The 144,179-nt window shown below is 35.2% G+C and overlaps 7 protein-coding genes and 3 long non-coding RNA genes across 18 annotated transcripts in view; 7 read left to right on the top strand and 3 right to left on the bottom strand.

The window, feature by feature from the left end:
- The window catches only part of LOC129254020 (heterogeneous nuclear ribonucleoprotein C-like 1), a 15,091-nt gene extending 11,966 nt beyond the window's left edge, over positions 1-3,125 (bottom strand). The window contains exons 1-2 of one of the 2 annotated variants that reach the window (XM_054892465.2): positions 3,005-3,125; positions 1,822-1,870 (exon numbers count right to left, since the gene is read on the bottom strand). The gene's annotated coding sequence lies outside the window, so the exon portion shown is untranslated. The remainder of the gene's footprint in view (positions 1-1,821; positions 1,871-3,004) is intronic. The other variant, XM_054892466.2, reaches the window with a different exon arrangement.
- A 12,226-nt stretch (positions 3,126-15,351) lies between these two features.
- On the bottom strand, positions 15,352-19,449 carry LOC135153313 (uncharacterized). Of its 2 annotated transcripts, none has more exons than XR_010292770.1 (4): positions 19,259-19,449; positions 17,705-17,801; positions 17,188-17,307; positions 15,352-16,712 (listed from the first exon to the last, which is right to left on the bottom strand). It is a non-coding gene; the product is annotated as an uncharacterized LOC135153313 (long non-coding RNA). The 2 variants fall into 2 exon arrangements; XR_010292769.1 differs by having other exon boundaries at positions 19,263-19,449.
- A 320-nt stretch (positions 19,450-19,769) lies between these two features.
- On the top strand, positions 19,770-23,769 carry LOC135153312 (uncharacterized). Of its 2 annotated transcripts, none has more exons than XR_010292767.1 (4): positions 19,770-19,922; positions 21,680-21,781; positions 22,198-22,317; positions 22,742-23,769. It is a non-coding gene; the product is annotated as an uncharacterized LOC135153312 (long non-coding RNA). The 2 variants fall into 2 exon arrangements; XR_010292768.1 differs by having other exon boundaries at positions 19,770-19,926; positions 22,742-22,968.
- Positions 23,770-25,612: 1,843 nt separating this feature from the next.
- On the top strand, positions 25,613-29,972 carry LOC135153311 (uncharacterized). 3 transcript variants are annotated; one of them, XR_010292764.1, is made up of 4 exons: positions 25,613-25,660; positions 27,483-27,586; positions 27,994-28,113; positions 28,603-29,972. It is a non-coding gene; the product is annotated as an uncharacterized LOC135153311 (long non-coding RNA). The 3 variants fall into 3 exon arrangements; XR_010292765.1 differs by having other exon boundaries at positions 25,655-25,752; positions 28,603-29,628; XR_010292766.1 differs by lacking the exon at positions 25,613-25,660 and adding an exon at positions 25,915-26,158 and having other exon boundaries at positions 28,603-29,629.
- Positions 29,973-36,212: 6,240 nt separating this feature from the next.
- LOC129270825 (RNA-binding Raly-like protein) lies at positions 36,213-51,995 on the top strand. 2 transcript variants are annotated; one of them, XM_054908160.2, is made up of 6 exons: positions 36,242-36,516; positions 39,433-39,480; positions 39,817-40,205; positions 42,513-42,588; positions 44,665-44,762; positions 45,141-51,995. In XM_054908160.2, exons 3-6 carry the CDS (start codon positions 39,848-39,850, stop codon positions 45,284-45,286), a joined length of 678 nt encoding a protein of 225 aa, XP_054764135.1. In that variant the 5' UTR covers positions 36,242-36,516; positions 39,433-39,480; positions 39,817-39,847; the 3' UTR covers positions 45,287-51,995. The 2 variants fall into 2 exon arrangements, with proteins under 2 accessions (XP_054764144.1, XP_054764135.1); XM_054908169.2 differs by lacking the exon at positions 39,433-39,480 and having other exon boundaries at positions 36,213-36,516.
- Positions 51,996-53,070: 1,075 nt separating this feature from the next.
- On the top strand, positions 53,071-72,958 carry LOC129254023 (uncharacterized). The gene is made up of 5 exons (XM_064095105.1): positions 53,071-53,129; positions 61,114-61,655; positions 64,139-64,214; positions 67,401-67,489; positions 68,523-72,958. Exons 2-5 carry the CDS (start codon positions 61,139-61,141, stop codon positions 68,702-68,704), a joined length of 864 nt encoding a protein of 287 aa, XP_063951175.1. The 5' UTR covers positions 53,071-53,129; positions 61,114-61,138; the 3' UTR covers positions 68,705-72,958.
- Positions 71,981-88,832, bottom strand: LOC129270838 (methyltransferase-like protein 17, mitochondrial). Of its 2 annotated transcripts, none has more exons than XM_064095104.1 (12): positions 88,651-88,832; positions 86,421-86,586; positions 85,708-85,839; positions 84,656-84,767; positions 83,655-83,736; positions 83,144-83,217; positions 82,630-82,795; positions 81,746-81,925; positions 80,799-80,906; positions 78,927-79,098; positions 77,981-78,095; positions 71,981-77,288 (listed from the first exon to the last, which is right to left on the bottom strand). In XM_064095104.1, the coding sequence occupies exons 1-12, from the start codon at positions 88,765-88,767 to the stop codon at positions 77,198-77,200; spliced, it is 1,515 nt and encodes a 504-aa protein (XP_063951174.1). In that variant the 5' UTR covers positions 88,768-88,832; the 3' UTR covers positions 71,981-77,197. The 2 variants fall into 2 exon arrangements, with proteins under 2 accessions (XP_063951174.1, XP_063951173.1); XM_064095103.1 differs by having other exon boundaries at positions 80,799-80,909; positions 88,651-88,831.
- Positions 88,833-91,902: 3,070 nt separating this feature from the next.
- On the top strand, positions 91,903-95,095 carry LOC129269491 (E3 SUMO-protein ligase ZBED1-like). The gene is made up of 3 exons (XM_064095684.1): positions 91,903-93,244; positions 93,529-93,799; positions 94,273-95,095. The coding sequence occupies exons 1-3, from the start codon at positions 92,188-92,190 to the stop codon at positions 94,814-94,816; spliced, it is 1,872 nt and encodes a 623-aa protein (XP_063951754.1). The 5' UTR covers positions 91,903-92,187; the 3' UTR covers positions 94,817-95,095.
- Positions 95,096-95,224: 129 nt separating this feature from the next.
- On the top strand, positions 95,225-108,876 carry LOC129254026 (diphosphomevalonate decarboxylase-like). The gene is made up of 9 exons (XM_064095683.1): positions 95,225-95,231; positions 99,270-99,408; positions 100,119-100,165; positions 101,223-101,360; positions 102,090-102,289; positions 102,814-102,981; positions 103,628-103,750; positions 105,494-105,652; positions 106,637-108,876. Exons 1-9 carry the CDS (start codon positions 95,225-95,227, stop codon positions 106,784-106,786), a joined length of 1,131 nt encoding a protein of 376 aa, XP_063951753.1. The 3' UTR covers positions 106,787-108,876.
- A 3,655-nt stretch (positions 108,877-112,531) lies between these two features.
- Positions 112,532-138,233, top strand: LOC129254021 (leucine-rich repeat-containing protein 4-like). 2 transcript variants are annotated; one of them, XM_064095101.1, is made up of 9 exons: positions 112,532-113,028; positions 119,536-119,604; positions 120,578-120,649; positions 122,612-122,683; positions 123,827-123,960; positions 125,182-125,310; positions 129,844-130,077; positions 130,998-131,147; positions 131,887-135,321. In XM_064095101.1, the coding sequence occupies exons 1-9, from the start codon at positions 112,853-112,855 to the stop codon at positions 132,000-132,002; spliced, it is 1,152 nt and encodes a 383-aa protein (XP_063951171.1). In that variant the 5' UTR covers positions 112,532-112,852; the 3' UTR covers positions 132,003-135,321. The 2 variants fall into 2 exon arrangements, with proteins under 2 accessions (XP_063951171.1, XP_063951170.1); XM_064095100.1 differs by having other exon boundaries at positions 112,662-113,028; positions 133,669-138,233.
- The last annotated feature ends 5,946 nt before the right edge of the window (positions 138,234-144,179 follow it).

Genomic DNA, 144,179 nt, shown 5'->3' with positions numbered 1-144,179 from the left:
TTGAAAACTACTATAACTCGCACAAGATGTTCAGTGATACTTGGTTACTCTTATTTCCACGTTTTATGAACTAGACCAATACACTTATAGAGATATGATGGCAATTCAACAAATACCCCCAACGTGGCCAAAGTTCTTTGACCTTACATGACCTTTGACCTTGATCATGTGACCTGAAACTCGCACAGGATGTTCAGTGATACTTGATTACTATTATGTCCAAGTTTTATGAACTAGACCAACACACTTTCAAATTTATGGCTGTAATTCAACAAATACCCCAATTTGGCCAAAGTTCATTGACCCTAAATGACCTTTGACCTTGATCATGTGACCTGAAACTTGCACAGGATGTTCAGTAATACTTGATTACTATTATGTCCAAGTTTCATGAATCAGATCCATAAACTTTCAAAGTTATTATGGTAATTCAACAGATACCCCCAATTCGGCCAAAGTTCATTGACCCTAAATGACCTTTGACCTCGGTCATGTGATGTGAAACTCATGCAGGATGTTCAGTGATACTTGATTAACCTTATGTATAAGTTTCATGAACTAGGTCCATATATTTTCTAAGTTATGATGACATTTCAAAAACTTAACCTTAGGTTAAGATTTTGATGTTGATTCCCCCAACATGGTCTAAGTTCATTGACCCTAAATGACCTTTGACCTTGGTCATGTGACATGAAACTCAGGCAGGATGTTCAGTAATACTTGATTAACCTTATGGCCAAGTTTCATGAACTAGGTCCATATACTTTCTAAGTTATGCGGTCATTTCAAAAACTTAACCTCAGGTTAAGATTTGGTGTTGACGCCGCCGTCGGAAAAGCGGCGCCTATAGTCTCACTCTGCTATGCAGGTGAGACAAAAACTGTTGGTCAAACGCAACAAAACCATTCATTTTGAAATAGTAAAATAATTGAATCGATAAAGATTCTACCACGTCAGGCCATCCATAACTGGACTCGTATTCGTCGTTTTCAGACACTTATCAACATTTTTGATAAATGCTATCTCTAATTTAAGCAAAAAATTGTCAAATCGTGTGTTTCGGTATGTAAACATTTAAAATTTATGTTAAACTATATTTTGATGATGTTTGGAACCATTAATAAACGTATAATTATCATTATTTTACAAAGAAAACAACTGTGGTTTACTTTCGTAAACTATCAAAATTTACTATCCCGGGGATACCCATCTCAATGTCCACATGTAAGTTTTTAGTCATGAAATGAATTATTCATAATTTGATTTTCTCAGCAAATGAATGCTCCAGTCTTCATGGTTTAAGTATGAATGGTACATATTTTGCCTGTGCTATTATTTTGATTAAATGTATTTCCAAATTAATCACAATAATTGCAGTTTTATCATATTTTTACTTTTAAAAAATTATGCTATTTTGTGACTAAGGCTACGTCTCGTCTGCTCTTTCAACCGATAGTATCGATATCAAGGTATTCTAGTTAGGAAGCCTTTCGTGAAACGGGTTTAGTTAGATTGAAACTAACTCCGTGGTTGGTGGATAAAGATATGACTAACTTGTCCAGGTGTTAAGAAACGGGCCCCAGGTTATACACAGGCTTCATAAAAACTTTATACAAATACACAAAAATGTAGTTGATTTTGTTATTAGAGAATTGACAAAGAAAGTGTGTATTGTTGGAAATGGACTATCATTTAAAAAAAAATGTCAAGTCCATAATAAGTGAAATGTAAACATTTCAGTATATTACAATAAAAACATCAATTTTGTTAAAAAATTAATTCTAATGACTGTAAGCTGAAAAAAGTTTAAAAAGTACTTACCAAAAAGAAAAATGGGAGCGGTCTTTCAAAATTCAAAAATATCACCACTCTGAAAAATGCATAAAAAAACACAAAAAAAGAAGAAAACTATTAGATTTCATACTCATAGTCCATAGACAATCAATAAAGAATAACTTCACACACACTTTCCTTTAAGTTTTTGACTTTTTTTTATTTATAAACCAAGCACTGCAGTCATATGATTCATCCATTTCATAAAAATGACAATGCAACATATTACAAATTTAAAAATAAAAAAGATAACTGAACAGCTGTGTGTGCCACAAGTTTTCCTGAATTTCAATATTCGATGGCTAATTTAGTCCACATCAAAACTACATCATACATGTGAAGTCCGAGTTTGAAATAAAGCTATTCCAGGGCAATTGCCTTGGGCGACGAGAGCAGCTGAAAACAATCGCGAACAATTATGATCAAATCAAATCATGTAAAGCCTAGTGCCAATTAGAGTAGTAGAACTAGTTTTATGGAAATGGCAAAATTGATATTTAATATAATAATTAATGGCATTTTGAAATTTTTGGCTGGCTATGATTATGAAAAGTACATATCTTCTCATTTTCATCTGCGCTGCATCTGATCACCATTCCTCCGCATACATCATAAGTTTGTGATCGTATTCATCAATTTCAGTGTGCATGTGTGCAAGAGAAAATTGCAAATTGAAGAAATTCACATGCAATACAAGTCAATAGTTCATTTGTCTATGTCTTATGAATTTGTTTGTGAATATTCGGAGCACATATTTCTGATGACGGGAGCTACTCATGCCAATAATATATTCCCGGCAATTGTCAAGGTGCAGGAGCGACTTAAAAAGCTGACCACTGTGTGGAAACAAGACCGCGATCGCCTGATATATGTGCAAACATGTTCATGTTGGGTGTGCGTGGCGTATCAAAGCGGCTAGCTCAGCTCGACCAAAGGCAGCAGCAGCAGCAGCGGTGGGCACGTGCTATCTCGCAACAATGGTGTGTACCGTACGGAGCTCCATGCTCGCAAGCTCTACAGGCAAGCACATGCCATACTGCACAACATCGCGATGAACGCGGGGATGAACGTCACCAATTCTCGAAAAGGTGACATAAATGAGCAAAAATCGTAATTGGGATCCATCTCAAATCGACCAATACTTTAGTACGTCCATAAAAATAGAACTCACAAAGCAATATCAAACAGATAAGTCGAAGAATCAGGAGAAAAAGAGTAGAAAATGTAGCTCGTCTTATGGTCTTATCCGTTCGCCGTAGCCGTCTTCGTTATGAGCGCAACTGCGCATGTGCAGCTGTGCTCATTTTTTTTTTTTGGGGGGGGGGGCGCGCCGGGGGGCCGGGCCGGGGGGTATAGAGCGCATTGGGCCGGTATGGTATGCGGGCTGAAAATATTTTATCTTAATAAATAGAGCAAAGTTCACAGAGCAAAATGTTGAAAATTTCATTAAAATCGGATAACAAATAACGAATTAAAATTTAGCAATAATATGACTATTCATTAGGTGGGCTGAGGGGGCTGATGATGTCACATCCACACTTTCATTGTTCTTAGGCCTATGTTATTACATGAAATCATATTTTTCCATTTTTTCATACATGTGTGAATAATGTCTCTCGAAATGAAATAAGTTGCGGCAATGAATATTTAATGCACTCCGGGAATGCACTAAATCAGTTGTCAACGGGGTTGTCAATCCAATTTTTTCAGTTCTTGCATGGTAAAAAAAAAATTAATAGGCCGGCCTAAACCTGAATTTCATATAATAAAATACAAAAGAGCAAGTGGGGATATGACATGCCTCGAGCCGTTTCACCGGAATAATGCAATAATTCAAAATGCCATAACTTTGTTATTCCTATAGTCTGATTTTGATCAAATTTTCAGTGTTTTGTTTGTCTGATTTTTCTCTATCTGCTTAGATCATATTCATCCCGGAGCATCCCTTTAAATGTCTTTGAAATAGACTAGGGGAAGGCACGGGGTAAGTTGAGCATATAGGGGTAAATTGAGCACCCCCATGCAGGCCGATGGTAACCCCATAACATGTTTTCAACATTAAAACAAAAAATGATTTTTCAGAGGGAAAAATACAAATTTCACTCAAAAAAGTATTAAAAAAAAAAGACAAGCGCTTTTTACCCACACGCATCTTTGAATATCATAAAAGCATAAGAACGTTATATTGTTAGTCCAGGTATGGATCCTCATTCTTGTCATATAGTATTTTACATGATGGATGCTTAAGAAATGTGTTGATGCGAAATTATCGCATTAAGACTGGGGTAGGTTGAGCCAGCTAACATGGGGCAAGTTAATTGAGCGAAGGTAATTATATGTCAAAAAAATTAAAAATTAGCAGTTGATATGCAGGCAGGAATTTTACTTTGAGAGGATGTATAGTATTTATAGAGAATTGGCGAATTAGCAAGGGGAAAAAAAACTTTAATTAAAAAAAATTGACATGCTGGTTCTTGTCCCATACATTTTGTGCATAGTTTTTGTGGTTACCCCAGAAGGTGTCTCAACTTACCCCATGGGTGGGGCAAGTTCATTTGGACTCAAAGCTAGGTGACAGTGACTTTCAGTGTGGGGGTATATAGATCTATAGGTAAAAGATTGTTTCCCAAGAATTAAATATTAAGGCAATTAAGGTACTTATATCTACAAGATTATGAGTCATATAAGTTCTAACATGAAAAAAGCACAAAAATGGCTCAACTTACTATGGCCTTAATTCCGGCTACTTTTTGCTGGTTAGCTCTGCTCTTCACAAATAAAAGGGCAGGCCTAGAGCTATACCAGGCGCGTAGCCAGGGGGGCGGTGGGGCGGTCGCCCCCCCCCCCAAAAAAAAAAAAAAAAAAAAAAAAACGTCCCCAAAAAGAAAAAAAAGAAGAGAAAAAAGAAAGGAGAAAAGGAAAAGCGAAGGGAGGAAAGGGAAGAAAGGTAGCTTTGTGGGTTTTTCTTTTTATTCTTTATTTTTTTATCAAAAGAGATACTCCTTAACTCTTAATTGCTCCAAATTTATATATATGAATTTTGCTTCTGCACTGCGCGCGGTTAAATGACAATATTGCAGTTCTCCTTTGTTTCCCTAACCCTTTCTCTAATCCTGTTTTTGCACGTCAGCTATGCGTTTCTTGCCAGTTAAAGTTAAATGCATACATTAGGGCATTAAATAAGAGTAATAGGCCGAAGTATATGAAGTTATCTTTTTTTTCAAATTGATCGCGCAACTTCTGGTCGGGTCGACTCCGGGCGGGTAAAATCTTTATATCAATTTCTGCCGACACCTCCATATAGGCGACTTCTCCCGCTTTTCAGCTCATAACTAAACAACCATAATTTGGGGGCAAACAGGTTCCTAATTTAAAAAGAGGAAGGTATAAAATTCGTGTCGTATTAAATAAAAAAAGTACAATATTTTTTAAATCAAATTCTATTAAAATTTCCCTGCACATTCACCTCCTGTCCTGTTTTGCGCCCTCAGAAATTTTGAATGACACTTAAGTTTCTTTATCATTCAAAATTAAGCGCTTCAGGATAAATCAAAGAAATTATACATCATCCTTTTTTATATAATTTTAATAAATCACAGAAGTTTCAACTTTTTGCTCACCATTTTCCTTGTAATGAAGTTCAATAACCTTAGAAAATCAATTGAATTAGAGCTGATGGGGTAGAGATATCTGCATTTGATAAAACGTCCGCCCTTTGAAATTTCAGAGTTTCATTGCTCTGCACTGGGAAAAAAAATCTCCTCCCGGCATATATCCTTAATTGTTTTGCGAATTAAAGGTATGCACTGTCGCTAAATTGTTTGTAATCAAATCTGATCTTTCCAAGGGAATCATTCAGTATAACTTCGGGAATACCCTTATCTCGGGACCCTTTTCTTTAGAAAAAAACTTGATAAAACGCTTTAGCTTCCGCGCTTCCGCGGGGAAAATATTATTTTAATTTCCTCCATTTTATCCCTTTTTGTGCGTTCACAATCACTTTTAAAAACAAGGCTCAAAATCACAATATAGTCAACTGAATTGGAGCTGATATAGGTACTAGAGACAAAAGAAACGGCTCCTCTTCATTTTAATTCAAGAAACACCGAAAGCTTCGCGCTTCGCAAAGGGAGGGGGAAACTCCCCCTCCCTGCACCCACCCCCTAGGGAGCGCGCTTCGCGCGCTCTGTAAGTGTTGGCACCAAGCCCCCGAAGCTACCGCCATTTTGTTTAATCCATTAGAAGCTAAAATAAGCCCTCATTAATATTAATTTCGTACGATGCTCCCTCGTCAACTGTGGTTTTGTACGTGTATTAGACAATACGCACATCAGCGCAATGACAAAGGTCAACTTGGCAAATTCATTAATGTATTCATTTTGTTACGCGCTCGTGACGCGAAGGATTCAGCGAATCAAGCAAGCGCAAATCTGAGACGATACGTTGCGCTCTATAAAGTATCGATATCACAAGCGATATCACTTAAAAACAAAGCATTGTTTGTATTGCGTCTTGGTATTGGTGGTATTCTGAAAACGTTCTTATCTTTGTTCTTATCTTTGTTCTTATCTCAATGAGATAAGAAGACGCTAAAATCATTGTAAATCGGTATTCTGAAAATCTTCTTAACGCGTTCTTATCTCTGTAAGGACTGCCTCCTTCTTATCTTCAACACGCCCATTTTTAGGATATTACCAATCAAAATGCGTGTTATATTGTAAGTTTAACCAATAGAAGCGTTCCTTATGTGAAGAGAATATCATGGGCGCTGCGCGTACACTGTTTCTGGCGCATTGCGCGAGATAGGCATTTTATACGCAATGACTGATTATTATTTCGAGACACGTGCACAAAATAAAGAAAGAAATTAAAGAAAAAAGGTAAATAAAGCAGGTACGAATAAAAAATTAAGCAGGAAGAATAAAAACAAAGAAAGAAAGAAGACAGTAAAGGGTCAGAACGAAGCCACAAAAAAAAAATGAAAGGAACAAAGCAGAAAACAATGAAAAAAAAAGAAAAGGTAAACAAAAGAAAGCAAGCAAAAAGAACTTAAAAGAAAATAAAAAATTAAAAGAAAGAAAAAAAAGAAAAAATAAAAGAAAGAAAAAGGAGGAATGAATAGAACGATTATTAAAGATAAAAAGAGGAATAATAAATGAAAGAAAATAAAGAAGGAAAAAGAAAGAAACTTTACAAAAAAAAACCAAAAGGGACAAAATAAAAAGATTAAAAGGATAAAATGAAAGAATAAAAGAACCCCAAAAGAAAAAAAAATAGAAAAAAACGAATGAAAGAAAGTAATCAAAAGAGAAAAGGAAAGAATTAAAAAACTGTAAAAAGTAAAGGAAGAGAGAAAAAAGGAAAATAGACCAGAAATAAAGAAAGAGAGAGAGAGACTCGGATAGAAAGGAAGAAAAAAAGGAAGAAAGAGAAAAGATGAAAGGATAATTAAAGCAAAAATAAAGATTAAAGAAAGATAAAAGGAACGAACGGTAAAGAAATAAAGAACAAAAACGAAAAAGGAAAATAAAAAGGCGGGAAAAATTAAGAAAGAATTTAAAAAAAGAAACGAATTAAGATTGATGGAAAGAATAAAGAAAAAAAAGAATAAAAAATAACAAGAAAAAGATGATAAGAGAAGGAAAACAAAGAAAAATAAGGAAAAAAAATTAAGGGAAGGAAGAAAAAAGGAACAAACAAAATGAATAAATAAAACAAATATAAAGACGAAAGAAAAAGAATGAAGAAATAAAAAAGATAATGAAAAAAAAATAAAGTGAAGGAAGAAAAAAAGAAATAGGGGAAAATAAAGACTTAGTAAAGAAAAAAAGGAAAACAAAGAAAAAGAAAAATAAGGAAGAAAAGAAAAGATTCAAAAGAATAAAACAAGAGATATAAATGAAAAATGAAATAAAGGAAGAAAGAAAGACAGACAAACAGAAAGGAAGAAAAGGAGAAAATAAATACAGAAAGAAATAAGAGATAGAAAAAGAGACTGGCAAAATAAAGGGTGAATGAAAGAAAGGGTGGAAAGAATACGTGTTACTACCAGTGGCCATCGATTTTGAGAAAGAAAGAACGCGGACATCCTGAGATGTGATAACCCTCTAGCTATCTCAAATATTATCATAAATATCGTAAAGAGATAAGAAAGATAAAAGATAAGAACGTTTTCAGAATACCACTTATCTTTATTTTGTTCTTATCTTTTAGCGCGCTTTTGTATTATATGCGCGAGTTATAAATTTACGCGCTCAGCATAGGAGGGAAAGCAAGATAAGACAAAAGATAAGAACAAAAGATAAGAAAAAGATAAGAACGTTTTCAGAATACCAATTTGAGAACGTGACGTAGATAAGAACAAAATTAAGATAAGAACGTTTTCAGAATACCGCCCCAGCGCCTTTGCCAATTCCAAAAGGGAAGATGAAAATAATAGATCAAGTCGTGATTAGGTAAAGACTAATACATTTTCTTTTCTTAGCAGAAGTATCCGATTAGCATAACAATGCTTGCGTGAGGAGTGTCTGAATTCCTAAACGATTCGGAATTCACTGACCGAGTTCGACACAGCACAGTACGGACGTCTTATTTTCAACGCTTCTTCCACGTGTTAAACTCTATAGGCCTTATCGTAATAGATCTACGTTTGGATTCGATGTTAAATATAAAATAATGGCGAATCAAGAAATTAACCTCGGGTTATGCCACAAATTAAAGGCAGTTTCAGAAAATTTTACTCAATAATCTGGAGTCTCTTCGCCTTCTTGTAAGCAATGCTACAAAGGAAGCATTGGCTCGTTTAAAGATTGGGCTGGCTGTTTGATTATGTTGATTCTCGATACATTGCCCGGGTCAGCGGAGCTTCTACAACTAAAAAAGGGCGTCGGAGATGTCTTTCGAAAGGTAATAAGGTTCAATATGAATATAATTCTAGAGGCCAGGAGGAGTTGGATAAGAAATTTGCCTTATTAGAGTAAGGTAAGCAGCGGGCGCAGCCCTTGCTTTGCTGAAGTAAGGTATTGCAGATATAATTAAAAGGAAGAAACATATCAGAAAAGCAGATGAATCTGAAGCAGGTTAGTGAGATAAAGATGAATGAAAATTCCAAACTAGGCTATTGCTTTTGAAATTTATGAACGGTTGTACATAATAGATATGGCCTTATGTTGTTAATGGAAGCTGTTCGTTTTTCAGCGGAATTACTTTATGACTTAATTATGGGAGATTAATCAAATAAATATATAGAGATCATTTTTATATTTTAGGTTGGTCCGCATTGGATGAATACTGATGAGGGAGAAAAGAATGAGGCAAGCTCAGGCTTGTGTAAATAGATAGCGTAAGTTATTTCGTTCAACAAACAAAGGTTATATTGGGCAAGAATGTTGGAAATTTTCAAGGTTCTTCTACTACTTCCGACAACTTATTTCGTATACCCTTTGGGTCAAGAAATCGATATTCGCTTGGCAGTGTCGCCAACTTATATGTACAAAATAGTTGGCGCGGGTATGCAAGTTGCCTCAGACCACCGACGAACGTTTTGCCTGTGGTAGACATGGGCACTGGAGAAGTTGCCCAGGTATCAGGAAGCAATATCCCAGCAAGATTCATCCTTCAGAGATAACAATGCTCAACAGAGTTAAATGATCCATTGATCATGGTCAAACTGAGCAAGGTAAATGTCAGTTTTGTTCTGTATTTGACGAAGTGTGGTATTTGAGAACTGAAGAGTAGAATGATCAGAAGGGCGTAGCAAAGGAATCTATTCTTGATTCTACCTAGTCCATAATTATATGTTAAGAAAAGATGTGTTATTTTGGTTGAATTCCACCTCTTACTAATGAACCTAGACATAGATATGACACAGATCAAACAATCTGGAATATATTGACTACTCCTGGTCCGTCAGCGGGCCCTTCTAAATTAAGAAATATAGAAACAGAGCATTGTTGAATTTGTTTCGGTTGGGAAACATCGAGTAACGTTAGTGTTGATTCGACAAGATGTGCAGGGTAGGAGGAAGAATTTTATTTGAGAAATTATGAGTATGATCAATGAAATTCAGAACCTTTGGTTAAAGGTAGATTGAATGCTTCCTTACAATTTGGAAATCAACTGATGCATCTCAATTTGTTGTAGATGTCAATGAACATGGTTACAAATTACCTTACAATAAGATGATAAGTCAGCATTGACATCGATCCCGATTTCGTTTCTGAAGCCATTAACGAATTATTATTAAAAAGGGTTTGGTTGTTGAATCCACCACTACACCCCATGATGTTACCCCCTTTCAGATTCAATTCAGAGTTCAGATATAAAAAGAGACTGATTCTTGGTTAACGTTATGTCAACTAACACTTGTGGAAGAACACTATTATACTTGAAGACTGGAATGTAGTCATGTCTTATTTAAAACAGGGAGATTTTATGCTTTCCTTTGAACTTAAGCAAGGTTATCATCATTATTACATTTTTCAAGTGCATGAAAAATTGTAGGCTTTAGTTGGGATTTTGGTAGTGGTACAAGGTTTTTCTCCTTTTAGGTGTTGTCATTGGGTTGGCAACAGCTACCTTTGTTTTCATTACACGATTTAAGCCTATCGTTAATCATTGGCGTATAGAAATGGTATTTTCATTTTTTTTTGTATATAGATGATTGGGTCGTGCTGCTTCCTTTGATTCGTATGATACTATGGTCAAGACGGTGAAAAATGACTTACTTGAAGCAGGTTTGATACCAAATGTTGAGAAATATCTCAATGGACTCCTGTCCAGTGTTTGGATTGGTTAGGAATACCACGGGAAAGCAGAGTAGCTTATATAAAGATTACTGAAAGAAGGATGAAGGATCTTGAGTTATGTTCAGATTCATTTCAAGCAGAATTGCCTGAGGTTTCAGAACGAAAGATCGTAGTTATAGTTGGAAAGATACATTGTATCCAGTGTTTGGCACAGTTACTCAAATTAAAAACCAGATTTATGCATCACGAAATCATCCGGAGGGTACATTGGGATAGGACATAATGTGATCAATAGTGATGAATTAATATTCGTGTTCTTCTTCTGGAGAAGAATTTGCATATTCTTAACGTAAACATTATTTCTGCTTATTCAGTTCCACAGACTTTCATCTATTCTGATGCAAGTCCATCAGGCTGCGGGGCCTGGGTTTCTGAGTGCGCAGGCATGAAATGGGATGAGATTGGTTTGAGTTTGAAATGGTTAAAAACTCCACTTGGAGAGAACTCAAGTCAGTAAGTATGACACTGCAAACAGTTGTATCTCACATGAGACATAAAACTGTCAAGGTCCTCTGTGATAATAAAGGAGTAGGATCGATTGTAAATAAAGGAAGTATGATTGCAGAATTGCATGAGATGAGTTTACACATCTTTGAGTTGTGTAAAAGAAACAACATTAGTCTTCACGTTCATTGGGCTCCCAGAGAGGAGAACCGTTTTGCAGATGCATTAAGTCGCATGATAGATTTTGATGATTGGGGTGTGTCAGATGAATTTGTCGGATTTTTGGACAAAATCTGGGGCCCTCACACTGTGGACAGACTTGCGGACGATTTTAATTTCAAAATTAAGAAGTTCAATTCTAAATATTGGTGTCCCCTAATAGATCATGTTGATCCCTTCTCATGTGATTGGTCGGGCGAGAATAATTGGTTGGTTCCACCTATCGAATGTATAGCATGTATAGGGCAAGTACTTAAGCATCTGAAGGTTTTGTTCTGCTAGGGGGACTTTGGTTGTTCCCTTCTGGCCGTCTGCACCCTTCTGGCCGATTCTTTTCTCTGAACAAAGTGATTTTCGTTCCTTATTCTCTGAATACTTCAAAATTGATAATCCTCAAGGAATTTTCGTTCAAGGCAGAAATAATAAAAAAAAAAAAAAAAAAAAAAAAAAAAAAAAAAAAAAAAAAAAAAAAAAAAAAAAAAAAAAAAAAAAAAAAAAACGGTTTGTGAGAGATGGCTGACATGAATGCTGGTATGTAATAAATCCATTTGATGGAGGTTAATTCAAAATTATACTGTTGGAATGCAACATGTAATTTTTACACGGCCGCATGGCAGATAGCTGCATAGCTAGGATCCACTTATGCTGCAGAGCAAAGAAGTGGTGATGGAAATTGGAGAATGTTATGATTATGTAAAAGGATAACCATCGTAAAGGTTGATAAGGAATTGATATGAGATTTCATTCTCAAATTAGTTATAATTTACTGGCGGCGGAGCTCAGAATGAAGAAATTGGTGATGATTGAAAACATTCAAAGTCTCAAAATTACAGAATTCTTGTGAATGAAATGTTTCAGAAAGTTTTTTGCAAGTGTTTTAAGGCAAAAATAAATATTTTCGCAAAGGAAATGAATCCCAAAGCTATTGTTTTGCTAAGCCTTCAAGACGATTGAAACGAATTATGATATGGAATTGTGATCTAATGAATTTCATACTGAAATTTTAGTGAAAATATAAAACCACCTGGTTTGAGGATAGCTGCATAGTTAATGTTTAATTTTGCTGTCATGGCTGTAAAACGTATTAGAAGTGATTAAATTTTGAGAATTTGATAAGAATGACTGAACTTGAGAATTTATCACAATTTGAATATATTGTGTTGAGATAAATATATACCAGCTTATAAGTTTTGTTTAATTTTTCTTAAATCCAGAAATTCTCTTCATGAAGGATATGATATAACTTTGAACAAGGTCTTGACAGCTTCGAGAGCTGATAACACTATGAGTAAATACAACAGAGCGTTGAATACCTGGAGAGATTAGTGTAAGCAAAATAAAGTAAATTCTGACACAGCAGAACCAGAAGATATTAGTCGCTATCTTATTCATTTGTATCAAAGAGAAGCTCCTTATTCGAGGATAGAATCGGCTTTTTACGCCATTAAGTGGCATTTTGACTGCAAGCCAAGGATGAATGTTAATCCCTGTGATCGCAAGTTCATACATATTGTTTTACAATGTTTAAAGAAATTACTAAACAAACCGATCGTTAAGAAAGAAGTTATAACCCCAGACATTTTGAAAGCAGTTGTTGAGAAGTATGGATCTTCAACGAGTCTATTAGATATTCGATTATGTGCTATGATTTTGATTTCCTACGCAGGCATTCTACGATTTGATGAAATGATACATATTCGTAAATGTGATTTAGACTTGTATTTGTCTCATGTGAATACTTTCATCATGAAAAGTAAAACCGATATTTACAGGCAAGGAGCATGGGTTCTTATAGGTGCTACAAATTCCCCACCTGCCCCGTATTAGCTTTGAGGAAATATTTGATTGCAGCGGGGCTTAACGATGCCTCTGATGAAGTATTTCTTTTTAGGCCTCTAAATTACTGTAAATCCAGTAATAGTTACAAGTTAAGACGTGGACAGTTGTCTTATACTAGATGTTTAGAATTATTGAGAGAGGCGTTGGCGAAAGTAGGGTTGAATCCAAAGAGTTTTGGCATGCATAGCCTCCGAAGTGGCGGAGCCACAGCAGCAGCGAACTTTGGTGTTCCAGACAGGTTGTTTAAGAAACATGGTAGGTGGAGGTCGGAGACTGCTAAGGATGGATATATTAAAGACAATATGAAGGATTGTCTTTCAATTTCTATGAATTTGGGGCTTTAGAATTATTTTTATACCGGGTAAATTAGCCTCAGCCTAGTATGATTATACGTATAACTTTGTTAAAGATGGATTGTAGGCGTTCGATGAGATTGTTGAATGAGACATGTATTATTATCATTATACATTTAAAGTTGGTTAAATTGAAATGATTGCGTCGTGTAACTCATTTTCTTGTTTACCCGTTCTTTGATTGACTGAGAGGGGGAGCTATAAGTTTAGCTTGTCTTGCCGTCGAAGCTTGGTGCTCCCCTCGAAACAGGTATGTTTTTTGGAAAGTATATAAATGTTTTCTATTTCAGGTGTTGATGTTGTTGCACTGGTTGTGCTTAAGGATAGTGAGGCGTGACTGAAAATAATTTATTCACGATTGAGAGTCGAATTAGGGAATAAAAAGAGGTCTCTAGTGCTTTTGCCATCCCTAAATTGTCACATGTTAAGATATACAGCGATCTTAGTTTTTAACAAATGTAAAGAATCTCGACTCTAAATTATAGCCGGCAGAGGCCGCGGAAAGATCAAAGGGGGCTGTTGTACTGACCTAAAAAGTTTTTTCCTTTTTTTTTTTGAGGGGGGGGGCGGGGGTGGGGGCAAAACATGGTTATTACAATTTGATGGTAATTTTCACTGGTTGAGACTATGGTTACTGAAAAAAATAACTGTCACCACTTAAAGAGTACATTTCTTGTTAGAAACAAATTTCGAGAAGCAAAAAAAAAAAATCTTCATGGATCCCCGTGCGTTCTTTCTTCATCTGGCGTCCGTTTCATAATGAATTACAGCTATTTAAAAACATTGCTATTATTGTGATTACCGTGGTAACCTTGATTATGATTTGTTGGTTATACCATCGTAGTTACCCTACTTGTAACTCATGATAAAACGGGCCCCAATTTATCATGTTTAATACGTTTCCTGTCCCCTTTATTCTCCAGCATTTCTTACTCTGTTTTTTTCTCCATTTAATCATTTTCCCACTCAAAATTCTTTTGTGCCGCCTTTCTCCTACATATATGTAGAGCACATTTTCAAAAGGGGTTAGGTCCATTTTTCATCAAACTTGATTTTTATGTCTTAATGTATAGATTTTTAGTAGCTATATAAGATGATACCATAGAAAAGTTGAAATTCCTATTAAAAAGTGAACTAATATGGCAAAGAAAAATCACCTTTTTTCAAAAGGGGTTAGGTCCATTTCAGTTTAGTTGCAAAAGGGGTTAGGTCCACACAGACTTTTTTGGAAAATAATATCTACAAAAATATGAAGACAAGTAGATTTCTTTTATACCCAATTTTATGTTCTCATGGTAGGGTATCATGAAAATTCAGTTTCGCATAAGAATATTGCAATATGGGAGAATTAAAAAAAAAATATTTTCTGGGAGTGGACCCAACCCCTTTTGCAACTTAACCCCTATACAGAACTCATTTGTCAAAGGGGTTAGGTCAATTTTTCATATATTTTATTGTTTTCTGTCTCTAAACCTCTAAATTGTCAGTCACTCTGATGATACCAAAGGAAATTTGAAATTCAAATGAAAGCGTGAATGGAAGTGGCAAAAAAAAAAAATCACTTTTATTATTATTATTATTATTTATTCGGCAATCAAAAGAGATTGGATTCACTTCAATATACTTGCAAAAGGGGTTAGGTACACAATGATATTTTTTTAAAGTATATAGAAAAAATTGAAGACAGGTAGATTTCTTTTATACCCAATTTTATGTTCACATGATAGAGTAGTACATCATGACAATTTTGTTTCTTATAAGAATATTGCAATAAGTGAAAATAAAAACTTGGTTTTTCTCGGAATGGTCCTAACCCCTTTTGCAACTAAACTCTTCATATATTTCCTTCTTCTTTTCCCACTTGTTATCTGTCTCCTGGTTTCCATAAATCTCGTCTTATTTCTCCACCACCCCTTTTGTTCCTACTTCCCACATTCTAGCTCTCTTACCACCCCCTCTAAATTATCTCTTCATATGTGCCCCTCCATTTCTTTCTCATCTCTTTTCAACCCACTTCTCATCACTCTTTCCCTCTCTCGATCTTCATCTCATTTTCAATTTTGCCAATTCCAAATCCCTTTCATTTTAGCTCTGTACAAATACTATATGAACACAAATGAAAGACATAAAGGAATTCTCTGGTTAGTGGTGAATTTTATTAATTAGCCATAAAAAAATATCACATTATCAGAGGATTAAGCTTTACCTTTTTCTTAAGCGTATGTTAATACTTTGAACCAAAATAATTTTTTTGTATGCTGGGGCAGCGATCCTGGGGAGGGGGGGGGCACAGTTCCCCCTACTTCTTGAAGCACTGAAAAGTGCCCTTTTATGCAAGAAAAATGCCCCCTCACGAACGTGTACTGTGTCCCTTTCACCTGACGAGAACCTGTTTTAGGTGTTACCAAGTGCTCTTCCTTGTATGCATTTTTTTTCCCAAAAATGCCCCCCCCCCGGAACGTGTTCTGTGCCCTTTCATCTGAGGGCCCGTTTCATGTGTTAAAGAGTGCCCCCTTGCCTTCTTGTAAGTGCCCTTTCTCGAATCACTGCCCCCTTTTACCCAAGAAAAGTGCTCCTAAAGAACTTGTTCTGTGCCCCTTTCACCTGAGAAGGACCCGTTTTATGGTCACCATGACGATTGCCCTTTGAAACAAGAAAACGATATTCTCATTTCGATAATATACTTATGAAGGAAATCCTTTGTGCATTAAGTTTAATAATTCATGAGTGGGGTATATAAGCAGTTTCGTACAGATGGAGGGGGGCTTAAAGGACTCTTGCCCCCCCTCCCCCCCCCAAAAAAAAAAAAATCACGACCAAGAAAAAAAAGAGAAAAGGAAAGAAAAGGGTGAAATATATCATTCTGAATATTTTAGATTTTCTTTTTAAAAATGTCCAAATTTTGCTCGCTCGCAACTTCTTACAAAATTTCATGTAATACAGCATTTTCCCTATGCCCCCCTCCCCCCCACTTTCAACTTCACTCCGCCGCTCCTATTTGTATGTTTATAGCTTCTCCTTTTGCAACTAGTTTTAATGAAAATCAACAAGAAATTTCATACGTCATGAATTTGGGGTTGTGATAATAATTTTTTTTGGGTGAAAAATTGGACTTGGAAAAAAAAACCTTTTCCATCTTCATCAAGTGGTTCCTAAGTCAGACTCTTCAATGTTGAATTGTTGGATTTCTTGAATGAAAACATCTGTTACACCAGTCCTGCAGATTGAAAAAATAGAGAAAGAAAATCAATGAATTTAAATTAAAATTGTCGTGATTTATGAAACTTAAATGTTTTAAGAAAAGTGAGACTATACATATATATGTTTCTTCAACACATAACAGGAAATCTTACTTCTACTAATTATAAACTTGTACTTCTATAAAGCATATCACTTAAACCTGTTCTATGCAGTTTACATACCACTCTCCATTATAACTACATGTACTCTATGAAAAAATGCCAGAGATTTCTCATAAATATGAATATATGAATCAACATATGTAAATTATATAAATAGTCAGAATTAAAGTTGATATGTTTGTTGCACAGAATATTTTGATCTGTGATTAAAAAAGACACTAACTATAATCTAAAAACAAAATTGAAATGGGTTTTTCAAAGGCAGGTCTATTTGTTGCCAGAAAAATGTGAACAACCTCCATTATTAAAAATATTCACTAATTAACTCACTCATATAACTGCTGTTGGTTGTATTTCTCTTTGTGGTCTAGTTGCTGTTATATTAGGCCTACTTCACCAATTATTTATCATCATCAATCACCTCCATGGAAATTGTAAAACTGCATCATCCTATTGGACAAAATGTAAAATAACAAGATTAAAAAAAAATCATAAATCTACAAATATGAAATATGAATATCACACTAAAGAATGCATAAAATGAATTTTGTAAAATATGACAAATAAATATTGCTTTGTTTATAAACAAATAGGAAATAAAAAGGCCATTTAGTTACTAGTAGATCAAGGACATGACCTTATTTTATAAATTTGCCCAAGGTACATAACTTTTGGCATTGGTTCTATTTTAGACTCGAGAGCCTGTATATTTAAGAAATGTATATTCATTACAGATCCTACCTCTTTGTGGCTCAGATTATTTTTACTGTATTTAATGTAAACATGGTTAACATTCAATGCATGTAATGTATCTGTAATTTTGTATGGGTTAGTTTAAGTTTTATACCTGGATGAGAATCTGCAAAATGATGCATGCACTTATGATCATCATCTTGAACCATATAGGTAGACCTCTACTGTTTTTCTTGTTCTTCAAACTCAACCTGTTTGTGAAAGAAGAGAGAGAACAATAATAAGAAGTGATCTTTTTCATGGCCGTATGTATAGGGGGAGGGGTTTGGGTAAGAGCTGAAATGTGAAAACCTTCATCAAAAAGAGAATTGCATGACATCCTTCAATTTTACTATAGAAAATGCACAAAACGGCCCTAGGTAATATTGGTCGCTTCTGGCCCTCGCTTTCTGAATTTTAGTTTTCTCTAATTTTTTTCACATGTCTGCCCCCCCCAAAAAAAAAAAAATCTGGATCTTTTTATTTCCGAATCTTATTTCATTAGATTTTAACATAATTTCATAATCTCATGCACTAGGTCTAGATCTATTTGTAAGAAAGTATAGATCTAGTCCAATGAGACTCAATGCTGTGCGACAGCATTCATGTATCTAAAATAGGTCTAGATCTAGACTAACGATGGACTCTCGATCTATCTAGACCTAGAAAGTAAAGCTTTGGTTCTAAACCCTATATCGGTTTAGAAATTTTTGATGTCTGACTTTGACTTTTATTCCTGGCTAAGCCTAAGACTTCATTGCCATTATTGACCGAGAGTAGATCTAGATCTAGTCCGACTCCTTGGTCCACTGACAGTCATACTCGTAGTACATGTAAATGGAGTCGCGTTTAGGCCCAGACCTAGATCTAGGCCTAAATTACAGACCTAGATCATAAGCCCTGGGGGTAAGTATCGAGGGTTGGGAAAGTATAAGTTAGACTAAATTTTAATTAGGTACTAGCTCTTGATAGCATCGATGAATAAATAAAAGTAAAGTAGCCTAGATCTAAGTACTATAATAAAGTAAGTAGGGCCTAGGATTAAGAAGATCTAGGTCGTAGATCTATTGATAATAAGACAAACATGCAGAGCAGCATGTTATTTCTAAGACCGAGTCTATATATTTATGAATAACAATAAGAGTTAAAATGGTGGGGGCTAAATGCAGAAGCCTGAAGTTATGCAAAATAAATTTGATATCTGAAACAAAGTGAGGACTGACACAATGTCAATGACAGGCATGACAGGCGTATCTTCATCCACACTCCGCTTCACAGTTTATTCCTGACTGAGTCTCGATCTACTGAAGACAGATGCAGATCTCCCTCTAGATCTAACGTTGCAGTGTACAAAAAGAAGCCTCATTCTTCTTGTTTTAATCAATCGTGAGTTGGTCCTTGTTGGAGGTGAACCAAGCCAGCCCGATTATCTCTCGATTCCCAGCCGGCTAGGAGCCCGTACAAAATACACTGCAAGCAACATACAGGCTGCACTGGGCGACGATGACAATCTAACTTCAATTTCAAAGACCAAATTCTGCTTTCCTTTAACAGAAGAATGATGGCAAACTCTCTAATTTGTTAAAGAAATAACCTAAGATCACAAAATACAGTGTGAAATGTGTAAATAGTCCACTGAATTCATGTGGTTATATCAATTTATACGTACTCACCGGAGTGTTCGTAGGTCCATTTTGTGTGTGGACAGAAAAGTTTCAGAATGAATAAATTAGATGACGTAATGAGGTCAAATGAATAATTATTTCTGTAACACGATACCACTAGTATCGATGACAAAGAATCGGGGAAATCGCGTATTAATGACGCTCTTAGCCAATGAAAAGGCCAGATTATGAATATCTTCATGCTCATGAATGTCAATGAGGGCTTATTTTTGTCTTCAAATGATCGCGGTAGGCGGAGCCTAATCTCATTTGTTTTGTGCTGAACGCGCACGCAGCTTTCGGTCTAGTAATATACAGTTATTGCCTACCTAGAGTTTGAATCAAAGACCCAAAGACCTTATAATATATTACTAGACCGAAAGCTGCGTGCGCGTTCAGCACAAAACAAATGAGATTAGGCTCCGCCTACCGCGATCATTTGAAGACAAAAATAAGCCCTCATTGACATTCATGAGCATGAAGATATTCATAATCCGACCTTTTCATTGGCTAAGAGCGTCATTAATACGCGATTTCCCCGATTCTTTGTCATCGATACTAGTGGTATCGTGTTACAGAATTAATTATTCATTTGACCTCATTACGTCATCTAATTTATTCATTCTGAAACTTTTCTTTCCACACAAAAATGGACCTACGAACACTCCGGTGAGTACGTATAAATTGATATAACCACATTAATTCAGTGGACTATTTACACATTTCACACTGTATATTGTGATCTTGGGTTATTTCTTTAACTAATTAGAGAGTTTGCTATCATTCTTCTGTTAAAGAAAAGCAGAATTTGGTCTTTGAAATTGAAGTTAGATTGTCATCGTCGCCCGGCCCAGTGCAGCCTGTATGTTGCTTTTCAGTGGTTATGCCGCTGTGTCAACCACATGTATTTTGTACGGGCTCCTAGCCGGCTGGGCATCGAGAGAAAATCGGGCCGGGAGCCCACGATTGATTAAAACAAGAAGAATATGAAACTTCTTTTTGTACACTGTATAACGTTAGATCTAGAGGGAGATCTGCATCTATCTTCAGTAGATCGAGACTCAGTCAGGAATAAACTGTGAAGCAGAGTGTGGAAGAAAATATGACTGTCATCATTGTGTCAATCCTCACTAGATTCTCGTCAGTTTCAGAATCAGATATCAAATTTATTTTGCATAACTTCAGGCTTCTGCATTTAGCCCCCCACCCATTTTAATTCTTATTGTTATTTATATAGTTAGACTCGGTATTAGAAATAACATGCTGCTCTGCATGTTTGTCTTACTCTTATTATCAATAGATCAAGATCTAATTTCTAACATGGTTAACAGAGCCTAGTCTTGCTTCTTAATTTTACTTTATCAGTTTATGTTACTTTACTTCTATCCATCGATGCTTGTACGTAGATCTAAGTTAGGCCTACCTAATTTAAATCTAGTCATCTAACTTACACTTTCCCAACCCTCGACACGTACCCCCAGTGCTTAGTATCTAGGTCTATAATTTTAGGCCTAGATGTAGGTCTGGGCCTAAACGACTACATTTACATGTACGAGTATGACTGTCAGTGGACCAAGGACTAGATCTACTCTCGGTCAATAATGGCAATGAAGGTTTAGCCAGGAATAAAAGTTTAGACATCAAAAATTTCTAAATCGATATACATCTAGGTAAAGTCACCGAAGGGTTAGCTGGGTTAGCTTTACATTCTAGGTCTAGATAGATCAAGAGTCTATCGATAGTATAGATCTAGACCTTATTTAGATACATGAATGCTGTCACGCAGCACTGATTCTGGTTGGACTAGATCTATACTTTCTTACAAATAGATCTAGTCATCTAGACCTAGTGCATGATATTATGAAATTATGTTGTTAAAATCAAATGAATTAAGATTCGGAATAAAAAGATGCAGATTTTTGAAATTCTAAAAGCGAGGGCCCGAAGCAACCAATATTGTCTAGGGCTGTTTTTTTTTGGCATTTTCTAAAGTAAAATTGAAGGATTTCATGCAATTCTTTTTTTATGAAGGTTTTCACATTTCAGCTCCCACCCAAACCCCTCCCCCTACACTGTTAGAAAAATTTATCCTTAAAATAAAAGAAGTTCCTGCAGCAGAGTCTCGAGAACACCTGTAATTTTACCAGATTGCATAATCTTACATTATATCATGTAAAATTACAGGAAATTGGTATTTGGTGTATGGAACCTTACAAATTTCCTTAAATAAAACACCATTTTCCCCTTTTTAAACAGACCTGTTCTGTAGAAAAATTCCTGTTTTATGAATTTACAGAATGATTCTGTTATTGCTTTCTGCAAAATCTTGTTTTTTTCTGTAAAATCAGGTTTTTTTTTACAGTGTACATACGGCCATGAAAGAGATCACTTGACACTTATTGTTCTCTCTTTTGTTTCACAAACAGGTTGAGTTTGAAGAACAAGAAAAACAGTAGAGGTCTACCCGGTACCTATGGTTAAACATGATGACCATAAGTGCATGCATCATTTTGCAGATTCTCATCCAGGTATAAAAGTTAAACTAACCTATACAAAATTACAGATACATTACATGCATTGAAATGAATGTTAACCATGTTTACATTAAATAAAAATAACCTGAGCCACTGCTAAGAGGTAGGATCTATATTGAATATACACTTCTTATATATACAGGCTCTCGACTCTCTCGAGTCTAAAATAGAACCAATGCCAAAAGTTTTGTACCTTGGGCAAATTTATAAAATAAGGTCATGTCCTTGATCTACTATTATCTAAATGGCCTTTTTATTTCCTATTTGTTTATAAACAAATCAATATTTATTTTTCATGTTTTATATTTTATAAAATTCATTTTATTCATTCTTTAGTGTGATATTCATATTTCATATTTGTAGATTTACAATTTTTTTTAAATCTTATTATTTTACATTTTGTCCAATAGGATGATGCAGCTCTACAATTTCCATGGAGGTGATTGATGATGATAAACAATTGGTGAAGTAGGCCTAATAGAACAGTGATAGGACCACAAAGAGAAATACAACCTACAGCAGTTATATGAGTGAGTTAATTAGTGATTATTTTAATAATGGGGGGTTTTCACAATTTTTTTTGGCAACAAATAGACCTGCCTTTGAAAAAACCATTTCAATTCTGTTTTTAGATTATAGTTAGGTGTCGTTTTTATTCGCAGATCAAAATATTCTGTTCAGAGAGAAATCTCTGACAGTTTTTTATATATAGAGTTCATGTTGTAGTTATAATGGAGAGTGGTATGTAAACTGCATAGAACAGGTTTAAGTGATATTCTTTGTAGAAGTACAAGTTTATAATTAGTAGAAGTACGATTTCCTATGTTATGTGATGAAGAAATATATATACCGGTATGTATAGTCTTACTTTTCTTAAAACATTTATGTTTTACAAATCATGACAATTTTAATTTAAATTCATTGATTTTCTTTCTCTATTTTTTCAATCTGCAGGACTGGTGTAACAGATGTTTTCATTCAAGAAATCCAACAAATTGAAGAGTGACTTAGCTTAGGAAGCACTTGATAAAGATGGAAAAGGTTCTTTTTTTCAAGTCCAATTTTTTTTAATTTTAATTATTATCACAACCCCAAATTCATGAAGTATGAAATTTCCTGTTGATTTTCATTAAAACTGGTTGCAAAAGGAGACGCTATAAACAGTCAAATAGGAGCGGCGAAGTGAAGTTGAAATTGGGGGGGGGGGGCACAGGGAAAATGCTGTATTATGTCAAATTTTTAAGAAGTTGCGAGAGAGCAAAATTTTGACATTTTTAAAAAGAAAATCCAATTTTGTGATAGATTTCGACAAAATATTCAGAATGATATATTTCACCCTTTTTTTTTGGGGGGGGGGGGGGGCAAGAGTCCTTCAAGCCCCCCCCCCCCTCCATCTGCAGTGTACGAAACTGCTTATCTACCCCCACTCACATGAATTATTAAACTTAATGCACAAAGGATTTCCTTATTGTTTTCTTATTTCAAAGGGCACTCGTCATGGTGACCATAAACGGGTCCTTCTCAGGTGAAAGGGGCACAGAATAAGTTCTTTAGGAGCACTTTTCTTGGGTAAAAGGGGGCAGTTATTCGAGAAAGGGCACTTACAAGAAGGCGAGGGGGCACTTTTTAACACATAAAACGGGCCCTCAGATGAAAGGGCACAGAACACGTTCAGGGGGGGGGGGCATTTTTTGGTAAAAATTTGCATACAAGGAAGAGCACTTGGTAACACCTAAAACAGGTTCTCGTCAGGTGAAAGGGACACAGTACACGTTCGTGAGGGGGCATTTTTCTGACATAAAATTAAAGGCACTTTTCAGTGCTTCAAAAAGTACTGTGCCCCCCAGGATCGCTGCCCCTGCATACAAAAAACATTTTCGTTCGATTCAAAGTATTAACATACGCTTAAGAAAAAAAGTATGGCTAAATCCTCTGATAATGTGATATTTTTTTCTGGCTATTAATAAAATTCACAACTAACCAGAAAATGCCTTCATGTCTTTCATTTGTATTCATATGGTATTTGTACAGAGCTAAAATGAAAGGGATTTGGAATTGGCAAAATTCAAAATGAGATGGAGAGAGAGAAAGAGTGATGAGAAGGGGGTTGAAAAGAGATGAGAAAGAAATGGAGGGGCACATATGAAGAGATAATTTAGAGAGGGGGGGGGGGGGTAAGAGAGCACGAATGGTGGGAAATAGGAACAAAGGGGTGGAAGAGAAATAAGACGAGATTTATGGAAATCGGGAGACAGATAACAAGTGGGAAAAGAAGAAGGAAATATATGTAGGAGAAAGGCGGCACCAAAAGAACGTGAGTGGGAAAATTATTAAATGGAAAAACAGAGCAAGAAATGCTGGAGAATAAAGGGGACAGGAAACGTATTAAACATGATAAACTGGGGCCCGTTTCATCATGAGTTACAAGTATGGTACTTATGATTGGTTATAGCCGTTACCATCGTAGTTTACTACGATGGTAACTGCTATAACCAATCATAATCTAGGTTACCACTGTAATCACAATAACAGCGATGTTTAAATAGCTGTAATTCATTATGAAACGAATGAAGAAAACAGGCACGGGGATCCATGAGGGGCCCGGCCCCTTACGTATTATACCTTGAACAAAATATTTTTTTTTTGCTTCTCGAAATTTGTAACAAGAAATGTACTCTTTTAGTGGTGACAGTTATTTTTTTCAGTAACCATACTCGACCATTGAAAATTACCATCAAATTGTAATAACCATGTTCTGCCCCCGCCCCCCCCCCCTAGAAAAAAATAAGAAAACAAGACTTTTGGGTCAGTGCAACAGCCCCCTTTGATCCGTTCGGGGGCCTCTGCCGGCTACTTAGAGTCTAGATTCAATTCAATTATTTTATTTTCTACTTTCAATTTCATATTTACAATTATGATACAATTGACAAAGTAACATATAATCACACTTGAAGTACATACAAAAATTGACAACATTATAAAATTACAAAAGACAATTATCAAATCGAAATATAAATAATTGAAAGGGAGGGAGGGCCAACTGAAAAGCAGAGCTTGTATAATGTAGGCCCCCCTAATATTGATTAATTAATATTGATTCTTTACATTTGTTAAAAACTAAGATTCCTGTATATCTTAACATGTGACAATTTGGGAATGGCAAAAGCACTGGAGACCTCTTTACCTAATCACGATTTGATCTACTCTTTTCATCTTCCCTTTTAGAATTAGCATAGGCCTATAAGACGCAATACAAACAATGCTTTGTTTTTAAGTGATATCGCTTGTGATATCGATACTTTATAGAGCGCAACGTATCGTCTCAGATTTGCGCTTGCTTGATTCGCTGAATCCTTCGCGTCACGAGCGCGTAACAAAATGAATACATTAATGAATTTGCCAAGTTGACCTTTGTCATTGCGCTGATGTGCGTATTGTCTAATACACGTACAAAACCACAGTTGACGAGGGAGCATCGTACGAAATTAATATTAATGAGGGCTTATTTTAGCTTCTAATGGATTAAACAAAATGGCGGTAGCTTCGGGGGCTTGCAAAGACCTTATAATATATTACTAGACCGAAAGCTGCGTGCGCGTTCAGCACAAAACAAATGAGATTAGGCTCCGCCTACCGCGATCATTTGAAGACAAAAATAAGCCCTCATTGACATTCATGAGCATGAAGATATTCATAATCCGGCCTTTTCATTGGCTAAGAGCGTCATTAATACGCGATTTCCCCGATTCTTTGTCATCGATACTAGTGGTATCGTGTTACAGAATTAATTATTCATTTGACCTCATTACGTCATCTAATTTATTCATTCTGAAACTTTTCTTTCCACACAAAAATGGACCTACGAACACTCCGGTGAGTACGTATAAATTGATATAACCACATTAATTCAGTGAACTATTTACACATTTCACACTGTATTTTGTGATAATAGGTTATTTGTATAAGTAATTAGAGCATTTTCCATCATTCTTCTGTTAAAGAAAAGCAGAATTTGGTCTTTGAAATTGAAGTTAGATTGTCATCGTCGCCCGGCCCAGTGGCAGTGCAGCCTGTACTTATGACATTTATGTTGCTTTAATTTCAGTGGTTATGCCGCTGTGTCAACCACATGTATTTTGTACGGGCTCCTAGCCGGCTGGGCATCGAGAGAAAATCGGGCCGGGAGCCCACGATTGATTAAAACAAGAAGAATGAAGCTTCTTTTTGTACACTGTATAACGTTAGATCTCGAGGGAAATCTGCATCTATCTTCAGTAGATCGAGACTCAATCAGGAATAAACTGTGAAGCGGAGTGTGGAAGAAGATATGCCTGTCATCATTGTGTCAATCCTCACTAGGCCTAGATTCTCGTCAGTTTCAGATATCAAATTTATTTTGCATAACTTCAGGCTTCTTCTGCATTTAGCCCCCCACCCATTTTTAATTCTTATTGTTATTTATATAGTTAGACTCGGTATTAGAAATTAAAATGCTGCTCTGCATGTTTGTCTTACTCTTATTATCAATAGATCAAGATCTAATTTCTAACATGGTTAACAGAGCCTAGTCTTGCTTCTTAATTTTACTTTATCAGTTTATGTTACTTTACTTTATCCATCGATGCTTGTAGTTGTACGTAGATCTAGGCCTACCTAATTCAAATCTAGTCATCTAACTTGTACTTTCCCAACCCTCGACACGTACCCCCAGGGCTTAGGATCTAGGTCTATAATTTAAGGCCTAGATGTAGGTCTGGGCCTAAACGACTACATTTACATACATGTACGAGTATGACTGTCAGTGGACCAAGGACTAGATCTAGATCTACTCACGGTCAATAATGGCAATGAAGGTTTAGCCAGGAATAAACGTCAGACATCAAAAATTTCTAAATCGATATACATCTAGGTAAAGTCACCGAAGGGTTAGCTTTACATTCTAGGTCTAGATAGATCGAGAGTCTATCGATAGTCTAGATCTAGACCTTATTTAGATACATGAATGCTGTCACGCAGCACTGATTCTGGTTGGACTAGATGTATACTTTCTTACAAATAGATCTAGACCTAGTGCATGAGATTTTGAAATTATGTTGTTACAATCAAATGAATTAAGATTCGGAATAAAAAGATGCAGATTTTTTTTTTTGGGGGGGGGGGGGGGCAGACATGTGAAAAAAATTAGAGAAACCTGAAATTCAGAAAGCCGGGGCCCGAAGCAACCAATATTGCCTAGGGCTGTTTTTTTGCATTTTCTAAAGTAAAATTGAAGGATTTCATGCAATTCTTTTTTTTTATGAAGGTTTTCACATTTCAGCTCCCACCCAAACCCCTCCCCCTACACTGTTAGAAAAGTTATCCTTAAAATAAAAGAAGTTCCTGCAGCAGAGTCTCGAGAACACCTGTAATTTTACCAGATTGCATAATCTTACATTATATCATGTAAAATTACAGGAAATTGGTATTTGGTGTATGGAACCTTACAAATTTTCTTAAATAAAACACCATTTTCCCCTTTTTAAACAGACCTGTTCTGTAGAAAAATTCCTGTTTTATGAATTTACAGAATTATTCTGTTATTGCTTTCTGCAAAATCTTGTTTTTTCTGTAAAATCAGGTTTTTTTTAACAGTGTACATACGGCCATGAAAGAGATCAATTGACACTTATTGTTCTCTCTTTTCTTTCACAAACAGGTTGAGTTTGAAGAACAAGAAAAACAGTAGAGGTCTACCCGGTACCTATGGTTATAAACATGATGATCATAAGTGCATGCATCATTTTGCAGATTCTCATCCAGGTATAAAAGTTAAACTAACCCATACAAAATTACAGATACATTACATGCATTGAAATTAATGTTAACCATGTTTACATTAAATAAAAATAACCTGAGCCACTGCTAAGAGGTAGGATCTATACTGAATATACACTTCTTATATATACAGGCTCTCGAGTCTAAAATAGAACCAATGCCAATAGTTGTGTACCTTGGGCAAATTTATAAAATAAGGTCATGTACTTGATCTACTATTATTTAAATGGCCTTTTTATTTCCTATTTGTTTATAAACAAAGCAATATTTATTTTTCATGTTTTATATTTTATAAAATTCATTTTATTCATTCTTTAGTATGATGTTCATATTTCATATTTGTAGATTTACAATTTTTTTTATATCTTATTATTTTACATTTTGTCCAATAGGATGATACAGCTTTACAATTTCCATGGAGGTGATTGATGATGATAAACAATTGGTGAAGTAGGCCTAATAGAACAGTGATAGGACCACAAAGAGAAATACAACCTACAGCAGTTATATGAGTGAGTTAATTAGTGATTATTTTTAATAATGGGGGGTTTTCACAATTTTTTTAGGCAACAAATAGACCTGCCTTTCAAAAAACCATTTCAATTCTGTTGTTAGATTATAGTTAGGTGTCGTTTTTATTCACAGATCAAAATATTCTGTGCAACAAAACATATCAACTTTAATTCTGACTATTATATATAATTTATATATGTTAATTCATATATTCATATTTATGGGAAATCTCTGACATTTTTTTTATAGAGTACATGTATTTATAATGGAGAGTGGTATGTTAACTGCATAGAACAGGTTTAAGTGATATGCTTTGTAGAAGTACAAGTTTATAATTAGTAGAACTAAGATTTCCTATGTTATGTGATGAAGAAATATATATACCGGTATGTATAGTCTTACTTTTCTTAAAACATTTATGTTTTACAAATCATGACAATTTTAATTCAAATTCATTGATTTTCTTTCTCTATTTTTTCAATCTGCAGGACTGGTGTAACAGATGTTTTCATTCAAGAAATCCAACAAACAAGAGTGACTTAGCGTAGGATGCACTTGATAAAGATGGAAAAGGTTTTTTTTTTTCAAGTCCCAATTTTTTTAATATTTTTTATTATTACAACCCCCAATTCATGAAGTATTGAAATTTCCTGTTGATTTTCATTAAAACTGGTTGCAAAAGGAGAAGCTATAAACATACAAATAGGAGCGGCGAAGTGAAGTTGAAAGTGAGGGGGGGCACAGGGAAATTGCTGTATTATGTGAAATTTTTAAGAAGTTGCGAGAGAGCAAAATTTTGACATTTTTAAAAAGAATATCAAATTTTGTGATAGATTTCGGCAAAATATGCAGAATGATATATTTCACCTTTTTTTTTTGGGGGGGGGGGGGGGCAAGAGTCCTTCAAGCCCCCCCTCCACCTGTAGTGTACGAAACTGCTTATCTACCCCCACTCACATGAATTATTAAACTTAATGCACAAAGGATTTCCTTATTGTTTTCTTGTTTCAAAGGGCACTCGTCATGGTGACCATAAAACGGGTCCTTCTCAGGTGAAAGGGGCACAGAACAAGTTCTTTAGGAGCACTTTTCTTGGGTAAAGGGGGCAGTTATTCGAGAAAGGGCACTTACAAGAAGGCGAGGGGGCACTTTTTAACACATAAAACGGGCCCTCAGATAAAAGGGCATAGAACACGTTCGGGGGGGGGGGGGCATTTTTTGGTAAAAATTTGCATACAAGGAAGAGCACTTGGTAACACCTAAAACAGGTTCTCGTCAGGTGAAAGGGACACAGTACACGTTCGTGAGGGGGCATTTTTCTTACATAAAATTAAAGGCACTTTTCAGTGCTTCAAAAAGTAGGGGGAACTGTGCCCCCCAGGATCGCTGCCCCTGCATACAAAAAAACATTTTCGTTCGATTCAAAGTATTAACATACGCTTAAGAAAAAGAGTAAGGCTAAATCCTCTGATAATGTGATATTATTTCTGGCTATTAATAAAATTCACAACCAGAAAATGCCTTCATGTCTTTCATTTGTATTCATATAGTATTTGTACAAAGCTAAAATGAAAGGGATTTGGAATTGGCAAAATTCAAAATGCGATGGAGATCGAAAGAGTGAAAGAGTGATGAGAAGTGGGATGAAAAGAGATGAGAAAGAAATGGAGGGGCACATACGAAGAGATAATTCAAAGGGGGAGGGGGGTAAGAGAGCACGAATGGTGCAGGAAGTAGGAACAAAGGGGTGAAAGAGAAATAAGACGAGATTTATGGAAACCAGGAGGCAGATAACAAGTGGGAAAAGAAGAAGGAAATATATGTAGGAGAAAGGCAGCACCAAAAGAACATGAGTGGGAAAATTATTAAATGGAAAAACAGAGCAAGAAATGCTGGAGAATAAAGGGGACAGGAAACGTATTAAACATGATAAACTGGGGCCCGTTTCATCATGAGTTACAAGTATGGTAATTATGATTGGTTATAGCCGTTACCATCGTAGTTAACTACGATGGTAACTGCAATAACCAATCATAATCTAGGTTACCACGGTAATCACAATAACAGCGATGTTTAAATAGCTGTAATTCATTATGAAACGGACGCCAGATGAAGAAAAAAGGCACGGGGATCCATGAGGGGGCCGGCCCCTTACGTATTATACCTTGAACAAAAGATTTTTTTTTGCTTCTCGAAATTTGTAACAAGAAATGTACTCTATTAGTGGTGACAGTTATTTTTTTCAGTAACCATACTCAACCAGTGAAAATTACCATCAAATTGTAATAACCATGTTCTGCCCCCATCCGCCCCCCCCCCCCCCTAGAAAAAAAAAAGAAAACAAGACTTTTGGGTCAGTGCAACAGCCCCCTTTGATCCGTTCGGCGGCCTCTGCCGGCTATTTAGAGTCTAGATTCAATTCAATTATTTTATTTTCCACTTTCAATTTCATATTTACAATTATGATACAATTGACAAAGTAACATATAATCACATTTGAAGTACATACAAAAATTGACAACATTATAAAATTACAATAGACAATTATCAAATCGAAATATAAATAATTGAAAGGGAGGGAGGGCCAACTGAAAAGCAGAGCATGTAGCCCCCCTAATATTGATTAATTAATATTGATTCTTTACATTTGTTAAAAACTATAGATTACTGTATATCTTAACATGTGACAATTTGGGGATGGCAAAAGCACTGGAGACCTCTTTACCTAATCACGACTTGATCTACTCTTTTCATCTTCCCTTTTAGAATAAGCATAGGCCTATTATGCTTTGTTTTTAAGTGATATCGCTTGTGATATCGATACTTTATAGAGCGCAACGTATCGTCTCAGATTTGCGCTTGCTTGATTCGCTGAATCCTTCGCGTCACGAGCGCGTAACAAAATGAATACATTAATGAATTTGCCAAGTTGACCTTTGTCATTGCGCTGATGTGCGTATTGTCTAATACACGTACAAAACCACAGTTGACGAGGGAGCATCGTACGAAATTAATATTAATGAGGGCTTATTTTAGCTTCTAATGGATTAAACAAAATGGCGGTAGCTTCGGGGGCTTGGTTTGAATATAACATTTCCTCTCCCCGACGGAGTTGTATTTTTCCCAAGGGATTATATTTTGCCCGAAGCGCGCAGCGCTGAGGGAAAATATTATCCCGAGGGGAAAATATAGCGTCGGAGGGGAGTTGAAATGTTATTTATTAAAACGATAGACCAGGCAATATCTGTTATATTATATAGTATATGTGGATTCGCCATCAGAAATTGCAGGCATCATCTGGCTCAAACCCGAAATTCTTGCTACAGCTCTGATCCATCTACGTCATAATAGATTTTTTTTTTTAAATACATCAAACACGTTCTTCATGCAATCGACGCGTTAACATTAGCGCGTACATCAAATAAACTACCTTGTTACGCAACTTGTATGCAGCGAGTGACGTCACCTTAGTGAATATAACGCCGCAATTGAAAATACAACGCAGTATATTCCCTGAGGTGACGTCAAAACCTAGAATATAACAAATGCGATCCTCGCAGCTATGGTCACGTGATGGCGTATTGACCTATCACTGATTCGAATCTACATAACCTATGTAATATTATATTATAAGGTCTTTGGTTGGCACGCTTCGCGTGCATTTACCGCCCCCTCCAAAATGAAATCCTGGCTACGCGGTTGAGCTATACCGGGGGAGGATCATAGGCGGTGGAAGCGGGGGGGGGGGGACGGGGGGGGGGACGGGGGGGGGGGACGTGTCCCCCCTAAACTTGAGGTGGGGGGACGACCCCCCCCTAAATTTTTTGTTGATAACCCGGTTTTTTTTTCCAGCGTCCCCCCTACATTTTTAGTTTGATAACTTTTTTTTTTTTTTTTGCTTGTCAAAAATTTTTGGTGGTCCCCCCTAAAATGTTTGGCTTCCGCCGCCAATGGGGAGCATATTATGTAGCGTCGCAAAATATCGATCGGAAGGGCACTTGTAGGCCACCCCATCAATAAGTGAACACTATGGACCACCCTATACAAAGTTTTATTTATATACCCTTTCTTCCATATTTAATAAAAATCCTTTATTAGAGTGCTCTCTTTTTGCAAAGGTGATATTTTATGTCATCTAGATCTGACAAACTTTCCTTAATTTTTACTTGACTGAGAAGCATTAATATTTCATATACTTTTCCCCATGCACATTCCTATATATTTGAAATAATAACTATTTTGTATTTTTATACACGTTTGTATAGTATGTCTGATCATCGGTTGCAGGACTTGCAGCAACGAATGCATTATTTCAGTTGTCAATCATTTTTGTTTATTTGAATGGTATAATATACCCATATCGCCTACATTTTTTTTTTATTTGTGGTCAACATTTTTTTTGGGGGGGGGGGCAAGGGCGGCGGAGCAGAGGATAATCTTTTGTATTTGGACCGGGCAGTGGCGTAACAGGCGGGGGGGGGGGCAGGGGGCAAGCTGCCCCCCCCCCCCCCCGCCCCCATGGCGGAAAAAAAAGGGAAGGAGAAAGAAAGGGAAAGGGGAAGGAAAGGGGAAAAGGAAAGGAAAAAGGAAAGGGAAAAGTGAAAAGAAAACGAAGAAGAAAAACATATTTTTAATGGAAAAGGAAGGAAAGCGGGAAAGGAACGAAAGAACATTTGAGAAAGAACAAATCATTCCGAAATAGGCCTATGTAATGCAATAGCATGATGGGAAATAAACTAAAAGATGACAAAATGGCAAACAATAGCGGGAAATGAAGGTATAATGGAATTAGTCAAAAGCTAAATTGGAAAACAAAGAAATGGACAAGAAAAAAAAACTTGATAACATGACCGGGCTGCCGAGGATAGAAAATAAAGAGCGGGAAGATGAACTGCATACAACATTGTGCTATAGGCTTGCTAAATTTTATGCAAATAAGCTACCGGGGCTAATTTGCCCCAGACCCCGCGCAGTAGGGGCTCTTTATCTATAACCATCAAATGGCTCTATAACACCCCCCTGTAGGGACCCTTTTTTTTACATTAAAGGTCAAGATCATCCCAGAAAAATATTGATTTGAATAAATAGAGAAAAATAAAACATGCATTATGTTGAAAATTTCATCATAATCGGATGTAAAATAAGTAAGTTATGACATTTTAAAGTTTCGCTTATTTTTTTACAAAACAGTGATATGCATTACTCAGCTATTTACTTGCAAATTAGACAGTCTATGATGTCCCTCACTCACTATTTCTTTTTTTTTCTTATTGTTTGAATTATACAATATTTCATTTTTTACAGATTTGACAATAACGATCAACTTGATTGAACCATACAGAATTAAACAATGCTAATTGCACATGTTCAGGGAGGAATTGATCTTTTGTTTCACACGACAACAGGGAGAAAATTGAAATATTTCATATAATAAAATACAAAATAATAGTGAGTGATGTCATCAGTCTCCTCATTTGCATACCGACAAGGACGTGAATATAACTGTTTTGTGAAATTAAGCGAAACTTTAAAATGTCATAACTTTCATATTTTACATCCGATTTTGATGAAATTTTCTGCGAGGTTTATTAAATGGCTTTGATATCAAGAAGTGAGTCCGTTCCGGGGGCTCCAGACGGACCCCATCGCATAGCACTGCCCTATATGAGTATGGAAGGGTTGGGCCATGCTCCCTAAAAGTTCTACAACCAAGAAAAAAAGGAGGAAAGAAAAGCAAAGGAAAAGTGTAGGATATGATTTTATTTACTGAATATATAAAGTCAAAAAATACTATCTCAAAGGTAAATTCTCATGAAAATGTGATTTTTATTCTCACTCGCTTCGCTCCCTCGGGACTTAAATTAAGCTGCTTTTTAGCACATGCGCCATACTGTGCTTCTCGGTTTTTTTTACTCTTCACGCTACTCCCGCAAAGAATCATGTTCACAGTGGCATACGTATACAGACCACAAAAAACGGAATGGAAAGAGAAAAGAGTGAAATATATTATTCTCTGGATATCATGTCAAACTGTATCACAAAATTGGATTTTTTTTAATATAAAAGATAAATTCTGCCTGATACGCAATGTCTGGCCCTCTCAAAATCGTAGCCTCATGACCGGGAAATTTTTGGCTCTTGCCCCCCCCCCCCCCCTGGCCACCGACCCCTGTTACGCCGCTGGGACCGGGGGATCAAGCGCAGTAATGGATGTCACCCCCCCCCCCCGTGAACAAAAGATAATCCTCTGCCTCGCCGCCCATGGAGGGGGGCGGCTGAACGATTTTTGGAGGGCTTATAAGCAGTGGCGTACCTAGGATTTTCCAAAGGGGGGGGGCAAATTCGTCCACCAAAAAAAAAAAAAAAAAAGGTCTCCAACCGCAAGTAAAGGACATTTCACACCAGAAAAAAAATTGACAAGCAACCCAGAAGGAAAAACCAGTAAGACCAGTAAGAATTTTTACTGGTTTCCAGTATAATTTTACTGGTTTCCAGTATATGTTTACTGGACCAGTTGATTTTTAACTGGACCAGTAAAAATCAACTGGAGACCACTTCGAACAATTGAATTCCAGTTGAAGCAAAGTAGTAATACCAGTTAAATTGTTTTTCATCAAACTGGTGTTACTGGTCCAATAAATAATGATTTTATTTCAAGTCAGATCATTTGACGAATATTATGGAAAATTCAGAGAAAGTTATTATCGTTATCGATTGTTATCATCATTCTTCTTATAATTATCATAATTATTATTTTTATGATTATTATGATCATTGTTGTTATCATTCTTATTACTGTTATCATTGTTATTGATATTGTAATTATTATTATTAATATTATCATAATTATCAAGTATTAACATTATCATTAAAATAATTATTTCCTTTAATTATGATTAAGAGCAAGATATATTCCTCTGATATAGTCAACTGGTCTAAAGTAATTCATTGTTTGAAATTGGACTGGTCAAGACCAGTAATACCAGTAGTTCTGATGATGCTGATCACGTGGTTTACCTCATTTGCATATTTCCTGTTTTTAAAAGAAAAATCAGGATTTAAAATGGAATATCCTTGCAATGGCACTCATTGTTGTTTAAAAACTTTTTAAATAAGTGTGTGAACTAATTCACATTGAAAATGTGTAATTTCATATATCACATTTAAAGTAACAGAAGAAAGATTAATGTACTAACCATCTTTTCCATCACCTTTCACTGACCATGGTATATAACAAACCAAATGCATATAATAAATTGATCCAGTAAGACCAGTACGAGGACCAGTTCGACCAGTTTGAGGACCAATAGAATAGACCAGTAGAGACCAGTTTAAATTGGATACCAGTATGAAGACCAGTGAGACCAGTAACAACCACCAGTATAAAATTCCAGTAATTCAAGACCAGTTTAATTTTTAACTGGACCAGTTAGACCAGTAATGTTCCAATTTCCAGAGTTACCAGTTAAAATTCTACTGGTCTAACTGGTCCAGTGGAACTGCATGGTTTTTCCTTCTGGAAAAAAAAAAAAAAAAGGCCTTCAAGTTAAATGGAGGGGCCCACTTAGCTCGTCAGGGATCAGTTTTGACTCGTCAGGGGGGGGGGGGCAGAGATACGTCCCTTGCATGTGTTGTGACTCGACAGGGGGGCATGCAGTCAACACCTAGCTACTATAGGTATATAACCTACGCCTGATCGATCATTGTTTTTAAATAACAGGGAGAAAAAGTAAGGGTGATTTTCTTTAAAAAACATATCTGGAAAGCAAAAAAAAGTCTCCATAGAGTCCAGACCACTCCCGAATGATGGTGATCCCCCCAAAAGAAAAAAAACGGGGGGGGGGGCGGGATGTATCCCCCTGGATCATACGCCACTGAATCAGGCCCCTCTCGTGAGGATCGAGTAGCGTATTAATAAATGCCAATAAAAAGGGGATTAATTAAGAAAACCAGTGATATTGAAGGTCAAGTCCACCAGAAAAAAAATATTGATTTGAATCAATAGAGAAAAATCAGATAAGCATAATGCTGAAAATTTTCATCAAAATCGGATGTAAAATAAGAAAGTTATGACATTTTAAAACTTCGCTTAATTTTCACAACATCACAATTTAGTCACATGCAAATGAGAGAATCGATGATGCCCCTTTAATACCGATGCATCCCTTCGACTGGAGTAAAATTGGATTGAAAACAAAATTATATTTCCCGGGATATTACCAGCAAAATCGAAAATAGTTACTAAAAAAAACTTTAATGAAACATTTGTTAGCATTTTTGTAGTTCGAAAATCAAATGCTTTTCGTTACTATACTGGAACTCGACAGTGATATTTTTGTACATCTGTACCGCATGATATTGAGCCGAATTGCACACAGCTAGCCCTCGAGAGCTCCACGCAGGTAAATTTGTGTCCTTACTTTTCTTAAATTTAGATGATATCAATGAACGAAAGGTGACAAGATTAATTTGTCTGAAAGATTATTAGTGAGAAATACTGGAAGAGATGGTGTTGAAAAGAATAAGAAGATATAGGAGGATTTTGCATTAATATAATATCAGGTGACAGACACGACGCCGGGCCGAACACACGAGTGGAAGGCGGGGCGACCGGCGAGGGCGATTCGTGGCCGGAGCGCCCCTCGCATGCCATACATGCAGGCGGAGTGGCATGCCCGCGGAGAGGACAGTGCTGGGCCAGCCCGGTTAGTTTAACCTCGCAATACGTGTGAGTGGGCCAGCCCATGGGCATGGTCGATGGTCCCCAGGGGTGGTATTCTGAGATCCATTTGATCTCAGATAAATGAAATATGTAGAGACTCCAACTCTCCCGCTTTCGGTGGGAGTAGGATGTCTGAAGCCACACTGAAGACGTGAAGTGTCGGCATAAAAAACGGGCTGATTTAGCCTTTTTTAAGGGGAAAATATGGCACATTTTTTCTGGAAATTCAGGCTGCTATAAAAATGTGATCTGAATTAATTATTAACTTGTGTTTGGCATGTATGGAAAGAGAAAATTCAGGGGCTTTTGAAAGTAAGGACAAGTTTATAGGATTATTTGAAATGAGGATTTAAAGATAAATTGCAAACCCATATTTGTGTGTGATGTTGAGATTGCCATTTCCCCATGCGTTTTCTATGGGAAGATGAAATTTTTGTTTTGCACAAATTTTTTCACTTTGTCGCAATTTTTCATAGTGATCTGGTTTCCAAATCTTTATAAAAATCATACCATCAGAAAGAGCATAAAAATTCCTATTAGACACTGACTTTATGGACAAGTTTTTGGCTTTAATAATAAATTCATAAAAGTTCTCGGAAGCTGAAAATTTGGATTTGTGTGTGTCCATACTTAACTACACAGTCTATGGCAGGGAAACGCTGAAAATTTACCTAATTTCATTCTTCTTTTTTGCAGCCAATAATTGAATTTAAAAAAAAATGTTATATTTCTGTCAGTCTGAAGTTTATTTCTCTTAAAGTTCGCAAAGAAAATGTGATATTTTCTTGAACTAAGAAAAAAAAAAATTCTCCAGACACCCTAGTGGGAGATCTCCTGCCGAAAGCCCATTTTCGCAAAATCTCCCGTTCTCCCGCTTGGAATTTAATATCTTGTTAGACACGCCTATTTTTGAAGCAATAATAATATCTGTGTGTGTGTGTGTATTTGAGTTTTGTCAGACGTGTATTGTATCAATCAGATATGATTATTTATGTCTGGGACTGACCTTGAACGTCACCATCCGAAAGACGTGACCAGGCTAGGGCTCGAACCTCTGCATCAATTTGTAACTTCCCCACATAGCTTGGATTTCCAGGCGCATCTCACTCGAACAATGGAAATCCATTTCGCCAGGAGGTGTGGCAAAGGAGTGAGAATTTATCCGCAAGATAAAATTCTAAATTTTATCTGAGAGATATAATGACATCTCAAAATACCGCTCCAGGGCCGGCCCTGGCGCCTGGCCCTAGCCCACTCCACTAGTGTGAGAGTGAACCTCGCACAAAGAACCGCGTTTGGCAGTGGATTTCTAACTATTCGCGTGTGCTGTGACGCCAAGATCTGCCTGGGCTGGCGCTTATCCACAGCACACGACTTGGCTTAATTTTTCTGTGTGCGGCAGTATGTAATGAACCCTTTGGCCTTGTCCTTGAGTCAAGCTTACACTAGTACGAGTGGAGTGGCCCTAGATTTAGGCGATGGCCGTTCCTGTGTTCACTTTGATGCTATCGTCACAATTTGTGAACGAGTTTTATAGAAATAAATGGTATGAAAATAAAGAAATCGATCATACAGCATTTGTAAAGGTCATTTGTGACTGTCCGTAGCATATAATTAATACTGTGTTCACTCACACTAGTGCGAGGTTAGTATTAGTATACTAAACTCGCACAAGGAACCGCGTTTGGCAGTGGATTTCTAACTAGTGGGTCGCGCGTGCTACGACTCCACTTCTGGCGTCCACAATGCACGACTTCTATGGCTTGATTTTTCTGTGCGTAATGGCATGTAATGAACCCTTGAGTAATACCCCGTTGTATGTCCGGATTTGCCTAAGCTAGTCTTATTAGCCTGGTACTAGAGGACTTCGTGATGATATTTTTTAAAATTATTTTGATATTAATGTCATTACATCAGACCCTAGACAGGCATATGGGACTATGCCTAGCGAACTTTGTACACAAGAAGTGATTTCCCTTCATATTTCACTTTGCAACTGCCGATTGCATTTTAAACAAAAATTTTATTAAATTACATACCTTAATACACCTTATGCGTATAAAGGTATGACCATTTCACACAAAAATAAGAAAAATTAGAGGTTTCTTACCAGACCTATCTCGTGTATCCATTCGTAAACTCTGCAGATACAATAGGCTTGACCCTTGCTTGAACTGCTTTGTTATGATGTACTGTAGCTTCGATGAGCGATGTTACGAAATGCCATTTTGAAGAACATTTTATAGATAAAAATTATAATTTAACAAATAATAAAATTTAAAATTTGATTGTAAATAAATATAATTATTGCTCTTCACATAATATACATGGCTTCTAGAATTCTTCCAGCAATCAACCAATTTAACATTTTATACTTTGTTTTCTGTGACATTTCTTGCACATTTCATTGTAAGTTATTCCATTTTCTTTTTCATTGAAATTGAAAATTAATATCTCAAAAATATTTTATCAAAATACAACACATCATTCAAAGTATTTCTTAAACATGCAGATTTACAGACTTATTATTTTTCTGAGTATATCTTGTTATTCTTTATTCATTATTTGTCTTTATTCTGCTGTTATTTTATTTCAGATTTTTTATATTTCAAGAGCTCTTGTAGTTGCCAATTTTTTTATTTTGGTAAGTATTCATATGTATTGATTTTTATTGTTTATTCATTTATTTCATTGTATGTGGATTTGTATTTCAATAGAAACATGTATTGCAACAAAATTTTGTTTTTTGCTCTATGAATTTCATGCCCCTTCGATATTAGAGTTGAGCAAAAAACTTGAAGAAGAGGCAACAACAAATATGTGTGCTATGCCATGGGTAAAAAAATTCTTCTTAAAGTAAAAAAATTGTATTGTTACATTATCATGTTTACAATACAAACTCTATGTGGGGGTAGTACCAGTATATGAAGTAGAAATATGCTTATACAAACTTGTCTTTTCCAACTTATTATACTCACAGCTATTTGACCACCACCTGAAATCCAAGTAAAATGAACAGAGGGGGATTCGGTGGTCCGCGTCAAGGTAATAACTTCATGGGAGGGGGTGGAGGAGGAGGAGGAGGACTCATCCCACACAACAACCCGCCAAACCATCTATCGATTGGCACCAGCACAAACAACCAGGATCCTGCAGCAAAGGCTTCCCGTATCTTCATTGGCAACCTCAACCCCTTGCATTCTGATAGGCAGAAGATCTTTGAGATCTTCCGGGAGTATGGCACCATCACCGGTATGTCCATCCAGAAAGGGTATGGATTCATTCAGTTCACTTCAGAGCTCGAGGCCAGAGCTGCAGTGGAGGCTGAGCACGGGAGGAGGCTGGGAACGCACAATGCTCAACATCTAGGTAAGTGATGAGCGGAGGAAATTCTTTGAAAAACTTATCAGCTCGGTCAGTGAATCATAATGATAAATGATAACATTAACTGCACATGTAGGATTATTAATTCCAGTATCTACTTGAGTTGTTTCTTTAATTTTACATACAAATTCTTTCAAACTTTCATTCAAGTCCAAGTACAAGATAGATTTGCTCATATCCATGAGTAGTTCTAAGAACCTTTTCTTATGCATTCTTTTCCCAAGGGAGATTGCTTGTGCTTCAATGTACTTGATATTGGTGCATATAAATGCATTGTAAATGGTATGTTTATTTTTTTACTTAACAGATAGGCAGCTTTGATATTTCATAGATACACTAATTCATGCTTTCCTGAAATGAGTCGGGGTTATTGAAACTAAGCCTGAGTCGAATCGATTTTAAAATCGGTGTTCGATCGATGTCATCGAACGCCGATGCAGATTTTGCAAAATCGGTGCATCGAAAAAAAATAAAAATACGTCGGCCGGCCGATTCATTTGGTTCACACAATCAAACATCAAAATAAACAGTAATATCCATCTCGACTACTACTTACTTCATTTATATTGCCCCCAAAATGAAACGGATTGTGTAATTATGATGCCTATTCACCATTAATTTGAAGTTTATTTCGATCATAGTTTGAGTCTTACTCGTCTGCACGGCTCGTCTGCTCGTGCCGAGATAATTTATGCACGATGAATTTATGAATGGAAGTCGCCATTGTTCGTGCATGCGCAGTACTGTGCTTTAATCAAATCAGAAAATGGCCGGAAAATGGATGCGATCAACGTATAAAAGTAAATCTTGCTTTCATGAACAATATTAATATCATGACCATAGAACATGATTTAATCGTAATATTTAACAATAATTTGCATATGATAATCATTAATATGAATTTAGAGCTTGATGTGAAACGTTTGTATTTCGTTTCAATTTTCAATGGCGGACATCACATGACGATCGACTTGAGTGAGTGGAATCGCACTTGTCTAAAAAAATAATTACACGTCAGGATTGATTATCGAACATTGTCAACATGTAGAAACTCTTTTGATGATCGTAATATCACCATATAATAATATTTTACATGACACAACAGAGAAAAATTACATTTGATATTTTTTCCCATCAATTTGAAGCTTGTTTGTGCCCAACTTTGGGCTCTGATTTCATGAATGGAAAATATGTCGGACGTCATCGAACGCGCATGCGCATTGTGCTTCTTTTCTCGGAGCTCGGAGACGTCCAGAGATGGAATAAAAAATAAAAATAATGCCAGTATAATACTATTAATTCTTCCATATGAACATAACATACTTTGCTGACATCGTCAATATTTTTAGTATGGCCATAAAATCTTATTAAATCGTAATTATTTTACATCCAATAATAATTTATATGAAGTTAGAGCTCGATCCGAGACATTCGTATTTATTTCGATCACAAGCTCTTGTGTCTAAAATAAATGGATTATCATTATCAGGATTAAGTCTCGAACATCGTCAGAACTCATATTTTCCAATCTTTCCTCACAATCGTTATATATCAGCATTGAATACCAATTCAAATGACCATCCAGAGAAAATTACGTATTTATTTCCATCAATTTATTTGGAGCTAATTTTGGATCCAACTACCCCGCCAACTACACAATCTCAGGCAAGTTACAGCGCTCTCCCCGCTGTTTGCACTTGTTAGATGGCGCTGGCAAGCATGCCTGTCGTTTCGGGAGAGTGAGTGAACGGGGCTGCGGACGGGGCTGGTCTGTGCGAGGCTGGACTGCGAATGCTAGTTGACCGAAAATCATTCGGATCGACTCTGCGTGATTCATGTCTTTAATATTGTTTCATTTTAAACTTATATGTTATCATCTGCAAATATCATTGTTGAATATATTTTGGGAAGAATTCTGCATTGCCCCCGGCCTTTTTTGTGTTTTGTGATCATGGAAAATACAAACGAACTTTGCTCTGTCATCTGCTTTTGCAACGCTCACCCGGCGCGGCCAGCGCAGACCGTCAGTGCATGTAGTGCATGCATAGCGCATGCATCGACGGCCGGCCGGAGCAAAAAAAATGACTCGATTTTCCCCGCCTTCAAATTTCGATGCATCGATGTTCGATCGAATTAAAGCTGTCGAACATCGGTTTTCAAAATAATCGATATGACTCAGGCTTAATTGAAACTGAATTTGATTATTTGATAATTATGATTGCATGCATCGTTGATGATATCAAAGATAATTTCATGTGAATGATTGATTGTCTCTGTCTTTTACTCTTTCAGATTTACGTGTTGCCAGTGAGCCAGATGAGAACAGACCAGTTGGATTCAAAAGAGCTTTTGGAGAGTATGCTAATTTGTAAGTTTACATGTAATGTCAAACAAAAGTACATTTTCAGGTTATATATGCATGAAACAAATGTTGATGTTGATTTAGAAATGTAATACATTTTTTTCCCTTTAATTTAAGTCATGATTGAGTAAAGTGAATAGAGCTGGGACTAAAACCGGGGTACCCGGGTCCCGCCCGGAAGCCTTGGGTACTCGGGTAGAAAAATCATTACCCGATACCCGAAATTGCTTACCAATATAACGTAAATGTATATGATTTGTATTGTGTAGTGTAAGACATATTGTAACTCATCATAAAAGTACACTAGTCTCATTTTGAATCTCACCAATTACCCTCGGAATATCTATAAATCAACAAGTTTCTCAAGTTGTGACTGAGATCGTTCAATCGTCGCCATGTTTCTTTTGCAGCTTGAGCATACAAAGCGCCAGCCAATCACGTTCGTGTTACCATTTTCAGTTCATCATAAACCGAAAATGGTAACACGGCCGTGATTGGCATTCAATGCTCCGAAACCCGGAAATCAATTGACTTTGTGGGCGTAGCGATAGATTCTACAAACTCACGAACACAATGCAATACGACGCTACTTTGTAAGATTTTGATGGAAAAGCAAGAAGTAATCAAAATTTGCTTACCTGTGTGATATCAGTGAGAAAACATATCCTCCGAGAAAACCTTTCATAATTCATATAAAAAATAGGAAAGTGGAATGCTAGGTCGATTTAGGTATGAGGTGATAGAGTATTGCAGACTTGTTTAAATGGGATACTGCGTGGGGCACGGGAGGCTTGCACTGCGCATGCTTACTATATTTTCATTCATAAATTGGCTTGCAGTGGCTGGATGTTGTTACCTATGCCACTGTGTTATAGGGGTTGTTCCACTGGTCAGTCTTTTTCATGCGACATGATTTTTTGGCACCAGGGTACCTGGGGTAATTTTCGGGTGGAAGGCAAAAACACCTGAAAGTTCCGGGCCCAAAAGTGAGTGTGATACCGTTTTTATGATGGTGGGGAGGGTCAAAATAACAAATAACATGATTAAAGGCAGGCATGGGTATTTTAGAAGTTTGACACTCATGAATACAGATTACAATGTTGGAGAGAAAAAAACAAACAACCCCCTTGCCATCCAGTGCGACAGTGCTGAATGTCATGTCCATGTACACACATTCAATTTTCCTTGATTTCTTGTGCCGTTCTTGGCTATTTTTATTTTTATTTTTGCCTCCAATTAGAGGATTTATTTAAAACATCGCAACATAACACATGAAAATGAACATACATGAGATAACAGGACATTTTGAAAAATTATATCAACACAAAACAATTACATAATTATGCAATCATCCAATAATCTTACATTTAAATATTGAAGACATAAAGTGAAAACAAACAATTTTACTGAATTTCATACGTATTCAGTCATTTTTCTAGGTACCGGTAAAGAAACATATCTTTTTCTTTACCGAGCTTTCATTTCTGCTCTTCTTTCTATTTCTCTTAAGAATATAAATTTAAGATTATCTCTCTTTTCTTTTCCAGATATGTTTCTTGAAACAATGACTTTGTGAATGCACCAAAGTGCAATGTTCAGAAGTAAAACCAAATTTTTGTCTACTTCATGTTTAAACAAAATTTTATAATTGATCTCTAAATCTTTATGAAATTTTAATCAGTTCTTTCAAATATTCAAAAAATTATTTATTCAAATCACAAGAAATGGAAGCGTGATGGATATCTTCATCCATTTCACAGTGCGAACATTGGTTATCATTTACTAAACCCCATTTGTGTAGGTTTCTTCTCACAGGTAATTGGCTATGATCTTCTCTTGTCCTCTTGAAAGGGGGAAAGTATAATTATACTATTTAATGCATTCTGAGCTTTTGAAATAGCTGAAACACATGTATAATTTTATTGAATATACTTGTAAACCTACTTAAAATGTGCATGTGTTAAAGGTAACTTAGATCAAAAAGATTCAAGTATATTGTTGACCCTCCAGGCCTCCACTTTTTATCAATTTCTCTGTTCCTTAAACAGTTTTCTATGTTTTATCTCATATTTTTCGAAACAGTGAGTTCTATGACCCAGGTTTGTTACCTGCTCAACCGTCAGCTGCCAAGAGACGTAGATTCCAAGATCCTACATTGGATGATGAAAGGAGTGGAGATGGTATGTTCACTCGGAATATTTTGTAATTTTGTTCAGATGTCTTGCAATAAACCTCTGCAACAAGCCATGTGAGTTTCAGTTTGTGTACAGAATTCCATGGAATATAAAGTGACAATGATTATTACCAAGGCAGGAGGTATTTCTAGTTGCTAGATATCATACCTTAAACCAACACTGACTTAAATTGTAATCCAAATATCACCCGGAAGTTAGACCCTATCATACATCCTTGTCTTTTATTTTGTTTTCTTAGAAATTGTTGGAAAAGTTGCATTTCCAATTGTCTAGTAATCCAGCTGTAGTTTCCAACAGATAACATGGACAAGACACAAATTGTTAATGATGAGTGCCAATGTATTCCATTGTTTTCCTCTGTAGAACCACCAGCATGGATGTGTTCCATCTGCAAGCACGTTGAAGTCTCACCCTGGGAGCTGATGAAGCACGCCGCTGCCATTCACCAGCTGCTCATCTATGACCTGAAGGCGGGCAACAAGGGCAAGACTGGCAACGGAACCATGTAGAGACAATTCACCTTGCCAACATGCAGCTTAGAAGAGGTGGGGGGATACTCTGAAATGGGGCTGCCGAGGGTGTGGTTCTGTACTAACGCAGCAAGGAAAGGTAGGAAAAGGAAAAATTGTTCTATAATAGTACATATAGGCTAGTGTTTTCAAAGATTCTATGAAGTCATGGATTTGAATCCTTTTTCTGTAAAAAAATAAATAATAATGCATATAAGTGGTTCTTACTTACAAGTGAAATAGACAATTATCTCAGCCACTGTTCAAAGATTCATGTATACTGTAAAATACCATTATCTTCAATAGTGAAGAGAATATACCCTTTACTCTCACTTGTGTAGTTTGAATATATGCATCTCTATATTTGAAATATATATGTATGCCATTGTGGCGAAAATGGTGCATAAGTAAATGAAGCATAACGTTGTTTCTTCAAATCCTAGTATCAAACTAACACTGGCCTTGTACACATTTACTCTTTAATGTGGACATATCTATTAGCATACATCCATGATCAAAGACTGGAGTGTGAGTCCTTTCCAGTGACAATATTGATATTTTGAAGATGTCTTGTTGTAGAGCAAATGTTAACCAAGATAATGGATTGTCACAAACTTAGTATTTCATCAATTAGTATAGGTTGTATACTAATGAATGCATGTTAGTAATCATATCTGAATGGATCCATGTGTATCAGACATGTATGGTATTATACATGCACATGTATGCGTGGAAATGGGTCTATATCATGATGTTATCTGTAGGAGTTTACACATACTAGGCCTTATACACTGCAATACTAGATCATCATGTTGATATTGTATTCCTCATTCTGATTTCTGAAACATTTCCTGAGGTTTTATAGTGTATTATAAAATTAAAATGATTACCATTAGTGACCATTGTATTTAGATATATTGATTCATTGATTGAGCATCTTAATGATTAAATGTTTATAGCATGGAATATAATAGACCTATGATGTAAAATATAAACAAGTATTATAAAGGGAAACTGAATGTAATGAAAACAAAAAATAAATAGCGATATATGATGAATAGTGAATTGTCTGTATAAATGTTGGTTAGAGTTAGATTCATACTAGTTAGTTTTTCTTTGGTCAAACCAAGCTAGATATTTTTTCTTCTTTTTTTTGATTTTTTTAATTATTTTTTTTTAATTATTTTTTTTTGTGTATGAAGAACATATTTCCACATGCACTTGCATAGCAAAGGTCTGTTTGAATACCATGTTTTGTATTGTACAGTATATTAACACCATAAAATGGTATATGTTCTAAACCGTTGTGTGACCTTAATGAGCTTCATGAATAGGCAACATAAAATTGTTATGTACATGTGTTATTCATTATAATTCATTATGAATGTCGAGTATTCATTATGAAAATTGAATTGCGCATATTGATTCAAAATATGTGATTGAGTTATTAATTATGATTTCCCTGTACAATGGATATCAGTATTGGTAGATACTGTATGATAATTTTGTCAAAGAGCATCCACCGATGTGATGTTATTTCAATTATACAGAGTGTCCCAAGAAAAACAAAAGGATTTATCGTTGTTTAATCCCATGTGAATTATAAACTAGTATGAGTATTCTGAAGGGATTATTCATATTTCTCAGTTTATCACTAATATGCATATGGTGAATATATACATAAAGGAGTGGGGGATTCGCACAACAAAATACAATACCGGTATTTATAGGGAAAATTTTCAGTATCTTACATGAAGCCATTCTTTTAATTAAACATTTTAAAGTTGTTCTCTTAATATCACACCCTAATCATACCTGTTTTACTACATTGTCATTTCATTTATCAATTATGTCATGAATTGTATTAAAAGTTTTCAATATCACAGCTTAAAATGCAGATTTCAAATGATGGAACATTAGTCCTAGAAGGGATTAATTTCTTGTGGGATGCACTGTATAAATTGGAATTTAAGAAGTGTGCCTGTTTGATAGGTAAATATGTATGATCCAAGCTTTGTACAATAGTATTGTTACAGTAGAATACACAGGTCAGCTATTATAACAACTTACATTATTAAAAATGATATTGTTGAATGAATTGTTGTGTGACATTTTGGCAAGGAATATTGTTCTTTGGAACCAATGTAAACCTAAAAAAGTTGTATTGTATGGGTGTTTCTGTACCTGAATTTGAAATGATTACAACCCTTTTTTTAAGAAGAGGCTCTTGTTAAATACTCTATTAGGACCTTGTAGGTTCTTTCACTTTGGGTCTAGTGTATCTCATGATTAAGGCTATAAATAGATTTAAGAACTTTTCAGGTTTCAGAAACTTTTGCCCTGGTCCTCTGGATCTTCTGAACTCGTCAGAAGGTCAGTGACCACTGCATGTTGTCAATACCAACACCCGTTGGATCTACTTTGACAGTTTTGTTCTTGGAGATTAATTCTCTTCCTCTTTTTCTTGATAATCCAAATGAGATTTTCTTGATGCCTGATAATGTGGCTTGAGTAGTGTATGTAATATGATCTGTGAGGAAGTTCACGTTATTGCCATTTGATGATTGAAATAGCCAACATAGTCAGTACTACTTTAAGGGTCTTGTACAAGCAAAGTTCAGCAATTGTTTGACATGAATGGTATAGTGGATCTATGTTTAACCATTGATATACATTGTATGCATTCAAAATTGACTATAGTTGATTTTAGGGATACTGATACATGTGTTTGAAAATAGGCTCTTTTTTATTTGAAGAAGTTGCATCATAGAATAAGAGATGTAGTTGCTGCCAAGTGTGAAAATAATGCTGGTGCCTAGTAAAATTGTGTTTTACCATCATATTTCATTTCAAAAAATCATTTCGTCCACATAATTTGTATCCTGACATCTGTCATGGTACTAGTAAAATGGAATATTTTGATTAATCTCATGTTTAATATTACATACCATTAAATATTCATAAAAGGAATGGGAAAAGTCCAGCAGAAATAGAATTTACAGTGTATTATGATGCAGGGAATAATTTTCCTGGTATCGCATCGCAATTTACTCCACACTTTTATATGACTGACTTGACTCTTAGACAAAATTTCTTTGGTGTAGCAATTTTTTTTTTACATGGGGCTGTACAGATCATAATTGAAAGCTTTTCTCTAATGATCTGAAATTCTGATCAAATTTGAGATGTAAAATTATTCCATGATGATGATGTCATGTTGTGACTTCAAAGTTTGAGATGACTTGAAAAAATGATGGAAATATTCACTTTTCAAGTTCAGTCAAACATGTCTTAGCAGCCACCTGTCTCGATGATGAAAACCTGCCTTTAGGGGCCATCTAAATTGTCTCCCATCTGAAAAGAATATATATATTAGACTCTAAATTCCAAGGAAATAGTGTAAATCCAGATCGGCTGTGAATAGTGACTAGCCAAATATTAGATTTAGTTTTAAACCTTGTAGATTTAAATATAAATCTAAAAGATTTTAATTTAAATCTTTTGAGATTTGAAACTTAATCCTAAAGATTTAAAATAAATCCAACCTTCAGCTGGTCAGAGCCGATTTGGATTTATTTAAATCCTTGGAATTTAGAGTGTATAGAACCACCGTCTCCAGTGGCCACTATTTTTTCCCCTTGGATGGCCTTAAATCTTAATGGACAGTTTTGCCTGTATATGTATATTTAACATGATGATTAATCTAGAACTTGTTAAGTGGATCATTGTTAACTTTTTGAATATATGTTTTACCACCGCACTATACCTTTTGTTGGACGCTTATCTTCAGTTTTAGAGTCAATGGATCATTTTATTTTACAATCCCTTATTATTTTTTTTTTAGTTTTTCACTGTAGTCTATACATTTTATTTTTTTTTAGTTGAAAAATAATATCTAACATTTATTTTTTTATGTTAAGTATTGTTTTTAATTTTTGTGTTTTAGTGAGTTGGTTGTGGTTTATTTATGCATAGTGTATTGAACAACATAAGAAAATAGTATTTCTAATTTCATGTTTTGTAGTATTTTCTATAGCAACCAACCACTTTGAGTTTGAAATACAAAATAGAATAGATTTATAGGTGACATCATGGCCTTATATCCCTTTACTATCTATTTGCCTCTCAAAATATTAAAGTGTGCTCTTGGGTGTGCCATTATTTAAGGTTAAATTCAGTTACTATTACATAGACAGCACACAATGCACCAAAAATAAATTATCTATAAAAAAAGAGATATAGAATTGAAGTGATGAAGGAAAGGAAGGAAGGAAATTCATTGATAAAGAAGTGATTGGATATATTGATTCTATTGATTGAATGAATGGGAAAAAATATTTCCATAACCTCTTTCTCAAAATTAGGGCATGGAGACATTAACAGAAGTGCGTCAGCATCCTATTTTTAGTGTATGTTCGTAACAACACATTTCAATTGAGGTGGGTGATCTTTTGTTCATGACAGATTTGTGACCTATTTTTCTGAAGTTGTAGTTGTAGGGCACATTTTCACTGCTGGTGAGTGATGGGTGGAGCTATCCATGGACATGCCCTAATTATGACCAATTAGGTGTATGTGATACTTTCTATTTTCAGTCAATAAAAAAAATCGATACCTTCATCAATTCTTCAACTTTATGAATTTATCCACTGTCACTTTGCGATGGATAGTGACATCAATCACCAGTGCTTGTGATCTCTAACAATAACAACAACAACATCAATCTTGCCCAAGTCAAATTCGTACCGTAGTCAAAGCATTGCATGATTCTTTGATTTGGTTTACCCATTCAAGTCAAATTTTATCTTTAGAAGTTGTCTAAATATGGGTTTGGAACTTTGGGTGGAAGAGATTGCATTGCTGCTATACTTTAGGCCACATGACTTGAAACTTGAAAGCATGTATATGTATATGACAATGCTTTTTTAATATTATATGACCGCCAATAAAAAAAAAAAGAATTAAGTGTAAATATATAATGTGATGTTAATTGTTTTATTGAATAGAAAAGGCAGAAAATACATTAGTGACCAAAGTTGAGAGAGCGTTTAAAGGGATAACTGTCATGTTAAAGAATGGTACAGAGTACAGAGAGTTTCTTGTAAATATGTATTGATAGAATGTATTCTATGTAAGAAATGCTAACAAAACAAAAAACAGTGAAAAAAGAATGAAAAATGTATTGTCTTTTGTAAGGAGTAATTAAAAGGGGCTGGCCCCTATTAAAAATGGGCAGTGATGCCAAATAGCAATCATTGCTAATGTTTGGTTGTATGCTTCCCGAGTAAAGATTTCAATATTTGCTTATTTTGGTCAAAATGTTGTGCCATTTAATAATGAAACATTGATTTTTATATATTTTTGGGGGGTCATGTGACAGTCACTGAGAACAATTATTTTGTTTTGGTTAGAGGGTCATTATTCTTGGTCATTAGTGAATATTTATGAATTCAGAAAGGCTAAAGGACATTACTTATTGTCTGAATTGAGGTAGAAAGCAAATGAGAGAACAATTTTGCGATGCTCTTGATTAATGCTGCATTTCCAAGCTTAGAAAAATGAAATCATGTAGTTCTTTTCAAACTTGTTCAATTATAGGAGGTTGTCTAGGCATTCTTAACCAAGCAGAAGGTGCACAAATCTTGATTTAAAAAAAAAACGTTTTATTTCCTATAAGAAAGAAAATGTACCCCCCCTTTTTTTTTGGGGGGGGGGGACTTATTTTAGTTCATGAATAAACATGAAATTAATGGTGGTTTGTTATACTTTAGCAACTTTTCGTTACAAGCCCTTTAATTTCACTAAAAAACAGCAAATATATAGGCCTATCTAATGATTGGCACAAAGTATTGTATTACAGATGTCTAGATTTTGATGTACATGTATGCAAGTAGCAGTGACCAATAATTATAGCCACATTTTCCAAAGGATGCTTCACAAGCATTCTAATATTTCTCTCAGTATTGTTCATCTAAAAGGGTTAAGTCAGTAATAAGTCTCAGAATCAATCAGAGGGCTTGCAATTGATTGCTGTTCTGCTTACTACAAAAAATGTAAATTGATTATGTTTATTTACAATTGATCAATCAATTGCAAATTTACATGTGATATTGAATATCAATTGCAAGCACATTTTTTGTTGTTGCGAATACCCCATTAATCTCGTTTAATACTATGAAGTGTACTTGTTATTGTTCTGTATAATCGGTTATTGACATCTTACAATTCTAAGTTTCATTCTTAGATTCCTGTTTTACTTAGTATGACTATGAAGTTTATTATTAGGAGTGTTTGTTTTTAGGTAAATATAATCTCTATTTGTTTTACTAGCATGGTTGTTTGAGTATTTTGGGTGGTTTATGATTTTAGGATGTAGACAGGAGGCCTAAGCAAGGTTGTCATAAAAAATAAATCTGCTTTTAGAGTCATTTTGGTAATTGATAGTGACAGAGCAATTATTAGGTTTTTTTTTATTATGCTTTGTCTCTCTAAAAAAGCTACCAAATAATAAAATTATTATTCATTCTACATTCTGTGCTAATGGTTTGTGGCTTGGTATTTATCCCAAGTTCATTTTGATTGGTGCATTGAGAGTCGTTTTTTTTTTCATTGCTTAGCAGCTCATCTTGTGCACTTATTACGTTGTATGTATTAAACCTGGAAAATTGTATCAATAAACTTGTCTCTTGTATTAAAAGAAAAGACAATATTTGGGGGTAATGTGTTTTCATTATCTTTGTGGAATGTTCACAGAATGTGTTTGTCTGGAATGTAAAACTATATACTTCATGACATTATTACCATGAAGCCTCCTGTTTGTTTACATGATTTATAAATTATAGCGATGGTGATGATGGTGGTGGTGGTGATATGATGATAATGATGATGGTGATGTTAATGATATGATGTTGCTGATGATGATAATGGTGATGATGATGAAGATAGTGATGATGATGGTGGTAATGATGATCTGTGATGGTGATGATTATGATTAAGGTGATGCTGATGATGATTTAGCCAATGGTAATGACGATCAGATGATGGTGATGAGGATGATGTTAATGATGATTATGATGAATTTATGATAATGGTGATGATGATGATAATGGTGATCGACGAGGATGCTGAATTGATGAAGAGGAGGATGTGATGATGATGAGGATGATGTGATGATCATGATCATGAAGAAGATGATGGTGAGTAGGAAAATGATTGAGGATGATGATGTAGTTCTGTTATTGCTAGAAGAAAATGAAGGTGGGAAGGATAAGAACATTTTCTTGGGATGCATAATAATAATACCAACATATCACTGCCAATTAAATGCATGCGCTATAGCTCAAACAAGATGAGGGCGTACACTGACTAAAAAGGGACAAGCAGAAGTTGATTTTGATGCTCGAATCGCAAATATGCCTATTCATGCAGGCCCCCAATGAAATACAAAATAAATAATCATCAGCTCATTTTAAGTTACTGGCTTTTGACCTCAAAAATTTCCATCGAGAACCACTCTGAGTGAGCACTGAGTCTGAGGCACTGGGCATGCATCTTCAATTTCAATTCTCTAACAGCCCAGCTCGCTAGCTGCGCCCCACCCTGACTGATCAATTGAGGAAGTTATTATTCAGTGACCCCACGTGCGCATACGAGCATGCAAGATGCAGCTCTGTGTAAGCGCTCCCCGGAGCGGCATCGCCGGCACGGCAGGGCCGGTGCGGGCCGGCCGGCCGGGCATGCATGACGTTTTGCGTCTCGTTGAATTTAGCGCAGCTAGCTAGCTAGCTCGCTGTGTATTTTGTACGCTGATCTCCGCCGTCTGGTTCACCTGGAAATGTTACACGTGGGTATTTTATTTTGTATATTTTTCATTTTTAGTGAATTAACCGGTCAAAAATTTTAATCAGTGTTAAGTAATATTCATAACTAATGTAAGGATCGTCTTTAATAGGAAAATAGGTTCAATAGTAAGGTAGGGAGGGAGATGTTTTTTATCGAGTTAGTTGAGCATGTTCAGTTTACAAATGACAGTCGTGAGAAATGACGTTTACTGAGCTGCATGCAGCTGCAGTGCATGTGTGTAGTCGAAGGACCAACGTGTTTGTTTTGGTGTGTTTATAAGCATGATATTGATTAGACAGCTGACAGCCGTCTGTTTCGAGGAGTTTTTTAACTTTTTTTTTTTTTTAAATTTCTCCTCGTACACAGACGGCTCGCTAGCGTGCAGCCACCATTAGGGGACTTGCAATGCAAAATCCCCCCGTCGGGGCTCTTCAATTTTTGTCTTTAATGAATAAAAATTTTGAAAATTAACGCGACCAAAATGCAAATTAATATTCCCTCTTGGCATTAATTGCCCAAAAATGGAGAAAAATCAAGTTAAAAGGAACAAAAACAGTGACTTACCTCGGCTGTCGCGCAAATTCACTTCCCCGTTTTATCCGATCTTAAGTACATAAACATATGGCCATTGAGTCCCCTGTACAGATCGCGCTAGAACTTCGGTCTCTGTATTTGGTGAGTGAAGCCAACGGAGTTCAGCTGAACAACCAACATAACAGAGACCGAAGCTTTTGGTCTAGATATTGATAAGAGACTGAGTGAGAGCTAGCTGGGCCTAACGTTAGGCCTAAAGCAGAATAACGTTACTTACAAACAGGCTCCAGCTCAAGTTCACATCTGAAAACTTATACAGACCTTTATCAATCAAGTAAGATTTAACAATAACATTGTTTAAGTTTTCATGGTCGTGATGGATTTGGACCCACACCCTCGGGCCTTGCCATCGTTGGATCTAGATAGTATAACACTAACAGTAAAAATCCTTTCATGTTCTATGAGGGCCTTAGACTAAGTCGTTAGTAAGGTTAATAAAAGCTAATTTTTGCCAGTTGTATTGCCAATAAATAAGCTCGATATGTTTCGGCAAATTAGTCTTTTTTCCAACTACAATTCCAAGCAAATAAAATTAAGCAAGAATGAAAATCCACTCCCCCCCCCCCCCCCATGGGCCGGCATGGCCATGGCCTCATCATGTGTTGTGTAGGTGACGCGATCTTCAGTGTGATTGCTTTTCACTTATATTTTCAGCTTCATGATTTTTGTTTTGTTTTTAGGTTGTTTGGGAGAGTGACCCATAATTACCAAATTATAAACCTTGAAATAGATTAAAAGTACACTACATCAAGCTAATTATTATAGACTCGTTTTAAATCTGTCCATGTTTTAACTCAGAGCTAGTATTGGGGAATGCAGGGCTCTACATTAGCAGTGGCCCAGGGCAACCAAAAATGAAAGTCGGGCCACCAAAATTCTGTAAAAGCAAACACTTGGTGGCCCGGTTGGGCGACCAAAGTTTTGATAAATTCTGTTGTTTTCTATTGTTTTAGGGCCACTTAATTTGATACGGGCCATCAAAAATATGATATTGATGATTTTGATGGACCGATCGGGCCACCAAGAAAAAAAGTTAGTGTGGAGCCTTGGGAATGTGTTGGCACTTGGAAGGGAAGCAGTTCCACATAGAGCATTGTTTTCCTGGCTTTTTGCCGGGAGCTCCGCTTTTGCGGGCAACCCTCCCTCCCTTGCGCTGCTAGAAGGGTATTCAAAACTTTCTAATACCATAAGCCCTGATAATCAGAGGCCGCTACTCCCCTGGTTAGCCATTTTCAATGTACTTTTGATGGGAAGTTAACATTGATCTTGTTCTTGTCTTTTTTCAGGGAAAAGAACTTTTAAACACGATGTGATGGTAGGGAACGCGTAAAAGAATATAAAAAAATTGAGATGGTGGGTGCATACTTTCCCTGGTTGTAAATATTGTATTTTTGTTTTCTTTGTAAGGTCCCCAAATGCCTATATTCATACCATAGACATACCGGTATGATTGCATCTTTGAAAGGGCAGGGCAAGCGCAACTAGTTGGAACTGAGCTGAAGATAGTGGTTTGTTTTTGGTGAAGATTTGTTTATATGCCATTTTGAGTAAGAGTTACGACAAACTTTTGTATATACTATAATTATCTTTTTCATATTAGAAGGATACACAAGAAAAATATTTTATATATGTCCACATCATATTGGTAATAATATCATTATGTGAGAACTGAGAAGTGAGATTTTTATAGATGAGTCAATGGCGACAATAGTCGAATATGACTAATCGCCACTCAAACCAACGGTAGATCTAGTGTTAAAATATTTGTGATAGAGACTTTTAATTGAATACAGCTTGTACACAGCTCATGACCGTTTGGTTTTTACCTTTAGGGCTTTTTGCTCATTTAACGTCTGAATTAAGTTAAAATGTGACCTTATCAACTTTTTTTTTTCATCAAGCTTGTTTAAAATATAAAATTTATATAATTTCTTTTAATATTTATTTGATTTATTTTATGCAGAGTGGTGTCATTTATTGAAAGACCGCTGATTTTTTTTTAGCCGTTATTGGTGAGTACTTTATTCTTCACCGTTTATTGTTCACCGTTTATTGTTTTCGTTATTTTCAAGCATTTTTTTTCAATTTTCTATGGATGTATGAATAAAATATGGTTCTGTAGAACTCACTGATACTTTATATATTTTCAGGATATGTGCAAATTTTAATTTTACTGTTACATCTTAATTTGCTGTTATTACATGATTTCTTCTCTTCTTGGGGGGGGGGTAATATGTGTGTGATTGAGTTTTACAGATGTGTATCAATCAGACATGACTATTTACGTCTGGAACCAACCTTTTACGTCGCCATCTGAGAAACCTGACTAGGGCTTGAACCTCTGCCCTGGGGGGGCCACTTAAATTGACAAGAGGATACCATGCGCGACCCAAAAAACATATTAAAAAGGTGGCTTTTTCAAGATGGGGCACGTTACGTACGTAACGTAATAAGGGTGTCAAAAACACTCAAATAATGAAAAAAGGGTATCTATTTTTGCTAGGAAAGCTACGTGTTTAGGGTCAAATTTGCGAGGGTGTAAAAAATTAAGACTAAAATGTTTTATAAAGGATGTACTTTTTGCCCCAAGAGTCAATACTACGTGTTTAGAGTACGATTTGCGCGAGATGTGGGAGGTGGGGCTGTACTAAACCCAATGATGTAGGTAAAGGTAACGCCGACGTCCATTATAACAACAAAAATATCGCTGTACTTGTTTAGGGGGTCAATTCAGGGAATAATTGGCAAGAGTATTGTTTTGTTTCCAATACTTGTTAAGGATAGGGTTTTACAGGCCAATACTTGTTAAGGGGTGCATTTTCAGAATATGGAAAATACGTGTTTAGGGTGCTTTTCGAGACCCCATGGTCGCGCATGGTATCCACTCGTCAATGGAAGTGGCCCCCCCGGGACCTCTGCATCAATTCATATCTTCCCTATGTAGGGCTTGGATTACAAGCGCATACCACATTGCCCAGTAATCATCTTTTGTAACCTTTAAACATGTAGCCTTGTGAATCTTATCAATTTCACTTTGTCTCGCCTGCATCTAGCAGAGTGCTATAGGCGCCATTTTTCTGACAGCGGCAGCAGCAGCGGCAGCATCATCACCAAGGTTAAGTTTTTGAAATGCCATCATAACTTGAAAAGTATGTGGACCTATTTCATGAAACTTGGACATAAGGATAATCAGGTATTACTGATAATCTTGCACGAGTTTCAGGTCACATGACCAAGGTCAGTGGTCATTTAAAGGACAAGTCCACCCCAACAAAAAGTTGGTTTGAATAAAAAGAGAAAAATCCAACAAGCATAACACTGAAAATTTCATCAAAATCGGATGTAAAATAAGAAACTTATGACATTTTAAAGTTTCACTTCATTTCACAAAACAGTTATATGCACATCCTGGTCGGTATGCAACTGAGGAGACTGAAGACGTCATCCACTCACTATTTTGTATAAATGATATATGAAATATTCTAATTTTCTCATTGTCAAGTGAAACAATGATTAATTCCTCCCTGAACATGTGGAATTGGCATTGTTTGACTATATGGTTTAGTCAAGTTTGTCCTCATTGTCAAATCTGTAAAAAATGAAATATTGTATGATTAAAACAATAAAAAAACAAAAGAAATAGTGAGTGATGGAAATCATCACTGAGTTGTGCATATCACTGTTTTGTGAAAATTAGCGAAACTTTAAAATACCATAACTTTCTCATTTTACAGCCGATTTCGATGAAATTTTCAGTGTTATGCTAGTTTGAGTTTTCTCTATTCAAATCAACATTTTTCTGGGGTGGACTTGTCCTTTAAGATAAATGAACCTAGACCATGTTGGGGAAATCAAGAAAACCTGAACCAATGTTATGTTTTTGTATTGTCATCATAAAACTTGTACATAAGGGCAATCAAGTATCTATCATCTGGCATTAGTTGCAGGTCACATGATCAAGGTCAGCAGTCATTTAGGGTCAATGAACTTTGACCTTGTGGTATCAACATTGATTCTTAACCAAGGATAAGATTTTAAATGTCATAACTTTGAAGTAGATGGATCTAGTTCATGAAATATGGACATAAGGGTGATCAAGTATCACTGATCATTTGTGCAAGTTTCAGGTCAAGGGATCAAGGTCAAAGGTTATGTAGGATCAATGAACTTAGTATTTTATTATCAAGGTCAATAGAACAATCGGTGTGCAACTGACAATTAATATTTTGAAAATATCTGAAAATTACTTTTTTTTTATTCCTAGTTTTTAGCATCATTGGATTGCCTATCAAAAAATGCAATCTGAAGAAATACAACTCATAGGGGTAGTTTTGAATTTAAGACTTAAAAATTAACTTTTCAATCACTTTTTATGTGAAAAAAATATCATGTGTTACATGCTATTTTTCAGCAATTTGGGTACCGGTAATTACTATTAATTAGTATGATGGTGGGCCCCAAGTCTGCGCACCTAACAATTTGAGTTAAGATTTCACATGAATTTCTTCTTATTTCACAAAATCTTTCAGTTAATAAGGTTCCTTATATTATCATGAGTAAGTGTACCAAATTTCTCATTGAAAAATGAAAGAAAATATAGGATTTTCTTGAAAAAACCTCGGGCAGTCATTTTCAGATTGAAAAAAAAAATGGTACCCCATGTCTGCGCGCTCATTCACTTTGCACACGATTCGGGGATTTTGATGAGAAAGGCTGCATTTTGAGGCCGTCACATGAAATGCCCAAATTTCATTATTTTTCCACCATTTTGAGTCAGATTTTTTTATGAATACCTGTCTATGTATTGCATGTGTAAAGTCTGTGTTCGTTGCGTATCTTCTTCTACTAGAATCGCGCAAATACGCGTGTGCGCAGACAAGGGGGACTGCGCAGACTTGGGGGAACTTGCCATACTTGTCATTATCTATTTCTCATTAAATTTGTAGGGGTTGATTAACCAGTTATAGGTAATTAATGTACAAAATTTCAAAGAAATATATGTATCACTTAGAAAGATATAAGGAGTTAAGTTTGAAAAACACAGTTGCCCACCCTGATTGTGCATATTACCTCAACTAAATAATAGGGTTTTTGTCTCACCTGCATAGCAGAGTGAGACTATAGGCGCTTTTCCGACGGCAGTGACGGCGGCATCAACATCAAATCTTAACCAAAGGTTAAGGTTTTTAAATGACAGCATATGTTAGAAAGTATATGGACCTAGTTCATAAAACTTGGACATAAGGTTAATCAAGTATTACTGAACATCCTGCCTGAGTTTCAAGTCACATGACCAAGGTCAAAGGTCAATGAACTTTGGCCATGTTGGGGGTATTTGTTGAATTACCATCATAACTTTGAATGTTCATGGATCTGATTCATAAAACTTGGACATGAAAGTAATCAAGTATCACTGAACATCTCATGCGAGTTTCAGGTCACATGACCAAAGTCAAAGGTCATTTAAGGTCAATGAACTTTGGCTATTTTGGAGGTAATTATTAGATTGCTGTCATAACTTTCAAAGTTTACAGATATAGTTTATAAAATGTGGATATAGGGGTAATCAAGTATCACTGACAAGTCTTAGGTCGCATGATCAAGGTCAAATGTCTTTCATTGTCAATGAACATAGTATTGTATCATTATATGAATTGTGTTTTTTTGTGAATAATTATGTTATAGTAGTTTTCAAAGTCAGCACTGCTGCTATATTGTATGAATGATAATGCAGGCGAGACTTCCAGAGGTGTTCTACTTGTAATGCAGGGATGCAACTTTTCTGATTTAAAGGGGTGTTCCGGGCTGAAAATATTTATATCTAATTAAATAGAAAATTCACAAAGCTAAAAATTTCATCAAAATTGGATAACAAATAAAGTTATTGAATTTTAAATATTTGTATTATTCCAGTAAAACAGTTCTTAGCATGTCTTCATGAATGTTCATTAGGTGGGCTGATGATGTCATATCTCCACATGTTCTTTTGTATTTTATATGAAATTAGGTTTATTTAATTTTTTCTGCCAAGAACTAAAGCAATTAGATTGACAACTGATTAATTGCATTAGTTATTTCTTGCTGTAACTTATTTCATAATAAAGGAGACACATCTTTTACACAAGAAAAAAAGAAAAAAAAATGATTTCATGTAATAACATTAGAAAAAGGAAAGTGGGGATTTGACATGATCTGCCCACCTAATGAATATTCATGAAGACATGCCTAGAACTGTTTCACCGGAACAATGAAATCTTTAAAATTCAATAACTTTGTTATAATATAATCCTATTTTGATGAAATTTTCAGCATTTTGCTTTGCGAATTTTACTCTGCTTATTTAGATATGAATATTATCAGCCCGGAGCATCCCTTTAAACCAGAATGTCCAGAAATTTTATTTTTCTCCTTATAGTCTCTGAACTCTCATGTTTTATTAAATTTATCGTGTTATGTTATTTTTTTCTTTACAAACCACCCCATGTTCCAGACAAACAAATTTTTTTCGATCACCATCATACATGATCAGAAAAAATGGATAATGTTAGCAAACCATTCTTTGCTAACTGCATATCTTTGTAAGGATTTTCTTGTTAAAATTTTGCTCTTTTCTTTAGATTTGAAATGCCAATGTCATTACTTTTTTCCTAATTTGAAACTTGTTAAAGGACAAGTCCACCCCAACAAAAGTTGTTTTCAATAAAAAGAGAAAAATCCCACAAGTATAACACTGAAAATTTCATCGAAATCGGATGTAAAATAAGAAAGTTGTTACATTTTAAAGTTTTGCTTTATTTCACAAAACAGTTATATGCACATCCTGATTGGTACATGCAAATGTGAAGACTGATGATTTCTTCCACTCACTATTTTGTATTTTATTATATGAAATATGAAATATTCTAATTTTCTCATTGTCAAGTGAAAAAACAATTGATTCTTTCCTGAACCTGTGGAATTAGCATTGTTTAATATAGTCTCTCCTAATTCTTTATGAAACTCGACATATGTGGACAAAGGTGATGCACAGTTGTGTATACTTAGAGGAGCAGACTGCTTGACTGTCTCTAGAAATATCCTCCTTATAATCTTAAACGCAGGAAAGACAACTAGAAAAATCACTGCCTTATAAAAAAATGAAAATCCATATTTTATTGTTCGAAATAGACATGAAATGAAATACTCCGAAAATTTGCTTTGCCCAATTGATCGTGGGCCCGGCTGCCGCTGTGCAGCGCCAGATCGACGAGGCTCTATCCCTTCAAGTATATTTTTTAGTACGTTCAAATTGATTAATTGGGTGTCGATGTTGCTTTGGGATTTTCAATATACCTCTCACATGATATATGTATGACTTATATCAAGGATGTAAATTTTTTTTCTGTCTGCAGCTCAAGAGACCAACCTCTCTCAGCGATGCACCGCAACTATGGCTCTGGGCCCGGCTACGGCCACCATGGTCATCAGCCCCACCACCACGGCGGACCCCACGGTGGTCCCCATGGCATGGGAATGAATATGGGAAACATGGGGAGCATGGGGAATATGGGCATGGGGATGGGTTTGGGTATGGGCATGCAGGGGATGGGGATGGGCATGGGTAACATGCAAGGCATGGGAGGCCACCAGGGAATGAGCGGAGCAGCCATGAACAGCTTCATGAGCAAGTATCCGGCGGTGAGCAACTACACCAACGACATGTCGCCTTCGGCCAAGGCGGCCCGCGTCTTTGTCGGCAACCTGAACACGTACACCAGGAAGGAGGACCGGAAGAACATCATGGAGCTCTTGATGGAGACATTCATGAAATACGGACGTATCAGGGCCATCTCCATCCACAGCGGATTTGGGTTTGTGCAGTTTGAAACGGCTGAACAAGCTAAGAATGCCATGAGAGGGGAACAGGGAAAACTCATCAAGAGTCAACCGCTAGGTGAGACTATGGAATAATGCATTGCCAGGACTGCTCAGAAAAAGCTTCTTTTTTTAGAATTATGGCATTGTTGGCAACCTCATGTCATCTCATAACCGTTTCCTAATTCCTGTAGAAATCTCTTTCTAGGCAAAAGAAGGTTCCTACTTATGTTCTGATTCCAAAAACAAGGTTTTTCTGAGCTTTCCTCAAATTTTTGAATTTGAGATGCAAGGATTGAACACCCCAGCGATGATATGCAGGTTTTTGCGCAGCAACTTATGAAGTATTCAGCTCCACGGGTTGCTCAAACAGCTCTTGTTACAGACTGTTAGACCCGTAGTCCTGTATTCTGAAGTTGGGTTTAACTTAAACTCAGGTTTAAAGTAGTGGTTTAAGTGTATGTATAGCCAATTTTTACATAGATCACTAACAGTAGAGATATATTTCAGCTCATTTGGCTCTCAAATCATTCATAATTGTCTAGTAATTATAAATAGATGATTGTCTTCACCATCGATGAATCAGAAAATAGCACAGTTAACATAAGAAACAAACAACTTAATACAAATTTTGACACTTTTGGCTTCCCATAATTTTAGCACAGAGTTAATCCATGGTCTTAGTTAAACCTGACTTCAGAATACGGGCCTTAGTGAATTAACACAGACTACCGGTAGTATCATGCTGATTGGTTGTCAATTCCATTAGCAATGCATCTTCGATCTTCATGTACATGTACTTACCTGTGGATCTGGCCTAGGCCTGTCATGATTTTCAAGGAGGACAATGAGACCACTGTTATAGAAACTTCCATATTTTATATACACACCTAAGATTCTGTGTCTTCATTGAAGTTATACAATTTATACACACCTCAGATTCTGTGTCTTCATTGAAGTTATTCAATCTGCCTACATGTATGTTTGTTCAGTGTTAGGGTTTAAAATATATTGGTCCAATTGCTTTATTTACTCCTTTCTTATTTCTCTTTCAAAAATGTTAAGGTTAGAGCCTTGACGGGTTTTGGTTCAGAATAATAGGAATAGTAGGAATATTAGGCTATTATAAGTTGATGATAAATATTTGGTACAAGCACATATTTTACGTTCATGGGAGCAATTTTCACAAGAAATTAAAAATGAAACATCCTACACAAGTACATATTGGATAATTTCTCATTTAATTTTGTGAAAATTTACATCTTTCAATTTCTTGGTTCTTTGCAAATAACACACCATTTATAGAAATAAGTCAGTGACCATCAAGATTTCGGTTCCTGAGCAGAAATCTCTTTTTATACCGTAGTCGCTTTTCAGAGTAACCCTTATGAATTCATATTTGTTATACAATTGGACTACATTGACATTTTTCTAATAATTCAGATTGTTTATCAATATTTCAGGCAAAAATACTGATGTCTGAAGGATAACACATTTTATATTAGTAATCTTCTCATCTTTGCACATTGTATATGTGCCGAAGTTTACAGACTACAGTGCAATGTAGTGAATCTACAGTCTACAACACTATTATCTACATGTACATCATTACTACCTTTCCCCAGTAAAACAAAGGTTTGCGATCAATTGCAAATAGAGAAGTGTCTTTGCTTGATAACTAGGTCAGTTGTCTGAAGAAAATGTACATAAGCAAGGATTATCTTGATAGGCCATTAATGTTTTGCAACCGATTATGAATCTTTGTGTTATAGAAGAATAGACCAGGGGCCCCGTTTCATAAAGGACTTGCAACTGTTGTAACTTTGCCATTATGGCAACTACCATGGTAATAGGGCTCAGCAGCCAATCAGAATCAAGGTTACCATGGTAGTTGCCATAATGGCAAAGTTACAACAGTTGCAAGTCCTTCATGAAACGGGCCATAGACTTTTTATGATGGTAAGCATGATGTCTTTCTACATGTCGGTTCCACACACTTCAGAAGTAGTCTGCAGGCACAGACCCTGTTTGAAACTTTGATCAACAAATGGGTCTTCACACAAGACTAGCACGAAAGATATAAAACTTGCTGTTTCAATTTCATCGAGAGGGCCTTCTATGCACAAGTCATTGAGGCTGCGCATTCGTACCTATTAACTCGGGTGAAAGGTTTGCACAGCAGACTACTTCAGAAGTTTGGGATTATTCCTGGGCCCCGTCTTACAGAGAGTTACGATTGATCCAATCATCGTAACTTTATTGAAATTTATCAATGTCATAATTTTTTCTACAGGAAATTTGCACAATGTGTTTTTGTAAACAGAGAAGCACAGCAAATTTTCAAGAAAACAATGAATGCATGAATATATATCATAATTAGAATATATTTTGAATAAACATGAATAAATGTATGTTGATGTTGCTGGCTTTCCATAGTTTCGATTGATCAGATAAATCGCAACTCTTTGTAAGACGGGGCCCCGCTCTGTCTACACCCCTGCCCATTACGATCACTTCTTTTTCTATAAATGTTTGTTTTTGTTCTTTCTTTAATATCATTAGATTTATACTTGGCAAGTGATCCTGACTTAAACAGACCAAGAGGCTTCAAAAAAGTTAACCATGATTGTGGTTATGTGTAAGTATTCCTTCTTTTTTACCTATTACATTAAACACAGTGTATTTTCATTCAGAAGTCCAACTGAAAATTGTTTGTTTCAAATGAAGTAGAAGTAGAAGCTTATAAGCTCTACTTAACATGGCCTCTAGCTATGTAACTGGACTAATCAGCGTAGTTCAGCTGTGGCCAAGACTTCTTCCTGCTGGACTTCTTCAAGTGCCCAGGTACCCGCTGAAAACACACAGAGGTAGAGTTTTTATCATCAGTTGCTCCTCGTCTTTGGAATTCTCTACCAATCCAACTTTGTGATTGTGACAACATTGAGACCTTCAAATCTGAACTAAAGACCCATCTTTTCTAGCGACTGTGTGAATAAAGTGTGACATATTGGGGAGCTGGCGTCATTGAATGTTTTTTGTATACATAAATGGCACTATACAAATGCTGTTCATCATCATAACAGTAAAATGAGTGGATCTAAATCAAGTTGTGTTTATTTGCTCCTGATACAAACAAATACACATTTGAAACACCTTTACATAACCCGTGAGCTGGACTTAAATTTGCCCTGTGCACAAAATCCAGAGATGCCAACCCTCCCGATTTAATCGGGAGGCTCCCGAAAATTCATCCCAACTCCCGCCCTTACGATTACCATCCTTATCCTCCCGAAATTACGATTTTTTTGCATTGATCAAATTGGATTGGAAGTACATGTATCGTCTGCTAACTTTAGCATGTAGTAACTCCATTACGTTCGCTGCTACTAAATTCTGTGTGAAAGGCAGACAAATATGGAGCAGCGAAAAGCTGGTGCATGTGATATGCCCAACAGGAATCCACTGTGCACCAGGCCGGTAGGCCCGGCTAGCTTCGCGAGGCGTGTGCGCTCGCGGCCCTGGATTTGTCGAGTCATGCGGTGGAATATCGGTGTGTGATTTCGGCGTATTGATGGGTTGATATTGACACGAAATGGCGGAAAATCAAAAAAGAAGACCAAGAAATGGTCTCAGAAGTATAAGACTGAATACAGTCTCCAGTACCCGTGTATTCGGAAGTCGGAAAGAGGAATTTACCATGCATTTTGCACAATTTGCAGCGTAGACATTTCAGTTGAGCAAGGAGGTCGTGATGATATTCGGAAGCACGTACTGACGTAGGGAGCAAACGGCATATTTACGGACATTGCGAAGACGAGATCTTCGAGCTCCACTAGTACCGTAAGTAACGGTGTATTAACCGCACCCGTGTATTAACCGCACCCCCATTTTCGGATGGAAAAAAAAAAAAAAAAAAAATCATTAAAAAAAAAAAAAAAATCAAAAAAAAAATAATTTAATCAAACTTACTTTCTATCTCTAATATGCGTATTTAAGAAAGAGTCAAGAACCAAAAAATATCGAAGAATTACTAGTAAAAAATGATGGGAAATCAGCGCTTCGTCACTTATCTGCAAGTTGCCGATATTATTGGCCACTTCCACACTCCGAGTCACCTCACACACACACATATGGTACCGGTGTTCATTGCAAGTACCGATACCAGCATCAACATGGGGGCTCACCCATACGAGAAGATCGTTCATATCATATTTCCTGCATCACAGCCCCACTTTTGCTTTCAGAATGCTGTCTAGCATTCAATGTCTTGACATGAATTTTAGACAAGGGAATACGGGAAGGTTCAAGATACGAGAAATTTGCGATTTTGTTCAGGTGTTTTTCTTGTCTGCTTTGAACCACTACCGGTAGTTCTCAGTACGTGTGTGGCGGTATCTTACAGACAGCAAAATAGGAAAAAAAATGCTAGTACCGGTATACCGTATTTTCAATGGGAGCTCTGGGCGGGAATAAAGTGAATAATAATTAAAAATAAAAGTCGGAAGGAGTGAAGATGGGGATTGAAGATTGATTTTGAGATGATGGATGATTAATTGTCAAATAATACCAATAATTTGTCAAACAAAATAACTTCCACGGAAAGGTAAAGCGCCAGCTTACGTTGACGTTGCGATAAACATTACACATGCATGTCTTATTCGGCTAGCTGCACCGCGCTGTGCAATCGATTGGCGTCTGAACTTTGCCTCGATGACTAAAAAATGACAACAAAGACAGAGTCACACCATTAAAAATAGTCAGTTTCATGAAGGTAGGTGCGTTTGTTACCGTGATATAACTTTGAGGGACATTTACGGCAGATACCGGTAGTCATAGTTGCTTCCCTTTTATACCCGCGGCTCATACCCCTCTAAACGGGATTGCCCCAAGCGGCTACGCTCGGCCACCCGACGCGAGTTGAAAACTGGTAGTGGTATCAGGCTGAGATTGGCTTGGCTCAGACCTGTCACCGTGTATAAACCGCACCCCCGACTTTTGATTCTGTCCCGCCGAGAAAAAGGTGCGGTTAATACACTGTTACCTACGGTACCCTGTTGACTTATTTCACCAAGCAAGGGACCAGCGAGGAGGAAGACGTTACCCGCGCTTTGATAATAATAAAGAGGATAATTCCTCATTATTATTATTGTTGAACAGGTACTTTCCTTCTATTGTCCCCTCATTTTTTTTACATGTAAAAATGCATATCTGATATTTTCTTTAATTTTTATGTTAAAAAAGTGGGAACAATGTTTTTATAAAAACATGTGAAATGCTCCAAAATAAGGGTCAGATTGCACCAGAGAGCATCTAGAAACCCAGAGCTTCCAGGGCCCTAAGGCGGGCCCTGGACCCAGGCCGCAAGGGTCGAGCGCTCCGCGCTCGAGATGTCCGCTACGCGCACATAATTTGGTGTCGGTTGCAAATCCTCCCTAATTCTGATTTCCAAAAGTTGGCATCTCTGAAAATCTTTAATGATAACTGGGGGCCGTTTCATAAAGCTGTTCGTAAGTTAAGAGGGACTTTAAGAACGACTGGTGATCCTTTCTTACGTTCTAAACCATCGCCAATCAATATACCATTTACTACAAGAAGGGATCACCAGTCGTTCTTAAAGTTGCTCTTAACTTACAAACAGCTTTATGAAACGGCCCCCTGGCTTATTCAATGCAATGCACTTGATTTGTATTGAATAATCATTGATCTACAGTGTAATGGCAGGCATCCCCTCCTCCTAAGCCATGACTGGCATGGTAGTGTTTGAATGCAGTGACTTGAATTCCATCACAAAATGTTAGTTTTTATGTTTGATTGTCTTTGACAGAGCGTATGTTGATCCCTCCTCACTGCCCACCATTCCAGCTAAAGGGGTGACAATGAAGAAGAGGAATAGACTAACCAAGAGTGGTGATGGTAAGAAAAAATGTGTTCATAAGGCAGCTTGTCAAAAGTCTTTGCCATGTCTTTAGGCAGAAGATCTGCTATGAAGGTGCTATGCGTCCTTTCATGGAAGCTTTCCTGCATTTCCCGTTGTTTTGTTATGATAAAATGTAGGGCCTAATAAAATGTGAGGATTTGTAGTAATAAGCCACTTTCAGGATTCCTGCAGGGAAGACTTGGCTCTGACTTTTGACAAGGTGCCTAAGGTTTCATGATGTTGATCGTTTGTAAGACAACCACGTTACTTTGTATTGCTCTTGTCACATAGACATGAATGAGACAGTCACTTAGGCGAAACCCAACTCGAGACCTGCACAAGCTATTACATTAACAAGTTTTCGATTGTCTATGACGTGCACTTGGTACTAGTTGACCGGAAGTTATCACTTTTCACGTTCAGTATCGCGTTCGTTCATTGATCGAAACAGTTTTGATTTCAGTCGACGTCCCCATAGCAGTCAGCAGCATAGAAGAGCCATAGACCAGCGTGATACTAGAGAGCGGTCCGTGAGCCGATGATCGGCTGCAGCGTTATTCTCATTGTTCTTACGTGTGAGTGGGCAAGTGTAATGGACATTGCTGTTCCAATGACAGTCTATTCAGCTTCTTTTATTGCTACTGCCCACTCAAATTCTAGGAAACATGACAAACATCTTTCACGGGTCTACTGTAGACGAGATTACCTCTGTATTCAATGCACTGTTTGAAAGTGTTTTGCAGCTGTATCTCTTGCATATTTTATTATTAATTTCTCACAGGAATGTACAGCTTGGTTTTCATCCAAGGAACATATTTTGGTATTGATTGATAACTTTACCAAATTTAATCGCATTGGTACTATCTCATGATAGGGGATGGGGGTTAAAATATACCTTATCATGATAACAATGATATGCCGTTCTTGTATCATTTTGTGACACAATGTTGTCTGTGTGACAACTGGAGGTCTGAAGGGTTATATCACACTCAGTTAAATTTCAGAAGATAATTTTTTTTTCATTTTCAGAACCTGGAAGTTGGGTATGTGTATTCTGCCAGCATGAAGCCATCACCCCTTGGGAATTGATGAAGCATGCCTCCGCCATACATCAAACGCAGATCTACGACATGGGTGGCAGTGTAGAACAACCCAAGACATCAGAAGCGCAGCAAGAAGCCATGCAAACGCAGTCTTCATCTATGATGTAGGGTGGAATGTCGGGTGACTGTGATGTCAGGTGACAATGGCAAGTCATGTGACTTTAAAAATAGACTCTGAAATGAGTGAAGTTGGAGATGCGATCAATGCAGAGCTTAACAGCAGGCTGTTTATCTCCGTACGTCCTGGATGGACTACTGCGATGGAGTGCGATGGAGGACTGACCTTGACTCTGTGGTAAGACCGCAGTCTCACAGACCCCCCGATTCTTGGTGGTCATTTTGTTGGAAGTGACCAAATTATTTGAAAATTTCAATGTATTGCAGCTAGAGTTTGGGTGTTTGGACATTTAACGCAATGTGTAACCAGTTCTCCTATAGTTGATCTATCTTTCTATGTTGATTTTCGAAACTTGGATGTTTCCTAGAAACGGTACTACGGACCTAATATGACAAACTTAAATTTAAGTTTGCTTTTCATTAAACTCCAAAGATACTGTCTGAGTGTTTGTGCTGCAGTCACATTAACAAAACTGACTCCAGGGCCCCGTCTTACAAATAGTTACGATTGATCCGATCAACCTCAAGTACATGTATATGGAAATCCATCAACGTCATAATTTTTTCTTCAGGAAATTTGCACAATGTCCTTTGTAAACAAAAAGAAACACACTGAATTTTCAAGAAAACTATGAATGTATGAAGAGACATCATATCTAGAAAATGTTTTGAACAAACGTGAATTTTCGATGTTGACGTTGCTGGCTTTCCATAGATGTGGTTGATTGGATCAATCGTAACTCTTTGTAAGACGGGGCCCAGACCTATCAAACCTATTATCCTATTTTAAGTGGCACGTCATTGGTTGGTTCCATAAGTGTGACTGCAGCATTGCCGGTGACACGACATTTGCTCCGGGCTTATTTTTTGTCTAAGATGTAGGGTTAGGGTTGCAATAGGGTGTTATGTTAGGTTCAGGGTGAGGTATATTGTTATACCCAGGGTTGAAGTTGGTCATTGGATTAGTGCGTGGAAATTAGAGCGGAGCATTTGTCGTTGGAGCAAATGTCATGGATGGAACCGCAATACCCTATCCCTATGGAAAGAGTGATTGTAACTAGCAAAGCATATTTCTTCTAGTTTCTAATGCAAAAAGTAAAAACAGCATATGTAATTTTGGATATGTATTGTAATTTCGGAATATCAACTCAAGTATTACATTGAATTTCATTTAGATTGATGCCAAAGTGTTGATTGCTTAGTTTACTATTTCTGACAATTGATTAGTTTTATAATGCAGGATTATTGCACTTCCTTTTCAATAGTAGATGTCTTGAAAGTAGAAATTATATCTTGCATTCATTGGTAAAATAGTGTGCTACAAAGACTTGTAGATATGTTCCGCTGCAGCTTTTGTCATGTCATTAATGGTGCAAACGATCGTGAGGTATAAAAGTAATGGTATTTACGTCTGTTCCACATTTCAGGTTGCACATTTCACATTCTTGTGTCTTTCGTAGGGGTGCCATTAATAGAATTGGAACTTGTACTGTACCATTTTTTGTTGTTGGAATGATTATCATTTTTGTAATCAAATTGCTTCCTATAAATTATCACCAACTGCAGAAGTAATCATTTTCCTCAAGAGTTAAAATGTGACTGGAAATCTCATTCAACAATATTTTTAAAAAGCTAATTGATTCCCATCATTGGCTTAGCACCATTTAACAGTCACTTACATTCAAATATTAATTTCAGAAGTATATTCCCTGATAGAATATTTACATTTGTCCAAGACAGAACAACATTTATGGTACATTTCAATCAAGTATTGATGATAATTTGTTTTGTAGATTAACATGTGCTGGATAGATACTATTTAGCACTCCTAGAGACGTGACAACATGATAGTTTGACATACAGCTTCACTTTGATTTGGTTGGATTGGGGGTAAAATGGAGTTTGTTATGAATTTTTTTTTCATAATTTTTTTTCTTTCTTGCATGCTCATTTTATCAGACAGGGAGCATATCAACTACTTTATTGTCCTGTCACGTTTATTACTGCTCATGCAATTTATGGCTTCAAAACACTCTTTGACATTGCTTTTAGGTCAGTTAGACCAGTTATTGGGACTGTATCATTTTTATTTAAGCTATGTAGTTCATGCTTTTGTTTTATTTTATCTGTTGTTGTAAGTGATAAGAATACTCAGAAGATGAATGTCTCGAATGGATGGCTTTATGTATTTGCTTATGTACTCACACACTATAACATTGATAATAGGAGTTTGATCACATGCTTTATCTCTTGTTTTAGTTATGTTTAGTAATTTAGGCTACTTTTGTCATCCCGTTTTCTTACATTTTATTTCGGATTAGTACAGTGATTGTTTTTAATGTGTTATGAAGTTTACTTTTTTTATTCATATTTTTAAGGTGATATTTCATATTATGATTATAAGTTAGATTTTAGTATCTTAATCATTGTTTTATTGGTATGGTACGGTATAAAAATGCTACCGATGCATATATTATTTCGTATGATCTTCATTGTAGATTAGTGTTTTACGTTTTATTCATATTTTTGTGCATTATTATCTGATATTGCTTACACTTTAATAGTCAAGTTCAAATTATTGGTAAAGTAAGATACTCTTGTAGGAACTATATTTCTCTTTATCTCATTAGGGGCATATTATTTTAATGGTCAATGATATTTAGGTTTTTTCTTCATTTTTATGATTCATCATATTTTTTTGACATTTTTTTCTTTATAGAATGCTAGCATATACAGTACCCAGATTGTTTGTGTTTTCTTCAATTTATTCACAAAGTACTGTGTTCGGAAAACCAGGGGGGTGTTTCACAAAGATTTAAGTATGACTTAAGTCGCACTTAAATGCCTACGCGTACATGATATGGAACGCGCATCTTATTGATAGGCACGCAGTAGTGCTTGTCCTCATGACACGATCTGACCAATGCGATCAAGCCTTTCATACCATACGCAACTTGGTATTTAAGTGCAACTCTAAGTCATACTTAAATCTTTGTGAAACACCCCCCAGGAAGTTAAAATGCCAATCTGCTTGATATTATCTGAATATCTTCACAATGTATTATGGATAGCATATATATGCCTGTTTGGAATTAAAGGGAGCATTAGTCACAGAAATACTATTCTAGAAGTAGATGTATACTTTTGGCATGTTTTCAGTATTGACTGGTCTTGAGTCTGAGTTTAGCCTCATTTTCCCCCAAGTAAAAACAAAGGGGGGTTAAATAGGAGAGATCTCCCAAAATCATAAGACACAGGCAGTTAAGATTCAAAGATTTGTCAAATTCATTGATTTATTATATCATTGCTGCATTCATATATGTATCATTCATTACATTTGGTTGAATCAAATAATTGGATGTATTCTTTCACACGATTGGCTTATTAACATCAAAGATTGCACCTGGTTTTTCAGAATACGTCACCCAGGAACAACACTTGGTCATTCAAATACTGGATATGTATGGAAAGGTAATATTTTCTCAAGTAATTCATCAAACTCACAGTGGTTACTTTCACGTTACAACTCTTGAACACAAAGAGAAGGAATGATTAATGCAGAAATTGAATTAGGTCACAATGGGCTCTAATCTCCTTATGTGATGTATTTTATATCATCGGGCTCTTAGATAATCTTGGTATCCATTACATTTCCAAATTTATTATACAGTATTGTATAAAGGGTGGGGATTTTCCAAATGTCTTGTGTAAATTTAGATTATTGATGACATTCTGCTGAAATTATCTAACCTTTTTTTTTTTTTTATTCCATAGGAAATTTGTCACTCTAGTTCTTTGAGAAAGACTAGAGCACATTCATCCCTCTTTTCTTCCCCCCCCCCCCATTTGTTATGGCCAAAACACAAAGTATGTTTCCTATCTTCTATGGAGAATATGCCACTTGCCTAAGAGACTTAAGACTGCCCTTTATGTATGGTATGATAACATGAAAATGAAGCCCAATTTCTGCAAAGTCAATATCACCACACCACGACAATGTGTTTGCCACAAGTGTCTTGCTTGAGAATTTGGAGAGACAAGATTGAGGCTTTATGAAAAGTATTTTTGATATAGAGAAAAAAAATTTGATGAGAATTTAATGAATGATTCGATTGTATCAATATTTACATAAATTATGTAAAAAGTATCATGTACAGTGGTCGCGTAAGCACTTGATGTAACTAGCTATGGTAACCATATCTGTTACAAAATGCAAATAAATGTTTCATGTTCATAGAACATCAAGATTGTGTATCTCCCTTGGTTGTTCTTGATCTCTTGTGTGTGTGTGTGTGTGTGTGTGTGGGGGGGGGGGTTATTAGCAAAACTAGAATAGTAAAAATGCATCAAGTACAAGTGACTTTGAAGGACAACTCCAACCCAACAAAAAGTTGATTGGAATAAAAAGACAAAAATCCCACAAGTATAACGCTGAAAATCTCATCAGAATCGGATGTAAAAAAAGAAAGTTATGATATTTTGAAATTTCGCTTAATTTCACAAAACAGTTTTTTGCACATCCTGGTCGGTATGCAAATGAGGTGAGACTTAATCCTCTCACTATTTCTCTTGTATTTTATTACATGAAATACAAGATATCCCTAATTTTCTCATTGTCCTGTGAAATAAACTTTTATTCCTTCCAATGCTTTATTTCATGGTTCAGACAAGTTGCTCCTAATTGTCAAATCTGTAAAAATTGAAATATTGTATAATTCAAACCATAAAAAGTAGAAGAAATAGTGAGGGACATCATCGACTCTCACTTGCATATCACCGAGTTGGGCATATAACTTTTATGTGGAAAATAAGTGAAACTTTAAAATGTCATAACTTTCTTATTTTACATGCGATTTTGATGAAATTTTCAACATGCTTTTTATTTATTTTCTCTATTCAAATCAACAATTTTCTGGGGTGGACTTGACCTTTAGATCGAAATCTTTTGGGACCATAGAAAATTATTCAACTTGGATGTTAACACAATGTTTTTCTCATTCTGGAGTAAGACAATTATTCAACACTCTACTGTAGTTAGAGAGCTGTATCCATATCATTAATATAAATCTAAATGAGAAGCCATCTGCACAAAAATACATATCCTTTTGTTATTAATTGAATTGCTAAAAGTCAAATAGATTCATGTGCATATAAATTAGATCTGAGCGCTACTAATAAACTTGCACATTCTTGATAATGTTTGTTATAGGATAAATTCTTTATGAAATGCATCAAGCCACCAAGTAATTCTTTCTTTTAGAAAAATCATCGCTGGGTGGCCCTCATGCAAGTCAAACCATGAGAATTGAAAAATAGAACATTCTTGGAGCAACTGATAGTTGTTTGTAATGAAGTTTGTAGGGGGCATATATATATGAATCGGCATACAGTTGGTCGGTCCGTTCCAAAACTTGTTCATCGAACTACTTCCTCAATTTTCAACCAATTGTCATGAAATTTCAAACACAGATTGGTATCGGAGTAAAGATATGCAAGACATATTTTTTTGTGTGTGTTGGAAATTGTGTTACCATGGTAACAATATTAAATGTAAAAAATTGGGTAAAAATCTTGCGGTTCGAACTACTTCATCAGTTTTCAACCAATTCTCATTAAATTTGGCTCACACATTAGTTTTGAGGTACAGATGTGCGAGACACTTTTTTGTGTGTGTCAGAAATTGTGTTACCATGGTAACAACAAATTAGATAAAAATCTTGTAGTTCAAACTACAACAGCTTTCAACCAATTCTGATGAAATTTGGCTCACACATTGGTCTTGAGGTAAAGATGTGCAAGACATATTTTTTGCATGTATCAGAAATCAAACTACTTTATCAGTTTATGTCCAATTCTCATGAAATTTACAAAACACATAGGTCTTGAGCTAAAGATGTGCAAGTCACATTTGTCAGAAATTGTGTTGCCATGGTAAACACATGGCAAAAACCCCAGGAAAACTCATTGTGGATCAAATTCCTTCCCCAGTTTTTGGTCAGTGCTCATGAAAGTTTACCCCAACATTGGTCTTCAGGTAAAACCATGCAATTCGCTTTTCCAAATGTGTTTCAAAATTTGTTGCCTTGGTAACAGCATGTTATTGCCCAAAAGGTTTTGAAAACCCAGGAAAACTACTTCCCCAGTTTTGTTACCATTGCTCTTGAAATTTTGCATAAACATTCATATTGGAAGACAGGCAAGATTCATTTTCCAAGTGTGTTGGAAACTGTGTTGCCATGGTAAGCATAGAGCGGGGGTATAAGTAGTGGGTAGGCACCCTTTGATATAGATCTAGAACTGGGAAGGCTGAATAAGATCAACATGAAAAAGGGGTGAGTCACAAATTAATCAAGAAACAAATCTTCTCTGATTTGATACATTTTTTAATATACACTGGATACTGCAACAGTAACAGAAAGGAAAAAAAGACAGTATAATATTTTCTTTTATATTCTAAATTCCTATCTTCATCATAAAATGACATTAAATGATGCATTGGACCCTAAAACAACTTATGAGGGCTATTAGATATGGGGGATAATTTACCTTCGCCGTATGTTATATTTCTATTGAAGGACAAACATAAGCAATCCCTGTTTACACCTCAATACTAGGAGAATAATAGTAAATTGTTTTGTGAAAACCCTCCAGGGGCCAAGGAATCTATCTTAAGAGTGCATTTTGCACGAGGAACCACAGTGATTTTCTGATGACTCAATTGCAAATTAAAATTGTGAATTGATGATAATCCTGGGTTTTTCTTCACTAAAATTAAGAAGCAGTTCCAGAAAAGAAAAATTCTCTTTGCAGCAAATAATTTCTCATAGTTAATCTGCACTCTCTTCAATAGGAGCTGCACATCAGAAACTGATGTTGATGATTGACTAATACAATAATAATAATAACAGGCATTTATATAGCGCCATCTATCTAGAAATTATCTTTTCTGAGGCACATTGTTATTATTACCCCGCCATTAGCTCGAGCTGCCTCTCAGTACTCCGTGCATTCAAGAAATTAGTTCTGCCAGGTACCCACTCACCTGGGTTGAGTGCAGCACAATGGGGGTAGATTTCTTGTTGAATGAAAACACGCCATGGCTGGGATTCAAACCTACGTCCCTCTGATTGAAAGACGAGAGTCGTTACCACTAGACCACGACACCCCCACATATCAAATGTTCCTATGCTTTAATATGACTTTTGTAAGCTAGGAGAAATGGGTCATATTCTTGGTCTTAGTAAATCGATAGCTATCGTCCAATCTTCTTCGTCTTCTTGCGATACAAAAACACAGGCATGACAAGTGTACCACACCAACTTGGTTAGTTCCCTTGTTACTGCAGGATACTTGTCATAATAGGGAGCTTTCACAACCTGGGAGGGGGGTGTTTCACAAAGATTTAAGTATGACTTAGAGTCGCTCTTAAATGCCCAGTTGGGTGCAGTATAAAAGGCACGACCGCATTGGTCAGATCGTGCCAAGAGGACGCGCACTACTGTGTATTAATCAATCAGACTGCGCGTTACATATCACTTACACGTCGGCATTTAAGTGTGACTCTAAGTCATACTTAAATCTTTGTGAAACACCCCCCTGGCCATGTATGACAAAGAATCTTCTCTTCCCTTAAGACAAGTTCTCCTTGTTCTGCATCATGAAAATCTTGCTTGGATCTATGTTGCAGCACGATTTCAAAAAGCACTTCTAATTCAAAATCCTCCTTCTTACTTTCAAGGCTGTGCATGGTTTAGCTCCAGGATACGTGACCTCCCTTATAGAACAACGCCGTGTACGTCCTGGCTTGCGCTATTCTGCTACTGGTGTCACTCTTCATGTACCCATCACACACCTAAGGGGATTTGGAGACCGTGCCTTTTCTTCTATTGCTCCACGCCTTTGGAACTCCCTCCCTTCTTCACTTCGTGAAATTGACAGCATAGAACTCTTTAAACCGTCTCTCAAAACTCACTTATTTTGGCAGATGTGTAGTGATTAACTTATTGGATGAGCCTGCGCCTATGAATGTTTTTAACAGATATATGGCGCAATATAAATGCTGTGGATCATCATCATCATCATCACTTAGGGCTTAGCCGTGAATGCCGTGAATTTGGCAAACACGTAGAATTACCTGAGAACAGTTATCAAAGCTGCCAACCTGAAAAAGGAAAATTTCAGTATTTTTAGAGCTGAAAATCAGTATTTCGGTGAGGAAATCAGTATTTAAAAAAAAATACCATAGGACAACACATAAAGCTGAAACTTTAGAGATCAGTATTTTATATGAAACTATCAGTATTCTTCTCACTTTTCAGTGCTAAATACTGAAAATCAGTACTACTTGGCAGCTCTGAGTTACGAGGTCAGTCCCAATGCAGGGTAGCCTTAACATTGTCCAACCATACTGTCTTGAGACTTTCACGATCTTCATGCTCAAGAAGGTCATCCATCCTTGTCCAAATACATGCTTGAGAGAAGTCATCAACTGTCTGTATCTGTATCAGTGATCTCACTCTGTGCAGCCGGTAGCAAATCTCCCCAGTTGGTGTATCTGGCACAAAGATACATGTCTCTGATCAAGGAACAGATATGAGACGAAATAACAAGATATTGATAAAACTGGAAATACAAGCAACATCTGTTCACTGAAAACATAAAACTTAGCTTTTACATGATTCTTTTTCACCCCCCTAAAATCAATATTTATGCTTTATAGTATCCAAGAAATGCTTGCATAATTGACAGCCAAAAGTGTTCAATGTGTTGAAATATTTATGTTGAAATGAAACACTATATCCCACTAGCTTTCCGGGGAGGTTCTTTCAAAGGAGCAGTTCATAAAGATTGCCACCTCTTAAAGAATAACTGGAATAAGGCATGCTTAAATAAAGGTTGAAGTTGAAATTTGTAAATGATAACCATGTGTACAGTTAAAACACCCTATTCAGAACGTACCTCAATTTAGCCACAATCATGAGGAATCATTAGAGATACAAGAAGGTCATAATTTCCTAAGATGTCAGGGAAAATCCTTGGCTCGAATTCTGGCACTCAATGTTCAATTCTTCGTAAAGTCATGCATGACTTCATCAATAGCTTTAGGAAACAGACCCCTGTTTTATCTGCAGAAGAAATCTCTCCTTCCGCTCCCTATATTCCTTTGTACCTCACCCTCTCTAACCCCCCCCCCCCTCTTTCTGCCTTATTGTTTTTCTCTGTCTCTCTGTTCTCTCTAATTACTTGACTGATCTTCATATCACTCACTTGCTGTGTTTAGACTTTGTGAACACAGCTTCCCCAAGACTCCCATCGTTGCAGCAGAGACGGCATATTACATGACGAGACTTCTTAAGGACTGGTTTGACAACTCTGGGCCAATCTGAAATGAAATTACAATTAAACACTCAAAGGATGGTCTGAAGGCACAAAGACCCATATTCTCACAAGAGGTTTCAATTGTTGCATGGTACAATACTATGGACTACACAGATTGTTGTACATATTAACACTTATTTCATCGCGTAGAAAAATCAAATCGAATGCCTGCTTTTGGCAGAGGGTGCTGAAAGGGAAAGGCGTTAATAAAAGAAATCTGCATAACCCATGGTTTTGTTTACATGGTACAACTGTAACCTTGTACACGAATATGGACCAAAAGGTTTAATGTAACCCTAAACTAACTAAAACGTATAAGAATAAAATATAACAAAGCAATATACATGTATACTGTGTATCGAAAGAAAACATTAATTTTTGAGAAAATTTGTTTATCATTATGTTTGAAATGCTATACACCAGTTTTTGCAACAGATTTGACAGTGATACACAAAATTTGAGGCAAATAATAAAGAAAATAGAAATAGATATGCATCAATTTTGCATAATTTCATAAAATGAATAACAAAAACATCTTTGTGATAAAAAGGGGTACATTGCAACGCTCAAAAGCATGTGACGGAGATTTAGCTGGGAAACAGTGATATATAACATGACCATCATAAAAAATCAACCGATTCATAAAGTCATAGTTGCATGAGAGAAACCTGATGTAATGGTTTCAAATTTACAAGTAACTTTACATGACTAAAAAAAAGGGGACCAGACGATTAAAGAGGAGTTTTATAAACACCTTTGATGTCTTGCTTCTACGTAAAGTTTGGCAGCTGAGGTTGACCTACGATCAAGATTGAGTGTAAATGTTATAACTTACCGTGTGTGTCGATTCTGGGCCCTTTCTTGAGTATGAGGTATGTGAACCTCTCAATGTCGGCTGCAGTTGATCTCTTCCCAGAAAACTGAGTCAAGGGTTGATAGGTTTGTTCAAAGTTACATGGTATACCATTGCTTTCTTGTAGTCTAGGGCAGGGGTCATCGTGGGAACACTGTCACAAGAAATTAGACATATCTAAAGATTTCAAAATCACACAGGTTATGATCCAGACAGGAAGGCCTGCTCACAAAATAAGTCTAATATATCCATATCTGGTGTTTGATACTTCCTTGGTTTTTCTAGTACCGGTAATCATGTATGCGAGCATAGAATCTGTAATGCATTGTGTTTTTACTTAATTGTGTGTGCATGGAGAGTGTATATTTTTGTTTCAATTCAAACTTCATAAGTCGCAGCCCAATGGCTAGATTAGTCATGTATACAATTAATAGACTCATTACCTATTTCAAACAGCAACAAGTGGAATGCCTCTGGCCGTCTCACCTGCATCACGCGATTCAATATAGCAGCAGTGCTGATTTTGAAAACTACTATAACTCGCACAAGATGTTCAGTGATACTTGGTTACTCTTATTTCCACGTTTTATGAACTAGACCAATACACTTATAGAGATATGATGGCAATTCAACAAATACCCCCAACGTGGCCAAAGTTCTTTGACCTTACATGACCTTTGACCTTGATCATGTGACCTGAAACTCGCACAGGATGTTCAGTGATACTTGATTACTATTATGTCCAAGTTTTATGAACTAGACCAAAACACACTTACAAATTTATGGCTGTAATTCAACAAATACCCCAATTTGGCCAAAGTTCATTGACCCTAAATGACCTTTGACCTTGATCATGTGACCTGAAACTTGCACAGGATGTTCAGTAATACTTGATTACTATTATGTCCAAGTTTCATGAATCAGATCCATAAACTTTCAAAGTTATGATGGTAATTCAACAGATACCCCCAATTCGGCCAAAGTTCATTGACCCTAAATGACCTTTGACCTTGGTCATGTGACGTGAAACTCATGCAGGATGTTCAGTGATACTTGATTAACCTTATGTATAAGTTTCATGAACTAGGTCCATATATTTTCTAAGTTATGATGACATTTCAAAAACTTAACCTTAGGTTAAGATTTTGATGTTGATTCCCCCAACATGGTCTAAGTTCATTGACCCTAAATGACCTTTGACCTTGGTCATGTGACATGAAACTCAGGCAGGATGTTCAGTAATACTTGATTAACCTTATGGCCAAGTTTCATGAACTAGGTCCATATACTTTCTAAGTTATGCTGTCATTTCAAAAACTTAACCTCAGGTTAAGATTTGGTGTTGACGCCGCCGTCGCCGCCGCCGCCGCCGCCGCCGCCGTCGCCGTCGGAAAAGCGGCGCCTATAGTCTCACTCTGCTATGCAGGTGAGACAAAAACTGAAATAAGAAATATATAGTCAATAAGGCAAGATTAATCAAGCAACAAAAGATAAATAAATAGACATAAGATAAAAGATAATGAAAATGAGGAATCCATTCTACAAATTGTAGATTGGACCCCAGATTACCTTTTTTTGGTATTACTCATGAACTGAAATGAATCAAAGTAACATAATACATTCTCAGCCCATACTTTAAATTCAGTTCATTTTTTTATAGCATAAGGCAATTTTGTATTGTGCATAATCACCAATAGTTTAAATGGGAAAAAATCAAACAGGGCACAGAAACATCCAAGGACAGAGAAAGGTGGCATTGAAGCCAATCAGTAGCACATCCAAGGTCATGGTCTTCACCACACCCTTGGATTGATTTAAGACCCATTAGCAATGTTATAGGTCTGAAAAACTTACCGGTGCGAATACATAGCCACCTCTTTGATCAATCTGAGGTTTGAGTCTGTCATGAAACTGATTCTCTGGTTCTTCAGTATTAGAATCTTCCTCCGTCTGATCCTGGTCCTTCTTTTGAAAAGGAAAATGATAGAAAGAAATAAAAGAGTGGGAGAAAATAAGACCAAAGAAAGGAAGAGTGGGATATATAATGGATTGTGGGAAACATAATTAAGGTTAAAATCTTCATTCATGATCCAGTTTCTCGACTAAAAAAATCCTGGATGTACAACCTCATTTCCGGATGAAAATCAAGATTTTCTTTGAAATTTTTACTTGGTTATCATGGCATCTGTTGAAAGTATGAAATAAGTACCAGAATATTACTACTAATACAAGACCGTCCTGAACAAGTTTAATTTTTAAGAGTTAAACTCCTTAATAATCCAGGAACTCAGGATACTGCTTCTCCAATTTTTACAGATTTTTTCAGCTGGTAAGTTACATTGGTCAGATAATGTGAACATAAAGCTAGGATGATGTGAAATATTTCTCCTCAAATTGAATATTGAACAAGAAGAATTCAATGAAATCTAATTCATCAATGTAAGTCCTAACTCAATAGGAGAGTACTGCTATTTCCTACTTCAGCAACAAGTTCTTTCAAGTTTTCTCTTATCATAATGACTGATATGTTTACAAGTTAAAAATCCAACATAATTGCCCGTTTTCTCAAAAGAGGTTTCAATTGTACCATGGTACAAAACCATGGACTATGCAGATTTATTTCATAAACGCACTTCATTTTAAGTGCACTTTGCCGAAAGCACGCATTTAATTGGATTTAACTTTGTGTATGCGATGAAATAAGCGTAATTATGTTTAAAAATCTGCATAGTCTATGGTTTTGTACCATGGTACAATTGAAACCTCTTTTGAGAATACAGGCCAATAACTTTTTTCCTTACCATCATAAGAATAGCATCTCTTGCCTCCATAAGAGCCAAGTAGCTTTCATAGCTTCCATTCTCTATCAAGACCAAGTAATCATCTGTCAGTTTCCATAATGATCGTACAGTATTGACTCTGTCTTGGAAGGAAGGTAGCTCAAGTAGGGAGTAGGCTGATACTGTCATACTATATCGTGCCTGGAAAAAAAATCTAAGGTTACAAATATCACTAATGTATGAGGTAATGGATGAGGATGAGTCATAAAATACATCACTCCAGCAAGGCATGCTCATGCGTAATCTGTTTCATAAAACTTGTTATGTTACCAATTTGCAATAACTGTTTAAAGCTACTGAAATCATTCAATCTGATTGGCTGATAGTAAATTGGTTATAGAAATTGTGCATTTGTTATTATAACAAGTCTTTATCAAAATTGGACCTAGAGGTCCAGACCAGGGCCCAATCTTACAAAAAGTTGCAATAGATCCCATCAATCACAACTATGGAAAGCCAGCAACGTCAACATCTAAAATGCATGTATGTTCAAAATATTTTTTAGATATGTATATTCATATGTTCATTCACTAATTTCTTAAAAACTTGGTGTGCTCTTACAAGGGCATTGTGCAAATTTCCTGTAGAAAAATTATGAGATTGATGGATTTCCATACAGTAGAGATTGACCAGGGAAGCGTTTTGTGAAAAGACTTGTCAGACGTTTTATCCGACAAGTCCTGTTTTATCTGACAGTTACCAAAGGAACAGTGCTTCTCAGCCAATCCAAATCAAGGAAAATTGTCAGATCTGACATCTTGTTGGACAAAAATGTTGATGAAATGCTCTACAGATCAATCGCAAATCTTTGTAAGATGGGGCCCAGAAATGTAAATCATACATACCCTGAGAGAGACTGGCATGAAGTATCTGAAGTAGACATTGGAAATGAGGAGCTCCTCCTTGCCAGCTGAAACCTGGAGTAACCTTTCTGAGAGTTGATGCATCGCCTTGGAAACCTCTACCAGGTAGTATTCTTTGACGGATTCTCCCCATGTATTGTGAGCTGCCCTGAAATATTGGTATTTAAGAATGGAAAAACACAATAGAAAAACATGGAAATGTATGTAATATCATTTACAAATATTTGAAAATTTAAGAGCTTGACAGCATGAAACGATAAATTTCCAACCAGTACATAAATACTAACCAAAACAACTGATAATATAGGGTCATATGTATAGCAGTAACATTATTGGAGTTATTTAAGTTATTTTTTGTGCAAAACTTGCTTTTCTTGGTACATTTTGTACTGGCCAATACTTCTTTTGAAGAGATTTACGTTTTTGCATATTTGAAGCCCCAAAAATTGTAAAGAATTACATTTGATTTCATATTAAAATATTTGAATGTAATTACCATATTGTAGTACCAAGCCCGGATCCAAAATCAAGGATGCTTGAAGGCACATACCCTGGATCACCTCGTTTGATCTGACACAGGATCAGAAATGATAACAATTATGATCAAACAAGAATGAAAATAAAACACATAAATTGTAATATCAACACCAACAACAACAAAATGAATACATAACATCCATGTACTTGTATACATAAGTATGTTCTAATGTGATCTGGGATTAAAGAACACACAAGGTATGTTAAATGCTAATTGGTTACTGAAGATGTTTTCTATTCATCTGCATAAAAGGGGTCATTTTTTTTAATGTAATTGGAAACTTATAAATGAAATACATGATATTGTCTCTTCTTTAGAAGTCAGTTTTAACATGTTTATATACCTTGCCTTCAATTTAGATTTCATTAATGGGACACAATTAGTTGTATATGCTAATGCATTCTTGATAAATTAAATTTCCTACAATGGTTAAAATGAAGCATAATGTATAGGGGTGAATTCCACGTACCTCGTTTAGAACTCTGGACAATACAGCATAGTTAGGGGGCATCCTTGCAAGCATATATGCTAAGCTTTTCACATCATCATACCTAGTATTGGTGAAATGAACGAGAAGTAATAACAGTGATTTAACTCCAATTACCATGTCCTCTAATACAAGATATATGACATCCCCACCCCCTTCACAATTTCATTCTTGAAAAGATAGTAAATTCCTTTTTTCATAAATAATATGCTCCTATAGAGAGAGAATAACAATCTGAACTCCTCCTGCCAATAATAAGATGTTCAAAAGAAGAAGGCGATTTATCGCAAAGAAAATTTACAAAAAAGGAAATGGTTCCCAAACTAGTGTCATGGGAGGAATCTTAAGAAGTCTTGTAAAATTCATACATTTTCAGCCAAGGAAATACAAGCAAGACTTGGTACTAATTCCCTATTTTTCTACGTTCCAACCCAACAGGACAGACCACACTGTGATAATGTAAACCTCTTGTGTCATCTATATTAGCCAGAAGTCAGAGAGTTTCTATGCACCTTCCTGCATGCATACTTTTATCACCAATCCTCACATTCATAATAGAAAATTACAATGAAGAATACAGGAAAGTTGCTCTGATTAACACATTGTGCCTTGATAGTGGGATTTAAAGGCACTTTCCCCTGCATTACCATATATTTTATCTGTTATAAATGTGAGAATAAGTGATAAGACACTTAAAGGATTCCTGTATGGAAGATGCAGCTCTGTTGTAAATATGTCCCTTCAATATTCCAAAGGAAAAGGAACCCCAAACTTAAGCCTCTACCAGAAATAGAAAAACAAACTTGAAGCATTTAAGAGTAAGTTTAATGAAAAATATACAAGGAAATGATCAATATTGGATCTCCCAAAATGCTAATTATAAGGAAAGAACAGCTCAAAATTGAAAAAAAAAATTATATGGGTTATCATTTTTAAAAAGAATTTCCCTTCTTGCATCATTCAAAAGGCCGCATAAATCTTACTCTATTGACTGCCATTTATAGAGGTTTCTTCTTAGGTTTTTCATCACATGTTGTATCTTTCTTTTTCCCTCTTGAGGAAACAGCTGGCTGTTGACATCACCAGCATCTACATCTGGTTTATGGGGAGAGAAAGCAAAACAAAACCACACATTAATATTGAGAGTTTAGAATCTACAAGTTTGACACTTTGCATTATCCTCTATCAATCTTAAATAGTATGGATCCAAGTTATTTCATACTGATGTCAAATTAGTTTGATACATTCAATACAAGGTCCCACAATTAAAAATCCACTTTATTGTTCGAAATAGAAATTCTCTGAAAATTATTTTTTGCCCAATTGATCGTGGGCCCGGCAGCCATTGTGCAGTGCCAGATCAACGTTACTATATCCCTTCAATCATTGAACACCAAACAGGGTAGCAGCAACTACCATCTTTTAATGAACTCCCGACCTCCCAGTTGTGAGAGCACTTAATGAAGCATCTTGTCAATAAGCCAGTTCACGGTTAGCTCATGATCAACTTTTCTCAAATGACCTTTGTGATTTTTCATTAGGATAAGCACTATCATTTTTAAATGTAGATGTTGCGTAAGCTTTACCGGTAGAGTATTCAAATTCTAAGAACAAAGGCATTGTATAGACCAGGTGACTAGAATAGTACATCAGGGATAAAGTTTGGAAATCTGTTTTATTGTCTGCCTTTGGCACATTTGACTATTGTTTAGGCTACTGTCAAAGACCAGTGATTATGAAGGCTCTATTTATTACTCTTCAGCTTGGATGTGATAAAATGAATATTTTGAAAGGAATACATGAATAATCATCAAATCACAAATGCCTTTGTCAGTGAATTTGAAAGCCACCTTCATGGTTTATCTCAAATGACCTTTTTCTGCTCGTGCACAGTTTACAACCGTGAACAGGCTTATTATTTTTCAATAACAAATGTTATAAGCTATTGAAATCCTTGTATGTGATTGGTTTATAATAACATTGTCAGTCAAAATCAATGATAGAACACTTCATGAAAATGCTCCCTATGACTCGCCTTCTAGTCCAATTTCCTCAGAGAAATGCCGAGCTGCTGCTCTTAATTCAGACTCTTCTACAGGTCTCTTACGACTGCTCAAATAGTTAGACAATCTGGTTGCTTCAGGAATAAGATTACGAATAGTCAGACCTATAGGAAACACAGAGATTTAATCTTAATTTGGTCCTTTTCAATGTTTAGTTTTTAAGTTCATAATCAACTCAATTTTAGATGAGTCCAGTTCTCTCCATGTGAATTTGAAGAAATAAATCAAGATATTAATTTTTTGTCAAATGGGAGAGCTAGTGCCTGTAAATCAATCTGTGCATTTCATCATGCATCAACATTCATTATCAGGAGAGGGTCGTGGGCTTACCACTTTTTCATGTATCACTGGTGACGAGTGAGAATTGAAATATTAAGGAAATGTTTAACTCTCTTCGTCTGAATGGTGAACCACAAGCACAGGGAATAATAAGGATAACTCAGTAGAACAAGCAGTGAGATCCCAAGAAAACTGGGATGAAACTGGAACTATAAAATGACGTTAATTTCTTAGGTTTATGTTTGAGGTTTGGTATGATATGGTTTTATTGATTGTATACTATGCTACTAAATAAACTCATTCATTACCTAATTGTATGTCTGTCACTACTTGACAACAGGATTCATTCTTTTTAAACATGATGCAAGACTGAATATTAAAGAAACATCCATAATTTTGCACTTACCGTCTAGGACTGATGCAATATTGTCTGTGAGAACATCAGGAAGCTTGATGGTTTTCATTTGCCGTACCCCAGCATGACGTCGGTGACTTGTAGCCTTTGTATCCAAAGACCAGTTAGTTCTGCTTTCTTTTGATTCATGTTTCTCTTCATGGAAAGTAGAAAGGACCTGGATAATAAAGTCAATGGAAAAACACCATAAACAATTATAGACTTGCTTGTGGAGGACAAGAACTGAAGGGTAAGATGTGTTTATTTCAAAAATCAATAACTCAGGTTATAAACTTGGCTAGTTTTCCTGCTGAGACTGTTGATTTCACCTTATAAAGATCCTAGCTAAACTCTGGAACCAAGAAAAATAAAGAGTAGATATAAGAATGTCTAAATGTCTTAATTCTATTATCTTAATGCTAGTATTTATTGATTATAATTTGTGTTATTACAAACATACTCTTCTATACATTCCTGGCTATCTACATGTATATCCTTTTGAACATCATCCTAAAACACAGACATCAGAAATAATCAACAAACATGTAGCCTACACAAACTTACTCAGCTCCTTATAGCTACTTCACTAATATATGGCCTATGCAAACAGAGTGAACTTGAATACAGCTTGCTTCAAGCAAGATGATTGGCAAATTTGCAATCTTTTCTTTTTTTTAAACCAACTTTGATAAGTGAATTTCTTGTTTTCTCACAATTTTCTCGAGATGTAAAAAACAAATATCATATGGTGCAGGCCTACATCAAGTCAAGTCCAATAAAAATATTATTTCAATGACTGAATTGCAGTCAATAATCTGACTGCTAATAAAAAAGTACATCACTATGTATCTCCTAGTATGGGATCTAATAATTATCATTCACTGTTAAACTAAAAATAAAGAGAACTGATTTTTTTTTATCTGACTAATTGACAGTTTTCACTTTTATCAGTCCATATCACACATTAACAGGACAGCATGAAAACAGAAAAAATATAAAGTCAAAAATTTTGTGAAAAAATTATAAAGAAAGAAAAATAAAAAGACCTGAGGAATTTTCAGGGAATGGAGAACAGTAAATTGAAATAATGATGAATAAAGAAAAAAAGAGGATTGAAAATGAAGAACAAATGGGACAAAGAAATAAACTTAGAAGAAAGAACAAAGGTAAAAAAGGAAAAGAAAGGAGAAAATAAACACATAAAAGGAGAGAGAAAAAGAATAAGTTTAAAGATATAATATCAATAAGAAAATCAAGCTTAAAAAGGAGAAAGCAGAAAAGTATGTAAGAAAGTGAGATAAAAAAAGGCCCAAAATGACCCATCCAATGGCTGCTGCATGGGAAAGGGGATTGTGGAGATTTGCTTTCAAATTTGGCTTTATTTTATAGAATGTTGTGAAAGTGCAATGACTCCTGACAAACACATCAACTTTTTTTTATAGGGCACCTGTGTATTTAAAGGGGAGGTTCCACCCTGACGAAATGTTTTTTGTAAAAATAGCAGAAAAAAATAATTAAAATATCAGTGAGGAAAATCCATCAAAGATTAAGAAAGTTATATTAGAATTTAAAGTTTTTTATTTGTGACGTCATATACGAGCAGCTGCCCCATAATGTTGTGTAATATAAAATCCATAAATTTCAATTCTTTATGGTTCATGGACATGGCAACTCATGCTTTTATTTCTTTTAGGAGTGGGTGTTGTGAAAAGATTTGTCTATTGATATACTGAAGGCACAATGAAAACTATCTTCAATTTTCTGAGAAATGGCATTTCATTGACATGAATCATGCATGATTGATTTTCTTAAAAAAAGTAGGGCCTAAAAAATAAAAGTAAAATACATTATATTATAATGAATTTTAAGATTTTGATCTGTGACGTCATGAATATATGCGAGGAGCTTCCTCATTATAATTTATAATGAGGAAGCTCCTCGCATATATCATGACGTCACAGATCAAAATCTTAAAATTCTAATAACTTCTTTAATCTTTCATAATTTTTTGCTGTTCGTACGTGCGGCTCAAGTGAAAAAGATAAGTTTTTTTTATAAATATTACTAAAGTTAGTCTAACTTTGTTAACTGTTACTAATACTACATCAGCATATTCAACATGTGGGACTAGCTAATACTTGAATCAGAATTTAGATTTAGTCTATTTAATTATCATGACTATCGTTACTTTTGTTCTAAGAAAAAAGCTGTAAGTTATATCTTGATCAATCCTTGATTTTACCCTTTTCAATGCCATTCTCCTTTCCTTGAGAGCCAGGATATGCTGGAGGCAATGATATCTCGGTGTTGTCAGCATGGTGAACTTTGAGCTCATGGGAGCTGCCATTTTGAATTGCATGATGATACGAAGACTGTAATTGGACCAAAGTTATTCTCTGTCCAATAGGAATTGTCGTTTCAACTGATCGTATGGTACCACCGTTTTAGCCCCTCCCATATCTCTGCTCTGAAATTTTGTGAAAAAATTACTGACATGGAAATCGGCAAAATAGTGACATGTAAAGCCCCAATTAACATTGCTGTCATCAAATATTGTAAGTAAGATGTAAATTTGGAAATTTATGTAATTTTGTTTCGCTTCATTTTTAGTTCGAATGTTAATAATCCGATTATTTTGAGGTAGTGGTGAAAATTCAGCCGTGTGCGCTTACAACTAGCAGACAAGAGCGGCTGTCACATTTTCAACCGCCCGGATCTTCCCTGGTGCATTTATGACAGATGGCCGATTTCCCCCGTTCACCGGTTTTTCGCGTTGGTTGACGTTGCGTTGGCCGATGCCGATGGCCGATTGAATTGAGCTTCTTCTTCTTCTTCTTCTGGAAACAGTACAGTCCACCGTCTGGGGCCGATTGCACGAAAGGGTCTTTCCAAGACCGTCTTTCGTGTCGCCCATCTTTTATGATACGCCATGTGAAACGCATTTCAAATAAATTATCTGCAAATATATTTTATTTTTCCTTTAAAATAAACAAAATATTTGTTTATAAAATGATGTGATATTTCATGAAATTGTATAAAATTTGATTTAAAAGCAAGCTTACAAATTTTATTTGTTTATCATAAATTTCAGAAACACCCCATTTATACTCATTATAGCGCATCATAAAAGATGGGCGACACGAAAGACGGTCCTTGGAAAGACCCTTTCGTGCAATCGGCCCATGGTGTATTGTCGTACTGTCGAGCTGAGCTGAGTGAGTGAGTGAGAGTCGACTGTCGAGTGAGAAAACTTTGGAAAGGACTCAATGTGAATGCAGGCTAGGCGGGGTTTGGAAAAGGAAAAAGAGGAGTAAATGGATCTATCAATCATCTAGGCCTAGATCTAGTTAGTACTTCTATAATAAATCAGGGTGCTACATAAGCACGTGCCCGATTGCCCGGGGCAAGTAAAAGTCACTTGTTCACTGCAACCACCCTGCCTGTGGGGAATCTACAGCTACAAGTTAGACTATGGCATGCCAATGCTGTACAGAGCACACACTTAAAAAAATGATTAAAATATCACTTTTGTGACTAAAATTACTAATTTCCATACAGTTGCAATTTATTTTTCATAACTTTGGAATAATTTTTGTATTCACTAGAGCGCTCAAAAACTTTTTTTGCATATTTTTGTGTATGCCCTCTATTGGTGGAAAATAATATGGCAAGAAAATTTTCTTTTTTTAAAATCTCTATTCTTAATTAAGAAAAAAAAATTTAAAGAACCAAATTTACTTAAGGGCCAAGTTGTATGACGAATAGGTGTAATGGAAACTGTCAGTGTAAAAAAATCAAGCATTTGTCCGAAAAAAAAAGAGAAAATAAGCCAAACATTGCCATCCTTATTTTGCCACACATGGAGATATAACTGAGAACAAGGTTATATCATAACCTTGTTCATTGAATGAGTGATAAAAGTTAGAGTCGGGCAAGTGTAGGGACCAGGACGGTCCCTACGGCGTACGCTAGCCCGGGCTGTAGTACTATTGGCCGGTATCGCGATCGGTGGCCCAGCTGCATGAGGATTTGTCGAACAAAATTTGGTAGTAAAATGAAATTTTGCCGAATGAATTAAGCCTGAGTCGAATCGATTATTAAGCCGGTGTTCGATCGAAGACGTCGATTTCGTTTTGATGAATTTGATGCATCGACGAAATTACCAAATTGACTACAAAACACAAAATCTTTTGTTTGATAGTCCTGTTATACACAATTTACCTTCATATTTTCAAAACTTTAATTTGCTTACTTGGTTCCTACTCTCTTTTGTGAGTTTTGCAGGTATAAACGCATCAAGAGAACGAACTGGTCGCTCGATGATGATACTTGTCTTCGATTCGTTCAATGCACTACTACCGTACTACGCAACGCGTGCTCCGTATATCGCGCCACATATATGCACGACGACTCCATCGTAGCCTCACTTTAGTTTAAATCATGTGATCACTCTCGTTTTGAAAGCGATCACATGATCAATGTTGTAGAGGCGCATCTTTTCAAAATGTGTTGACTCAAGACAATGCATGAATTCTTTGCATGGTTTTTGACGAGTTTTTTAATGCTTGCAATTAAATTACGGTCATTGTTCCTCCCGATAAGGGGTTTCATCCACATGACGAATTTATCATTTGTGCGTCACATACACATCATGTTTCATCAGCATTTGTCAAGTGAATCATTTCAAATCGAGAAAAAAAATCGTCTAGAAATCATCAAAATGAATTCCATGTAGTTCGTGTTAATGACAGTTGCATCATTAATTTTTGCATGCTTACTTATTTGCAATTTTGCATTACGAATTTACGACCATTCCTGTCTTTTAGTTTCCATTGTCCAATCGTATTCATATTTTTTTACTGTTCATTCAGTTTGTATTCTATTCTAATATTTATTTTGAAAATTGTTGTGGAATGACTTGAGTTTGTAATTGTTTTTTAGTGAGAAAATTATTGAAGAAAATTAGAAAATACAAAAATAAAGTTTCGACTTCGTTTCCTGATCTTAAGTTGATATGGTCATCATATAAGTTTGCCGACGCTGTTTTAGCAGCATCATCAATCTCCCCATGAAGCACAAACCAGGTATGTACTAGTATTATGTACATCAATCTATTGATTCACTATTAGTAAAAGAGTTTGGAGCTACACATTTGAACAAGTAACACACTTTCCCAGACATGTATCTTATTAAAGTAGAATTTCTATTCCTGTGCATTACATTACTAAAGTACAGATGCGATGAAAAATTAATCAGCCGGACATTAGAGCAAAGGCATTTTAACAGACTACCCCCCCCCCCCCCCCCACTATTCCCGGCCTCGTTCCATCACATATTCAAAGGTTGGATTAAATTGACCAAAGCTCCAAGTTTATCCCCCTGACGAGCTTGCCTTGAACGTGTATTTGGCGTGTGCTTTGACGTGTGTGCCTTGAATGGGGGTTTGGGGCGTGTGCCATATTAGAGGATGACAAAAGGCGGATTAATTGGTGCAAACTCGAACAAAAGACCAATTCTCGTTAATCCGCTCGAACAAAGCAGAGGCAACAGCCGATGCGTGTAATGGCTAAGACACTATACACAAGAAGGATTTAAGGTTACTTTGCGTTTGACCTTCATCATTAACAGCTCTTCAAATAATTGTTCTGAACTACATAGCAGTATACCGAACGTTTGCCCATTCGTCATACGTTGTTAATTCACTTTAATCAGTGTGCGGAGATTAGGATTTAGGAATCAAATACTTTTGTCGTTGGTGTATATTGATTGGGGAATTAGAATGGGGAAAGCGAGCAAAGTTTGGGAGTATTTCGCTAAGACGTCAGATTCTAGTGTCAAGTGTAAACTGTGTGATGTAGTTTATAAGTACACGGGAGGATCCACAACTACGATGAATAGTCATCTTGTAAAGAAACACCCGAACACCGTGACTGCGCCTGACCAACGCCAAGGACCTATAACCTCCTTCTTCAAGACCCCACCTACACCAAGGAGGAGTGAAGAAATAACAGAAGGGATCGTTTCGTTAGTTGCGAAAGACGGGCTACCCATAAGTTGTGTAGAGGGAGAGGGGCTCCGGGGGCTAATTCGAACCCTTGAGCCAGGTTACACCATGCCCACCAGGCGTACCGTTACTAATAGACTAAAGGCGTTATACGACGTGAAGAGGAGAAGTGTCCTCGAGTTGCTTGGAGAGGTGCCCTCCGTTGCCTTGACGACAGATTGCTGGACAAGTGTAGGGACTAAAGACTATATGACTGTGACCGCCCACGGAATTGGTGACAGATGGCAGAGGCGAAACTTTATCTTGGAAACAAAGCCCGTAAGGGGCATTGAAGACGAAGATGAGCCTCAGCGCCACACAACCCAGGCCCTACAAAATCAGCTCAGGCGTGTGACAGAAGAGTGGGGCCTTATGGACAAAGTTAGTGGCGTTGTCCACGACAACGCTGCTAATGTACGTCGAGTTGGGGAGGGAATCTTGGCTCATGACATCGGCTGTGCAGCCCATACACTGCAGTTATGCGTTAACTCTGCATTGAACTCTGTTCCGAGTATAAGGAACATGTCTGCTGCCGCGACGAGGCTGGTTGGCCATTTTAAGCACTCCGTGGTCGCAACAAACGCCCTGGAGTCCGAACAGAAGCAGATGGGAATTGAAGAACACAAGCTGATTCAGGCAGTCAAAACTCGATGGAATTCTACATTCGATATGTTGCTTCGCCTGAAAGAGCAGAGATGGGCCGTTTGTCGAGTCTTGAGTAACCGGCGTTACACCAACCAAGCAGATGCCCGGGTATTAGAACTAACAGATCAACAGTGGCGATTGCTAGAAGGTCTCCTCGACAGCCTGGAACCGTTCAAGGTGAATATACATAAATATTATGTGTAACTGTTTTATCCTAGTCTCCTAGATACTTTGGATGAAATTTTACAAATCAATTCTGGCTACCATCACTATTTATCATAAATAAAAATATATTTAAAAAATCAACCAATGTAATTAGAAAATCAAATTGTATTATTTTTAAAGTATAATTTCTCATATATTTATGAAGATCGAAGAAATAACTGGAATTAAAAAAATGTATATAAAAATAATTAATCAATATACTTGTAGAATATGTTTTCATAATTCATATTTTAGTCCAACCCCAATGTATATTGAGTCTTATAGATCTTACACATAGTAATAGCTCTATGCCTTACGTGTACTTTACTTTTTTCTTGCAGGTCGCAACTACTGTCCTGTCAGGGGAAGAGCATACAACATCGTCAGTTGTGGGGCCGTTTATGGCTGGCATCCTCGATCATCATCTCACCATTGGAGAAGACGACTTACCTGGTGTACAGTCCTTCAAACGGAAAGCTGCTGATGAGTTGACCCGACGGTAAGTTTTTTCTTTATACGTTTCCTCGTATGGCCAATAATATTAAAACATCTTACAGACTTACAACTCATGTTTCATAATTTCGTATAACAAATAAGTTAATAACAAAAGAAGCAGAGATCGACAAGCACTTAGAATAGTATGTTTTTATTTTTTCTAATACATAAAATTTCATCAATGACCAAGAATCAAGATAAAACTGGAAGGTTAATACACGTAGAAAAAGATCATGCTTTAACACTTTAACAAAACACTATAAAGTAAACTTGAAACATAATTTACATAAAATAACTCCAAGCGAATCTTCAATGCGTAAATAACTTCTTATGAATATTTATGTAATTTAAATTTGCAGGCTTAATAAAATATACTACATTTCTTCGTGACTCGTGAGCTTTGATTACTTCGAAATTTATATCATATCTTCACTTCATTGAATTGTTCTTGTCTTTTATTTGTTTACATTTCTACAGATTTGATCTGTGTCCGGCAACAGATCGTGGAACGGCAGAGGCCTCTCCAGTAACGCCCACCCTGAAAGCATCTGCTCTAGACCCAAGACATAAGAGCATGTCGTTTGTTGCCGATTCTACGCGCGAAGCTGTTATTTCCGCGATCCGAGAAGAACTACCCCCGCCAGTACCCAAACGACGAAGGGCAGATGGACGAGATGATGATCAACCTTCTACTTCCGCTCTTGACTTTCTGCTCACCGGAACAAAGGAAGCAGCAGACGACAGAGGCGAGGAAGCGGAAGTCGTCGACGAAGTAGACGCATATCTCCAGCGACCTGCTCCACCCCGAGCTACAGATCCGCTACTATGGTGGAGAGACAACGAGGACGCATATCCACGCGTTGCACAGTTGGCGAAGAAGTATTTAACATTACCAGCGACTTCTGTTCCGTCAGAAAGAGTGTTTTCTTCTGCTGGGAACATAGTTAACAAGAAGCGATCATGCTTGGAACCAGAAAATGTAGACTTGTTGGTGTTCTTGAAGGGCAACCTGAAAGAATAGAAGCCGAGTAGCGTTACGTAGAAGTGTGATAAGACATTAACCTAATTGGTTACATTACATGCGTGAAATATAGAAAGTCTAATGGAAAACCACGAATCAAGCTCATTAGAGACTCATCTGATCATTGGCCTATTGTTGACTAGTCGATCTTGCCCAAGTACGAACTTGCCCTTAAAAACTCTATACATGAATACTAGACACTTGTCATTTTCTTCACTGTTTAGCATTTATATTTATGCCTGATACTTGCTTACCTGATACGTTTTACTCTTACATTGCTTAGTGCTACGTTAAAAGTCTGTGTAAGATACTTTTTTTTTTGGGTTTTTTTTAACGTTCATCTGCTGGTTTGCATTTTGTTTCTTGAATTGTCTTCACTCTTTTAGTATTATATTGATTCTTTCAGCAATGTATGGTACATGGTATTTATGTTTTGTTTAAATTTCATGTCATGCTTGTTTTTTTAAGTATGGATATTATTTATTGACGCTATTTATTATTTTATTTCCGTACCCTCAAATGGTTTTCTTAACAACTTGGGTAAGTAAAAACCCTCATAAGTAACTTCGAGAAAGAACTTAAGCAAACAGTAAAGATAAGAAACTAAAAAAGTAATCTTAAGTTCAGTATACTTTACGTTTTAAGTTGTTGCGTTGTATATCAAGGAGTGCTGGTAACTCCTTGGTTGCATTTAGTAACTCGTTGTTCTGCCTTTCAGTGAGTAAGGAAGTTGTTGGTCATGTACGTTGCCTACTTCCCATATTGTTGATTCACTCATTCCATGTATTTTTGAAGACTAACTGACGAGCTTTAAATAATTTTGAAGAGGGGTGAATACGATAACTGAAGTGAAAGCCGCCACAACTCACAAATATTTGTTTCCACGAACTCTACAGTTTCGTAAAATGTATCAATTGTTTTAGACTTCAGAATTCAAAACTGACGTACACCGAAGCTCAGCCACTTATACAAAATTCGATGCCTTATCCAGTAAATAATTATTTATGGAAACATTGTTTTTTTAACTTCGAGTATGTTTCTAACTAAAAATGGAAACAACAAACAAGTAAGTCGCCTATCATACATTTCACTTTAAATGGTGAATGACTTTGCAAAGTAAGGTATGACGTGATATTTATCTGTATTCATATTTTTTTGTTATTCTAAACAGTTGTTCAAATCCCGTTGTGCTATGACTTTGTATTTTTTTCATTAAAGTTTTTAAAGTTGTTTACTCTATGCCGTTTGTTCAAGTTACTTTGATTATTTATCTTACACAATCTTTTTTGTGAATGAAGTGAGTGAGTATGAAAAATGTGAGCGCCCTGTCATTGATCCATGTTAGCGTGCGCTTAAACTTCCCTGCAAAACGATGTGATGTGGTTGATTGAGTTTAGTGCATGTATTTCAAGACTTAATTTCAAATAGTACGGGAGATTTGAGATCAAGAAAAAAAGGGGGAATGAGAGCAACAGCACGAGTGGATTGAGTGGGTCGATCGAGTCAATTTGTTTTGAGAGCGTGTATGCAACAGACGACTTGACGTCTAGAAATTTAACTCTAGCTACACGAACGACGACGTACATGTGATGTGACTCTGAATGGGATGTCTTGGAAGTGTTTGCATTTAACTTGAAAAAAAAAACGGATGTAAGTTGACAAAAGTTGTTTTAAAATAAAACACAAAACGCTCGAGTATATTTTCTTAAGATATAATAATAAGGGAAAGAGGACTGCGGCGATTGCAGACTTGTAAACAGGGCGTTATCTTGGCTAAATAACCATCAAATTGCGGCAAATTTTCAGCGGCGCGAGAGCCTCAAATTCACCGGCCATGCACTTGTCGATGCATCGATGTTCGATCGGCGCGAAGCCCTCGAACACCGGTTTCTGAAAAAATCGATATGACTCAGGCTTAGAATGAATTGATATTTCATCAAATTAATTTTAGTCGAATAAAATGGTTTTTCGCTTTGAATACTATTTTTTCGAATTAAATTTTGTCAATTTATAAAATTATCAAATGAAACATTGTCGAAAAAAATTTTGTCGAATGTGTCGAATGAATTTTTTTTTGTGGAATGAAATTTTGACGAATATATTTTTGACATCGCACGTATGGTACGCCAAATGTGTAGGTCAAATGAAATTGTGTCGAATTAGTTTTTGTCAAATGAAATTGTGTCTAATGAAATTTTGTCAAATGAAATTGTGTCGAATATAAATTTGTCAAATATATTTTTTGTCGAATATATTTTGTGTCAAATATAATTTTGTCAAATATATTTTTTATCAAATATATTTTTGTCAAATATATGTTTTGTTGAATATATGTTTTGTCGTATATACGTTTTGTCGAATATATTTTTGTCAAATATATTTTTTGTCGAATATATTTTTGTCAAACATATTTTGTGTCAAATATATTTTGGTCAAATATATTTTTTATCAAATATATTTTTGTCGAATATATTTTTGTCAAATATATTTTTTATCAAATATATTTTTTTTCAAATATATTTTGTGTCAAATAGAATTTTGCCGCGTCAAATAGTTTTTTGGTTGGTGTCGAATATAAATATTTGATTCCCTTCTGGCGTTCCATACACGAGAGTCACAAAAATACTTTCAAGTATTAGGAATTATAAATTGTAGTTGATAAAAAGTAAGGAGCTTAAAGTACTAAATCAATCCAGCAAAGAAGATTGCCAACTGTAAATCCCTTCATTACGAAAAAACACCCTAAGGTGCTGTCACGCGAGTCACATTAAGGTTTTTTTGTCTCACCTGCATAGCAGAGTGAGACTATAGGCGCCGCTTTTCCGACGGCGGCGGCGGCGTCAACACCAAATCTTAACCTGAGGTTAAGTTTTTGAAATGACAGCATAACTTAGAAAGTATATGGACCTAGTTCATGAAACTTGGCCATAAGATTAATCAAGTATTACTGAACATCCTGCCTGGGTTTCATGTCACATGACCAAGGTCAAAGGTCATTTAGGGTCAATGAACTTAGACCATGTTGGGGGAATCAACATCAAAATCTTAACCTAAGGTTAAGTTTTTGAAATGTCATCATAACTTAGAAAATATATGGACCTAGTTCATGAAACTTATACATAAGGTTAATCAAGTATCACTGAACATCCTGCATGAGTTTCACATCACATGACCAAGGTCAAAGGTCATTTAGGGTCAATGAACTTTGGCCGAATTGGGGGTATCTGTTGAATTACCATCATAACTTTGAAAGTTTATGGATCTGATTCATGAAACTTGGACATAATAGTAATCAAGTATCACTGAACATCCTGTGCAAGTTTCAGGTCACATGATCAAGGTCAAAGGTCATTTAGGGTCAATGAACTTTGGCCAAATTGGGGTATTTGTTGAATTACAGCCATAAATTTGAAAGTGTGTTGGTCTAGTTCATAAAACTTGGACATAATAGTAATCAACTATCACTGAACATCCTGTGCGAGTTTCAGGTCACATGATCAAGGTCAAAGGTCATGTAAGGTCAAAGAACTTTGGCCACGTTGGGGGTATTTGTTGAATTGCCATCATATCTCTATAAGTGTATTGGTCTAGTTCATAAAACGTGGAAATAAGAGTAACCAAGTATCACTGAACATCTTGTGCGAGTTATAGTAGTTTTCAAAATCAGCACTGCTGCTATATTGAATCGCGTGATGCAGGTGAGACGGCCAGAGGCATTCCACTTGTTAGGGTATGTCATGCGAGTCACATATCACAACACAAGTAATATTTTTGGGAAAAAAGGAAAATGATTGGGATTTTTTTGGCTCATGTCATTTCTTTAGGCCTAAATGACTACTTTTTAGAAAAACGTTAAATGTTAATAACACTTATGGGACTACAATATGTAGTCCCACATAACTTTCATGAAAGTAAATGCATCAGAGCTAGACTTAAAGTTCCTTTGTTTAAACAATAAATGGAATGAAATTTGGCCCATTTCACTGTTTAAAATCATGATAATTTTTTCAACTCATAGTCCAAAATGATACTTGTCACACAAGTCACATTCCTGTGTCACGCGAGTCACATTTTCAAATGGCAATCGACTTAAAACAATATTTCCAGATGTTTCAAAATACTCTCCAGAAAATTTCATCAAAATCTGGTATCTCCTGAGGAAATTACAAATACAGTAAGGTCAGGAATCTTCAATAGTGTCGCGTCACACGAGTCACAACAAACAAATTGAAATATCTCCTACAAAAACTAAGTACTGTAAATTCAAAATTTTTGTTGGACAATGTGTATTATCCATATTTTGATTGAAATCAATAGAAAAAACAAGTGTGCAATATACGATTTTCAATTAATTAACCTTAAGAAGTTGAAATTTTGTGTAAATGTCATGCGAGTCGCAATGGAATGGCTGCATGTATATTGCATTGTTCTCTGTTTTCTTTTCATTTTTAAGGGGGCAAACGAGATGAAAAATTAATTCTTCCTGTGAACTCGTCTTTGAGTGCTACCCTTCATATTGATCAACTGTGCACCACCACGACTATAGCTGGCAGCAAACACTTCCTTGAAGATAGACTCTGGCTCAATGGCAAGTAAGTTTGAAGTATTCAGCGATTTTTTTTTATAAAGATACATGTAGAAATTTCTATAGGAGATTAATGTCTGATTTTTAATAGAACATAATTAATACAGTAGTTGATTCTTCATTGAGGAGGGAGGGTCTTTTTCACAACTAATCCTTGCAATAATGGGTTCAAGGATGAATCAAAAGAAGATTAAAAGCACCAAAAAGATTTATCATCGTTTCATTCAATGTGAATAGATATAATATAACATTATTAGAGCCCTTTCAAAGAAACTCTAGTAGCACAAACTGATCACTGCAAGTTTTCAAGATCTTTTCATGTTATTAAGGAAGAATCTTAAAGTAAAAAGGTCCACTAAAGAGGATTGCCCTTCACATGCCCTTGCATTCAAAATATGACCCCAAGACAGCCATGCAAATCATTTGTGTTACATTGCCCAGATTCTCATAAACAACACTTAAATTAGCATTAAAGAAATTATTTTTAATCTGTATTTTATGCCTCCATTGGAAGATTATCAGTAACTAGGAAGGTCATAACAAATACATTTTAATTAGTACATTTACTTCAGCAAGTTTCTGGACTAAATTTACATGTCTTGTTTTTAATGCAATGTTTTGTACAAAGATTTTATTTCTTAATAGTCAAAATCTGTGTGTTTTGGGATTTTTTTTTTTTTTTTTGCTTTTAATGAAGATTATTGTTCTTATTTTCAGGGAAGAGTCTTTAGAGAATCCAAGAATAAGAACCTGCTTACAAGAGAGTAAGTATGATGCATTCATCAAACCTTTAGCATACCAGCCCCCCCCAACACACACACAGTCATGGGATGCACTCCATTTCTTATTAAACTCGACAAATTTCGCCGCTACGCCACCGTACAAAATTTTTTGACCACGCCGCTCTCTGACTTTTTACTTTCAAATCTTGCGCATCTTTTGAGTCAAATTTGCGACACCCGGGTATGCGGTTCTGAAATTACGCAAAATATTTTGTAAGCGCATGTCAGTCCCAAAATTGCAAATTGTCAATGCAAATTGTGTTATCAACCAATAATCATTTTTACTACTGTTGGTTTAGATTGATTTATTTTATGTTATTTATGATCGCAAAAGGTTCCCCGATGAAGTTCATTGAAAAAAACAATAAAAAACAAAGGTTTGAAAAAGAAAGAAATACATAAGAATTTAAAAACAATAAGATACATGTGAAATTAATTATTTTTTGGCAATTTTTTGTTAGAAATGTAAAAATCTATATGTTCACCAAAAGTTAGTATTCTCCTAGCTTTATGAATTGAGTTAAACGCAAAAACATGCACAAAAAAACAAAATTAGGGCAAATTTCATACGCTTATTTGCATACTTAATTTTTTTTAAATATGAGCAATTAAATTGAAAATTTTACTATACAGTCTTGTAGTTTACATCCAGCTCTACGTGCGTGCAAATTTTCGCGGTGATTACGCAATCAACGGCCGAGATCTGGGGGGGTCAACTTGACCCCCCCCCCCCAGTATATGTTGGTCTGAAATAGCCCAGTAAAGATAGGGTTAATCAATGACATTAAAAGATCATGTGTTTGGTGAAACTTAAGCATGATTTTTATTAGCTCAGACTTTACTCTTTGTAAAACACAAACACCCTACCCCTTTAATTATTTCAATGATGGAATAAAATTGCTCTATCAAGCACTCTTCCTGAATCATAATGGTTATCTACTATAGATCCAAATCACTAAATCTTACATTTATGTTATATATTTATGTATGATGTATTGTTCATTATATCTGGTTTCACTTTCATATCATTTTATTCTAGTTAGGAAAAGGGTTCGGAAGAGGAAGATATCGGCCGACGAATCATGCCCTGAGGATTGGAAGCTTCATATCTGTTCTGAAAATAATTTCCCTACTGCTGCTGGTTTAGCTTCATCTGCTGCTGGATATGCATGTCTTGGTAAAATTTTAACTTTAATATCATGCTTTCTTGAGTATTTCCATTCTTGCTTGTTTGTATTGTTGTCTCTATCTCTCTCTTTCTCTCAATTTCAAACATTATCATAAGCACCCAATTAAAATCCCACTTTTATACTTTTTCATTCTGATGAGTCAAACTTGTTCTCCCTTTCCTCTCCAGACAACCCCCCTGATAAGAGAATTACACTGGCTGAAAGTAAAAAATCGAATTGAGCATAAGTGTCTGACTATCACATTCAAATGTCTCAATGATCAAGCTCCACCATACCTGTCAGACCTCCTAACAGTTCGCCAATCAATGTACAACACTCGGTCATCATCACATATCCCTCTTCACATCCCCCGAACATTAAAATTAGTAGGTGATAGGTAATTTTCTGTGTTTGCCCCCAAATATTGGAATAGATTACCCCATAAACTTAGACAATGTTCTTCAATTGATGTGTTTAAGAAGATGCTTGAATCTCATTTGTTTTAACATGTTTCATATATTGCAAGTAATGTTCCATTTTGTGTAGTTTGGTTTTAAGTTTTCACCGATTGTATTTGTTTTGTCATTTGTACAGCGCTTTGTAACTTTTGAAAAAGCGCTTAATAAGAAGTAATTATTATTATTATTCATATGAAATTATTATTGTAATTATTATTTCTCTGTCTTTCACCTACATTTACATTAATAATCTATTACTTTCCACATTTCTTCTTGCAGTCGCTACCTTGGCACAGGTCTATGATGTCCAGGGGAACGTGTCCGACATCGCCCGTCAAGGCTCTGGGAGCGCATGCAGGAGTATGTATGGGGGCTTTGTGGAGTGGCTGGATGGGGAATCTAATGATGGCAGTGATAGTATAGCTCAACAGGTGGTAGATGAGACCTACTGGCCGGAGATGAGAATCCTTATACTTGTTGTAAGTACTGGGGGTGTTTCACAAAGAGTTGATCAATTGATGACCAATGGGTGATGGGAATTTAAGTGCTTCATGCATTTCAGGTCACACTGAACTTGTGAAATATACCTATGTTCCTTTATTCAAATCATAGGACATGGTTGAAAGCTGCAGTATTAAGCTAAATAGCCTAGGTGGTAGATGAAGAGATCTGACCACTGATCAAAATTTGTGTTTGGATGGAAAGTGCTTGTGCCTCTAATTAATGAAACTCATTCTTGGTCGTGTTTCATAGTCACTATCAGTGTCACCATACATGTATATGGTATTTGAAGTTTCAAACCCAGAATCAATTTAATGGGTTTTTTTCAGCTGAATGAAATATTATGATTTCAGTCATGGAGTGAAGAAGCCAATAAATCCTCATATTATCTCCATAATGTTATGAGATATTTTCTTCTCTTAATGACATCTATCTTATACTTGGTGTGAAGGATATCTTGATGTTCAGAGTTTTTGAAGGCATGTTCTGTTTCCCGTTGTAGGTAAGCGATCAGAAGAAACACACGAGTAGCACTGCTGGTATGCAGACTACTGTCGAAACAAGTGAACTCCTTCAGCACAGGGTAACATTGATACCAGGATACATGGAAACTATGAGGAAAGCTATCAGGGAAAGAGATTATGAGACTTTTGCTCAACTTACTATGAAGGTACTTAAATCACCTAATTCCATTAAAATTATATATGAAGTAACTGTCAAGGATATCAAAGAGTGTACAGTGGTTTCACAGTACAGCATGTATCTTTCGTGGGCATATGCTAGTCCTGAAACAGGACGAACATATGCCCCCGATAGATACATACTGTACCATAAAACCAAAGATACTCTTTTTCTTTGCCATGGAAACCTTCAGAAGGATTTTGAATTTGTAAATATTAAGTGTAGCCATTTATCATTACCATATAATCATAAACTTACTAGAGACTTCATGTTACCTCTTATTCAGACTCAAAAATCTGAATTCACAACGACTATCATCCCTCTCTGGGTTAAAACCACCCCTAAACAATGGGTGCATACTGCATATGATCCCCTTTTTTCTGCTTAGTGCATGCAAAGCCAGTGGCTGATTAGTACTCTACTTTTGATATGCTATGCTTAGAAACCCAAATATTAAATCCTCTCTGATTGAATACCTCTAATGAGTTTTGGCAACAAAAAAAAACATATTAAAGAGTCATCATGGGCTTTTTTTCTGTCTGTACTAAATGAAAAAACTCTGATTGTATACCAAGATGAAAATATGCTTTTACACATATAATAGACTCTACATGAAATTCATCTTTATATCACAGGACAGCAACCAGATGCATGCTGTGTGCTTGGACACCTACCCACCTATATCCTACATGAATGACACATCAAGGTCGATTGTTCAGATGGTACATGATTACAACTCATTCCACGGAAAAACAAAGGTATGAAATTCTCACTATGAGATCGTAGAATTCTTGGAGATTAGAAAATGATGGCATCATATTTGAAAAGTGATACACTTGTTTAATCAGGTCAGAAAGTAATTATTTCATTTCAAAGGACTATCCTCTTTTTAGCATTGGGGCTGTTCTGTATTTATTTTGGGGCTACCTTTTTGGCACAAAAAAAATTCAATTAAGGTAATTTGCATTTGTATGAGATAGATATTGGGTGATTTCAAGTACGGTGTTGACCTTTTGGTGTTGGTGTTAGGTCAAGTTTTACACGATCATAACGCCAAACATAAAATGAAGATGGCTTAATGACTTGCCCAGTGACATAAACTCCAGGATCTTACTCTTTGCGGATGATACTAAGATGTACAGAGCAGTGGGGAACGATGGAGAATCCATGGCCTTACAGGCAGACCTGTCCAAACTTACCATGTGGGCTGAAAAATGGCAACTTCCTTTCAACCGGAATAAATGTACAGTTCTTCACCTTGGGAGAAATAACAAGAAAGATAAATATCACATGAATGGAGATGAAGTTGCCTCATCCACCAGAGAAAAGGACCTGGGTGTATTGATTGACTCAGAACTCAAATTTCATAAGCATGTATCAATGGAAGTAAGCAAAGCTTATCAGCTCCTTGGTATTATCAGACGGACTTTCTCTCAACTGGACACAAGGACCCTACCGATTTTGTTTAAGTCATTGGTTAGGCCACACCTTGAGTATGGCAACATCTTGTGGAACACTCGATGGAAAGAAGATGCAGATAAAATTGAGAAAGTCCAAAGAAGAGCAACTAAGATGGTGCAGGAGATAAAAGAACTCCCCTACACAGATAGATTAATAGTATTGGACTTACACTCCCTGTACTATAGAAGAAGGAGAGGAGATGCCATCATGGTATTTAAAATTCTGAAAGGAATAGTCAAGATGGACTCGAGTCACTTTTTCTTGCCATCGACAAGTTCTCATCTTCGAGGTCATACGTCAAAGATATTTAAAGAACGATCGAGACTCGATATACGCAAATGCGTTTTTAGTAACAGGATAGTAAATGACTGGAATAGCCTCCCCCAAGAAGTTATTGATTCAGGCTCCATCGATGTTTTTAAATTAAGACTCGATAAGTTTTGGTGGTCTGAGCGTTTCAATCTCCTATGATCAAAACCGTCTCTACCCTCCACGTGTGCAAGTTTTTGTTGTATAATGACACATCACATGGAGATGGAGGACTGTAATTTCAGACGAAGTGATCGAGGTCAACAGGATTACCTCACCTCGTAACATGATGATGATGATGATGATGATGGTCCTGAAAAGTAACTCACTAGTTGTTGAGGTGTTAATAATGTGATCTGGATCAGTTTTTCAAACTATGAATAAGTTTTGGATCTAGGGGAAGCAATCCATATTTCAACACCGGACTTGAAATCACCCCGTGGACTATGTCATTTGGTCTTTAACAAATCATTGAGCCCTGTAATTGATTGTTAAACAAAAAGTATTTGTAAAATAAAAAATTGTAGCAAACTTTGGGCAATTTTGATAAAATTAGTCATCACAAAGGTGTGTGTTTGAGGATATTTAGGAGTGATTTGAGCTGCAGCAACTGCAAAAATCTCCCCTGCCATGGTCTTTTGTACGCTGTGTGTATCTGAGAGTAAAAATAATCACATTTGTTTATGCATTTGTTTTAAAACCTATATTGATGATGGATTGTCATTCTACAGGCTTGTTACACATTTGATGCTGGTCCCAATGCAGTATTGTACATCCTTGAGGAGAATGTGAATGAGGTGCTATCTCTGATCCATCATAGCTTCCCTCCATCTGGAGACAATGTGGAATACATCAGAGGACTGGATAGTAGTGTTCATGATATACCTCAGGTAAGTGCTCCTTGGCCCCGTCTTGCAAAGAGTTATGACTGATCCGATCAACCACAACTATGGAAAGCCAGCAACGTCAACATCTAAAATGCATGTTTGTTCAAATATTTTCTAGATATGTATATTCATACATTCATTGTTTTTTTTGTTTTTGTTTTTTTTAATTATGTTTTTATTGTTTTCATAAATAATCAATTACAGGAAATCACAATATTTACATAATTAGACATGATCGTAAACAAACAAACAAAAATAAAACAACAACATTGATAAAGAAAAAAAAGTTCAGACTCTAATTATTTTAGTTTGTTCTGGATTATGTTACTTGTCACATTCATTGTTTTCTTGACAATTCAGTATGCTTCTCTTTGTTTTCAAAGGACATCTTGCAAATTTCCTTAAGAAAAGTTTATGACATTGATGGTTTTCCATGTACTTGAGGTTGCTCGGATTAATCATAACTCTTTGTAAGATGGGGCCCAAGGAGACTGTGGGTGAGATACTATCTCTAATCTATCGTAGCTTCCCTCCTCAAGACAGTGAGGATTATATCAGAGGACTGGATAGTAGTATTATCAATAATCCTCTTGTTAGTACTCTTGGAATCTATTGAATCTTTTGCAACTCTGCATAAGACGGAGCTATCAATATGCAGATTTAGGACAAACCTGAATTAAAACCTTAATTTATTTTTAGACTATTAATGATTTTCTAATATCCCTGTAATCTATGTTAATTATTTTAATAAAATTATTAGTCAAACGTTTTATTGAAGATAAATATTTATTCAGATCCCTGAATAATGTTTTGGATTATCTTTCTTTGTGCGATCGTATTGATCAAATTCATTAGAAATATTTGAAAGATCTGTTTTTAATCTCATAGATCTATTATATTATACTTTATCCTTCCAATGCTAATATTACTAGAGAAGTTTAAAAAAATAGAATTAAAAAATAAAAAGATTTTTTTTTTTATACACAGGATCTCCAAAGTACCATGAAGCGAGACCCCAATCCAGGTGCTCTGAAATACATCATCCACTCCAAAGTAGGACCAGGACCACAGGTAGTGATAGACCAGGAACTGAGTCTGCTGGACCAAAATGGAATGCCCAAGAAACTTGTTAGTTGATGTTAAAGCTTGTAAAGCTTGTTTTAGTCTTCGGCCTCCACACACCGAATCTGTTCCAAATCGCCCTGTCCAAAACTGAATGAAATCACCTGTGTAGTGATTACATATGAACTGTTCTGTTTGCCAAGTGGATACTTAGAAATGGTGATTGATTCATTTGAACTGTCTCTTTGGAAAAATGTGCATCAGCGATTAATTTGTCAAATGTTTCCATGAACCATCATACCAGGCTCTTGACTGTGTTTCGATGTTCATTGGGCTTGTTCATATCAGTATCAAATTTTATTAATGTGATATTTTCAATGCGACCATTTTCTAGATGCAGGAAGTTTCTGTTCATAAATATATGCAAAACATAACTGAAAAAGTAATAAACATAGCATGAAACAATAAATGAAAAATACTTCATTTCTGTATTATGTATATAAGGGGGATGTTCAACATTCTTGGCATAGAGGGGCAGGGGCACTTAAATAAAATAAAAAATTGCAGTCTTATCAAATACTTGTGAGAACTAAATATGTAGTTATGTTTACACTATCAATCAAGAGTGCTTTTTCAATGAAAGATCAATGTATGTTATACATATTAAGTTGTGCTGTAAAGGAGATATTGCTCAATGCTAACCATTAGAAAATTCTCAATGAATTAAAAAATGATGTGCATTTCTTTACACATTCTAAGTACATGATAGCGTCATGAAACTAAAAACTAAAATCATGGTCTTTTATGAAGAATCGTTCTGCAACTCATAGACAAATTGACCTATTTTTAAAGACCTGTGTATAAGAATTACCAGCTATAACTAAAGAGCAATACTTCATAGTAATGCACATATTTATATCAAGCATTTCTTAAAGTAATATACAGTGTACGCCTGGAAGTAAACATCGATTGATGAAATGGCTTGCCGCCGATCACCAATGTGCTCCAATAAATTACCAACTTTATATCAAAATCAATGATTTTGGCTTAATCAATCATATTTCTAAAGGTTCGCAGCTTCGTCTGCAGCATGTACCAAGTTCTTTATTAGAAATATATTGATATCAGCATATAGTTCACTGAAATAGTGTTGTCTTAGTACTTTTACACAATAATGATATTTGTTTTACGCCTGCCCTCCTTCAATCATGCCATTTAAATTGTTTTTCATTGCATCTTGATTGAAGCCTCTCATAGTTTATTGTATTGAAGTTAATTATATGTTGTATTTAGGCAAATAAGATGCTTGTTCCAAGGAAATATGGATTTAAAATTCAACTTCAAACGTTATAATAGCCTTAATTTATAAACTGGCCCTTTGTGTTGTTCTCTTCTTTACAGTTTGTTTGTCTTTACTTCACATCGTACACTTTTCATAATTATGTTTGTTATGTTTGTATTTTGTTGTAGGGCCTCCAAGGACAACAGTATGCCAATTACTCATGGAACCACCCTACTAAAAAAAGACTTATAAATAAACAAATAAATAAATAAATAAACTTTAATATGTCCCCCCCAAAAAAAATCGGACTGATACATTCTTGAAAAAGATGATATGTATAGGAAGGCAATGCCTATTGATGTACTGCATATGGTAAAGAATGGTATTTGAGTTGATCGTGAAAGCACTTAAAGACAAACCATTCCTCTTTATTTATGTAAAATGATACATATTAGATTGAGACCGATAAGGTCAATTTAAATTAAATACCCTAAATATTTGATCAAAGCAATGAACAATATACATGAATGATATATTTGTATATCAAATAATCATGAAAGCTTAACAGTATTAACAAAAAAGATGCCACTTATTAGACAGATGTTTGTATTCAGGCAGACAGTGTCAGTGTAATTCCAGGCCATGGAAAATATATTTTATGTCAATAAAAAGGGGTTCATTTTTAATATGTATTTTTTATTACGTCTGATGATTGTTATCCCTGTAAGCAACAGAGAAATTGTAAACTGTAAATAAATAAATTTCCAAAAAGGTTATGTCTTTCATCTCTGTTGTATGATCTTCCATGTAGTCATTAGAAATACAGTCTGATCTTGCTTAGATGTGCCCCAGAACACAAAGCATAAAAATTTATTGTAAATTATGTTTATGATTGATCTCGTTATTTGTTACATGTCATTTATACAAATTAACTGTATGGTTAATAACTAAGCTTAATGTTACAGTTAAATTAATATATGTGATAAAAAAAACATAATCATTGGAATTATTTATCGTGATCCTGGTTCAAATGTAACTGATTTTAATAACGATGTAAATACATGCCTTAGTTAAATTATAAATGAAAACAAGAATATATATATTATGGGTGACTGGAATATAAATTTGTTGAATAGTTCATCAGTTGCAAATGTCAATGATTTTATGAATATAATGTATAATAATTCCCTCAGACCCTTGATTAACCGACCTACAAGAATAACCGGTTGCTCGACAACTTTAATCGACAATATTTTTACGAATGTATGCAAAAATAATATATCTTCTGGAATATTTTATGACGATACAACTGACCATTTGCCAATTTTTTCAATTACCCGTAATATAAGGTCTCATTCTAAAACAGACGTCGATTTGAATTTTAAGAAAAGAAGCATTAACAAAGAAAATATTGATAGCCTCAACAAAATGTTACTCTCTTTTGACTGGAATCATATATTATCATTAGGTGATGCAAATGATGCATATAATAATTTCCTTGAAGTATTCAAATCAGCATTTAATGTGAATTGTAAACTTGAAAAAAAGACTAAGATTTCGGCTAAAAAGCCTTGGATTAGTCATGGCTTGTTAAAATGTATCAATAAAAAAAATCGACTTCACAAACTTTTTTGCCAAAAACGTACTAAATCAATTGAAATGAAATATAAGAAATATCGTAACATTTTAAATCAGCTTTTAAGATCAGTTCGTAAAAAATATTATTGTGATTTATTATCCAAGAATAAAAATAATCTTAGAAAGGTTTGGCAAATTATAAACTACCTAATGTGTAAGAAAAATAAACAAAATTTTCCTTTATATTTTATGAAAAATAATGTTAAAGTCTGTAATAATCAAGATATAGTAAATGAATTTAACAACTTCTTTTCCAACATTGCCTCAAATACCCTAAAACAATCTGCTCATAATTTCAAAAATCATTTTAGCCAATACCTAAGTAATCCATGTCAATCCTCTATGTATTTTTATCCGACCAATGAATTAGAAATAATTAAAATCGTTAAGGAATTAAAGTTGACATATAGTACCGGTTTTGACGATATAAGTTCCTTTGTTATCAAAAAAGTAATTTTTTCTATACTTAAACCATTAGTACATATATTTAATTTATCTTTATGTTCTTGCAAAGTACCTAATAGCTTAAAAATCGGAAAAATCATCCCAGTTTTCAAAAGAGGCGATAAACATTCATTTTCTAATTACCGATCTATTACATTATTATCATGCTTTTCTAAGATCCTGGAAAAAATTGTTTACAAAAGATTAATTTCCCACTTAGATAATAACAGAATATTAAACAACTGTCAATACGGATTTAGGGTAGGACATTCATGTGAGCATGCATTAATTGACTTAAATAATACCCTCTTAACTAATATGAATAATAATTACCACTCATTTGGAATATTCCTAGACCTATCAAAAGCCTTCGACCTCATAGACCATAACATTCTTTTATATGAATTATCTCATTACGGTATTAGGGGAGCAGTGTGGGAATGGTTCCAGAACTACTTAATTGATCGACAAAACTACACTTCATTTAACAATTATGATTCTCAATATTCTATCACCCAGTATGGAGTCCCCCAAGGCTCCATACTGGGCCCGCTTCTCTTCCTTATTTATATAAATGATTTATGTTCAGCATCTTCATTCTTTAATTATGTTTTATTTGCTGATGACACTACTATTATTTCTACCCATAGCAATTTTATATATTTACTGGAAAAAACAAATGATGAGTTATGTCAGATTTGTGATTGGTTCGATGCAAACAAACTCGTTGTCAATTATGACAAAACAAGTGTTATGTATTTTCGAAAACCTCATTTATCCCACAATGTATCTTTCGACTTCAATGTTAAAATTAGAAATGTAACTTTAAAATTAGTAAATTCCGTAAAATTCTTAGGATTTGTACTTGATGACAAATTATGTTACAATGACCACCGCTTTTTTGTTAGTAATAAGATGTCAAAAAATATAGGTATATTAGCTAAATTACGTAATAATCTTACAGAAAAACATTTGCTTATGCTCTACAATTCTTTATTGCTTCCTTATATCTATTATGGTAATATCACTTGGGCAAGTTGTGGCACTACAAAACTAAACCTCATACACATTCTCCAAAAAAAGGCTTTACGTATTTGTTCTAACTCCCACTACCTAGCTCCGTCACGCCCTTTATTTTTTAGATTAAACACCTTGACAGTTTTTGATATTCATAAAATTCAAATTGCAATTCTAATGTACTACATAAATCACAACTTAGCACCCCTTAATATGATTAATCTATTTAAATATAATAAAGACTACCATCAATACAATACCCGTTCAAACTCTAAATTCCATTATCCTGTAGCATTCAATCAATCAACCCTTTATTCATTTAAATCCACTGGTCCTCAAATATGGAATTCCCTCCCTTCCACTGTAATTTCTAGCACAAATGTTACTGCATTTAAAACAAAACTCAAAAGTTCACTTGTAATTATGTATGCCAATTAATCACACAATTCATTTCCACACTCTTTTCCTGACCCCCCCCCCCCTCCTCTCCCCTGTAGGTTTACCGTCTTATTTTCTTATGTATTGTTTGTGTTTATTATTGTTACCTTTTTACTTTTATGTACGCTTATATATATAATATATATATATGTATTGGGTGTCCCACTCATCGAGCTTTTGCTTTTAGGGGCACCCTAATCATTTAAACTATACTGTTACATTCATGTATGATTTGTATATAGTTTGGTTTGTATATTGATTTTTTAAATGATTGAATAAAATGAATTGAATTGAATTGAATTGAATTGAAGATTGAGATATTTATATTGGTAGCAAAATGAAATAGACATGGTGTTTTTATTGGTTGAAAAGTGTGAGAGAATTGAGATTATATTGGTAGCAAAGTGAAAGAGACATGGTATTTTTATTGGTTGAAAAGTGTGAGAGGATTGAGATACTCATTGGTAGCAAGGTGAAATAGACATGGTACTTTTATTGGTTGAAAAGTGTGAGAGAATTGAGATATTTATATTGGTAACAAAGTGAAAGAGACATGGTACTTATACTGGTTGAAAAGTGTGAGAGAATTTAGATATTTATTTTGGAGACATGGCGCTTTAATTAGTTGCAATCTGTAATTGAGATTCTAATATTGGTAGTAAAATGAAGGAGACATGGTACTTTTATTGGTAACAAAGTAAAATAGACATGGTACTTATATTGGTTGAATAGCGTGAGAGGATTGAGATACTTATTGATAGCAAAGCAAAAGAGACATGGCACTTTTATTGGTTGAAAAGTGTGATATTTGAGATACTTAAATTGGAAGCAAAGTACATGGCGCTTTTATTGGTTGCAACGTTTGAGAGCATTGAGACACTAACACTGGTACAAAGTCAAAGAGACATGGTACTTTTTAAGTGTGAGTGAGTTATATGTCTCTTATCCACCTTGTTTTGATAGTGAGCTAGTGCCTCCCGCCCCCACCCCCCCCCCCCCCCACCCTCGGAGGGAACGGCCCTCGAGGTCCTTGAGGCCCCTTGAAGTTGATGTACGTATAAACAAAGTATCACAATATTTACGTTAGGCCTCAGTCCAGTAACCGCGGAAAAGCCGGGTATATTCAGGAATAATCACCGTGTTCATATTTACCCTTTAGCGAGCTCCGCCCCCACGATCCCCTTTTCATCTATTGATTGTGCTCATTCGACTAAAACCCTGTTTTCAGGCAAAGTCGGTGACTCGATCTTCGGACAGCAGCAGTACAAAGATTGCGGGGAAAGCTAAGCTAGGCGAAAAGGATTTACTATACACACAGAACCATGGCGAGGGGGATATTTGTCGTAACGCTCTTTTTGGTGATATTTCACCTCGTTTTTGCTCAAGAATGCCCTAGTGGAACGCCAGATGGATGTCAATGTCAAAATCGTATTTTCAACTGCTCTGGATTGAATCTGAACACCATTCCGGCAGTATCCTTCCAGAACTTCGATGTCTTGTAAGTATTTGCATATGTGCCGGCTGTGTCCATTGACACCTTGCTTTCAGCTGGTAGTGTGGGGGTAAGAAGAGATGTGGGTGTGGATGAGTTTCTATCTATTGCCATTGGTGTAAAGGGTGAGGTACTGTGATGGGGTCTGAGTGGGGTGGAGTTATGGAGTATGATCTCTGAATGTGTTGTAATCATCATTACTTTTACTGCCTGAATGAAAATGCTTTTGAAAATGAAGGGGTGTTCATTCTCAGAAGTCCATTGCCCTGTTTACATATAAAGTCTTTTTATTTAAAGAGTGATAAATATTGTACTTTTGACTTGTAAATTAGCCTACATATGAGTTCAATGCAAGGTAGACTTTTAGTGGTAGCTATGATAGAGAATAGTTAATGAAAATGTTAAACAGTTTTTACAAAGCATTTAATACATTGGGATAATTGACCTACAATTAACCTGTGCTTTAGAAGAAGTTGTAGAGATTGTATACTTTTATGTAAACTAATAAGTAATGTAAAAATTTTCCAGAAACAGTGTAATCACAATTTACATGAAATTACATTATTTCATATTGCCTAATTATTGATGTGATTCATGTAGAAAATGTGAAGGTCTAAATATTTTTTCCCCCCCATGAATATAGTGACTAATTGAAAATATACATATTTTTTAAAAAGAAATTAACAGAGTGAAGGATACCGGGAAGTTTGTAATAAATAATGCACCATTTTAACCCTCAAATTCAATATTCTGTATGTATTACCATCATGATTCCAAATTAACTTTTGAAATTCAATTAGATTAACCCCTCCCCCCCCAAAAAAAAAAATGCTTTTTTGACATTACTTTATCAACCTCTTCATCTTCTTCCAGTGTACAGTAAGTACTGCTTCAAGAAAGATGAATACACTGGTTTGCATAATGTTATTTCATGTAAAGTTTGTTAGTTTTGTTTATATACTTTACTGATGCAATATTTGCAAATTTTGAAGATTTATGTAAATAGGAAACAGTTCTTTCCATTATCTAGATACTCCTCAATCATGAATGCGATCTTAGTTTTACTTTTACTATGAAGCCCTTTTTGAATGTTTATTTAAAGTTTACTCATAAATTCAATTATTAAATTTTTTGTCTATATTATCTTTTAGATGACTGTTCTTCAGTATTAGTTTTTATTCAAAACAATTTGAAATTTTACAGTGTAAATTTATGATGAGCCTCCGGTTAATTATCACAATAATAAAAGTTTAAGGGTAAGTCCAAGAAAAGGTCATCCTAGAAGGCAAAATTTCATCTTTAATTTTTAAGAGTTATCTTTGGTGGGGTAAGAAAGCCCAAATGTTGAATTTTAAAATTTCATAAAGAAAAATTTGATAATATGCATATTTATGCTAATTTGGGCCACCTAATTTGCATAATTGGTAAAATGGGCGTTACGTATGGGACAAATATAAAAACTCATAGAAAATAAAAACAAAACTTGTGAGATTTAGTCATAGGTGGGACATGGACCCCCTAACATCTTATTGCTTTTGGGGGAAAAAGTGGGTCATCAAATTAAATATGCAAATTAGGTCTTGTCCAAGGATGGAATGTCCCATACGTAACATTTTGAGGATATTTTTTAAAGTAATTTCTCATAATACAATACTTGTATTATTGCATCTCTGGGAAGTTCTAATTTATTAAGTATGAAAATGTTATACCACAAAAAGATTCAAAAATATAGTTTATTTTTAATTAAAAGTTAATTAAAAAATTGTTACGTATGGGACAACATGTCACGTATGGGACATTTACACACAATGTCAATGGAGAGATTTGTGTACAAAGTGAATGGAGAAAAACAAATTTTAAGAGTGCTCTAAAAAGTGATTAAATACCTTTTTCTTTAGTTTTTAAAGAGTAATTTGTTATGAATATTGATTAATGAAAACAATCGAAGCAAAAAAATTGTGAAAATGGAAAAATATGAAAAAAATACAAAACAAGAGAAATACATAAGAAATTCTTGAAACCATGAAAAACAAGAAAAAAAAATGTTGAAATGGCTAATTTCCTTTTCAGTCATATCAAATATGTCTCAATAGAACATTTTAAAAGAAAAAAAAACTCTTTTGTTATTTCCATATTTCAAATTATTAAAATTTTTGAAATTATGGGGAAAATTGTTTACGTTCTCTATGGGGACAAAATGTCCCATACGTAACTGTCCCATACGTAACATGTCATTAATTTGTTTAGAGTCTGTAATTAGAAGGTTATAGCTTATGACATGAAACTTGCCTTAGATATACTAGAGTGTTGGGACTTCTTATGAATAATTATTATTATTCTCGTAGATGTCGATTATACCATCATGAGGGTATTCAATCTAATCAAAGTCATTTAACACTACTTTTCAGGTCATTAAAGCCTCTGAAATGTCCCATACATAACACGCACAAATTCTTGGACTTGCCCTTAAACCAAACTTGACATTAGAATTGAGTTCGACTTTGATGGCAATTTACCAATGTGAGCAAAGCCAACAACAGACATAATGCAATGCATTAAATCACATGATGTGTTTCAGTTTTCTTCAAGAGAAATGTAATCATCTATTGTAAAATGTATGTATTTCTCAATTCAATAGTATACATGTGCTGTGATTTTTGTGCAAATACCTTGTGTTTATTGCATGTATTCAGGGAAGTGGGAGTTAGACTGTCTGGGTAAGGGAAGAATGATGAGGGGGTATAGCTCATCTTGGTCCCATTGTTTTTGCTGACCGGACAGTCTTGGGTGTGGCCATTAAGGGAAAGTCCCTTCAGTAGGAAGTATGTTAATCACTCCTGTCATCACATTGTGTAAAAAGCAATTCATTGCATGGTTATATTACCTAGAAGTTTCTAGGGATTCTTAGTCATTTTAATTAATACTTAGAGAGGTCAAGCCACAACCAGTATTCCCTCTGATTTTATGGAATTGATGTTGACAGGGTTTTACATTTAAGGTGTGTGTTTTTATATTCTTTACAATTACATCTGTTATAACAAACATGTTATGTTTATGTCTTTAGTTGTTTCTCTCTTGTAGTCTAAGAAATCATACAATAACAAGTTTAGTCGATAGTAATGTAGGCCTATTTGACTATGGCATCTGATCTATAGTTCAATTCAATTCAGTAAAATATTTATTGATTCAGATAGAGCTTACAAAATATCTTCATTCTTCCATCAAGATAAGGAGGAATTATGCCATAATCAGTTTCATGAAAGCTTAATTGAATTACAAATTATTCATTCATTTCCAATTTTTTTTTTTTTCCATAAAAAATATAGAAATTTATTTGGAATATGATTTTATTTATAAAACTGTTTGCATTCATAGAGAATTTTGGACCACCAAATAACTTTCTGGTTTGGAAAAAAAAGAATAGTCTGGACTAAGGCCATTGATTGTTATTTCAAGAATATTTCAGATAAACATAACCTTGGAGATGAAAATGGCAGGTTATAAAGCGATCAGTAGAGAAGGAATCCAAGGGAATGAAGCAAATGGATAGGGGTAAAACTAAAAAATCATAGTAGTGTTGCCCCAGATTATTGGCATTTGGGGCTGCAAGAAATACTTTAAAAAATCTTAATCAACTGATCGCAGAACAATCACAAAATTGCATTTATCACCAAAATATTTAAAGTGTTTTATTTCCATTTCAAAGTGCTAAATATGAAAAATACACAAGTGACAAGTGTATTGGTTGATTTATTGTTCTTTTAAATCAATTAAGTTGACAATAACAACACCATCATTTGTTTATGAGATCCTAGGGGAAGTATAATATTTGAACAATTTCCTCAACAAGTCTGGAGTGGGTCATAGAAGTGGCTAACAACACCATGATCAAATTATAACTCCCAAATATAGTTTAAATAAAAGCCAGGTTGACCTCTCAACATTCATACAAAAGGAGAAAATTTGTTCAAAAGCTACATTGTGTATTAAACTGAATTCATACATCAAATCCCTTATAAATGACAGGGAATTTCTATTATTTTATGAAGAAAGGGATAATTTCTACCCTTGTGTTATTGCTTTTTGAAAAAAATTGCTGTATTGAGAGGAAATTCAAAATGATGAAACTTTTAAAAATGTACATATTTTTCATATCTTTTGTTATCTTGGGTTAACAGGTATTATGTTAGTTTTCTGTGATATAAATTTAGACTTTTTAATTTTATGAATTTAGATGACCAACTTCAGTAATTTTTACACATCTCCTCTGATATGTTTTTAGGGGTTGTCAGTTTGAATTTGTGGATTAATTTATAATGTCTTGAGAACCGATCCAACTCTGTTAAAGGGGAATGAAAGTCCTGAACCACTGGGAAATTAAATTGTAGGCAATTTCCAAAGGCTTGTTTACTTGTCCATCATCATGCGAGCCCGTTGGACTAGTGTGATAAACATTTGGACAGTACAAAATTCAACCAAACTCAGAATCATTTACTTCAGGTTTACAAAGTTTTTGATAATCCTAGAACTAAGTCCTGGACTTTTATCATGTCTCAGGATCCTTATACCAAAACTATCATACTGCATCAGGAATTTGTATTTCAAGTATACCAATTTCCCTCACTTTCTTCCAGACTGCATGGCGTGGACTATGTAATATGCTCTAGACCTGGTCTACTGTGGCATAGACCCTAGCATGGTTATTTTGTGCTTGCAATTGTTTTTTTCAATACGATAAGCTCCTTGATTGATTTCTAATTGTGCAAACTTTGAAAGATTTAAATAACAATATTTGCTTCTTACATAGAGAGCGCACTGGTCCAACTTTGGTGCTCATGGTGCTTCAAGAAAGTAAATACATGTATATACAGGAACAATTAAAAAAAAAATAGAAATAAAATGAAACTTATTTTCTCCTGAACACAATACATCATTAACTTGTTAATGGGAGAGGAGCAAATAATTTTTTTCAGTTTGGACTTGAATGTTTCCGTTGATGAGTTGGAGCACATACTTGGATAGGAAGTTGATTCAATAGCTTTGGCCATGTTACTGAAAAGTGTTTTATTTAGGCAATAAATCATGGCACTTGCGTAATCATGGAACCTATAAGCCAAGCAAGTTTGGAAATATGCCTACATGTACTTTCCCAAAGCTGCTTTAATTTTTTACATTCTTTAAAAAAAAATGCAAAGTTCATCAGATAATTTGTCCTCTGTTTCTTGATAATCAGGATATTGAATTAAGCATGTGTTAAACTCCAGGACACTCTTGTAAATCAATTTTACATAAAATGAACAAACCCACCCTGCAGTGTATTCGTATGTGAAAATAAGTACCAGTATGATTAGTCTTATAACATTATGATCTTCCAGCTTCGACTATTGTGAACCCTATACCATCTTTTTTGGTTTCAGACTGTCTTTTAACCCCATACAATTTACTTAGCTGGGGTTAACGCCTTAACACTGGACTATCGCACAGCTCATGAATATTGATAATTTTTGCCCCACAGCTCAGGATTAACATGCAATTTCAAGTGCTTAGCCCCACTTTTCCTTAGCCCAGTTGGTTTCTGACTACAGTTCTTATTAAGTAATCCGGCTAACCTTGCATTTTAGCTTGGCCAGATAGTAGCATACTATTTACCATGCATGCTAGCTAGCCCACTTTGGTAGAACGTAGTGTGAAACCAAGTGGGCTAAGCTTAACCCCGGGAAATTGGTGGGGCTAAGGCCCCCAGCCCCAGCTATTTCCCGGGACTAAGGGAAATTTCTGTAGTGTGAAAAGCATATCCGTGTGCCTATACATGAAACCTAGATTTCACCTCTGGATTTGAGTGCATACAGATCAAGTCTTGTATCATATACCTTGTGGCAGCGGTGGGATAAAATCCCATGCCATTGAAGTAACTGGTGACTCTTTTACCCCTTTCATAAACCCATCCTCCAATTAGCAGCCTAAGAGTAATGCGGATAATTCAATAAAAATTGCGTTCACAAACTCCGAAAATAATCCGCACTATTTTTACGAGCGCCCGTCCTGAAAAGGCGGATAATCGTCATGACAACTGCACACGCCCCCTCCGATGCGGCTGTGTTGGAAAAGGGTGACCTTGTGACCGCACCATGGCAATTATCCGCATTATTTGAAAATGCGTTCATAAAGTAAAAATCTGGTCCCGATGCCGCTATTATGCGGATAATTGCAGCATCAAAATAATGCGGATAACTCTGGTCCTCCTCCGATTTTACGACCAAATTATGCTGCTATTAGCCGCATAATTGGGTTTATGAAAGGGGTATTTGTCGCTCTTTACCTTGGAAACTCTCTTGACCAATCTTTACTGATCTACAAAACTTGAAAAACTTGGGTCATAAGTTGCATTCTTACACTCCCAACAACCTTGCAAGTCCGGGGCAGAGTTCATGTAAACTCGGAATGTTCTAGTAATAACTGGTGCAATTAATCATGTTCTTCAATCTTGATCATATGTCCTTCTTTTCTTTACAGTGATTTTTCTTACAATAGCCTCCAGGAAATACCATCAAACACATTTACAAATGTACCTTTGCAAAGAATGTGAGTAGCTTGTACCTTGACTTTCATCTCACTTACATTATTTTGTTTATAGGCCTATATTTATCTATACATCTATCTATCTAAAGTTCGCGACCTTTGTTGCAAATATTTAAAAACTGTATGCCCGAAGTTCACAAGTATGTCTAATATTCGCTGTCCTTTATAAGTATAAAAAGGACAAAAATTAAACAGTTCATTGGTTTGTATTTTTTATCATTCTCCTGGATCTATTCTAATCTAAATCAAACTATAATTGTGATTTTTAAGATCTATTGACCATTAACTTCAAGTGCATTTGATCTTTGTTTTAAATTGTAATTATTTCATGATACATTTACATTCATTATATCAATTAATTCAATTGAGACTGCAAAATACAGACTTTTCAAATTAGGTAAATTGAAATTACAATTGTCCACAATTCTACATGTATACATTTCAAAACTGGAAACAGAATAGGGCCTAAAGATAGAATTTGGCACAGGAAAATTTGTGAATTATGAGGAGTACAGACCTTCACATACATGTACATGTATTTCCTATTTAACATTAAGCCTGATTATGATATAGGACCTATTATGAAGTAATTATGAAGTTAAAAATAAAAGGTTTCAATGTTTATTCTTTCATTTTTTGAATGTTTAAAGAAATGTAGACAAATATCATTTCAATTTAACTATATTGCTAGGTTTCTTGTTAGTTTTATTTGGATTAGTTTATGATATTAATTTCATTTTGTTGTAATATGATGTGCGTTTAAAGAGAAATTAATAAGTTGTCATTCTAAAACACGACCACCTTTCTACATTCCTGTATAAGATCCATTGGATTTGGAAAGCAAAGTTATACTGAATACTTCATGAAACTTTTTGAAATATACTCCTACATAATTTTAGTTGGAAATTGGTTCTAGGTTGTATCCATAAGGCATTTATTCATTGTGGCTTGTAAATTTCATATTCTTGTTTTCTAGAATTTTAAAGAACAATTTAATCACAATGATTCATCCTGGGGCATTTGATAATCTCAATCAGTTGACATCCATGTGAGTATAAATATCTTTCCATTATTTTTTTCAGCTTATATTGCTGGAATAAAAGTAGTATTTTTTTTTAATTTTAATTGATTTTATAGCTAAGACACTTACAAAACATAGCGAGTTTCAGAACTGTTATTTAAAAAAAAAACACTGCCCCTAAAAACCCACAAGGATAATTAATTGTACATTTGTGAGTTTGCAACTTTGCATTTCTCTTACTACAGTGATAATTTATGATCGAGACAGACAATTCTTTGAAGTGTATTATCAGTATCTTCTGCTAGACAGGTTTCCATAAAATGTCTATGGGTCCCATTAGATATCAAATTCAAACTGCTACCTTGACCTCAGGTTCGAATCCCGCCATTGAACCGCGCTGTATTTCATTTCAGTTTTGCTTCCAAGTACCGGTTGTCATGAAATCAATTCTTTCTGTGTATTCATTGAAATCCTTGCCATTTAAAGTATTCAAACTGGGGAATTTTGTATAACGTTATTCACACTATTGAAATATGGGGGTATCCTCTCTGAACAGTAGCTTTGCGGCTTGTATTTACGTCAAAGATGATATAGAGCAGGGATTCTCAAATGGTGGCGTGCGCGCCACTTGTGGCGCGCCGAGCCTTCCGGAGTGGCGCGTGGGAGCCGGTAGAGAAAAAGAAAAAACATTAGAAAATAAAAGGTTGATCTTCTATTAATCTGGAAAACTCAGCTCTTTTTAAAATCTAAATGCTATTTGATTTCCTCTGATTTTGTGTAATCTAGCATTCGATAACCCCTATTATGGAGGATCTATTGCAGCCATTCTCAATTAATTTTGTTGAAGCGCCAAATTTCTTGTTGAGAATCTGGACTGCTCCACTATCCAACACGCGAAGAGCGAAATATTGTGGTATGGGGGGGGGGGGGATGCAGGACAAACTGAAGAGCAGAAAGCCTTTTAAATGGCCGAGAGGGGTTCTCAATCAACAGAAGGTATCAAAATACCAACATACTACACAATTTATTTAAAAAAATGATGAGTGACTTGCTAAAATTAGCATTAATTATCATGTTTCTGTATTAAATTTTGTTCTTAATGAGGGTCGTGTTTAAAAAGCAAACCGGGTATGTTGATCAGTGGTAGAGCGTCAGCCTCATGAACGGGAGGCCGTGGGTTCGATCCCCAACAGAGTCATACAAAATATATATATATATATTTAGGAATGGAACCTTCTGCCTTCTTGCTTGGCGCTCAGCATTTAAATTGGAGAAGGGTAGTAATAACATACATGGAAATGCAGGGCCCGCTGCAGTTCCCTAACCGAAATGGCTACCCTGAGTAAATAAAACATAATTATGATTATTATTGTTATTATTAAAAGCACTGTTCACAAATCTATGTTCACATATAATATACATAGTCTTTGTACCAATCGTAAATGATAAATAAATTGTGTAGTATGTTGGTATTTTGATATCTTCTGTTGATTGAGAACCCCTCTCGGCCATTTAAAAGGCTTTCTGCTCTTCAGTTGGTCCTGCATCCCCCCCCCCCCCCCATACCACAATATTTCGCTATTCGCGTGTTGGATAGTGGAGCAGTCCAGATTCTCAACAAGAAATTTGGCGCTTCAACAAAATTAATTGAGAATGGCTGATATAGAGAATTGGAAATGATTTATCAGTTTAGCCTTTTTTCAAACTTCAAAAATTGAAATTCAGGCATATTTCATTGTGAAAGAAAATTATATATTAAAAAATGATCCATTCAATCTTTTGATCTATGAAAATCTTATAGAGCCTCTAAACAGAAAAAAAAAATCAATTTTGTTTAATATTTTTAATAAAATATTGTTGCCTCCTAAATGGACCAGCAGGGAATGGGGGCTTGCCCTCTCCCCCTCTCCCCCTCTCCCTCCCCCTCTCTGGATCTCCCACTGAAATTTATCATATTTTAAAAATTGCTATATTATTTTCATGTTATAGAAACTTTGAGCAGAACAGTCTTTCCACCCTTGATCAGACTGGTTTCAATTTGGTGTCTGGTCTAACTGAGCTGTAAGTATGATCATGTCCAAATATTATTCTACCATATGGATTGATGGCATTTTTATTTAAAGAAAAGAAATAGAACAATGATCCCATGAATGTGAAAAAAAAATCATCTCAAAACCATTTGTTAATATTGGTGATTTGATAGACTAGAATCTAGAATGGTGTGGATGTGTACACTGCTGGACCAATTGGTATGAGGGTCAATTTTTTGTACAGATGTTTTGTTGATAAACCAGTATAATGCAAACATCTTCATGGTACTGATTGGGAATTTGGAAACATTAATATGTAATCACCTATTCCAATGTGAGTTCTTTGTTGGTAAACCTTTAGAAGATGTTGCAGGATTATTACTTCATCATTTTGATTGCAAGTCATGAAATGATCTCCATGAGAGTGATGTCATATTCATATTACCTGATGATGTGATCCATTTATCTCCTTAAATACAGGAGATAGAATGTATCGTCTCAGATTGATTGAACAAAACAGTGTATGTAATCATTTTATGGATTATTGAGTACAAATTAGTCCATGAAAATGTCAGTTTTTTACCACATCATTAGGAGAAAATTTGAGATGATGGAGGAGAAATGCGCGGTCAGTGATATGACATTGTGGTGATCGCGCATACTATGGAAAGTGTGTCAGCATTGTCCTAAGGCGTTTTTGTACAGGAAAAATCTGAACTGCTCAAACGGAAATTACAAGCTTGTAGCTCTTTTGCATTATTTCCCTGGATTCTTGTTTTAGTGTATTCAAAATAAAGAGACTAATGTAAACAATTGTCTTGGTCATGTAATTGTATTGTAATGTAATAATTTTTATTTCATGTTTTGTATATTGTGTTCTTATGATTGTTCTATGTAAATATGTATTTTGCAGGACCCTGGTTGAGAACAGTATTTTAAACACTGAACAGGCTACCCTATGTAAAGAAGACAAATATGTAAATAAACAAAATGTAGTTTCAGGCAATGAAAATCTTGTAAGGCTGGGGACAAAAGTGTGGAAATTATAGTACACTTTGAAGTTGATTATCTGTGAAATGGGTTTGCACTGTCATATCTGTGGTACGACAGTTTGGATGACTGGGCCGACAAAATTTGTTTGATAATCGGAATGCAATCATCTTTTTCAATACAGGTTGTTGAATGGTAATCCATTTGATTGTAGTAATGCGGCGAATGCTTGGTTAAAAGGTTGGTTGGCATCGAGTAATAGCCCTGTTCTCACTGGTGAATGCTCGGGTACTTCTGAAACAATATTTGAAGCTATAGGTAAGTACAATACACAAAGATGCATTTGATTATTTCACTTAGAAAACTGACTAGATAACAGTTAAAACCCTGCAAGAAATATTAAAATTAAATGCATTCTTTTAGTGATTGAAACTTTCATTTCATGACATTAATGACATTGCACAACTTCAAATATTATGTATATTTCATGACATTAATGGCATCGCACAACTAAAATACATTCAAATATATGTATATTCTTTTGAAACATGATTCTGTTTATGAAAGATAGAAAAAAAACTATACTATCAATGTTCCCTTTTAAAAATGAAGAAATTCGTTATTTTTAGACCAATCATCCAACTATTAAATCATGTGATATTTACTCTTAATGTTATACTTTTCCTAAATTCTGCAATTGTTTCTCATATTGCTTGTATTCCTTATGTGTGTTAATGCAATATGATGTGTTATTGTGTCATGCTTTTTATATAAAAGAAAGTTGGTGGTTTTTTTTTAGTAGTCACTCTTCTGGGCATTCAGACTATGAAGCTCCGGACATGAAGAACATAAACTGTTCCAAAAGAAACTTATCAAACTTCACAAGTGCGCTACACAAATTCCACTCAGTCAAAATGAACAAAATTTTGACACAGGCTAGCTTCATTAATCTTTACTAAGCACATGTCAATAATTAAGAGGCTGTAGCCCCTCAAATCAATTGGTTCCGGAATCCAAAGTCACAAAATGGCAAAGGAATTAGACCAATGAAAATGAGATGGGATTAAACCAAATGGTCATTCTTTGCTTGACTGCTATTGAGTCCATTCATGCATTATGCTTCTTTGACCTCAATAGGTGTGTTTAAAATGTTAATTTTAAATTCTGTAACTTCTTAGTTTATTGAGGCAATCAATTCAACATGCCAATGGCCATACTGCATGGGAACTTTAATAAACTGGTAAGATCATTCAATCCCACCCCCCTTTTCATTGGCCAGTCTTTTTTTTTGTTGTTGCCATTTTGTGACTTTGGATTCCGGAACCAATTGAATTGAGGGGCTACAGCCTCTTTGTGATTAAACCAATCTCTTAATTATTGATATGTGCTTAGTAAAGATTATTGAAGATAGCCTGTGTCAAAATTTTGTTCAGTTTGACTGAGTGGAATTTATAAGTTTGATATGTTTCTTTTGGAACCCAGTTTAATTCAAATGTCTGAACATCTCATTGTGGTCGTGTTATTATTTTGAATTTACAGATGCATTAGCAGAGCCGGCCTCTGCCTTGTTTTCGTTTGAAGAACTTGAATACAGAGTAGCAGAGGATGCTGGAGTTGCTGAAGTTGTGGTTACTAGAACTGGTATAGTGGGGACAATCGTGCAGTTCGGTAAGAAAGAGTAATTAAAGGAGAATGAAACCCTTGAAACCAGCTGAATCCATATCAAAGAGAAAAATCAAAGAAACATATTGTTGAAAGTTTGAGGAAGATTGAATGAATAATAAGAAAGTTATGAGCATTTGAATATTGAGATCACTAATGCCATGTAGATCCTACCATTGGCAATGCGACCAAGATCTGTGATGTCACACACGTACAACTCCCTCATTACTTTAGTACTTATTTTACCTATATTCTCACTTTTATAGAGTCTATCACAAGTTGAGGTGTTCTCTTTATGAGAGGACAAGTACAGAGGTTTCACAACATTATATCATTGATGAATCGTTTGTCATATGATTAGAATGAGCAAAAAGAGATGTTTTGGGGTATATTTTCAGTGTTCAAAAGGGGAGAGTTGTTCATCTGTGACATCATAGATCTTGGTCGCATTGCCAATGGGAGGATCTCCATAGCATTAGTGATCTCGACATTCAAATGCTCATAACTCTTCTATTGCTAGTCCTATTTTACTCAAACTTTTGTTGATCTTATTCTTTGATTTTTCTGCTTTCACAAAAGCTAACTTGCTCCAAGGGTTTCATTCTCCTTTAAGTATAACATTCTAAGCAGAATAAATAAACTAACATTACCAAGACCACATCAAGGAAATTAAACAGGGCATTTCAACCCTTTTGAAACATAGAAAGATCTTGGACGGAGAGAGAGAGAGACAGAGTTGCAGTGGCATAATAAGGCAAACATTTTGAGGGGGCCAGATATGGCGTATCTGGCAAAATTTGTAAAAAGTTGCGAGCAAGCAAAAATTAGAATTTTTTTATTACGAAACTCAAATTTTGTGATAGATTTTTCCATAATATTCAGAAAATAATATCATATTTCACCCTTCTCTCTTTCTTTTTTCTATTTTTTTCTTGGTCATGGAAAATTTTGAGGGTCCATTCCCCCCCCCCCCTTCCTGTACTCCAGTGCAGAGTTGTATGAGAGGAAAGAAAATAAAAACAACCAGGTAACATTGAAATTTTGATTAAAAGAACAAAAATTGTTAGTGGGGTGTTCATCTCAAAGATGGCCTTACCTGTACCAAAAATCAATGAATTTTAGTTTGTTCTATTCAAGGCTATTTTGGTGTTTATACTCTTGTTTGTGTGGGGTGTTAGAATTCATAGGTATTATGATATGCATAAATAATTTGATAATGCATTCTTTGGTGATTACAACTTGTTTACAAAGTCACAAATGAGAGATTTTGGTTTGTGTGGTTGTTTGTGTGTTTAAAATTCTGGCCTTGATGATGAATTTTGTCATACACCTGAAATCATGTTTCATGTGGTTGAAATACTTAATGGTAATAGCTTTGATCTTCATCGCAGGTTTTTTTTTAACACCCCTAAATATCTCAGAAAAGGGAGAATATATGAAACAGGTTTATGCATTACAAATGACATCAAAACAAGTACCAGTAAGCTTTGCAAATTATCGATACATAATTCATAACCAATTAATGCTTTATACTGGAAATTAAGTCAGTCATGTTGTTATGATGAAATACATACTTCAAAAGTTTGTTAGGCATTTATTAAAACCAGTATATCAAGTTTCAGAAAATCAATAGTTTATAAATTTTCTAAATTTAGGTTCATTGTCAGTTCACGAGACATATATTGGGCAAGAGATCCTAGATAAAAACATGTAGAATTCACAACTTAGATGTAATGATTTGAATTGCAGTACATACTTTTTGGTTCATTTTTCATTTTGGTATAAACCACTTCTAAAACCATGGAATGGGCACATATTTAATGATACAATATTCATTAGAACCTCCTCCTGATATTTCATAACTAATTCTGTATGTTGATGGGGATTTTATATTCAAATAACCATTGCAAAGAGAGGCATTGAAAGACTAAATTCAAATTTTGTTCAAGAATAAATCAGTGATAAATCATGCAACGATCACTTCATTTTTGTTGATATTGAATTTTAGAATAATGATCATTAAGTATAATATACCAAAGCTGCTGGTTTTAGAATGTATTTTTGGCGATATCCTGGATGAGGAGGGTGGTGCAATCCATCCTCGTGGAGCATTTCATAATGAGTCGCTCTCAGCCAATCAGATGCAAGGATTTTTAGTGGCTTATAACAAAAGTCAGTGCAAATTACTGACTATATTTTCCAGGAATACTCCCGATCATGGTTCATAACTTCCTTTAGATAGGGTTCAAATATCAAAGAGAAAAGTATAAAGGATTTAAGAACAAGCAGTTGTGGTAGTAAATCACATGCCCATGACCTTAATGGCAGCCACTTGAGAAATATACTGTTCTCTCAGAAATTTGAACCATGTCTGTAGGAAGTGTAAACTGTAATTCAGAGCATTTCATCAAATATGTAGTCAGTGATTTACACTGACTATTGTCATAAGTTACCAGAAATCTTTTCTTGTATTTGGGCGAGTCCATCGGGTTGGGTAAAAAAAAATTACAAGATGTCCTTGTAAATTAGGTATCAACTATTCTATTTCACAGTGTAGATCTGTGTGAGGAATGTCTCCACCGTAGCAATTCATGTTTGATCTTGAAATCTTTTCTGGATTTGTTGTAGCATAAATTAACTTTTTAACCAATGGTACATGGATCTATCACACTCATATATATCATTGGAAATCATGATTGATATTTAAGTAGTAATCCTTTGTGGGCCACCATTTTTGCAGAAGTAATCATTAGAAGATATTTGCCTGGTTTAAATGAGACACAGTTTTATAGTTTTGGTATGTCACAAAAATGGACCCAATGAACGCGATGGGCTTACCCATTTATGATATGATATGAAATTCCCATGGAGAGAAATTTAGTTTGCGTGTCTGGCTGTCTGCCAAGCTTATGCGATTCTATCAAAACAATGGTTGTTTTCCATTTTGTATGCAAAACAACGGCATCTTTCCATGTGAAGTTCAACAATGGAGGATATGTCCTCATGTTTTGTGATGATAGTGTATATTTTAAAGTGCATATGACATTGATAATCATCTTTACACACTATTACAGAGATTGGATGTTCATTGTGCATCACTGAACTTGAAAGGAAAAACTAATATAAAGTGAAGATTGGCATATATGATTAATTTGAAAACAGACTTTTATTTCTTTTGTTCTTTTGGTGTAAAATTTATTTTGGAATAATATAATTTGATGAAATAGAATATTTTCATTCGTAATAAAGTTTTTGAACTATCATGAATTCACCAGTTATTGTAAAGTAGGTATATCATCAGAGAAAATGAGTTATCAAGACATTTAATCTGATTAACCATTCAATCTTCAAGGGGATATGAAATGGATGTTGCAATTGTAATACACTCAGCAAAAAAAGTTCTTGGACACTTATAAAAGTTAAAATATTCCATATAGTTATTTGATTAAAGGCAAATTATTGTATGTCAACATGACCAGACAATATTCCTCTTCCAGTATGACATGACATTTTCATGTGAACAGTCATGCATGGGTGGTTAAATGCTTTAATCAATAGCAATGTCAGTAAAAGAAATTTGCAAGAAATGGACCACTCAAATGCTAATGATCATGGCCATCCTGTAGGCATACATTCAACAATTTCAACAGTTGGTCATCATTTGAATTGAATGCTTAGGGATGCATAATGCGATGGATCATTTGGACACTCACTTTCAAGATGAAGCTTTCCAACCAAGAGCGTGCAAGAGCAATAGGAATGTTGCAGTCTGGGCAGTCATTTAGACAAGTGGCTCGATATTTCCAAGTTTCACCAACAACAATTTCAAATTTGAACCAGCGGTATTTGGCTACTGATGAAGTTAGAGACCGCCTTAGGAGTGGTCGACCTAGGGCCACCACCCCTGCAGAAGATAGTAGGATAAGGATAATTTTCTTTTTCTTATGCCAAGATACTGAAATTTGACATTTTTTTCATCAACTAACTTTGACTTAAAATTCCAATGGAATAGTGATGCATCCAAGGTGGATAACTTTCTCTTCACTTTTAGAGTGGTATTTGCCTTTAAGTTTGCTTTTATCGTTTAATGGATATTTATGCCACACAAACTTTCACAACTGAAAGAATGACTGATCGTTTTCTTGCAATTTTCTTTAACTGACATTGCCATTGTTTAAACCAGCCATGCACTGACTGATCCATTTCTTGCAATTTTCTTTTACTGACATTGCTATTGTTTAAAGCATTTAACTACCCATGCATGACTGTTCACATGAAAATGTCATGTCATACTGGAATAGGAATATTATCTGGTCATGTTGACATACAATAATTTGCCTTTAATCAAATATCTATATGGAATATTTTAACTTTTATAAGTGTCCAAGAACTTTTTTTGCTGAGTGTATATAACGTTCATATTTAACCCAATGAAGTGAAACCTAGAATGTTGTGTTATACTTTATTCTACTCTATATTATTACAGTATTTTAGTAAAAATTAATGATGGAATGTTCTTCCTTGAATATTTCATTGCAGATGTGACTTTTACCGGTGAGACAGCATTAGAAGGACAGGATTTTGCCCCGACTGTGGGTAGCACACACACCATGCTAGAGGGTCAAACCAGAGTTGGTATTGATATCCTCCTCATTGATGACGATATAATAGAGACTGATGAATCCTTCACGGTATCCATAACCATCGAGTCACGTGGAGAAGCTAACATGGGAACCGTCGTAGATGGCACCACACGAGTTACCATACAGGATAGTGAGTGTTAATTCAAGGGAGGTTCCATGTTTAAGGGAGGTTTTATTGTTTTAATACATGCGAGTAGGAAAGATGATCTACAAAAACTAAAAAGAATTTAAAAGCAAGCCTCTAAAATAAAAGAAAAAGGGTGCTTTCCGTAAATATTATAATTTGATTAGGACAGTCAAACATCTGAGATCACCTCCCGGCAGAAACTCACGCTTCGTAAATTCTTTTATTCCTGTCTCAATCCGTTCATTTAATAGCCATAAAATGGTATTACCCACACCCCCCCCCCCCCGCCTCTATCTTAATTTCACTGATCTTTGTTGACTTGTATAATGTTTACATATATGTATCATGTAATCTTTGTATCTTATTAAAGACATTCTATCTTTAGACATTCTAAATTACTTTTGTGTGAACAAATTGAATTTCCATTTGTTACTAATTGCATTATGGACAATAAAAATATCTGAATGGTTTGGGTGAGTGGGTTCAGAAATTTCCTTTAGGTAGCTTTTTTTTTTTTTTAATCTCAAGAAAACCGTGTGGATTGACTTCTTCAAAATTGGACTCATAAAACATGTTGTCACTCCTCCAAAATGATGAAATTGCCCCCCCCCCTCAAAAATCTTACAAGTGGAAAATGGGAAGGAGAATATATTACTACACAAGGGGTACATAACCCCTGCCCCTTTCTGTCATGCATTCTGACACATTTATTTAAAGTTATAGTTAGATGAAGTCTGGGATTTTCAACTTTGGTATGGTACCTGAATGTCAATTTTGAAATTATCCCAATTCCTTGTTTTGCTATCAAAACTTTACTTGAGCTTTTGATCATCTCAAAAGTAGCATTACCTCTCATCAGTATATGTTCTCATGGCTTTGTTATTATCTTGATTTAAAATTCACACTTGTCTTATACTATACAGATGATAGTCCAGTTCCCACCATGATGTCAACGACAACTTCAACAACCCGTAGTCCCACAGCATCTACCCAGGCTGAAGATGAAACTACTAACCCGGTGGTGATGATGACTACAGCCAGCCAATCACCACAACCCAATACCAACGCAGTCAGTAAGTTACCATCACTGCTCTATTAAGCTTTTTATACTTTACATGTATTCATCAATTTCCATTGATGATATTACATTGATTTTACCTTTGGAGCATAAGTTGGAATTTTACAAAGCAATCTTGCCATTTGCCATCTCAAGTTATCAACTTTTTCGAGAGGAAAATTAAATTTCGCGAGGGGTTCTCTTTCTCATTAAAACCTTTTTTTTTCAGACAAAAAATAAAGAAGTTATATGTTGTATCATAAAAGTCTTTATCAGGCCTATACCATAATCAACATTCCATTATCATCCCCTAAAAAAATCTCTAAATGTTTAATAATGCTGCAACTTGGTAATACTTTTATATGGGTTTGTTTGAAGTAAGCCTTAATTTCTAAATGTATTGTTTAACATGCACAAAATATCAGTTCTCACTTCCCCCTTCTCTTTCTTTCCCTCTCTCTCTTTCTGCCCCCCCCCCCCCTCTCTCTCCCTCTCATTTGTTTATGTGGTGTACACAAGAAGTTCTGTTGTAAACAAGTTCTCACTCACTTATTTTTCTTTCTGTCTATATGTTTGTAATATAGCAAATTGATCCCCAAAATAAATTGTATGTTAAATATTATTTCTCTCACACCTGTCTTCCTCTCTTTCCCAATTATGTGTATATGTGTGTCATTCTCTAACCATTATGTCAATTATCATTTTCACTCATATCTCTCTCTTCCTCTTTCTTGCCATTTATTTAAAAAAATCAGATGTGGCAGCCATTGTGGTACCTATTGTTCTGATCGTCGTGATAGTGGCAGTTATAGTCGGGTATTTGTGGTATCGACACACTCGGAACACAAAAGCAACCAATTCTGGGCCATGATCGGTGATTGTACTTTTGGTGTTTGACAGTTGGTCTCGGTATTTTTTGTTTAATATGCCAACACTAGCTGACATCACCAAACTTGAAACAAAACTGGTGGTGGGACATATGTATGACATACATGAAATAATTATTAGTAAGAAGTTCTTATTGAAGACTAATGTTGAAGGTTTCAAACTTAATGTAATGGTTAGTGTTAATGGTTTCTATGTAATTTCTCATTTAACAACACCAGCCAAAGTACTAGGGCTTGGGGACTTTTTCCCAAGTTTGGGCTTTGTTTTGATGTTTATGAATCTCATGACCATGTACCTAGTGAAAATCTCACAATAATGTCTTTTTTTATCAAAACTATTGCAAATCTGCACATTATCCAAGCTCTAAATTTTTTTAAAGACTTATAATAGTTTTTCTTCATTCCTCTGCAATCTATGTATGATCATATTGTTGCTATATCTCATTTACTTTGCTTTTGACATGTTATACCTTTTACAGTGGGTGATTTCAAGTTTGGTGTTGATATTGGTGTTGTGTTAGAAGCACAATTTGGATTGCATTTTCTAGCTACAACACCTGCTCTGAGTTAACAAAAATAATCCAACTCTTGTTCCTTTAGATAGCTCAACTCTTAAAAAGATTTGTCACAAGACCAATTTAGTTGATAAAGCTTGGTGTTGTGCCGACAGAAAAAATGATTTAACACCAACATCAAAACGTCAACACAGAACTTAACATCACCCGATTGAATTTGAGATGTTTTCACTTGAAGGTGTGAAGTCACTCAGTTTCAAGCCATCAAAGTCATTATCAATATTTATTTGTGTTGTTTGTGTATTCCTGTTAGTGTTGTTGCACTTTAAAAAAAGGCTACTCCAGGCTGGAAATAAAACTGTAGGCCTACTATGATTCAAACAGATATGGTAATTTACACAGATAAAGTAAGTTCAGACAAACTAAACATTGACATTTTTATCAAAGTTGGACAAGGAATAACAAAGTTATTTTAGGTTTTGCATTATTTCAGTCAAACAGTTCTATGCATGTCTCCATGAATATGCAATGAGCAAGTTGATGATGTCATATCCCCACCTATTCTTTTGTCTTTTAGATATGAAAAATATTTATTCAAATTTTGTCGAAGAATGACAAAAAATTGGATTGACAATAGACTTCATGCATATATGCATTTCTGCAACTTCTTTTAGAACTTAAAAAGGGAGACATAGCATACACATATATGAAAATAAGAAATAAACATAAGAAAAAGGAAATCGGGGACATGACATCAGCCCACCTAACACATATTTATGACGACATGCATATTTTTACAGAACTTTTTGCTAAACTTTAACATTCAATGACTTTGCTATTTGTTGTCATATTTTGATGAAATATTCACTCGTCTTATTTAGACATAATTATTTTCAGTAGCTTTCAAAGCTTTCAACATTAAAAAAAAATATGCTTGACATCACCCAATGATTGATAGATGAACAGTGTCCATTGCTCTTCATTTCACAAGTAGATGTTTCAAAAAGGAAATAATCTAACTATATGTATTGATCTTCAAATTGGATTATTTACTTTATTTATTTCACTCTCTCTTTTCACTCCTAACTATTCCTCTTACCTCGTCCAACCCCTACACTCTTTTTGTGTGAATCAGATGTAGCAGCCATAGTAGTTCCCATAATACTGATCAGCGTGATTGTGGCAGTCATAGCAGGGTATCTCTGGTATCGTCAGACCAGGACGATCAATAAAGCAACTACTGCTGGGGTACGTTATGCTGCTGTGCAGAATCGAGGCAAAGTATACAGTGATGTGACTGCCAAAGCATGATGTTTGACCATGCATGTTTCATGCTGCCTTCTTTTCAAAGCTGCCAATAATTTATGATGCAAAATGATCTTTTTAAAATGAAAATACTACTACAAAACTTTATATATTGTGTCCAATAGTATCGTCATGGTGCGTTTTATTTATATATTACCAGTGGATTCTTGTAACAAGAATTTGTTCTCTTATGGAAGTCTTGTTTGTAGGAGATTGGTTTCAATTAAGAAAGTGGTGTTCTCTAGCATTAACTTGATTACAAACAGATCCTTTACGAGCAGTAAGTTGTTTGAAGTTTTAACAACACATTTCTTATCCCTAAAAGAAGTCGTTGAAAAGTGGTTTTCAAAAAAAAAAAAATTGTATCTACTTGTGTTGATTGTGTAGCTGATACAGTAATAGTTTAATTTTTAAACCCTTTTTTAACTTCAATTACTTTTTTTTCATAAGTCAATAGGAGCCCCCCCCCCCCCCTCTGTAGATAAAACAGTTTCTCATTGAACGACTGAATCCCACCAACCAACCAATTAAGGAGACAGAAATCCCACATTCACTGATAAAGTTGTGCCTCAACCAAAGAAGTGCTTAAATAAGAAAAATATTGTTTTACTTTTTTTGGTATATCATGTACCTGTAGTTAATCCAATAGGAAGATATTTATGTGTAATGTAGATGTTGTTATTATGTTTCCAAATGTTGGATACGGATGCTGTGTCTGAAAGTTTCTAATTTAAATTGAATGAAATTGAGATCACTGATGAATCATAGATGCAGAGAAATGCATGTTTTAATTGAAGCATGGCATGAATATTGTATTTCGTAATGTTCTTTATTTTGGCATGCTACACCATAGTTTTGTATGTATCATGAAAGACACCTTTTTTCACTAAGCGCTTTTACAGATGTTCTCTGTGTTTCATTGGTTTTCTCAGGATATTTATAATGCTGCACTGTATATTTTGTTCGTAATAAAATTATGGCTGATGAAAAAAATAGATAAATAATAACAAAAAGTTTTGCAGAAAAATAAGTAAAAACACAAAATGCAACAAACAATTATCAAATTTGTGTGTAAAGATAGTCATCAAAATCTGGAGGAATAATTAGTTCTAAAAAAAATGTAATGAGTAATGAGTTGTTTGTTTGCTGAAAGAAAATAGCAATCATGATGTGTTTGTCATTTTCGTGAAATAGAACATACATGTGAAATCTTGGGTGAATAGTAATATGGTTTTACTAATAATACTGTATTCCCAAATTATTTTACTTACAATGTCTTTCGCAGAAAAGTTTAAAATACTGTTTTTCCGCCCGAAATATGTAAGTCTCAACCCTCAGAATATTGCACTTGTGTTAATTGGCATACCTTTGAGTTAGCCAAGTTGTAGATCAGCAGTTTGTAGTTATTCAATTTGGTCATAATCATAGCCTCTTAAGATGCTAGGTTTCAGAGGTATATTACACATTAAGAAAAGCAAGATTTCCACATGTTTTGCTAAAAGATTTCATCCTTGACAAACTATGGATACTGTATGTTATGTACCATTTTATCTAGTGCTGCAATTCTTTGATCCTTTGTCAGTTTATTCTATTTGGCCAAACTTCATGCTGGGAAACTGCTGACTATATACTACATACCTTTTATGAATGCACATATTTATTAGATAGTCTACACAGTAAAAACGCTATTCAATATTTATACAATGCTGTGTACCAAATGAATTTTAGAGTTGTTTAACTGTTTTAACAACTTAAACAAATTCATGAAAATGAAATATTAAAAATCAGCTTTGATATTAAACACTTGTTTAAACTGTTAAACAACAAGTGTAAATTTCACATGGTTTACAGCATTGTATAAAAGATTTCAAACAGCATGTGTACATATATCAACTATCAATGATGATAATGCTGATAATAAAAACAAGTGGATTTATAGAGCCCCTTTCCAGAAGATTTAAGGTGCTATTGAGGATTTTGAGCAATTTAAGAATTAATGTATATTTTCAAGTGTTTTTTTAATAAGTCGAAAGTTTTATTCTCTATCTACTTAACAATTTATCAGTAAAAAATGTTTTTTTAAAGTGTATGCATATTATATAAAAGTATGTTGGTTTTTATTTTGTTAAATAGATTGAAATATAGGTATGATTTTGAATACAAATGACAAATGAATTAAACATAATTTATTAAATACATGCATTACATGAATATGATTTGAAATATACTAATATGCATTAAATTTTGTCTTTCATGGTTTATGTTCAGAATCAACTATCAAGAATTTAATATGTGTTTATATTATGTTAATGTTAATTTATAGTACTTTACATTTATATTAGGCTGGTAGTCAAGACAGCATAAGAAGAGTTATTAAGATAAATCTTTCACATGTACCTAGGTAATAAAGAAATCGTTACCTGGGGGATGTTTCATAAATCTGTTCGTAAGTTAAGAGCGACTTTAAGACCGACTGGTTAACCCTTCTTACGCGCTAAATCATCTCCAATTCAATATACCCTTTACCCCAAGAAAGGATCACCAGTCGTTCTTAAAGGTCAAGTCCACCCCAGGAAAATGTTGATTTGAATAAATAGAATAAAATCAAACTAGCATAACGCTGAAAATTTCATCAAAATCGGATGTAAAATAAGAAAGTTATGACATTTTACAGTTTCGCTCATTTTTCAAAAAACAGTGATATGCACAACTCAGTGACATGCCAATGAGACAGTGGATGATGTCCCTCACTCACTATTTCTTATGTTTTTTATTGTTTGAATTATACCATATTTCATTTTTTACGAATTTGACAATATGGACCAACTTGACTGAACCATATAGTATTAAACAATGCTAATTCCATATGTTCAGGGAGGAATTATCGTTGTTTCAATTGACAATGATGAGAAAATTAGAATATTTCACATTTCATATAATAAAATACAAAAGAAATAGTGAGTGGATGATGTCATCAGTCTCCTCATTTGCATACCGACCAGGATGTGCATGTAAATGTTTTGTGAAATTAAGCGAAACTTCAAAATATCATAACTTTCTTATTTTACATCCAATTTTGATGAAATTTTCAGTGTTCTGCTTGTTGGATTTTTCTCTTTTTAGTCAAATAAACTTTTTGTTGGGGTGGACTTGTCCTTTAAAGTCGCTCTTAACTTACGAACAGCTTTATGAAACAATGCACCCGAAGTGATAAATCTACTCCAAGTGAGGCTTTGAATCTACTCCAGAGACTCAATTCTGAAGTAACATATATTATGTACATATATACAAGACATATATATTAGGTCAAAGTGTATGGGGTAGGGCATTATATACCTGTCCAAACAAGGTATGTCAGTTGAAGGATTCAAATCAAAAGATGGTCGGTAGGGGAGGGGTTACCAAAGAAACTGGTAAATCTTTAAAAGTGATGTGCATGCTTGCTTGATATGGAATAATATGGAGAAGTTTGTGCATGGAGTCACCAATGAAGGTCATGCCGTAGTCACATTCCAATTGTATCCTTGCAAAGTACTATGGTAACCTGAATTGGGGGAATACAATTATAATTAGCATTATGATCCATTATTTTCCATCCAAAATGCTGTAATTCTCATGCAGCATGACAAAGGCCTTTATTACTGGGTTTCATTCTTATAAGTAGTTGTCTTGGATTTAGGTGGAAATCATAAACATATAGTTGGCTGAGTATGTTATACAGAGTTCTTCTAAGTCAAAAACAGTACTTGGATAGTATTTTGTTGCTGGAGTTAGATTAGATACCATAATTAGAAATGATACTGCAAGAAAGATGTTTATTATTGTATTCATAAACTTGTTGATGATAACAAGAAGAGATCCTCACTGTAAAATATTTGTTAAAGAGATATAATTCTGGTGCTTTCCAATGTCTTAATTGTGTGCTGATATGGCCCATTACCTCTGAATTTCTTACATTTTAAATCAATCCAACCAATTGTGGTAAGGGAAAAATATTGAAAAAATATGAAATCATATCCGTATAGAATTAAAACTGAATCAAAGTTGGATCATTTTCATAACTGCAAACTCTTTTGAGGTATAAGTTACATCTATACAATTAAGACTGAAAAAAAATTGTGTATTCATTGAATTCATATATATATATATATAAAGATGGACTTTAAACATGTGGAATTTCAAAATTTGTCTCTGTTTGATGAAACCTTCTTGAGTTTGTGAAAATGATGATGATATATTACTTTCTTTTTTTATATACACATATGTGTATAACTTTATATCTTATGCAAATTTGGGTGAAACTGTTTGTGCTTGGATATGTTATTATTTGTTTTACATGGACAAAGTTGTATAACCTATTTTTTAACCAAAAATAAAGTTTGGAATTCAAATGCATGTTTGCTTGTTATATTTTTTTTATTCATTTGTCTATGAATATTTTTGTTGGAGGTATTTGGATTCATGTTGATGAAGTGGTAGACAACATATACATATACTTTGATGTCTTATGCATGCATATCTACGCAAATTAATGTTGCCCTGTCCTATATTTAGAAGCTATTTCATGATAGCTATGTAATTGAAGTTGTACCCTCTTTGTAAAATTTGGAGTTTACCATTATACAGTATCACCATTTCACAATATGACAGGCTCCATGGATAAAATCTGATGTAAGGGAGAATATATTGAGGAAAATGGGGGCATTAGTAAAGGAAATCAGAGAAGCATGGCATGCAAGTGATTTATATTATTAAATGACTATGAGGCATGGAAATATGATTATGCATATAGAGAATACAATCCCGGCCCCATGGCCCTGAGAAGCGGGGGTGCTTTACAGCACCCCTATGATTTTCTCAGGGGGTGTTGTGTGTATCATTCTCCATAGGCAGCACCCCCTGGGATTTAGGTAGGTGTGGCAAATTTGAAAAATATAAGGAAAATGACTGACATTTTAAGTCGAACACTTTTTTTTTGCTTGTCAAATTTCTTGGCACCAAAACGACCTTCATTTTGTAGTGAAACCCTTTTTTGTGCTTGTATTAAAGTTTCAGCACCCCCTGCCAAATTCGTTCCCAGTGCCTTGCCCAGCCCCTCCACCACCCCCGCTTCCACACTTCCCCCAACATATCAGATCTGTGCAGCTCTGCATAGCCCAAAAAGAGTATTTGATCGATCGCTGATCAGTATGATATTCAGAATGATGGAATAGTCACTTGCTATGGAAGTAACCACAATGAATATATATATGGAAATATTGAGATTGATGATAATGCAGTTTAAAAATGAGATAATCAAATGTTACGGGTGGCCTAAATACATGGAAAGTAAACTTTGCATAAGACAGAACTAAAGCTGCATGTAGGCCAATAGAAGAAAGTTAAGATGAAGAAGGAGCGAGGGAGGAGCAGACGAAGATACAGCAGGGGATGGGTATGGGAAGATGGTGACGTCTTTAAAGGACAAGTCCACCCCAGAAAAAGGTTGATTTGAATAAAAAGAGAAAAATTCAGCAAGCATAACACTGAAAATTTCATCAAAATTGGATGTAAAAGAAAAAAGTTATGACATTTTTAAGTTTTGCTTAATTTCACAAAATAGTTATATGCACATCCTGGTCGATGTGCAAATGAGTAGACTGATGACGTCATCCACTCACTATTTCTTTTGTATTTTATTATATGAAATTTTCAAATTTTCTCCTCATTGCCAAGTGAAACGACGATTAATTTCTCTCTGAACATGTGGAATTATCACTATATAGTACTATATGGTTCAGTCAAGTTGGTCCTTGTGTCAAATCTGTAAAAAAATGAAATAATGTATAATTCAAACAAAAACAAGAAATCGTGAGTGAGGGACATCATCGACTGTCTCATTTGCATATCGACCGGGATGTGCATATAACTATTTTGTGAAATTAAGCAAAACTTTAAAAACTCATCCGATTTTGATGAAATTTTCAGCGTTATATGCTAGTTTGATTTTTCTCTATTTATTCAAATCAACATTTTTCTGGGGTGGACTTGACCTTTAACAATGAGAGAGGGAGTAAAGTGAGGGACATGGATAGAGAGTGGGGAGGGGGACAAAACAGTTAACATCCTAAATGTAAGTACACAGAAGCAAAGAGATTAGAAGGGGGAAAGATGAGGAGGGGTACAGGTATGGTAAAAACATTTGACTCCATTTTTCTGTTCATAAACAAATCATAATTATGTTTGTCCCCCCCCCCCCCCCACAGATCTATGCAGTCCTCTGAGAAAAAAGTTAACTTTGATTATTCGTTTTTGATATACTTGATTATAATCATATAGTTTCTTTCTATCATATATATTATCCTCTGCTCAATCATATATATTATTCTCTTTTTGTTTCTTTCTGTATTTTCAAACCAGGGTTAGTTACGTGAGACTTAATTGTTAAACGAATAGACATGCTAATGATTGATTCAAGAAATTTGTAATCTTTCATATCCTGCGAATACATATTTATTGCATAACATCTACATGATTTACATTTTTCGTTTGTACTCTGGGGGTTTCTCGGGGGTCTCTATATACAGTCCATAAAGTCAGGGGCGGATCAAAGGATTTTTTCGAAGGGGGGGGGGCACACTTTCTCGAGGAAAAATTTGAGAAGCAAAAAAAAAAGAAAAAAAAGGTCTTCACTTTCCAGGGGGGGGGGCACACCTCTGTTTTAACGGCATTTTTACATTACAAATTTTAATTGTGCCTCTCAAAAGGGGGGCACGGGCTGGATGTGCCCCCCCCCCCTGGATCCGCCAGTGCATAAAGTCTTTGCAAGCCATACCAAACCTTACCCTTTATCTTCTTTGTCTGAGTCTATACTATACTTGTCCATGCCCACAACCTCACTCCCATTTTCTTGGGCTCACATTTCTGTCATTTAATTTCATTTTTTCAGTCCCATATTATCCATTGATGAGCACTGGAAATATTGATGATGATGCATGGAGACTCTTTCAATAACTGATCTGAAATATGCCATCTGAGTGATACCAAGACGAGATGATCGAGATCACTGATGCGAACAAAGGAAGGGCTTAAATTTACCAACAAATATAAAATATTTTTTTAAATATGATTATATATAGGTTATCCCCTTTATACAGAGAGGCATATGGGACCTATGGTTTTCAAACTCAATTGGTAATAAGTTAAAATTGGTTGAAAGTAGAGGATTCCATTTGGGTGCATGGGAGGTGTCATATTCACCAATTGATTGGTAACGGTTTGTTAACTACATTTTTTGTATGTAATGAAACTTCCCTCTCCCCCATTAAGATCAACCGAGAACTAATAATAGTAAAGATAATAATCATTGATGATTGATTTGATTTGATTTATTTATTTGCACATTCCAATAAAAAAAAGTATATACAAGTGTGATCATTTTTTTCTTAGCATAACATAACAATAAGCAAATGATATAATTAATAACATATGCATGTATACAATCTAACAATCTAATTGAAATATATTTATACCTGATAATTTTTTTTTTTTAAATTATTAAAATAAATAGCAGGAAAAAATTATATATATACAAATATCAACATAATACATTTTGAAATGTGGGAGACCTTCATCTTAAGCTTAGAGCTTGAAATTTATAAAGGCCTCAAAAGGAAAGGGGAAGGAAAATCAGACAAACAGTGCAATAAAAGAGACTTATCTTTTATTGCACAAAATAATAGGAATATTACCAAAAAAGTAGATAGGGAAAGAAAAATTAAAATGAGGAAGTTATAATCATGTTGATAAAAGTGCAAGTGCAAGTGCAAGTGTGCGAGAGTGCAAGTGCGGAGGGGGGGGGGTTGTAATGTCGGTTGATACGTATTATTACACACCGAGATTTTAGGTATTATATTTTAACAGTGTATTTCTCTTCAAAACAGCCTTGAATGAATAAAGTGTAGTGCATAACTTAATGATGATGATGATAATAATAATTATAATAATAATAATACTGATGATAATGATAATAATAATGATAATAATAATGATAATGATAATGATAATGATAATAATAATAATAATAATGATAATAATAATAATAATGATGATAATAATAATAATAATAATAAAATAATAATAATAATGATAATGATAATAACAATAATAATAATAATCAGCACCTGTCATGATTAATGGCTAGTATTCTTCTTCAAAATTTCTTACCTTTTTCAGGGCGGATCCAGGATTTTCAAAAAGAGGGGCAACCCTCCCCCCCAAAAAAAGAGTCTTTATTCCCAATTAATGGTGATTTATGTCATGAAAAATTTGACAAGCAAAGAAAAAAGAAGGGGGGTTCCTCAGTTTGGGAATGCATGACATATTTCCCTTACAAATAATTGTTATGGCTCTGAAAGGGGGCACGGGTCGGAATGTGCCCCTACCCGGATCCGCCACTGACCTTATTAATATTTTGAGTGATCATGATTGGTGAAATCTAAAGTAGCTCGTATAGACTTCCCAAGCAAATTTTCAATAACCGATGAACGAAATAGGGAAAAATTAACATAAGAGTGTAAGGCTCATTGAATAACGGCCATTGTTACCACTAATGATTCAGATGAGAAAAAAATGAATTATCATTCTTTGAGTGATGAATGAGGACCTTTAATAGTGCTTATCAACTTTTTACTTAATTTTGCCAATTTTGATTGGACGTACATTAAAAATAAGGCCTCCATGAAATAAGAGATGATATAGGCCTAAAAATTATAATATTTAGTTTTTAAATTCATGAATTCCCCTCCTAAAATTATGGCAGATCTTGAGACTGACCTTAATGCTTTCCAACGAATTAAAGAAGTACTCCAGGCTGAACAAAATAAGATTTGAACAGATAAAGAAAAATCGGACAAAAAAAACTGACAAGTTCATCAAAATTGGATAAGGAATAACGAAGGTGAGAAGTAAGACACTATAAGGATTTGCATTATTTCGGTGAAACAGTTCTATGCATGTCTTCATGAAAATTCAATGAGCAAACTGATGATGCCATATCCCCACTTGTTCTTTTGTATTTATGAAATCATTCAAATTCTATCCTCCAAGAAAAAAAGAAGAAATGAATTGACAACTGATTTAATATGCATTAAATAATTATTTATTGCTGTAACTTATTTTATGATAAGGAGACATATATCATACACAAATGTATGAAAATATGAAATAAATGTGATTTCATGTAATAACATGAGAAAAGGGAAATTGGGATTGTGACATAATCAGCCCACCTAATGAATATTCATGACGATTTGCATATAACTGTTTTCACAAAACATTGTTAAACTTTGAAATTCTATAACTTTGTTCTTTATTGTCGGATTTAGATGAAATTTTCAGTATTTTGCTTGGAAAATGTTATTCTATTTAATTACATATAATTATTTTTTAGCCTGGAGTACCCTTTTAAGTGGACAACATGTTTTAAAACGCTGGCGTAGACCTATATCATTCATGAACATAAATTTGAAGGCAGAACATATAACATGTATATTTTACAGGTCATTATTCTTTTGTGTTTGATTTTTTTTGTTTGATCATTTTTTTATGAAAATAAAGTTTCCAATGAAATAAATATTTCAACAAAGTGTGTAAATGTGTCATCAATTTTGTTCATTGATATCAATGACCCACCGGCAACACTAGCTGGTTCGTCAAAGTTTAAATTTAGCATTTCTCTCAGGTATAGCAAGACATTGTTTTATAATCCAATCTACAAGAGGTTTAATTGGGTCTTGGAATAAACGGCACCTATCGGGTTTCGTCGGCTTTTTGGTGAATATGAATCAAGTATTCTTACCTAACCGAGATAATTCCCAGAGAGTTGTACTCTGCTTAATTATTATTGCCATCTTGAATCAGGGATGGGACCAGCTGCTTAATGATATAGGTATGCAATTAAAGCAATTGGACAGAGAGAGTGAAAGAATTAAGAAAGAAAGAAAGAACGAAAGAAAGAACTAAAGAAAGAAGGAAGGAAAGAAGGAAGGAAGGCCGAGAAAGAAAGAAAGAAAGAAAGAAAGAGATTTAAAAAAAAAAGAGGAGGAGCCTATAGGGGCCTATAGGAATATGGGGATCTGAGGATGCCACATATAGGGAAATTGCAAGGCCTACTTATCCTATCATCCTTTTCTCCCTTCCATGATCCACCCAACTCATATGCTCCACATCCTCCCCCTGTAGCAACGTCTCTGATGCAGAATGTAAACTTTGCAATTTTGTCTAGTAGGAGTCATAAATCTAACAATGTTTCTGAACTTGTCTGTCTGTCTTTCATCGCTTGTTATAAATGACGCATTTAGA

The sequence above is a fragment of the Lytechinus pictus genome, chromosome 2 (assembly GCF_037042905.1).
Source record: "Lytechinus pictus isolate F3 Inbred chromosome 2, Lp3.0, whole genome shotgun sequence".
Lineage (NCBI taxonomy): Eukaryota > Metazoa > Echinodermata > Echinoidea > Temnopleuroida > Toxopneustidae > Lytechinus > Lytechinus pictus.
Note: the sequence above shows the minus strand (reverse complement) of the source record. Positions and strands in the feature narration are given on the sequence as shown.

What these genes read in the sequence shown, in the direction of transcription:
- LOC129270838 (XM_064095103.1), bottom strand. Translation starts at nt 88,767, where the DNA reads ATGCAATTCAAAATGGCAGCTCCCATGAGCTCAAAGTTCACCATGCTG. An exon ending in GGAGAATGGCATTGAAAAGG is followed by an intron (nt 86,587 to 88,650) that starts GTAAAATCAAGG and finishes TTTATTATCCAG; the next exon opens with GTCCTTTCTACTTTCCATGA. An exon ending in GTGGCTATGTATTCGCACCG is followed by an intron (nt 79,099 to 80,798) that starts GTAAGTTTTTCA and finishes TTCTTGTGACAG; the next exon opens with TGTTCCCACGATGACCCCTG.
- LOC129254021 (XM_064095100.1), top strand. Translation starts at nt 112,853, where the DNA reads ATGGCGAGGGGGATATTTGTCGTAACGCTCTTTTTGGTGATATTTCAC. An exon ending in GTGTCTGGTCTAACTGAGCT is followed by an intron (nt 122,684 to 123,826) that starts GTAAGTATGATC and finishes TTTTCAATACAG; the next exon opens with GTTGTTGAATGGTAATCCAT. An exon ending in ACCCAATACCAACGCAGTCA is followed by an intron (nt 131,148 to 133,668) that starts GTAAGTTACCAT and finishes TGTGTGAATCAG; the next exon opens with ATGTAGCAGCCATAGTAGTT.
- LOC129269491 (XM_064095684.1), top strand. Translation starts at nt 92,188, where the DNA reads ATGGGGAAAGCGAGCAAAGTTTGGGAGTATTTCGCTAAGACGTCAGAT. An exon ending in ACAGTGGCGATTGCTAGAAG is followed by an intron (nt 93,245 to 93,528) that starts GTCTCCTCGACA and finishes ATATACTTGTAG; the next exon opens with AATATGTTTTCATAATTCAT. An exon ending in GCTGATGAGTTGACCCGACG is followed by an intron (nt 93,800 to 94,272) that starts GTAAGTTTTTTC and finishes ACATTTCTACAG; the next exon opens with ATTTGATCTGTGTCCGGCAA.
- LOC129254026 (XM_064095683.1), top strand. An exon ending in AAGAACCTGCTTACAAGAGA is followed by an intron (nt 100,166 to 101,222) that starts GTAAGTATGATG and finishes ATTTTATTCTAG; the next exon opens with TTAGGAAAAGGGTTCGGAAG. An exon ending in GTGTTCATGATATACCTCAG is followed by an intron (nt 105,653 to 106,636) that starts GTAAGTGCTCCT and finishes TTTTATACACAG; the next exon opens with GATCTCCAAAGTACCATGAA.
- LOC129270825 (XM_054908169.2), top strand. Translation starts at nt 39,848, where the DNA reads ATGAACAGAGGGGGATTCGGTGGTCCGCGTCAAGGTAATAACTTCATG. An exon ending in GCACAATGCTCAACATCTAG is followed by an intron (nt 40,206 to 42,512) that starts GTAAGTGATGAG and finishes TTACTCTTTCAG; the next exon opens with ATTTACGTGTTGCCAGTGAG. An exon ending in TGATGAAAGGAGTGGAGATG is followed by an intron (nt 44,763 to 45,140) that starts GTATGTTCACTC and finishes TTTCCTCTGTAG; the next exon opens with AACCACCAGCATGGATGTGT.
- LOC129254023 (XM_064095105.1), top strand. Translation starts at nt 61,139, where the DNA reads ATGCACCGCAACTATGGCTCTGGGCCCGGCTACGGCCACCATGGTCAT. An exon ending in CATCAAGAGTCAACCGCTAG is followed by an intron (nt 61,656 to 64,138) that starts GTGAGACTATGG and finishes TAATATCATTAG; the next exon opens with ATTTATACTTGGCAAGTGAT. An exon ending in ACTAACCAAGAGTGGTGATG is followed by an intron (nt 67,490 to 68,522) that starts GTAAGAAAAAAT and finishes TTTCATTTTCAG; the next exon opens with AACCTGGAAGTTGGGTATGT.